Source organism: Leptidea sinapis, chromosome 2, assembly GCF_905404315.1.
Source record: "Leptidea sinapis chromosome 2, ilLepSina1.1, whole genome shotgun sequence".
In the NCBI taxonomy this organism is placed as follows: Eukaryota; Metazoa; Arthropoda; class Insecta; order Lepidoptera; family Pieridae; genus Leptidea; species Leptidea sinapis.
The window spans coordinates 9,815,566-9,933,512 of NC_066266.1; the positions used below are offsets into that span (position 1 = coordinate 9,815,566).

The following is a 117,947-nucleotide window of genomic DNA, read 5'->3' on the forward strand; positions in this document are numbered from 1 at the left end:
GCAGCTCGAATTGTCGGGGACTCAGTGCTCTGTGAACGGCTGGATCACTTGGCGTTGCGTAGAGACGTCGCTTCATTGTGTGTCTTCTACCGCATTTATCACGGGGAGTGTTCCGAAGAGCTGTTTAACCTGATTCCTGCCGCCGAATTTCACCTTCGCACGACACGCCACAAGTTAGGATATCATCCCCACCATCTGGATGTGTGGCGATCCTCCACAGTGCGGTTTTCAAGAAGCTTTCTCCCTCGTTCTACAAAGCTGTGGAATGAGCTTCCTTGTGCGGTGTTTCCGGGACGTTACGACATGGGTACCTTCAAAAAAAGCGCGTACACCTTTTCTAAAGGCCGGCAACGCTCTTGTGATTCCTCTGGTGTTGCAAGAGAATGTGGGCGGCGGTGATCACTTAACACCACCCCGTACGCTCGATTGTCCTCCTATTCCATAAAAAAAAATCAAGCCGGAAAATATAAAGCGCAAAGTTAAAATATTGTTTTAGTAATTTCAATGCAAAAAAAAAACGCTAAAATCATATCATTGACCGACTTCATTTTACGTTTCGAAACGCAACGCATATGGTTCGAGTAAGAGAGACAAACTTATACAACGACTGTAGAGCGTCGTCTCTTTCTCACACCGTGGACCACAGACAAATTTATTTCGTTCATTCTTCATAAGCGATTCAAACGCCATTCAGTAAAAGGCACTTCATGGTACTTTAGGTACCTAAACTGAATCGCTAAAAGTTGATGGTAGGCCCTCTATGGTATTAGTAAACGAGTAAACGAGACAGCGAAGACTGCTAAAATTTACTTTGAATGTATGCCTTTAAAAGTGGCTGTAGCAATCGTTTCCTAACAAGCTCTCGTCATAAGGTCAAGTTCAATGCAACTATTAACGAGGTCGGAAATCATGTGACTACGTGACTATTTATCGATTATGAATAATTATATACAAAGTCAGTCCAAAAATTATCGCCAGTACACATCTGGCAAGTTCGCAAAGTCGAGTGAACGTGTTTTAGTTAAAAAAAATGCGTGCGTACAAAGTATAAGTCATGTCCGGATGCACCGGATGCCGGCTAGACTATGGGTACCACAACGGCGCATATTTCTGCCGTGAAGCAGTAATGTGTAAACATTTTTGTGTTTTGGTCTGAAGGGCGCCGCAGCTAGTGAAATTACTGGGCAAATGAGACTTGACATCTTGTGTCTCAAGGTGACGAGTGCCGTTGCAGTGCCGCTCAGAATTTTTGGGTTTTTCAATAATCTTGAGTGGCACTGCATCAATTACCAACAGCTGACGGTCCTGCTCGTCTCGTCCCGTATGTCGTATATATATATATATATATATATTTATATAGTTTTGGCGTATGATTCATATCACACGTAGGAATTTCTAGTAAAGTACGTATCTAACCGTGCGAGTTGCCAGTTACTCGCAAGGCTGACTCTTACGCTAGCTCGCATTGTGTAAAATGGGCCATTACATAAAGAGCAGGACAAACGAGCGTACGAGTCATCTGATGTTAAGTGATCACCGCCGACCACATTCTCCTGCAGCACCAGCGAAATCACAGTCGTATCATCCCGGAAACACCGCACAAGGAAGCTCATTACACAGCTTTGTTGTTCGTCGAAGAAAGTGCCTTGAAAACCACACTGTGGAGAAACGTCACACATCCAGATGGTGAGGATGATATCCTAATATGTAGCGTGTCAAGCGAAGGTGGAATTCGGCGGTAGGAATTAGGTGAAACAGCTTTTCGGAACACTTCCCGTGATAAATGCGGTAGAAGACACTCAATGAAGCGACGTCTCTACGCAACGCCAAGTGAACCTTTAAATTCCATGTTGAATTTAGTAGGTACTTGAATACTAACTTTTGTAACTACCCTTTGTCACTACCCTGATTAACCAATGAATATCTAAGTTATCGGACAGCCTGGGACTAGATTATGATTATTTTATAGCAATAGCAATGACAGTACAATATTGCATATTTTATTGAAAAGAGCGTAAAAAAGAATGCTGCGAGAGTTTCTTGCGCCGTTTCTTCTCTCTCAGCGCGCCATTTGTTTCCGAAGTGGTAGTAGTATCTAGTATATTAGAAACGACATCAAAAAGAATTCTAAAGGAACAAATTTTGAGAAAATAAATGCCTTTTATGCCTAAAACAGGGCCTCCCTAATCCACCTTCGCCTGAGCGTGCTTCGAGTGGTAGTCCAGACGAAGGATACGTACCACCTACTTACAATAGATAACCAAGTCCTAATTCTGGTAAATTGTATGTTTGATCAGCTCTTGGAATGTGGCCACGATTTACGGATGTGGCATGCGGCTTAGTTGGTAAGAGAGCCGAAACTTACCCCAACAGGCGTGGGTTCCCGCTTCGTCAATATATATTGATATAAATTAAAGGGCAATGTCAAAATCCGTCCCAGAACCGATGAACATGGGACCTACACCATCATTATTTAAATATTTTAATCTAGAATTTTTTAAAGTATTTTTTCGTACAGCTATAATTGTTTATTAGGCTGTATGATGTCTTTGGGGTTTGACAGCCAGCCCCTAAACGGCGGGACAGAATACCGGGTTTATTTCAAGTTTTCCTACTCTAAGATTGGAGACGCCAAATGATTGATGATATTACGGATGTTGAAATACCTTAGTCACCTTTTACGACGCCTCGGTAAGAGTGAGGGAAGGTCTATTCTACTTAACCGGATACCCCACGGCCAAGCACCCGCAACCGGCGAGCATGTTTGAAAAGAGTAATGAATCTAGAGGAAGCGCGTGAGGTTTGTAAGGATAGAAGCAAGTGGCGTTCTATTGTCTCTTGCCTACCCCGACGGGAACAAGGCGTGAGTGTATGCAATATTAGTAGCAAATATTTGTATCAAACGGACACTTATGAATCAAAATGTGTGTTTAAAAAGAATCGTACCTGACGAATTATAATGATGACCGACTTAATTGACCTATAGACTATACAAAATCATAATAGTTGAGATGATAAAAGGTCATGAAAAAGACCGAAATCGGGAGCCAAAACAACCGGCAGCCAAAATGCGAAATTCCACCCCCTTCATGTTGATGTCTAGCATTCTACAACCAAAACTTTGATCATTGAGAAAGATTGTTACATTATATCGTAAAACCGACTAGCCATTGTAAAAGCCATTCAAACAATGCTTGTAAGCATATTTGCACAGTCCAGAGGCTGTTGGCAAAAATTGGCATTTCGCCAAATGCAATTGGAAACTTGGCTCAATTCATTGTGCACTTGAGAAAGTTAACCTACATTAAGCAAGCAACAGCTTATGCTAACAGCTGTAGTTGCCGTCGAAATTCGTGGCACTCGGGGTCATAAGACGAGCGATGTATTGATCAGGGAGCATGGCATTGCCCTCGTCAAGTCGAGTAAAAATAGGCACGGTCGTACCATTCTTTTCTCGAAGCAGTTCAGGCCATTTTCGATCCCCTATAACTTCGTTGTGCATAAAATTTGATGACTGAATTCAGTAAGAATAGTATATTTATTGCAATTACCAGTGAAGGCGTTGCGTAGAGACGTCGCTTCATTGTGTGTCTTCTACCGAATTTATCACGGGGAGTGTTCCGAAGAGCTGTTTTAACCTGATTCCTGCCGCCGAATTCCAACTTCGCACGACACGCCACAAGTTAGGATATCATCCCCACCATCTGGATGTGTGGCGGTCCTCCACAGTGCGGTTTTCAAGGAGCTTTCTTCCACGTACTACAAAGCTGTGGACTGAGCTTTCTTGTGCGGTGTTTCCGGGACGATACGACATGGGTACCTTCAAAAAAAGCGCGTACACCTTCCTTAAAGGCCGGCAACGCTCTTGTGATTCCTCTGGTGTTGCAAAAGAATGTGGGCGGCGGTGATCACTTAACACCAGGTGACCCGTACGCTCGTTTGTCCTGCTATTCCATAAAATAAAAAAAGGCTTCCTTACACGGGTTGCCGGCTTAATTATGGGTACCACAGCAGCGCCTATTTATTATGTGTAAGCATTATTAATTTGGATATTTTTAATACAACTGTTAAAGCAATGAAACAATGTATCATGAATTCATTTTTTGAAGCCGATGACGAACCTGTAAATATTAAGTGTGCTTATTATTACATAGTTCGAAGTTGTAGTAATAGTTATTATTTTAGTTGTTGTCGGAATTGTTGATGTTGTTGATGTAGTTGTTAAGTTTTAGATGCTGCTGGTGATGGTGAAGTTGTTGACGCAGTAATTGTTGTTGAAGCTGCTGTGGGTGCGGTCGTAGAAATCGACGTATTTGTCTGAAGAATAGGACAGCAATTAAATTAGAAATATTCCAAATTCAAATATTTTCATTCAAAATAGCATTAGAAATCACCTATTGAACTTCAAAAACTACCTCCCATTCGAAATATGCGGCAAATTAAATAGCCTGAGGGCGAATTCTCAGTCTGTGGTATCATTAAGAAAATCATTCATGTTAAGTAACCACCAAATAAAATAGTTCCTCTATGTTTAAGAAATAAAATAAAGTATGATATAGTGAAGTACTTGATAGCTTTTGTTATTGTTTAAAAAAAAATAAAAAGTCATAAGAAATCTTATTTTAATAACCGACCAACAAATCAATAGATTACAAAGTGCGAGCCAGAAGGACTCATTAAATTGACCGCTTTGGCGATAGCTACACATTTTAAAATCTATCATGATGTCGCCCAAAGCGAAAACTTCTATCACCAACGTAATAAGTAGCCCCAGCAGGCCAATGAGTAGTTGCTCTCAATATTTTAACACGACTGCCAAATCTTTCTTTCAGTATTTGAAAGAAGTCACGTGTTTCTCCTTTAGCAGTCGTTTCCCAAGTTACAGGTCTATTACAATCTTTGGGATATGTTACAGAGCAAGAATTATCACTTGAATTTTCTGTTATTTCTTCATATTCTACTGTAGTCACCATTGTTGTCGGTTCTGATGTTAAAACTGTTGTTGAAGCTGTAGTTATAGTTGTTATTGAAGTTGTTGACGGAATTGTTGATGTTATTGTTGTTGTTGATGTAGTTGTTAAATTTGTAGACGCCGCAGGTGATGGTGGAGTTGTTGACGCAGTAATTGTTGTTGAAGCTGCTGTCGGCGTGGTCGTTGAAATCGTCGTATTTATGTCTGAAGAATAACACAGCAATTAAATTAGAAATAATACAAATTCAAATAATTTCATTCAAAATAAGATTAAAAATCTCTTATTGAACGTCAATAACCACCCATTCGAAATATGCCACTGAGAAGAACAAGCGCAAGAATTTTAGCAGGCTTTTCATCTTTTTAAGCTTTTTTGGGCTTTTTCATCGAAAAAATATGTTTAGAAGGTAATATTGTACAATTAAACTTATTATTTAATAGCCTGAGGGCGCTTGCTCTTTTACCAGTTTGTGGTATCATTAGGAAAATCAATAAATTATGTTAAGTAACCTTTACTACACACAGGTTTTTAAACACATCCTTTAAATTTGGTAACACATATGTTTTGTACATTTCCTGGGATCATCGCCAATTACTTACTAACAATGACTTACTAACTCAAACGAGTAGAGAGCATAAGATGTTTATGTTTGTTCCCAGTGTTAACATTGTTGTTTAAGTAAACTATAAAGTAGTAATAGACTAACTACTAACCTACCTTACTAGATGGTACTAAGGCTGTCGTTGGATTAGCGGTACTCCTGGTGCAGTCTGATACAGTTGATGATTCAGTACTATTAGTTTCAGTTGTTGTTGCTGGTTGTGGAGCCGGCGTTGTTGTTGTTGTAGTTGTCGTAGTGGTTGTTGTTGTAGTTGTAGTAGTAGTTGTTGTTGATGTTGTTGAAGGCGTTGTTTCACATTGTCCATTATCAACAACATGATACTCTGAAAGTCAATTAGTATTAAATTTATTTCTGATTTCTTTTTTTGATATTTAATTAAACATTTTCAATAATTTACCTTTCTTGTTATCACAATTGTACTCATGCATGTCACACTCATCTAAGAATATTCGCTTTTCCGTTGTATTATATTCTATACCACACGTCTTAACGCCGGTATGGTTGCATAAAGTAGCTATGACACATGAGGATTGAGGCTGTAATATTGAAAACATAGGCCAAGGTATTTAATACCAGTATTAAAGCTTTATGAGCAAAAGTTTCACATATTTACATAAAATTTTTTAAAGGAAAATAGTACAATATATGTTTAGATTTTGAATGTTCAAAAATACAAGTTCGTTTTTGAACATAAACATATAATTTGTGTGAATAATGAACGATAATTGAGCAAGAATAAGATATAGAGTATAGGTAATACTATGAAATACCAGCTGACCCTAGTAGAGGAAAAAGGAAAGCTACAAGGTGGTATGATCTAGCAAAGGGTTTGGATTTTCAGAATAAAATTCCTTCCGAGTGGGAAGCATGGCTTAGAATGAGAAGGACTGAACCACCAACTGAGAAAAACTTGAAGCTAAGAGATTAGAAGAGTCTCAATTAGATTTGCTTGATCAGTGCCCATAGAGAGAGGCCCACAGCCATTTACAAAATATAAAGATTTTCCAGCGGGTGACATAGAAGATATATACAAAAATAAATATTAGGAGTGAATTGTTTTAGATTTTAATTTAATTACTGTTTTGTGAGATTTATGAAGTATATTTTAAGAGGTTAAGAGTATAGGTGATATAGGGTATAGATGAACTGACAGCCCGACAATGAGTGAACAATTTCGATTAGTCAGTGTGTATCAGCTGATGATTATCCAAGCTTAACCGTGGCTTCCTGTTTAGGACTTGTCAATCAAAATTGGTTACAGTAGCAATAGATTCGTTTTCTTTTTCTTATCTCAATGTATCTCCGTTAGATATATTCTTCTCTCATGCACCTTTTATTTGTCTGTACACTAGTCTCTTAGATATAGGATTGTCTCCACTGCGTTTCAACTAGATATCGGACTACCTATAAACAATTATAGCTTTATTATTACGGCTACTATCAGATGCATGTGTGCGTTGCATCTTGACACTCAATGGCATCTTTCAAATTGGCGCTTCGGGCTATTTTACATTGAAATTAATAAATTAAAAATACTTGTAATATTATTTTTACAAATTTTACTACGCAAAACGATATATTACTTTCAATTATTAGCAAAGTTTAACAGAACATGTGGCACGTCAATGTCACACATTTTTCGAGCGTACCCGAGTACGCTCACTTCAGCGTAATATCTAGTTGGAGCACAGCGGAGACCAATCCCTAACCTAAGACTAGTATAAAGTCTTAAATATCAAATATTTGATAATTTAATTACCGGTATATAATGTCCAGAGGAATCATAATAAGCAAAGGACATAAATAATAATAATCCGATACAGAAATCTTCAACACAAAGCAAAAAACATGCCCGATTTGGCATAATAAATTGTATTTACAACATCACATATTTGTCGCCATTTTGCAGAAAATGACGTCAGTTGGAACACGTAAAGCATGTAATAAAACTAAAATATATACAATGGGCGTGATAAAAACAAAACAAAATAACTGTTTCAAATTTCAAATTACATCTGTATATAAACATTATTCAAATATTGTTTGAGACGTTTTGTATAAATAAATGTGCATTTCATAGCCGTCGTTTTATTCAATCTCGACGTAACTTTACTCTAAAAATTCTGAATCAGCACTCAACATTTTCCGTGTTATATTTTTAAAAACACCTTTAACAATTTTCAACATTCGCTTGCCATTCTTGTAGAACTCTTGTTTCTTTAATATTACCGTACTCAAAGTCACTTTCGTTTTTGGTTTATTAATGGTCGTTGCAGTTGTATGCTTGTGTAGATGTCTCCGTCTTTTTGGGGTATATCTTCTTTTGCCACTTAACATATTCTTTGGTAGCGACATTTCTTTGGTAGTCCTTTGCAGTCCAAATCTTCTGTACGGCACAGAAATGTATCTATCGCCCGCTCTATGAAACCTATGGTCTGGACATGGTGGATGTGAGGGGCAGGCAGGTATCGGCGGACATTGAGATGCAGGCAAATTGAAGCAATCCGAGTAGTTTATGGGTTCAAAATCTAAAAAAAATATTAGGTATAAATGGGTATTTACGAGACAAAACTATGAGACTCTAATGACCACAAATCTATCAACGTTAAAGCACATATTAAGTTGGTAGGCCCCTGACAAGATGGACCGACAATCTGGTCAAGATCGCCGGAATACGTTGGATGAGGGCAGCGCCGGACCGATCGTTGAGGAGATCTTTGGGGAAGGCCTTTATGCGATGTGGACGTTTTCTGGCTGATGATGAAAGCAAATAATTAGATATATTTTAATTTAGGTGTGCTCTTAGATCTCATGAGACATCACCACCTTTAATTTGGTAAATATTTTTTTAACAATATTTTTGGAACTTCGTTTCAAAAAATAGATCACTAAAATAGATTGCATTTGGATATGGAAATAAGATAGATATACCACTTCGGTATCATAAATATTCATTTTTTACCAGAATGTACTAGATGGCATTGCGTAGAGACGTCAATTCACTGTGTGTCTTATACCGCATTTATCACGGGGAGTGCTCCGAAGAGCTGTTTCACCTGATTTCTGCCGCCGAATTCCACCTTCTCATGACACGCCACAAATTAGAATATCATCCCCACCATCTGGATTTGTGGCTTTCCTCCACAGTGCGGTTTTCAAGGAACTATCTTCCACGTACTGCAAAGCTGTGGAATGAGCTACATTGTGCGGTGTTTCCGGGACGATACGACATGGGTACCTTCAAAAAAAGCGCGTACATCTTCCTTAAAGGCGTATGCGCTCCTGTGATTTCTCTGGTGTTGCAAGAGAATGGCAGCGGTGATCACTTCATGGTGACTCCTTTATTCTCCTTTTTCATATAAAAAACTTGGATGTATTGTTTGGTTGGTTAACTGCTAATAAGTATTGCTTTTACCTCTTCTTTCATCACAATTGTATTCGTACATATCACATTCATCAATGAACAGTCTTCTCTGATACGGTGACGGATTATCAGGCTCTTCCCCACATTCGGGTATCCAGGTATGGTTGCATATGTCAGCCAGTAAGCACCAATGTAATGGCTACAAAATGCATCATTTAAGAGATTTTTGCAAGAAAAACAGATTGAAGCAGAAAAAAATTTGCAAGAGCGTAAGAACGGTTTCTAAAATAAACAAATACATCATCATCATCATCAGCTGGAAAACGTCCACTGCTGTGCAAAAGCTTCCACCAAAGATTTCCACGACGATCGGTCCTGCGCTGCCCTCATCCAACGTATTCCGGCGATCTTGACCAGATCGTAGGTCTATCTTGTGGGGGGACTACTAACACTGCGTCTTCCGATACGTGGACGCCATTCGAGGACTTTACTGCCCCAACATTTGTCCGTCGAACTATGTACCCTGCCCACTGCCACTTCAGTTTCCCAACCGTCTGAGCTGTGTTGACTTTCATTCTCCTACGGATCACCTCATTTCTGATTCGATCTCGAAAAGAAACTCCGAGCACAGCCCTCTCCATTGCCCTCTGAGCGTCCAAGATCTTTCTCATACATCCATAACACTTAAATATAAATGTAAGTACCACTTACTACTTTTATTCTATTATCTTTGGTACTACGGCTGAAAAAAGTACTAATCTTAAATAAAGTGGAGTGTTGCAATAAAATTCCGATACCCATGATAAGAGATCTAACTTGTGTTATGGATACCTGTGTTCGCGTAAATCAACCTAATATATTAGTTTCAGCTTAAATTAAGGATTGGTGTCCACTGCGCTCCAACTAGATACCGCAATAGCTTTTTTATTATGGCAACTATTATTATTAGATTCTTGTGTGCGTGGCATCTTGACACTCAATAGCATCTTTCAAATTTTGTAAAGTTTGCTTCGTATTATTTTACATTGATATTAATTAAAATACAAAATACTTAATGATGATATGTGATCCCAGTGTCTTTCTTATTGCCTGTAGTATTATTTTTATAAATTTTACCACGCAACCTGGCATTTTATTTTCAATTATTTGCAAAGTTTAACAGGACATACGACACGTCAACGTCACACATTGTTGGGCGTAGTATTAGTTGCCGCACTTTGCGACTACCAGAGACCAATCTTTAATCTAAGGGCTTAAGATAACAATTCTTTTTTAGCTTAGATAATATTATATACATCTTGATAGACTATGACAGCTGTGAACACATCGAAAAAAAATAGTGGCAAACAGATTGCCTCTATTTTTACCAACGCACACTTAAACAAAGATACGTAAGACGTAGTTTGTAATGCAAACTAAAGTAACAAACCTGGCCTGTTGTCATGCATTGGCTAATAGCTCTATCAACACGTATTAATTAGTAGATATAAAAAAGAATTGCTGAAAGACTTACTTTGATGTCTTATTTATCAATCGAGAGTATTATTTATCATGTTATCATATTTTGAAAATATGTATATTATCTTTAAAAAAAGTGTGTCTGTACTTATGAATGCACGCAAGAAGTTATACTTCTTTGGCCTAACAAAGCCAAAATTCTTTAAATTATTTATTCCTCGTGTTATTCTACGTTTATAGAAAGAACAATATTGTAAAAATCTTGCAAAGTAGGCTTTGGCAATTAATTATTAAATAACGAATACGGCTGTACGGGCTTGAACCCTTTGCCTGTCCTAATGATGGACGAAGAAACCAAAGAAAAAATAACTAATGTCAGAAAATTTTAGGAACCAACTTCACCCTGTTACTTTTGTGTTACAGCGATACACGCGCATCTTCTCATATTTTTTTCTTAACGCGCCTAAAGAAGTATAACTTAAAAAAAAACATTCGCTTTTTATCCTTGATTTAATAATGTTTTTAAAGCAAGAAAATTGAATATTCGCATGAAAGAATTTGCAAAATGAAACGCATGGAGCTCTTGGAAACAAAATAAATTCCCCGGAGGCCTTAATACAAAACAAATTCCCGCACTAATAAATACATTCTGCAAATTCCACTCACCTCCGTACACTTTCATAAGGTCAAAGGTTACAGAAACAAAGACAGGCAAGAAATACACTCGTATTTTCAAATAACTATTACAATTTAAATGCGCGTGGATGGTGATTCTTGAATTAATGTTTATTATAATAGAATATTAAATTCTCTGCTAACATTTCTCTTTTGATAAAATTAAGGATTTGATAATGTGAAGCAGCTTCAAACAAAATATAGATAAGTTGTTATCCCTCTTCCTCATCCACTTCTGGAGTTAATTAAATTAGAAGGCATTAAATGGTATAAAAGGCATTTATTTTCTCAAAATTGATTCCTTTAGAATTCTTTTTGATATCATTTCTAATATACTAGATACATATAAGTGGCGCTCTGAGTGAGAAGAAGCGGCGCAAGAAACTCTCACTTCTATACACATATCTAACAGGGATAGAATATTATTTTAGTGATGAACATAAAATTAATGTAAAATTTTTAATGAAAAAAAACTGAAAATTATATCAGCCAAAGTTTAAGAATTATTGTGGAGAAAGACTAACTAAATAAATGCCTTTTATGCCTTTTTATAACTAAACAGAGCTTCATTAGTATAGAAAACGTAATAAAAGTCTAGCTCCCTTCACAAATAAGGCTCTATTTTTGACGTCTGCAGTAACACGGTTCATTGTCCTTATTGACTTAAGTATCTAATGATCTGATATTGCTAACTAATACTTATTAGGTAGGTATAATAGGTAAAATAAAATATACATACCCAAACAAAGTGTGGTCGACTTGGATACGGTATATAAAGGCATACTGGAAAAAAGGTTTCATAATAAGTTATTGAAGAGTTTTCAAATTTTTTACTCTTAATGGTGATTTTCATTATTATAACACTAGAAATAAGGGATTGCTTGTAACTCTAGTAGTTAATTCTAGTAGGCTTCATAAGATATATAAAAGCTTTAAGGATACATATAATAAAGTACCAGCCACTGTTCAGGCATTATCTATAAACAAATTTAAATGTTTTATTATAAAATGGCTCTGTCGTAAAGCCTACTACTCCACAGCTGAATATCTAAGTGATTCAACAGCCTGGGACTAGATTATGACTATTTAATAGCAATAGCAATGACAGTACAATATTGCATATTTTATTAAAAAGTGCGCAACAAACAATGATGGGAGAGTTTCTTGGGCCGCTTCTTCTTTCTCAGAGCGCCAATTGTTTCCGAAGCGGTAGTACTATCTCTATTATATAAGAAATGACATCAAAAAGAATTCATAAAGAATCTATTTTGAGAAAATAAATGCCTTTTTATGCCTTTTTATAAGGCTTCTGCGACTCATTTCCCGTGAATTTAGGTTACATCGAGCTCCCTAAGGACCTATAAATTTGATGGTATCCCTTTTTCTTCATTCAGATTACGTCATCATAGTGGGATATTAATAGTTATAAATATTAATTAATGTAATTATTGCCAATCCCTTATATCCAAACTCAAAATAGGATGTGACCTCACTTATTGAAGGTCAAAAACTACCACCGATTCCAAAGAGAATGCCTCAGACATGAGAAGAATGGGCGCAACAAACCTAACGGGCTTTTTTTTTATCAAAAAATATGTTTACAAAGTAATATTGTACAATTAAACTTATTCTTACCGCCTGAGGGCGGTCGCTCCATTCCCAATCAGTGGTATCATTAAGAAAGTCATTTATGTTATAGTAACCTTTACCACACAATTCAATCCAGTTTTTATATAAATATTGAGATCAAAATGCATTGCTATGTTAACTGAAACGTTAATTGCGTCACAGCTTTGGTTGCTTATGATGCGATTTCATTGATTTGCGAGGTGTGACGTCATAATCGGCCATCATAACACTTACGACCTTATTCGCACGTTATTGAAAGTATATTGATGAAATTAAATGATTTCCGTTCAATTCCGAAGTGATTTCAGCTTATTTTATGCTAAATAAAGTTTCGTTTTTCAAAACAGTCGACGTGTACCGACTTATCTGCCAATCATCAGCTTATAAATTTACAATTTTATTTACTTTTACTTATAATTTAATACAAAATGTATGCTTACTTTTCAATAAGATTGCAATCTTGAGCCATAACAATATTATGCATTAGAATACGTTTTTTTTTTTACGGAATAGGAGGACAAACGAGCATACTGGTCACCTGTTGTTAAGTGATCACCGCCGCCCACAATCTCTTGCAACACCAGAGGAATCACAGCAGCGTTGCCGGCCTTTAAGGAAGGTGTACGCGCTTTTTTTGAAGGTACCTATGTCGTATCGTCCCGGAAACGAAAGTTTATTCCACAGCTTTGTAGTACGTGGAAGAAAGTTCCTTGAAAACCGCACTATGGAGGACCGCCACACATCCAGATGATGGGGATGATATCCTAATGCATATATAATATAATTTAAAATCATAATATTATATGCAAAAATAATGATTATTCAAAGCATGTTATTTCATTTAATACAATTCTTACAAATGTAACAGCTGTCATGAGAGAACTGCAAGTTCAGACCATTTAAAATAGGACTTAGTTCAAAGTCAAAGTAAAATAAACTTTATTCAATTAGGCTAAAACTAAGCGCTTTTGAATCAACACTATAAATATTTCTTTTAAATTACTGAATTTACCATATTATTATGTTCGAAACAAGTTGAACTTGTAGAAGAATGTACTAAATGAAATGCAACGGCCACTCTTTTCAATCAAATAGAGTATTTTACAATGGCTGTAAAATACATAACAAATTAGTTTGTAAGGTGCTGCATCCAATATAGGAGTCGTGTTAAAATAATATAAACTATTTCATAAAAATAGTAAAGAATTAACTGTATAAATATAAATTATCGTATATTGGATGCAACAATCTTCAGAGCTTGAATTCATTGTTAGCGGTACATTACAATTATACAGTTGTCAACGGAGGTGATCACCCACTACCTAGTTATCTTCATGCTAATCCGCCGATGATCGAAATTAAAAAGTTATAAGATTCTAAGTAATAAGGCAACATCTCAACTTACCCAGAAAAAAATTTACGGGTGTATCTTTGATCATAATTTGGCCTTTTCCACTAAATTATTAAAACTATTGTATTACACTTTATTCACCCATATTGTCTTTAAATATAAAACGCATGTAAGAGCAAAACGCTGAAATATAATATAGAAATACCGTTAAAATATTCGCAGTGATGCAAGAGAAGCCATAAATGTTTATTTACGTAACCGAAGTAGAGTAGTACAATCCTTTTAGATACTATAATTATACATAGTATAATTATACAAGCAACCTCCTGTACGAACGATACTTCAAAACAAATCATACTATAATATTCATATAAACTGCTTGGGACGTATTCAAAATAAATTATAGAGCATTTAGAATTCCGTCAACATTTAAATCCTAAGTTTAATTTGCACTCCAACGATTTAAGTTCTTTGAAAGACTACCGCACCCATAGAGACATAATATTTTTATGTAAATTAATTAATTATTACATAATATAGCTGATTCTCCATATCTATTAAGTAAAATAGGATTTCGCTGCAGAAGGCCTACATCCCGATGTAAAGATGAATTAGATTGCCTATGCGAGACTATAAATATAGGTTTATAATTCGGGCATGTAGCTGTTATAATAGAGTATACAGTCGTATTGACATATTTCATAAAAAGTTAAATGTTTTCAGATCACTGGTTTGGATTTGTTCCTATTTCGCCCCGAGTTTTCGTCCCGCATTCCTGTTTCGTCCCACGTTTATTTTTATTCCAGTTTCGGGTAACTTTATAAAATGTTATTATAGTACAGCCAGAAAAAAATGTGAATTACAACAATATTCTAAATATATATAAGGCTTACCCGCAAACTTGGCAAACATATCATAAACGGACCAAGTAAATAGTGAAATTATCTTGATTACAAAGTCCATACATCACGAAGAAGGTGGAGAAAGCGGTAGATAAAAGTTAGGGTTTTAAGCATGAATAAAATTGTCATCATTAAATAAAGAATATTTAATTATTAATCACAATTTGAATTACAGACAGTTCTATTAACTATTCTATCAACCATTTAAAATTATCATCCTACTATAGACCGCTATACAAGTAAAATAATAAAATCTAGAGGGCACACATTGTACGGGTTTTTTTAAAGATATTGAATTTTAAAATCAATTTATATTACAATTTGAATTAGTATATTTACTTATTTTTAACATACACACACAAAAGTATTATTTTGTACGCATTTAACGGTTAAAAAAGGCTCCTTTTGCCATTAATTGATTTCTAGTATTGAGCTTGAACTTGTTGAGTTCATTGAAACATTAATAACTTATGATATTCTAGATATCTTCATGTTAGAAAATGATAAATTGAAGCGTGAAATTATTAAATTACACCAGTCTAAAGCACTGCCTTACTCATTTGTTTAAAATATATACATATTGTTATCTACTAACCACACACATACCTTTTCACACCCACACACAAACATACACACAGTAAATAAGAAACAGAAGAGGCAGTTGTTCTGTAATATATCTTGTTGTAAAACTATTGTAAAATAATATTGTCAATATGAGTAATCTATAATGGCCTTAAGAATTATGTTATATATTATTGTTTATTAACGTTTATTGTAACGCTGTTGATTACCAATAAATAAATTAATAAATAAATAAAATAAATAAATAAACATGTTCAAATATTAGATTAATTAATATATTTAGTAGCTGTCCATATAAAAAATGTTATAAAACGCATATATTACTATTCGAGGCGAATAAAGAAGAAAAGGTCTAAACAAGTATAAAGTAATAAATTATTGATTATTCTTATTTTTGAGACGAAATAGGAATAGAATCTAGGTCGGAAAATGAATTTTTTGTGTGGGACGAAACTTTGCGAGGCGAATGAGGAACAAATCCTGGTTTGTGATATTCTTACATTTTTTTCTGAATCCTTAACTCATCGTAACTAATTCATTGTAGTATTGTATAATAGGAGTGTGTAGTATTATGTAACTTATATAGTTTAGAATTATTTGTTAATTTGTATTACTTTTTATTTGTGGTTTTTGTCTTACCGTTGGTTACCTTTTAACTAAAAATGTCGTATAATTGTTGGAAACTTCACTGGTGAAAGTGTGAGTTTTAAAAGTTGTTTCCTATACATTTATAAAAAATTAATAAAAGGTTTAAATTACAATAATATATGAATAAAGTACATACAATTAAATTATATAAATTAAATAATAAATACAGCTCTTTATGTAAGTCTATTTAATTTTGTATTAGCCTCCTGGTGCACTGAATGCTTTACGATACGATTTTGTCACCAAACATGAATTATATGTTAGGGTTTCGGCCTATAAATTAAAACCCATAAAATTGTGAATAAAATCTCATTCAATTGTCAAACTGCCGTGTCAATATAAAATAAAAAAAAACGTGTGCGTCTCGGGACGCCCGATAGAGGTGATAACTTAAACTAATCTAAGCTGAACTATTTAATATTGAAATCTAAACAATTTGTTATGTTTTTAAAATGATAACCCTCACGTCTAGGAATAATACAGAAATAAAATTTTAAAAACTAAATTTTATGAACGATGCGGGACTCGAATCCACGACCTCTCGCGTTCCGTGTGAGTGCTCTTCCAACTGAGCTAACGTTCGAGTGACGTATCGTCATAAAATGTTGTATGCTTTGCTCAATGCTTTAAAAACATAACAAAATGCTTAGATTTGCAAGAGCGACATCTCCAGTCAATCTCCTAATATGCAAATATTGGGATTGAGCAGGTCATCAACTGTAACTTTTTATACTTCAAAATTTTTTATATACTTTATGTGGTAAAATACAACGTTTGCTGGTTCAGCTAGTTTTCATATAATATTTTGAAACAGAATGCTAGCAATCGTACACATAACATAAAGGTCAGCGGTAGCATTGACTGAACCTTGACATGCCTTGGCCAACTCGTATTAACCAGCTAAGTTCAATAAATTATTTCCATTAAATATTATATTTTAATATCAATAAATTAAGAGCTGCCACCCGAGGATTTGCCTTTTTGTGATAACTTCTTATGGGGGGTAAGCCGCTTCGTAACGTAACGCGTTACGGCGCCATTATGACTGGCTTGTAATAATCTAAACTTTTCTCAAGTTAAACAATTTCAATATTACACAAATAAATTTTGCACACAAGATTTTATGACAATACGTCACTCGAACGGTTAGCTCAGTTGGAAGAGCACTCGCAGAGAACGCTAGAGGTCGTGGGTTCGAGTCCCGCATCGTTCATAGCAAGCTGAACGTCCTACTCGTCTCGTCCCTTATCTTCATAAAAAAATACATCAAATAAGTAATTAAAAATGTCCACAGATATAAGGTTTAAAATATTATTATTATTACAAAGTTGAATTCGAATTTTTTTGAGTCATAGAACTCTGGAAGGATTATTAATTCTTTGTCGTTTTTTTTTTATTATTACTTATGAAACCGTTTGACATCATTTGAGTAAAATCATTAGGGGCATATTTAGAGGCCCAATTGATAAATAAAGAAATGTGACCATTTAGTGCGATATTATAAGCGACACGACCAATGACGTCACAAATACTAATGTGTTTTTATTGGTCAGTATTAATTTAATTAATATAATATATAATCTAATATATAACATTCTCATGTCGCGGTGTTTGTAGTTAAACTCCTTCGAAACGGCTTGACCAATTCTCAAGAAATTTTGAGTGCATCTTGGGTAGGTCTGAGAATCGGACAACATCTATTTTTCATCATTCAGTTAAGGGTGGTTCACGCCAAAAATTTTTTTTTAATTTTAATTACATTTTTTTTAATTTGTTTGATTATGAGTCAGCATTAAAACAACATACAACTTCAAATTTTCACCCATCTACGATCAACAGTTATTTTGTATCGCGATTTTAATATCGGCAATACAACGTTTGCTGGGTCAGCTAGTATATATATAATAGCAACACACTTTTACATAAATTATCTTGTCCCAAACTAGACATAGTCTGTACTATGGTTACAAGACAACGATATATTTAATACAATATACTTACTTAAACATACATAAATACATATAAAAATCCATGACTAGTAAACAAACATCCATATTCATCATATAAATACAAATTATGAATTATGTATTGGACCCCAGTAAGAAGAATTTTACTGAATACTTTGACATGTAATTAAATTACTTGTGGAACTATATGGGTGTTATCTGAAGCCCTTAGTCCTGACACGGAACAATATTATTGCACGTTACTCTAATATTAATACAAATATACAATGCAGCCGAATTCCACCACCGGAAAATACGTCAAAATTCCATGCGAATATATTTTGTGGAATCAATTACCGGTTGCAGGTTTATGAACCGATACGACTTAGGGAACTTCATGCATAGAACTCCTAACTTAAAGCAACGTATCTCGAGATCCCCCCGTAGTCCATGGCTGATTGCCTCAATACTTCCCACTACGGAGTCTTGTGCCCCATTGCACCGTCTTATAAAAAAATTGTTGTCTCTAAAACCGGCCATACGTAATTTGACAAGTTTATGTGATGATGTCATAAAAAACATTGATGAGCACACTTGTAGTTGCATACTTTTATGAATTTAATTGAAGTATTATCCCTGTATTATCATTATATTCACCAGTGGAAGGCTCCTTTGCACAGGATGCCGGCTAGATTATGGGTACCACAACGGCGCCTATTTCTGCCGTGAAGCAGTAATGTGTAATCATTTCTGTGTTTTGGTCTGAAGGGCGCCGTAGCTAGTGAAATTACTAGGCAAATGAGACTTAACATCTTATATCTCAAGGTGACGAGCGCAGTTGTAGTGCCGCGCAGAATTTTTGGGTTTTTTCAAGAATCCTGAGCGGCACTGCATTGTAATGGGCAGGACGCATCAATTACCATCAACAGAACGGCCTGCTCGTCTCGTCCCTTATTTTCATAAAAAAATTATTGCTATAAGAACCAGCACATGCATTGACTACATTTATTATTCAAACAAAACAAATCTTATAACTATATTTACAATACTATGACTACATAAAATTAAAACTATCATTACGTGGAAGCGTACCAAGAATACTGGCAGCATTTCCGCGTTGGATAGCAAGGCTGATCCGTTGACCGAAATAGCTGCCATCGCTTGGGTTTCCAGTAGCCTTATTGAGGCGCAAAGATTGTATTTTAACATTTTCCGCGCCTCTGGGCCCCACGGGCACCAAACGACACAAAGATGTATGACACTCACTGAGACCAACATATTCGCGCCGCTTAACGTCTTCAGTAGTCAAAGCAGCCTCAACTGACGTTATTTTAATAATACAATGAACGAGTAAAATGGATTATTTGTATATATACTATACTAGTTAATTGAAATATTTTTTTACTTAAATTAAACCACACCTCAAACCGTATCTCTCTATCGCTTTTTCCTCTGTCTCTCTTACACGCACGGCTCATGCGGAACGTGACATTTTTCCGTGTGTGCAGCCGACGTTCATCGATTTATAAGACAAAGGTGAAAAAATGTAAACAACCATATAGATTTTTAATGAAATGAAATGAAATGAAATGAAATGAAATGAAATTTTATTTGCAGGAAACATTATACTTAAGATGTTAACATAATATTATTGATAATCCAATATGTTTCGTCAATTGACATGCAAAATATGTTACAAAATTGTCTGAACACTACTCGTACTGTTATACCGAAACATGTCGGATTTCACAATGCTGTCATTAATATTTTTAAAATTTTAAGCTATTATAATATGAGACGTAAATAACTTAATAATTCATTTAGTAACTATGTATAATATTAACAAATTCAGTGTCATAAAAGTATATTAATTTACATATATTATTATCAAACAGACTAATTCATTTTGTATTGAAAAATTCATTTAAACTATAGAAGCACTTCTTTGTTAACCACTGATGCAGTCTTCTTTTAAAAACTTTGAATTGTAAATCTTTCAATTCAAAAAATATATCATACCAAAAAGTAATAAAACAAAACTAATATCTAACTAGTTTGCAAATTGTACAGCAAATGGATTCAGCAACAAAGAAAAGAAAAGAAAATTCAAATTTATCTTGAACTTCCAAGGTTACGTGACCAACTGCCATTCAGACGATATGCAAATCATGCAAACATTTTCATATGCTACGGATATTTCGACGCTCTCTCTATTAGGGAAAATTTAATCGAACAGATTGCGAATTCTGAATAGTGGAAATATAAGTTTCATTTGTAATTCAATGAAATTTAAATATTGTTGTTTTTGCGTGAACCGATAAACGTTCCGCGCGCCGCGGCCGCTTTGTGACTGAATAAATATCAGCTAATAAAATTATTGATGAATTTATTTTAAGCTTCACACTTTAATTCGTAGTTAAAATATTACAAAGTGGAAGTTTAAATCTGATTCGAATTATTTATATTTACTTCCAGATTTCTTTAAAATAAAAATTGGAATTCGACTTGAAAATTCAAATAAAATATGCTCAAAACCGAGTCAGACCGGGGATGTAGGAAGAGAAATAAAACAACAGATTTTTCTCAATTTATTTGTGTCTGTTTGTCTGTTGGTACCGGCTATTCTCTGAGCTGTTGATTGTTGATCTTTGATACTTTTCATCCCGGATATTTAAAGAGTTCCAGTGGGATATTTAAAAAACTATAATAACTTTTATAGCTTGACTCTGTTGCTTCTCAATATATTCTTGATAATGTAATGTATGTTCATAGGCACATAAGTGAATTTGCTAGAAACTGTCAAAACCATTATGTTAACACCAGGAACAGACATGAGCTCATAATGCCTACTACTCGGCTAAGTCGAGTTAGCTAGTCTTTTGTGGGGCGATGTATATGCTTTTACAACAGGATCCCAGATAATGTTCAAAACAAAAGTATTACGTTATTTAAAAGAATTGTAAAAAACGTTTGTGTGGCAAGTTACTATAACATAAATGACTTTCTTAATGACACCACTAATTGGGAATGGAACGACAACCCTCAGGTAATTAAACTTATTATTTAATAAGTTTAATTGTACAATGTTACTTTGTAAAAATATTTTTTTGATGATAAAAAAAAGCCCGCTCGGTTTGTGGCGCCCGTTCTTCTCAGGCCTGAGATATTCATTTTGGAATGGGTGGTAGTTTTTGACTTTCAATAAGTGATATCACATCCTATTTTGAATAGGATGTGAGCTTAGTACAAAAAAAATACCAGTGGGAGGCTGCTTTGCCCAAGATGCCGGCTAGAGTATGGATATCACAAAAGCGCCTTTTTGTGCAGTAATGTGTAAGCATTATTGTGTTTCGGTCTGGAGGGCGCCGTAGCTAGTTAAATAACTTACAAATGAACATCTCTTAAGGTGACGGGCGCAATTATTATAGTACCGCTCAGAGTTTTTGGGTTTTTCAAGAACCCTGTGCGGAAATGCATTATAATGGGCCAGGCGCATCATTTACCATCAGCTGAACGTCCTGCTCGTCTGGTCCTTTATTATCATAAAAAAAGACTTATTAAGTATGTTGATATATTATATTGCCGGTCAAACCATCTGTATTACAAAATTTAAATTACCATAAAAGTGACGCGTTCCTGCGGGAAAAGAAAAGTTATACATTACAAAGTCATTGCCAACATAGTCCAGCATAGCGTCTTTCAGTTTCATCTTACAAACCTGTCAATATCTCAACCCTACGTTTTGGCTTTCCAAAGTCGATTAAATAAACGAGATATTCTTGAAATTATAACGCTTAATCTAATATTTTTTATTTCAAAATTTGTAACCAAAGACTTTAGGGACTCCGCGTTAATTAACACATTCTACACTACAGATTCTATTTAATGAATTTCTGTTGTGAAATACATTTTTTTTTTAAATATGCCCTTTGCGATTCTTGCACCCTTCTCAAGTGTAATGCATATCTTTTCGAATGGGTGGCGATATTGGCGTTGATAAAGTGATTTTAAATCATACTTTGAATGACTTTGGGGCTGTACTCTCGAAATTGTTGACGTCTACATACGTACTACGTACATTGGACAAACAATCCAGTTGGTCAGGTCCAATTTCGCGGAAGAGTTCGCTCGTCAAATCCAACTCGGATGGGCAGCGTTCGGGAAGCTTCGTAAGATCTTCTCGTCTTAAATACCGCAGTGTCTGAAGACGAAAGTTTTCAACCAGTGTGTGTTGCCAGTGATGACTTACGTCGCTAACTATGGGCCAGCGCATTGTCGCTCAGAGGGCAATGGAGAGGGCTATGCTCGGAGTTTCCCTGCGAGATGGAATCAGAAATGAGGAGATCCGTAGGAGAACCAAAGTCGCCAAAGTCAAGATCGCCGGAAGACGTTAGATGAGGGCAGCGTAGAACCGATCGTCGTAGAGATTTTTGAGTGAGGACTTTGTCCAGCAGTGGACGTCTTCCGGCCAGTGTTGATAATGACTTTGAATAAAACTATTTTAGTTTGAATAATTTTCATCTTAAACACATTACTTACACACATTATTATAAATATGATATATTTACTAAAATCTAAAACAAACTTAACAAAAATATTTCTATATCGTTGGGAAATTTGAGATTATTGTCAAATGACGCACGTTTGACATTTTAAGGGATTTACCAAACGATACGCGGACCATTAGAGGAAAAGCTTGTCAGTGTGTCTAGTCTAGACATAACAATCATATGCCAGTGAGTCATTCAAAAATAAAATACATATTGAAGACATTGTTTCTTATAATGTTAGATAAGATTAGATTTATATATAAGATGCATAACGTATAATAACGTTATTATATTATAAAATTATGTAGTTTCAAGCCTGTAGTACGTTTTTCTCACGATGTCTAACTGTTTTACTACATACCTAGATACCGCTGGCGTAGTCGAAAAGTGCGGCAACTAATACTACGCCCAAGTGGGCGTACTCGATCCAGTCTAGAATAATCAAGTTGACGTGTTCACATGTTCTGTTAAACTTTTCCAATAATTGAGACTAAAATGTAGTAAACACTATTATTGTTACAACAATAATACTACAAGTTATTGGAATGACACTGGGAGATCATATATCATATGACAGTATAAGTAACCGCATCCAACAAAAGCCATCCTCGAAATCAGTCGAGTAATGTCTATGAAACGAAGACTCAAGTCGTTACAAAAGTGCTTGAAGAAGAGGAATTAGAGGTTTTTTTTATGGAATAGGAGGACAAACGAGCGTACGGGTCATCTGTTGTTAAGTGATCACCGCCGCCCAATCTCTTGCAACACCAGAGGAATCACAGGAGCGTTGCCGGCCTTTAAGGAAGGTGCACGCGCTTTTTTTGAAGGTACCCATGTCGTATCGTCCCGGAAACACCGCACAAGGAAGTTCATTCCACAGCTTTGTAGTACATGGAAGAAAGCTCCTTGAATACCGCACTGTGGAGGACCGCCACACATCCAGATGGTGAGGATGATAACCTAACTTGTGGCGTGTCGTGCGAAGGTGGAATTCAGCGGCAGGAATCAGGTTAAACAGCTCTTCGGAACACTCCCCGTGATAAATGCGGTAGAGGACACACAATGAAGCGACGTCTCTACGCAACGCCAAGTGATCCTTAATTAATTAATATAATTCGAGCTGCTCTACGTTTCACGCGGTCAAATGGATCGAGCTGATACTGGGGTGCGCCAGACCAGAGATGACAGACAGACAGAGGTTGAAGTAAAAAAATTAATTCTTCAATATTTAATACTGTCGAAGGAAACATAGATTCTGGATAAGGCGCCGCCCAGCCGCCCGCCTACATGTAGCTCTGTCGCGCCGCTTGATCTCGACGCGGCACAAATCAATCTCACAACTCTATAGACATCTCCTCTCCTCTCCGCTTGATCCATTTCAACCGCTAAGCGGAAAGGAGATGGGGAAATAATGAAATCTGATAAGTTATTAAAATACATCTCCTCAATAATTACGTGATTTATTATTAAACAAAACAAATCTTATAACTATATTTACAATACTACGACTACATAAAATTAAAACTATCATTACGTGGAAGCGTACCAAGAATTCTGGCAGCATTACCGCGTTGGATAGCAAGGCTGATCCGTTGACCGAAATAGCTGCCAGCGCTTGGGTTTCCAGTAGCCTTATTGAGGCGCGAAGATAGTATTTTGAACATTCTCCGCGCCTCTGGGCCCCACAGGCCAAGTGTCTCGACACCAAACGGCACAAAGATGTATGACTCACTGAGACCAACATATTTGCAACGCTTGCTGTCTTCGGCAGTCGAAGCAGCAGCCATTGCATTGGTGGATACCGGGCCTAAGGCTGCCTATCCACCAGATATGTCTTAATATACTTTGTTGCAATAAAGTTTTATATAAACATTATCCACTGACCTCTACTTTATACCACTGGACTGCCGGCTGTCAAAGTACTTTTGTGCCTGTTTGATATTCGCCCTTTTGGCGCTGGATGGTGAGAAACTATTTACAAAAAAAATGTCTGCTTTATTACGTTGATTCTTGAAATATAAATAAAACGGAAAACGAACGAAATTAATTCCAAATGCAAAAATACTTCAGAGTATTGTACGTTCCTTCGCAGCCATTTGTTTTAAAAAACGTATATTATATCCTAATGCTGTTTACACCTGTAATGTCACCTCAAATTCAAATATATTTATTCAAAATAGGATGTGACTTCAATTATTGAAAGTCAAAAAACTACCGCCTATTCTATTACTTTGTAAACATATTTTTTTATGACAAAAAAAGCCCGCTGAGTTTGTTGCGCCTGTTCTTCTCAGGCCTGAGGCATTCATTTTCGAATGGGTGGTAGTTTTTTGACTTTCAATAAGTGATGTCACATCCTATTTTGAATGAAAATATTTGAATTTGAATGTACTAAACACTGAAGCAGGCTTTTAAAATTTTCAGTATTATTTCATGGTGAAAATAATTCTGAATGTGATTCTATTTTACTTTTTATGTCGAGGGCTTTATACTATATAATTGTATTATTTTTGCCATTGTAATAGGAATTTAATTATCTAGACAATGATAAAAACAAATTCTAATATATTTTACGCTCTATATGGAATGAAATATTATTTTTATTGTGCCTTTGAAATCCTCTTAAGACAGAGAAATATAAATTTAATTTAAAAAAAACTTTACTACTTTGAATACATAGTCATGAAACATCTATCGCTATTTATTTTTGCGATAAAATTTATTTTCAAAGAATTATTCATTCATTATAGGTTAGATAGGCTTTTCTTAATAAAATCTAACAGATATTCGTTAGATATTCTGAATTATAGTAACCCTCATCAAATATGACAAAATTACTGAAGCAACTTGTCTCTAACATTACGTAACACCCACATTCACAGAATTGATTTTTGCCTCCGACGAAACTTAAACCACGCATGCGCAAAGCTCTTCTACGCACACACTCAAGTTTTAACTTTCACACATGCGCTAACCCACTCCCTCACATCAATCGAAAATGAACTTTAGCATGTTTGAATAAGCTACAAATTGGAGGTGTCAGAAAGCGTGGTATTTTTAGACCATTCGTAACTACCAATGAGAGTACATTTGCGCCCTCTCGCATACAAAACGGAAAACCCCGTAACGGAAGGTTTTCTCTTCAGTTGAAATATTCTCAAATATCGCACGTTTTATATCGCTCAGTGTCTAATTTCACTAAATATATTGAATTAGCACTTGAAGTTAAAGTTCCAGTTACGCAAAGGGTTATTTTGATTTAGAAATATATAATTCGCTAATATTCCTGGCGAGAAATCTCGTCATTCATAAAATACGTTCAATCGGGCTGCGTCCGTAACGCCGGGAGCACAAATTGATATTCTATAGTGAATGGACATTTAGAATTGTTTTTTTTTTTTGTGAGTTAACTGGGCTGCAGTAGAGTAATTAGGATTCTTGTCACTTGCTGATTCAACTACACAAAAATGTAAGTATATAATTAATAACTATGGCGAATTTAATAAAAATACTTTTTATGAATGTTGTACCTAAATTAGTAAATATTATTGAATTATTAAATTTTGTTGCACTTAAATTAGTAAATAAATTGAATTATTAAATGCTGCTGAAGTGTTATATTACAAAATATTGACATCAAATGCTGGCTGATCCTTCACTAGTAAATACCACTTATTTTTTAATTATTATTGTAATTGTAATCATTTTTTTTGTAACATATTTTTCGTCATAATTAAAAGACTGTTTTAGACGTTTTGAAGTAAGGGCGTTGTTGCAGTAATAAAATCATTATAAGCTTATTATATTAATACTAGGAGGTGCGGTGCACCCAAAATCTACTCATTTTACAACAATTTATTTTTTAATATTATTAGTAACCAAGATATAAATACATATATATATATATATATATATATATATATAGTTACAAAGATGAAACCCATTTTGAGATCCAAGATGGCGGATGTGACATCATCATCATCATCAGCCGGAAGACGTCCACTACTGGACAAAGGCCTCCCCCAAAAATTTCCACGACGATCGGTCCTGGGCTGCTCTCATCGAACGTATTCCGGCGATCTTGACCTGATCTGCCCAACGGCCATCTGTCCGTCGGACTATGTGACCTGCCCACTGCCAGTTCAGTTGCGCAATCATTCGGACTATGTCGGTAACTTTGGTTCTCCTACGGATCTCTTCATTTCTCATTCGATCTCGCAGGGAAACTCCGAGCATAGCCCTCTGAGTGACCATGAGCTTTTTCATAAGGCCCAGTTAGCGACTACGTCTGCGTACCGTAAGTCAACACTGGCAACACACATAGTGGTTGAAAACCTTCGTCTTCAGACACTGTGGTATTTGGAACGAGAAGATTTTACGGAGCTTCCCGAACATTCATAAAATACGTTCAATCGGGCTGTGTCCGTAACGCCGGGAGCACAAATTGATATTCTATAGTGAATGGACATTTAGAATTGTTTTTTTTTGTGAGTTAACTGGGCTGCAGTAGAGTAATTAGGATTCTTGTCACTTGCTGATTCAACTACACGAAAATGTAAGTATATAATTAATAACTATGGCGAATTTAATAAAAATACTGTTCATGAATGTTGTACCTAAATTAGTAAATATTATAGAATTATTAAATTTTGTTGCACTTAAATAAGTAAATAAATTGAATTATTTAATGCTGCTGAAGTGTTATTTAACAACATATTGACATCAAATGCTGGCTGATCCTTCACTTGTAAATACCACTTATTTTTTAATTATTATTGTAATTGTAATCATTTTTTGTAACATACTTTTCGTCTAAATTTAAAGACTGTTTTAGACGTTCTGAAGTAAGGGCATTGTTGCAGTAATAAAATCATCATAAGCTTATTATATTAATACTAGGAGGTGCACCCAAAATCTACTCATTTTACAACAATTTATTTTTTAATATTATTAGTAACCAAGATATATATATATATATATATATATATATATATATATATATATATGGTTACAAGGATGACCCCCATTTTAAGATCCAAGATGGCGGATGTGACATCATCGTCATCATGAGCCGGAAGACGTCCACTGCTGGACAAAGGCCTCCCCCAAAAATTTCCACGAAGATCGGTCCTACGCTGCTCTCATCGAACGTATTCCGGCGATCTTGACCTGATCGTCGGTCCATCTTGTGGGGGCCAACGGCCATCTGTCCGTCGAACTATGTGCCCTGCCCACTGCCAGTTCAGTTTCGCAATCATTCGGACTATGTCGGTAACATTGGTTCTTCTGCGGATCTCCTCATTTCTGATTCGATCTCGCAGGGAAACTGCGAGTATATAGCCCTCTGAGCGACCATGAGGTTTTTCATAAGGCCCAGTTAGCAACTACGTCTGCGTACCGTAAGTCATCACTGGCAGCACACACACTGTTTGAAAACCTTCGTCTTCTGACACTGTGGTATTTATGACGAGAAGAATTTACGGAGCTTCCCGAATATTCATAAAATACGTTCAATCGTGCTGTGTCTGTTACGCCGGGAGCACAAATTGATATTCTATAGTGAATGGACATTTAGGATTGTTTTTTTTTTTGTGAGTTAACTGGGCTGCAGTAGAGTAATTAGGATTCTTGTCACTTGCTGATTCAACTACACGAAAATGTAAGTATGTATATAATAATTAACTATGGCGAATTTAATAAAAATACTGTTTATGAATGTTGTACCTAAATTAGAAAATATAATAGAATTATTAAATTTTGTTGCACTTAAATAAGTAAATAAATTGAATTATTTAATGCTGCTGAAGTGTTATTTTACAACATATTGACATCAAATGCTGGCTGATCCTTCACTCAAAATACCACTTATTTTTTAATTATTATTGTAATTGCAATAATTTTTTGTAAGATATTTTTCGTCGTAATTTAAAGAGTGTTTTAGACGTTCTAAAGGAAGGGCGTCGGTGCTGTGATAAAATCATAAAATTCCTTATGATATTAATACTAGGAGATGCATTAAAAAAGAACTCATTTTAACGACAATTTATTTTTTTAATATTGATAGTGAAGACATAATCTAAAGAGTTAATGCCATAGGCCGCCATAAATAGACATCCGCCTAGAGAAGGCAGTCTTGATTTATGGGATGATGATTTTGACGTTTTTTTACACGCTTTTTATTATATTACATGATACTAGCTGACCCGGCCAACGTTGTTTTTTCATATAAATTATTTTTAGAGTCAGACCTTAGGTTCTTGGACATTGCAAACTTACTTTATTTTTCTAAAATAAAAGGTTTTTTTCTAAAATAAACGTTACGCCTTATATATCATTTCTGAGATTTTCGGAAGTGTCAATTACAAATATCGGGTGTCCCGTTTCGAGATCCAAGATGGCGGATGTGAGATTTTCAATAAAATCAATATGGGGTTAATTTCCGAGATTTTCGGGAGTGTCAATTACAAAGATGACACCCATTTCGAGATCTAAGATGACGGATGTGACATCATCATCATCCACTGCTGGACAAAGGCCTCCCCCAAAGATTTCCACGACGATCGGTCCTGCGCCGCCCTCATCGAATGTATTCCAGCGATCTTGACCTGATCGGCCAACGGCCATCTGTCCGTCGAACTATGTGCCCTGCCCACTGCCAGTTCAGTTTCGCAATCGGAAGCAGTTTCTGACTATGTCGGTAACTTTGGTTCTCCTACGGATCTCCTCATTTCTGATTCGATCTCGCAGGGAAACTCCAAGCATAGCCCTCTGAGAGACCATGAGCTTTTTCATAAGGCCCAGTTAGCGACTACGTCTGCGTACCGTAAGTCATCACTGGCAACACACACTGGTTGAAAACCTTCGTCTTCAGACACTGTGGTATTTGGGACGAGAAGATTTTACGGAGCTTCCCGAACCATAGCCATCCGAGATGGACGACCTCTTCCTCGAAATTGGACCTGCCTATCTGGATTGTTTGTCCGAGGTAGACGTACTCATCGACAATTTCAAGAGTACAGTTCCCAATTGTTATGGGCGTAGGTGCGACATGGACATTTGACATGATCTTCGTCTTGTCCATGTTCATTTTGAGACCTACTCTTTGGGAAGCTATATTTAGGTCTCTGCCATGATTACGATATCGCCTGCGAATCGAATCGTTTCGTCACTTTTAATATAAATTATAGTTTAGTCGAAATTATTTGTAAAACGATGAAGTTGTAAATGTTGATTTAAAAGAGAGACAAATAGTTTCTTGCCACTACTCATAAAAGCTCAACCTTTTGCGGGGCGGTAAATATAAAAAGAAAAGAAAACATGACATTTATAAGTGTCATTTCCTTGACCTACATCAATAAACTGATTTTGATTTGATTTGATTTGATATATTCTAAGTCTATGGAAAGTACAATAGGATTAAAAGATCGAACAGTTGGCAACAACTTGTATAGGTCACTCCCTCAACTGGCGCGTCATGTCTGACTTTAATATTGATTCTAGAAGTTTGCGTGTTTCATGCTACAATAGTGTGACGAATTCTCACAATCAAGTAGGTACTGGTGTATAATAAAACTGCTTGCTTCTTGACAACAATTATATTATTTTTATTATTCTTGCTTATTACTTATACTTGTTACACAATTATTAACAATTACAGAGCTTAATATTCAACGTCTGTCTCCGACTAGACGGTCGATAAGAATGCCCCCACTTTTTCAAAAAAATCGAATATACCTTTCGTTTTTCATAGACTACCCACATAACGCCATTACGAATCGAACTTTACTTTACACTTACTAACATCGATTAAAACATGTATGAATTACAATTATCGAATAGAGTATTATAAATTAAATATAAATAATAAAAATAAACTTGATTTAACCGAGTAATTTGTAAAACAATAATAAATAATGATAAATTCATTACACTAGTAAGCACTTGTTAACTGGTGTTTTAAACAGAACATAGTTAACTAGAAACTGTAAGCTATGTCTTCGAATAATGCGTTGTTTCCAAGAAAATTCGAAATAAAGTAATAACCTATTTCCAAAAAAGGATACCTATTGTCATTAAATATCTTAAAGATCTACTTTTGTTAGCTTAGAAAGATATACTAACTTCGGCCAACTAATTCAAAATCTTCTTACTTTGTAGAGGGAAGAGAAGGGGTAAAGGGAAAAATTAATTTACCGGTTTGCCTTCCCGTAAGACGTTATCACTTCAATGATTTCCTGTCTTAATTGAAACTGTACTTACGGCCGTTTTCAATAACGTATCTCTAGTAAGGGATACATTGCTGTCACTGTTTAATGACAAGATCTTATCTATCCATAGTTGTGTCCAATATAGTTATAGTCCAATGCTTTATCGACCGTTTACAATAACCTATCTATGCTTAGTTTAACTTACTAGGGGTAAGACAAATCTATCCTTTTACGCTAACTAACATTAACTGTAAAAGTTAGGGGTATTTTGGTGATTTTTTTCGCACTATTTATAAAAAATTGAAATGTAAATAAATAGAAAGATTGTGTGGTTTACGGTAAAAGTGAAACTTTTTTTCACATTATAGACATTTAACTAAAAATTTTTGGAATAATATTCCATTAAGGATATAAAAATCGCTTTATCAATCTTTATTTTATGCTTGGTAAATTGGAATTATAATGGGAAATAATAAAAACAAACAATATAGCGTGGAGCACTGGCACAAATGAGTAATAGTCTATACACTACACGGTCAGCTGCAGCGAAATATAGGCGCCGCCCGACCGTCACGCGCCATGCAACACACAGACGAAAAAGTTTGAGACGATGTAATAAAAGTTTCACTTTAAAAATGAATTTTCTTATCATATTCTGTAGATATATAATTATTTTTTGTAAAAATATAATCTTACAGAAACCGTCAAAAAATGATTACAATTACGCGCTATTTTAGCCTTTTCTTGGGATAGCATTATTATTAGCCTTAATATTTAGGAAAGCACTCGTGGTATCAAAATATCTTTCTTATATACGTAAATGAGCAATTCCTGTAATTATACATATATTTTAAATTGGATTTGGAATAAATTTACTGCGCGGGGATTTTGCTGGTGTAAAACCGATCTAACTAGGTTTTATGTTCGTGCTTTTACCATCTGCTTATTCTTTTTTTATGACAACAAGGGACGAGACGAGCAGGACGTTCAGCTGATGGTAATTTAACCGCCCTAACAATTACACACTCAGGATTCTGACAACCCCCAAAATTATCAGCGGCACTACAATTGCGCTCGTCACCTTGAGACATAAGATGTTGTCTCATTCTCCTAGTAATTTCACTAGCTACGGCGCCCTTCAGACCGCAACACAATAACTAGACGTCGTTGTGGTACATACAATCTAGGAGGCATCCTGTGCAAAGGAGCCTCCCACTGTTAAAACACAGGTAGTTTCCCTGATTGCCGTTTAAAAACGTGTCATACGGGTGGTGTGTTATCAGATTAAATAAAATTAGGGCAACTAATTAAAATTCTGAAACAGAATTAAAGCCTGAATCACACTGAATACCTTGAACTCATTAGCGTTGGTAACGAGTGTCTGTTACACCCAACAAAACTTACTTTTAATTGCAAAAGCTTAGTAATATGTAAAACTATCTTACATGTATTCATTATAAAAAATTGTCTTTAAAAGTAATTTCACAAAGAGAAGTAATTAAATTTTTAGCAATTATAAAATTATATAAGCCCCAAAAAACAGCATCGAAATAATTTTGTTATCATATATAGATTTTGTTTGCATTGAAAAACACCAGGCAGATTCATTGCAGCATCCTTGTACCGCAAATAATCTTATATCTTTAAACGAGCAATTCTTGTTTATATTTATTATTATATATATAATTTAAATCTCGGAAACGGCTCCAACGATTTTAATGAAATTTAGTATTTAGTAATTTAAAAAAAAAATATTTTATCCGTGTTTTAATGAGAAACTGCTACAATAATATTAGAATACAATGGTAAATTTCACCACTATATACCAGACTATAATAGCTGGGCGAACCGGAAAGTAGAAGACCCCGGTTCGAGAATCAAGATATTCTATTAGTTTGTTTTTTGTTAAAATTTTGTAGTTTCTTAAAAAGCCGAGCAAAGCTCGGTCGTCCAGGTACTTTTAATAATGGTCAAAAATTAAATATTAAATAGGCAGCTCATAATAATCATTTTCTGACCGCAAAATAACTACTATTTTTATAAAAAGTGGGTTGGCAACATAACCTAATGTTAGAACAGTTAAAACAACGCACGAGCCGAGCGTAGCGTGCCGCGGTAGCGAGTGCCAGAAACGAATTCTAGGCGTTAAAATGAACTTTATTGCTTACCGTCTGAGGGTTTACCAAAATTTTATTAAACAGGAGCAACTCATAGCAACAAATATAATAATTAATAAATATGCTGTACAAAAATGATTACAGCCACCCAGAATGACATAAATTGCTGATTGATTTTGAAATATTTGCTGGCAATGAGTTGCTGTCCAAGAGTTGCTGATAAATTAGTTATTTCTGCACACAGATTATATTTATTTGCTCACAAAAATACTGATACTATGCTTACCATATAAATAACACCCATTACCTAATGACATAACGAAAGGGGTAATGTTTCAATAATTCTTATTTTTACTCCATTTTTATGATTGTTTTTTAGGGTTTCGGACCGTCTGTCTATCAAGACCCTTTATCTCGGGAACGCGTGGAGGTAAAATAAAATATACTCTAGTCTACAGTCTCTTAAAGCTGTTAAAAAATCAAATTTCTAATTTAACGTAAGAAAATGGTACAGTTGTTAATGCCGCAAAAAACGTATCTATTTTAACACTCAATTTTTATTGGGTTCTTTTCTATGAAATTTGGCAAGTAATACAGTTTTATACTACAAGTATAGGGAAAAGTGTGAAAATTATACATTTGTATCTAAATCATTAAAGAACAGGGTCTTCGTGAGGAATACTCGATAATACATAGCTATGGGCCTCAAAATGCGCCTTTTTGATCATTGCTATATTTAGCAGGGACGTGCATTGGTTTTTCCAGCAAGGTAGGCACTATAGATCTAACAAGTCGTAGTTACGCTTTAGTCCGACACTACGACATAAGTTGTATGAAACGCTGCTTGCAATCTGTAGACTGCCTAACGTAGGTAGTAAATTAACTTTAACACTAGTGCTATATTTAGGTTCATAGCGAGGTAGGCACTGCCTAATTGCCTATATGATATGCACGCTCTTGGTCACTAATTCCATTAATATTAATTTTGTTCCGTATATATTATAAGGTACATAGGTAATAAATAAGATAAAGGAAGAGGTTTTTGCAGTGAAAGTTCAAGCAAATGTTCTTTGCGCGAATGAGACGGATGAAACGCAATAAAGTGATACGAAAATGTGTGACGTTTTTGTCCAAGAAGAGGGAGAGACCGATTGAGAGAGAGTGAGAAAGGGCGAATGTAGCATGAAGCACATAGTGCCGCTAGTGAGTCGAACTTCTTCCCTGCTAGCGTCGTATCGTGCAGGTTTAGTGCACGGCCGCTAGTAAGTAGAACATCTTCCCTACAAGCGTGGTATCGTGCAGGTTTAGCGCGCGGCCGTTAGTAAGTATAACGTCTTCCCTACTAGCGTTGTATCAGGCAGTTTTAGCGCGCGGCCGCGAATAAGTAGAACATCTTCCCTGCTAGCGGTGTATCATGCAGATTTAGCGTGCGGCCGCTAGTCAGTAGAACACCTTCCTTACTAGCGTTGTAACATGCATGCTTAGCGCGCGCTGACGCTAATATATAAATTTCACAGCTTTAAGAGACTGTTGACCTTACCGAGATAATGGATCGTGACAGATCGACAGACGAACGGAGGAGCAGACTATAAATTTATCCTAAAAGGGTTCCGTTTTATCCTTTTGTGGAAACCCTAAAAAGCATTATAAGCGGGTGAAACAGGCAGAAATAATGAAATATCAGTCACAAATTATTGTAACCTTAGGCTTTTGTTTTGCTCTATACAATTATACGAAACCCACAGAAGCATTGAACAAAATAAAAGTGAAAAACGGCGCCTCCTTTATTGGGAGACCCAAATACCAGAGATGTCTTGTAGGTCGTTAAATTGCGTGCTTTTATTTTTATTGGCCTTTTGTACGTAATTTGTTGTTTTCACTTCATTCTTGTTTGGATTATTGTGGTTATTAATACGAGTACAACTTTGATAACAAGGGTGGCTGTTCTAGCCTTTTCGTTCCGGGATACTGATAGCGCCATCGCTCGGTATGGCCTCAGATCGGCTTTTGGCGCTCACGCAACGTTCTGTCAATGCGAATTATTTTACGTGTATTAATACATTGCTTATAATTAGGATGATTGGAGTGAATGTATCTGAAAGCTATTGAAACAAGCTATAAGATCATGCAAAATAAACCATATTGAAAAAAAAATTAAAGTCAGAGCTTGGTGATAGAATAGGGTGCATCGGTTATGGTGTTTCTGAAAAATCTAGTGCCCGGCGGCACTGCCGATTTCGGAAGACTAGACGTGACTATGATCTGTTTTATAACGCACTTATTAGAAGCTCTAGACAATGTCTCATCGCAGAACTAAAGTCATAAGGTTGCTCTAGAATGTATAATCTCTACGCTAATAACTACTAAGAACTATTTTCCTATTGTAATATCATGCCGCTCTACACACATACACTCTTAAATAAGATTTATTTTAGTTGTAGAATTTAATAACAACAAAATACGAGGAAACTAGCCTACCTTAATAAGTTTTGTCTACCTAAATATAACAACTTATAATATGGTAAAAGAACCTGTAACTATGTATTATCTAAGATATTAAATACACTACCTGATGATCTTATAGATATATATCTAGAAATAAAAAATATCAAAGTTAAGCTAAAAACAATACTATATTAAATAAGCTAATAACCAGGAATACCTATGAAGTATATTTTAATATTACCACTTATGTAATAAAAATAATTATTGTAATGCGACTTTACCGGTCGCATATAAACCATACAGGTTTTGCGAGTATGTCTTTATTAATATATGTATTAAGATTAAATAATAATAATTAAAAAAAAGACTCATTATGACTGTAACATTTTGACGAATAGGTACGTCTTAAATGGGACATTTTTGATCCGGTTTCTCAGAGCGCGTCCATTGCTGGAATGTAGTGTGTTTTTTAAGGTTTTGGGTTGAATGTTTATAGGATATGATTATTTTAATCCAAATATATGGGGAGAAAAGTTATGTAGTTCAACGCAAAACGTGCCACAATCCATATCCATACAATCCGGCCACGCCATTCGCGAATGAGACATGAGACGTAATTATATTTTTATTGATCCCGCTCTAGATGGAAGATGAAGCATTCAAAAGTATTATTATTCCTGTATACACTGTACAGTTCGACGGACAGATGGCCGTTGCGGCAGTAAAGTCCTCGAATGGCGACCACGTACCAGAAGGCGCAATGTTGGCAGGCCCCCTACAAGTTGGACCACGATCTGAATACGTTGGATGAGGGCAGCGCGGGACCGATCGTCATTCAAATCTTTGGGGGAGGCCTTTGTACAGCAGTGGACGTCTTCCGGATGATGATGATGATGGTACACTATACACGACCGCAGCAATATTGGAAGCTACGATAGATTGATAGGAATTGTTGTAGGAATGGGAATAAAATATGTTGCATCACTTTTCATATATTGCTGTCACTACATATTATAAAACAAAGTCCTGCGCTGCGTCTGTTTATCTGTCTGGTATATTTTGCATGGTCTTATAGCCTGTTTCAATAGATTTCAGATACTCAAATCATCCTAATTAAAAGCAATCTATTAATACACTTAAAATAATATCTACGTATTGATATAATGCTGGGCGAGCGCCAATATCAAGCCGATCTGAGGCATACCGCGACATCAGAGTTTCCCGGCAATAAACGCACCGTGATTATATAGGGAGCTGGCGACATAACTAGATCGTAAATATTGAAATTAAGTTTGAGAGAACATTTGATTTTGATATTCCCATGTACCTACAGGTCGACGGAGGGAGGCCTTGCACCAAACAGCGATGATATGCCGGTGGGAGGACCGAGGACGCCGCAGCAGATTGCAGCTCAAAGGCGTTTGCAGCAAACGCAGGCGCAGGTCGACGAGGTAAATTTTATGGATTTGTCAATAATATTTCATAACAACAAGAATTATTTCGTAAAATATGCTCCCTGTTGTTATAGTGAAATTATTCCACAGCAGAACTGTCAAACCGTGCGTCAATAAATGTGTGTCAAAATATTGGAAATAATAGTACATTACGATACAAGTGCGCAAACCGCAAAGTAGATCGTTCAGGCACGATCGAAGCGAGTGCAGGATGACTTACGTGCGCAAGAGTATCATATACTATTTTTTCTATTAAGTTGGGCAAAGTTCGACCACTATAATTATTTTCAAACATTCCCGCACGCTCACCACATTCCTTACCATACATGCGCAAAATCGAACCATACATGCGCACGATAATAGGAAAAAATAATTATGGGTCCTAATTCCAAATAAAACTATCCTATCTCTCAAGTTGTACTAAACTGCACTCCATGAAGTAATCCCCATTAAAATACGTTCATAAGTTTAGCAGTTCACGGGAAACAAACAACAGGACACTGGATTTATATATACATATATATATGTATAAAGATGGCGTCCACTTGGACAACTTCGTGGGCAGCAGATAGTTACATAATAAGAGTATGCATTGTTTGTTTCAGGTGGTGGATATTATGAAGACGAATGTGGAAAAAGTGCTAGAGAGGGATCAGAAGTTATCGGAACTGGACGATAGAGCCGGTATGTTTTACTCCTAGGTTAAGGACTGGTCTCCGCTGCGCTTCAACTAGATACCGCAGGCGTAGTCGTAAAGTTCGGCAACTAATACTACCCGTACCCCAGTGAGTCTCAAACAATGTGTGACGTTGACGTGCCACATGTTCTGTTATTTTTTTTTAATAATTGAAAATAAAATTTAGGTTGCGTAATAAAACTTTATAAAAATAATACTACAAGAAATAAGAAAGACACTGGGATCACATATCATCAGTGGTTAAGTATTTTGTTTTTTTTTTTTTTTAATTTGAAAATGAAAATATATTCAACAAGATATAATTGAGCAAAATGCAAAAGAACGGCATACTTACGCTATTTTTTTAGCAATAAACATGATAAACATAGAAAGAAATAAAGTGAAATCATTTATTCACATAGGTCAAAATCAAAGAGAATTTAAACACTACGTTCAGTCAAAATGACACTTATTAATATCAAAGATTTTGACTGATTTTGACCGTGATTGTTAGACAGTTGAAATTTTCACAGATATCGCCGCTGTAACAACAAACATAAAACTAAAAGATAGAATAAAATGAATATTTAAGGGGTTAATACAACAAACACGATTTTTATAAATGATGTTTTTATAGATTTCCGGTTTTTTTTTAGAAGTGAAAACAAATTTAGCGGCATTGAGCGCTTTTCTTGAGATGGGTATAAAATTTTAAACATGCGTCAGGACACGTGGCCTGATCGAAAATTCGTAAGACAGTCGTTGAAATTATGGATGAAAGTTAATAGTCTGAGATTATTATTATTGGATAGCGCAATATATTAATATTTTATTTAAACACATTAATGCTAGTACTTTTATAGTGATAAATAAACCAATCGTACGAAATTATTCCCGAACCATTCCAAAATATTCAAAAATGCACAACGTTATTATTCAAGGTTTGCGCCTTAATAGTTGATTGGTTCACATCTGTCACTTTCATAAATCAAAATAAATTTGAATATTATATTTTTATCTCATTAATTGTACATACATACATTTTAATGTCTTTAGATACCTTAGTTTGCGCGCGAATTGAATGCAGTCGGGGCCTTGGGTAAAAGGTGGGAGCATCTCTCCCCGCTGTCCGCACGTATCGCCTCGCGCGCGTGCAGTGTAGTGATGTGCCGTAGTTGTCGATTACCGTGTTATCGCATTAATACTAAATGTTTTCGACATGTGTGTTGAGAAAGACCTTTTGTATTTTCCATCTACAGCTATGGGGCTGAGACATGGAGACTAAACAGGCCGACAGAGATCGGATTGATTTGCTATAAGAAGATGCTTCTAATCCCTTGGACTTGGACAGCATTCCGCATCAATCATCCTTCACACTCTAGGTGTAAAAACCAGACTCTCATCCATCTTCCTCCGTAGAATCTTAGAGTTCTTGAACATATCGTCAGAAAAGATGGCACAACCTCGAACAACTGATGGTTACTGGGAAGGTAGATGGAAGCCCCAGAGGTCGCAGCCCTAGAAGATGGTCTGACCAAATCCGCACATCTCTGGATACTGGACTTCATGACGCACTGCACGTAGCCAAGCCAACTATTGTCAAAAAGTTGAATCCTCAGAGAAATACAACGCGAGGAAGGAGGTTTAAGAAAGGCAGAACAAAAATTTGAGATATATTTAATTATTAGGTTAAAATGTTGAAAATATATTTTATTAATTTTTCATCTATTTAACTTAGTGTAAAATAGTAAACTTGAAGCATTGTTTAAATTTATCGATACGCTCATGATTATCGTCAGCAATTATAATAAGGTCACAGCACTGTCAACTAAACTCACGCGATATCTGTAATAATAGTTCTGTTTATTACTTTAGCGAGATTTTCAAATCATTGAATGAATTGAGCGAAACATTGGTTTTCAGATGCTCTGCAGCAAGGAGCTTCACAATTTGAACAGCAAGCCGGAAAGCTGAAGAGCAAGTTTTGGTTGCAAAATCTAAAGGTAATAAATTTTAACTAATTTTGCAACAATCAAGTAACGAAACGCCGAAACTGATATAAATATGGACTATGTGATATTAGCTGTACGTCCAAACACACAGTACTTTTAGGCGTTCAATAAAAATGTTAGAATACGTATGTTGCCGGTATTTTTTTTTAATCTAATTTCATTTTAAAAAATTAGGTATAACCTGTGCATGCAATGCTATGGGTTGCAAGACATACGATATACTTACTTAAACATACATAAATACATATACACTTAGGGTATTTTATAATAACATCGTCAATATTTTTTATGATTTACAAAAACATGATATTTACATTTCAAAGGCAATATTAATCCTGTTATTTTAATTGAATACACATTCAGGATAAATATATAATTTATTATCTAATAATAGTTAATTTAAAAATTTACTAATAAAAACATGCATATTGGGAAATGTTTTAAGAAAGTATTTTATCAAAATAACTTGAAGTCCATGTAATAACGGTTCTTTAATTTGTTTTTTTTTTTTTATTTAGATGATGATAATTGCTGCAGTCATCGGCATCATTATTTTGGCTCTAATTATCGGTAAGTAAAGATATTTTGTTTCATCTTCTGCACATTAGAGTATTGTCGCTATTTCTTATTTTGATATTGAGTACTTAGACTAATCATATCATTATTTTTTTCTCGAATTTTCAGCCAACTTTGTGTGAACAAGTTTCGGTAACCGAAGTTTAACTTAGCTGTTACATTGTAATATTTTAATAGTATGTTGTTTTTTTAATACTATATGTACTTGTGTGTTTTTGGTAAGTGGGTTTTGTTGTGTTATTGTCTTCAAAATCTTTTACATAGTCTGAAACGCTTGGAGATGGGAGTTGTTGGTCACTATGACAAGAAATATTTTTAATGTACATTTGCAATGTACCTACAGGTAAGAACATTACTTTCGAGACGTTTTTGCATAAACTATATTTATTCAAACAAAACAAATCTTATAACTATATTTATAAAACTATGATGACATAAAATTAAAACTATCATGCCAAAAATACTGGCAGAATTTCCACGTTGGATAGCAAGGCTGATCCGTTGACCAAAATAGCTGGCAGCGCTTGGGTTTCCAATAGCCTTATTGAGGCGCGAAGATAGTATTTTGAACATTCTCCGCGCCTCTGGGCCCCACGGGCCAAGTGTCTCGACACCAAACGGCACAAAGATGTATGACTCACTGAGACCGACATATTTGCGACGTTTGCTGTCTACGGCAGTCGAAGCAGCAGCCCCAGTACCAACTGACGTAACTTGGACATGAGAAGGAGGCAGAGTGTCGACGCAAGTAGCGTCCCACACCAGCGCCCTTCCCCGTGCCCAACCCATCTGTTCATTATTCATATAGCTAATTATTATTAAGTTTTTTTTATTATGTGTGTAACACATACTTTTTTTTCTTCTTCAAAATGTAACGAACCTATTTTTCTGACTATACAAGGAAATTTATTTACGTTTAGTATTACTGTAAATATACAAATACGGCTACAAATGCAAAATCACCTCGAAAGTATATTGTCACCTGTAAGTAATAATGTCAATATTCTCCTATTTTTGAATTAAGAATACTAAATGTTTCAGAATATGTTTAAGCCTACATGTTCGCTTTATCTGTTCTACTGCCTAGTATTCTGTTTCATCTTCTAGCCGTTAGTATAAAAAAAATCCAGCTTAACTATGCATATCATACTACCCGGTTACATTATCTCTGGACATGACGTCGATGACGTCACATCGTCGTTTTGTTACGGTGTGCAAAACAAGCATCACTAGGATATTATTATTAATACATAAACAACGATTAATTTTTTCCGTATTCTAGATTGATGTTTGTGTTATATTATGATGCAGGTTATTATTAATATAATGTTGAAAAATCAATAAAAAATCTGGGTTAAGTATTAAAAGTGTTTATTTCTCTGGCCGTACTGTTGTAGACCTTTGCTGAAGCCATCGAAAATGAAAAAAAATAAAAGTAGAATGAAACCTACTTAAAAAGGAAGAAAAAATAACAAAATTGAATGAAAAATAAATTACGGGCAATCTGAGGTCGGGAAATGGAAAAGGGGGGCTGTTTAAGGGTAAAAAACGGCGTATCTTGATTTCCAGTAAAACTACAAGTCCTATGGAAGAAAGTTAAATAGCAAAGTAATGAAAATATCTAAAACTTTTGTTTTCACAGTTTTTTGACATAACCTCAAAATGTGAAAAATTCAAAGACCAAGTTTTTTGATTTTATTTTTGTCTTTTGCAAAAAAAAAATATTTCACAAAATTTGGTGAACTGTTACCTTTTTATCTCTCACATATATTAATCTCACTTGAAATATATTTTATACGCCTAATTTTGACTCAAATATCGAAAAAGCAGCCTTAATATACTTACTTAAATATACATAAATACAAATAAGCATCCATGACTCGGAAACAAACATTCATATTCATCATATAAATGATAGCACCTACCGGGATTCGAAAACGGGACTTCTAGCTAAGCAGGGTCACTAACCACTGGGCTATAGGGGTGAAATAGGAACAGAGTCTTATCCAACGACTTCTCACAATCGGAAGAATGGTCAATGGACAAATCTATGCCTAAGGAGGCTTCATGGTCGAGCGAGGTCTAGAGATAATATGGCTGTGAAGTACACAGTGAACACAGAAAATAAATATAAATTATCTACACACTTAACTACCACCAGAAAAGTCGCGATTGTTTGAAAACACATTGTTTCATATGAATGTATAGTTAAGTATATAATACCTGAGCTTTGTTTTGCAATCGTGTTCTCTTGTCTAAAGTGTGTTTCTTGTACCGTTGCATAATTTTACTCTCTCTCTCTCTCTTTCTCTACTTATAAAAAATACCATCAACAATAATTATTATTGCTTTCCTGTAAATCTATATCCAAATATTTAAAAACGCTTTCAAAGCTTTAATATAATTGCTTTATTAACATTATCTCTATTATCGCTGGGAGGAATAAAGTTAACTGATTAAAAAAATAAAACGTTTAATTAATATTAATTATTAGAGTAACGTTTAACTTTGTGAAGTGCTTAATGCTTTGTGATTAAATTACATTATTTATCACAAGAAAACATAATATTTGAAACTTAAATTGTTCCCTTAAGTTAATTCCTTAATTTACCCAAGTATACGTAATGTGCAATGCCTAATATAATTGTTTTATTTTTTAGGTCTGTAGAAGTTAATTGCAGAACCAAGGTGAGTTATACTTTTATGATGATAAGGGATGAGACGAGCAGGACGTTCAGATCATGGTATTTGATACGCCCTACCCAAAAACCGAGCAATTCAGTGCAGCATTACGATTGCGCTCGCCACCTTGAGACAAAACATGTTATGTCTCATTTGCCCAGTAAATTCACTAGCATACAGCGCCCTTCGGACCGAATCACAATAATGCTTACACATTACTGCTTCACGGCAGAAAAAGGCGCTGTTGTGGTACCCATAATCTAGCCGACATCCTCTGCAAAGGAGCCTCCCACTGGCTGTTTTACTTATGGCGCCCTGCCCAAAAACCCCAAAATTCTGAGCAGCACTACAATTGCGCTCGTCACCTTGAGACATAAGATGTTAAGTCTCATTTGACCAGTAATTTCACTAGCTATGGTGCCCTTCAGACTGAAACACAATAACGCTTACACATTATTGCTTCGCGGCAGAAACAGGCGCCTTCCACTGGTGCCCTTAGGTGCTTCTTCGACACCCTGAGACTTCCTTATTATTTTTATGCCTCGTGGAAGCACAAGGCATTTAATTTTTCCTTACCACAATGCGAAAAGTTACATGCAATACTTAGATAATTTATACATCTAGACAGACTGTAAAAGCTGTGAACACTTCGTAAAAAACAGTGCACTGTTAGTCCCTATTTCAGCAGCGCACGCACACTCAATGTGACTGACGTCTCACGAGTGTAAGACGTAACTGTCGTGCACACTAAAGTAATAACCCGGCCTGTTGATATGCCTGACATAATGAGACTCTATCTAGACGAATAAATTATCTAAGATTCAGTACATGTAAATTTAAAAAGATCTAATTTAACACACCTCCTATGCAAACCTAATAGTTTTAATCAGCGCCATCTAGTGACTAAAAATCGTAGTTAACTTTTAACATAGATAACATAACGTCAACGATTTTTAAATTACGTGAATAGCACAGCAGGTGACTCGTATGTATGCTCATTTGTATTTTTAGTTTTGTTATGAAGCCTCTGAATAAATATTTAAGGTTTGAATTGGTACGTGTGCATTATACGCGGCTTTGTCATCTATCGACAATAAAAGATTAAGTAAAGAAAAACATAGATAAAATAAACAAAATTTAAGTAGGTATTCCATACCGACCTGATAAGCTCGTTAAGCCGTTAAGTATACAGAGGAAAGAGCGCTCGCACGGATCGCGAGAGGTCGCGGGTTCGAGTCCCGCATCGTTCATATATTTTGTTTTCAAATTTAATTTGTGTAATTAATCCCAGAAGTGATGCTTATCACTTTACAAAAATAACAAATTATTGTTTAGGTAGCTTTTTAACCTAAACAAACTATAATATTATATTCGCTGTATTTTTCTGTGTTATTAATCATAATATTTAAAATTCATATATAAAGTGTATGTAAAAGGATATATTGGATTTAATAAAAAATAGGTCTATTATTGCTGACTTTTATTCAGATCTAACCATAGATACTAACGTATAGACGACTTGGAAACCAGATACCTGATTTGTCAATATGTGCGTTTAGCTAGTTTAATATCGCAACCACTAAGTAGATTATTCCAAGCTAAAAAATAAGTGGCTGACTGTTGACGCCTTCTCAATCAAAATCGGTTACAGTAACAAAAAACGATTAAAATGTCGCGTTCCTTTTCTATCTTGCTGTATCTTAGTAAAAGAGGTTCTTCTCTCTGGCAAGCTTTGTTTGTCTATGTGTTGGTATTTTGTAGTGTAGCTTTTATATATTCTTTGGTCTAATAAAGAACTAACGTTGTCTATCTTTTTTTTTTAATGGTGTGGAGTTTTATTCTGATTTGGCATTATTATTTTGAGTAGTAATAATACGATGTACCTATTTAAACAATGAAATATATGTTTTTTCTTTCAGATTATTTCAACTGCTTTCGATACCAGCAGCTATGAAAAAAAAATTAGTTTATATGTTTGAAATGTGGTATATTATTATTGTTGAATGTTTTCATATGTTATATTGAACTTACCTAAAATATCGATATATTATTTAGACTAAACCTTATAGTATCTCTTTGAAATGTTTTGAGAACACTAATCTTATCCTATCACGATAATTGCCATACGTAATAGAATATTTTTAGAAGATTTTTCTTTCTTATAATATTTACCCTAGTATAATGCGGGCAAAAGTTGCTATTTGCTTAGTCCGGGCTTATCAAACCTAACCATATCTTTTTGAATTGTGTTAATATAGTGTATAAATATTTTTATTAGTTTTTATTTTGTAAATATTCGGACCAATTTTTTGAAGTCCCAACGAACAGAGTATCAAGTGTGAGATTATTTATTTACTCCAGTTAACTACAATTTGTCGAAAGAGCGCCATCTAGTGACAGTAGATGAAAGAATCATAGCGCTCTTTCGACGCCATTCAAATCACTTAACTTTTATGCGATCGAATAGGTAAAAATCTCACACTTAGCACTCAAACTTTGTTTAATTTTTCTAGTATTTTTGACAACTGTTAACTGCTCCTCGTTGTTCTATATTTTTTAACCTAGCCTTTGCTAAAAAGATATTAACCCTTACACAGAGAAAGCACTTAATTAATAATTAAATTTTATCTTAGTTTAGCGTTTTCGTACTGTAGGCATTCATACGAAATTTGTATTCAATGTTGTTGTTCATTAAATTAAAGGTATATTTGTATGCTACTGCATTTTACTAGATCATATATATAAATTTACGTGAATTTAATATATTTTATGTGTGTAGCATAGTGTTTAGCTATAATAGCATATTATCATATTATTTTAAATAAATAATCGCGAGTTTTTCTCACTTAAAATTGCCGTGTTGCAAAAACGTAATTAGATAAATAACCTCCAACAATTATTGTATTAAACCATCAATCTATCTTTCATATTTATTATGCACTTTAATTACTGTTTCTCGATAGGAGACTTAGTATAAAGAGTGTTAAATTAGATAAATGTAATGTATTTTAATTAGAATATAACAGGTGTTACTCAGGTCTTTTAGATCGCCCATCAATATTTACATACATTTAAAAATATATGTTAACTGTCTATTTATCTATTACATAATATTTCTGTTAGAATGATTCGATAGGTCTTAGATACTTTATACGTAGATAAAGCTTCTGGTTGTTAGGTTCTAAGCACACCGTTTATTAGGTACTTTAGTTGCATGACAAGCGGAAGCGACGTTCTACTTGGTTTTAGTGAGTGTGCGCAATGATATTTAGAAGTACTATAATATCATTGTGTGTGCGTTGCTGAAAATGGCGGTTAACCGTTCCCGCTATATTTTCGGCAGCTGTCGCCTGTCACAGAGTATCTAGACATATAAATTGTATAAGTTAAAGGTAATAGGTACTTAAATGTTTCAGATATGAGTGTCAAATTTCAACTATATAAAATGTGTGACCGTCTTACTAGCCAGTGATTTTGTAGTAGCTACGATCGCTGTAATCGACATATATTTTGTAGAAAGTTACAAAGTTAATACAATTTATAGATGTAACTATATTGAAAAAATTCCATATGTGCTAATTTATTTAAATGTGAATTCGAAAAATATTTCAATATTTTTAATGATAAATTTCTGCATATGCCGGAAACGTATCCAGTCATTCGCTTGCTTTACAATTTTTATTCTTTTAATGAGGGAAGCTGGCTTTTCCAAAAATCCTTAAGATCAATGTCAGAGAATTTATTATAAAGATACATTACCATATCAATAGAGTCTACCTAACTATGAATACCTACTACAAGGAATGAATATCACAAGAAGATACATTTTATTTACAGTCGAGACATCACATACTATTTTATTTTTTAATCGCTTTAATTGAATTGAGTATTAATTTACAAATCCTTTACACTAATTTAATGTTTTGTATAAATAAGAAATGTATCACTGTAAGGTATATTAAAATACACCAGAGTCATAAACTTGACTTAAATATTACCTATGTAAGTAAGTTTTAGAGAATTTTAAACATAATATTCATATGATTTTAGGTTTCTCGAATAAGGCACTTACCTACTATGTAATTGGGTATTTGACTCAATTTTCAATTACAAATAAAAATAATGCTGTATACTGTAAATAAAATAAAATCAAAGGAGGAAAGTTATATATTATAGGCATTTGGAGTGAGGATCTTCCTTATCTCGCAAAACAAATATTTGTATTTAACTATTGTGGCAAAACTCAGAAGAAATGATAAAATCCTTATAGCTTTTTTTATTATTTGATGGATTTAATCAGTTTTCTTATCATTTTATGTGTTATTTAAATCTAGTTTCAGAAAAATAAAATCTATCTTTTGATTTGAGTATAATACCCAATAACAATAATTCCATGAAAGTATTGGAAAAGCGTAAGTTTTCAAAAAACAATTGATTTTCATTTGTCATATGGAAACTTTGGAGTGATGATACATTATTTTCAAATATTTAGTTATTGAACATCATAAAGCTTTTATGGTCATTTTGAAAGCTTTTTTCTTAAATATTTACAAAGAGAAGGCCCTGGGTAATAATTTAGTTCTTTCTTATTTATTGGTAATTCATTATTGTCGATCTGAGATGATTTTTTTTTCTTTATGTATTTAGGGGCTTTTATATGTACATACATATCAGCTCCATTATAATCTAAATGCATTAACACTAAAACAAAAGAAAAAAAAATAAAATAACTTAACAAACTAAAAAAAAGTTAATAAAAGGAAAAGCAAGTTATACAATCTTCAACAAATAAGACTTATGGATTCAAACAGATTTATCTGAGATGATAAGTTATTCATATTACAACTAAATTAATATAAAAATTAAATACATATTTGTCTTATTATTTACTTTAATAAATATATACAGTGGTATATTATATCGCTGTATTATGTAGTATGCATAGAGATTTGAAGATATAAATTATTAATTTAAACCTACGTACCCCTTAGATAAAAGTGACAAGTATAATATCTAAATGTTTGTGTATGAAAAAGTAGTGTAAGAAAATTATACCTATAATCTATGTACTATTGATTAATCGAACACATTATAATATGTTTAACGTAAATAAAATATGGTACCCTACCCTGGCGTACCACTTATATGTTTAAATTGTTATGTACTAATAGTACTGAAATAAATCGTATTTACCTATAGTAATGTTTGATGTACCTAATTAATGCTTCAATAAATATAAAATGAATTTCATTGCTGTTTTATTTCTGAAAATCCGGAACTCATGGACAGTAGGGTTAGGGTTGGGCGCGACTGGACAATAGACTTACCGCCTTATTCATAATGGTCCGCTAACTTAAAACAGCTGCTACAGAGTGTTATTTTTCAATCTGACTTAGGTTAATAGAAGAAGACAGAGTGAGAATTAGACTATTATGAATAAGGGGGTTAGAATATAGTATATTATTATACGCTAGTGCGTATAGACGCATCATAATGCATGGCCAATTTGATTTGCCAATGCGTGCCTTACCTATTGGGTAGCTAGTTTAGATTCAAAACACTTAGGAGCTTATTCCAAGTGAGTGACTGTTTACGACTTGTCAATCAATTTTGTTATAGTAACAATATATTCACTTTCCTTTTCTATGTTGTTGTATCTCCGTTAGAGATACTCTTCTCTCTTACACGCTTCGTTTTTCTATACTCTATACGCAAGTATATTCTTCTTGCCGGGTGATTTCCCAGGGGGCTCATTTATAAAAGGGCGCCTACAGTAAGTATTGTATGAGAAAGTAAGTATTACTTAGTCTTAATTTTCTTAAATTTCATAGTATTAAGTGCTTTGGTATATTGATACGGGGCAGCGCTATATTAATACAATCTTTGTGTTGCAGAAGAGGGCTATTCGTGGTACTTATAACCTAGGTCATAAAGAACATTGAGAGAAAAATGTTCTTGAAATTAACATTGATTGGCGCTTCTCAATATATTCTCGACAATGTTATGTATGTTCATAGGCACATAAATGAATTTGCTATAAACTTTCATAACCATAATGTTAACACCAGCAGGCCTATTGCGTATCTCAGTTGACAGGTAATAGTGATGATCACTTGAGCAAGTGTACATAAGTTAGTTATCAAACATCACTTTCCGTATTGACTACCGTCAGTGGACAACTGTGATGACGTCATGAGAGTTTATGGTATATATAACAGACATAAACTTATAATGCCTTCCACTCGGCTAAGTCGAGGTAGTAAGTATTTTGTGGGGCGATGTATATGCTTTTATAACAAGATCCCAGAAAATGTGTTCAGAACAAATATATTAAGAAATTCATAAGAATTGTTAAAAAACTTTTGTAAGTGTGGTAATACCTAATGATATATTATAATGATACCACAGGTTGGGAATGGAGCGACCGCCCTCAGGCTATTAAATAATAAGTTTAATGACACGATATTAGGTACTTTATAACCATATTTTTTTGAAAAAATATCTTATCTCAGGTCTGAGACATATTTTTTGTAATGGGTGATAGTTTCTTACTTTCAATAAGTGACATCACATCCTATTTTGAATTTGAATGCGTTAAAGTAGCATCTCTTTGGGAAGAGCAATTCTTCACACACTTCAAATACACAAACAAAAACAAGGTTAGCTCACTGCAATTGATATATTACGAGCTACTAGAACAGCAGAACGCCTAATAGCCTGCAATACCAATGCTGTGCTTGGAGGGGTTTCTAATTAACACACCGTGCGTATTTTGTTAACTGCTTCTGTAGTCAGACAGATATCCAAAAATTAATAAAATCATAGAAATTACGTTATTGAGCCATAAAGCTTTTATATTTTATCACAATATTTCACAAAATAAATGTTATAAGAGAGAGAGAGAGCTTACAGATTTATGCACCATGAAGCAGCTAACCAATGTGTCTCTCTAGTCTCAAATTTTCAAGAATGTCCGCACTGAATATGCTTGCAATTACTTTCAATTATTACTGGCTAACATATTAAGCTCACGAACTCTGTACACATTAAAAAATAAATGGGAAATGTATATTTATTTATACAAAACAAATCTTATAACTATATTTACAATACTACGACTACATAAAATTAAAACTATCATTACGTGGAAGCGTACCAAGAATACTGGCAGCATTACCGCGTTGGATAGCAAGGCTGATCCGTTGACCGAAATAGCTGCCAGCGCTTGGGCTTCCAGTAACCTTATTGAGGCGCGAAGATAGTATTTTGAACATTCTCCGCGCCTCTGGGCCCCACGGGCCAAGTGTCTCGACACCAAACGGCACAAAGATGTATGACTCACTGAGACCAACATATTTGCGACGCTTGCCGTCTTCGGCAGTCGAAGCAGCAGCCCCAGCACCAACTGACGTAACTTGGACATGAGAAGGAGCCAGAGTGTCGACGCAAGTAGCGTCCCAAACCAGCGCCCTTCCCCGTGCCCAAGCCACCAGCGTCATTCCATCAGGACACTTGCCATCGAGACGGGTAATACCATTTGGCTCTAAAACAGCTGGTATATTAAGAGCGGCAAATGCCCTGCGGATGACTTCATTAATGCTGGCGTGACGACTGATACGGCCTGCCGATTTTAGGCAGGATAACCCGTGGCGTCCAAGAGCATCTACCTGAACGCCACATCTACATTGAATGGGAAATGGAAATGGGAAATAACTAGAAATTATAAAAAAGTATTCGAGTTAAAAAATGCAATCTACTGTCCTCTAACCTGTTAAATATTAAAAATTAAAAAGATTTCAATGTTAAAAAATTACATGATGACAAATAGCCTAACAAACAATCTATCTATTTTAGGTACACACATTTAACACTTTGGAAGTGTCTCTCGCGCAAGCTATTCAGTTTGGAAACAAATTATATTAGAAACCTCAATATCATTTTTGAAGACCTATCCATATTTTTTTTCATATATATATCCCACACGTATGGGTTTGATGAAAAAAAAATTTAGAGTTTCAGTTCTTTTATTTATTGTTTTTTTTTATAAAACCTTAATGCGGTTCACAGAATACATCTAAATTCCAACAGTATAGTTCTTATAGTTTCGGAAAAAAGTGGCTGTGACATACGGATGGACAGACAGGCAGACATGACGAATCTACAAGGGTTCCATGTTTTGCCATTTGGAATGATTTATGGAACCCTAAAAACTAGCTATCAATTTCACGAGACCACGAAAAGACGCAGACACGCAGATATAGATTAAAATACACGATATTTACTCAGGTGTCAAGTTTGACATGGTAATTAGAAACTTTGACATTGATCATTGATCTGACAGACGACAGTAGAAACTAGAAAGTAGAAACTAGAAACACAAAACAGCTGGCTGCAGGCTGGCCCGGTAGCTAATCGGAACAACAAACTAGCTAAAAACTTACAAAAGTATAAACTAAACAACTACAGAAGTAATAAGTGATCAGAACGAGTAAAAATTAATCGAAAGACGTGTGTAAAAGTTATTTTATAATTTCACAATTTATTGGTTCAACTATAACAAGTACTAAATAGAGAATTTAATGCATCAGCATTAATTCCACCAGTTCCCCACATTATTTTTTTCGTTTTATTATGAAAAATTTATACTAAATCATGATAGAACTTCCTCGTATAACACGAGCTCTAAGAGCACACACAGAACTTGATAAACCTCGATGTCTGAAGCCGACAGATACAAATGCAGTCGTCAATTTGCCAAAAAAAGAAAGGTAAAACTAACACGGCTTACTCGAAATTCTTACTTAATTCAAAAAATTATGATTATTAATATTTATTTTTCATAATAATTAATCCAAAAATTTACAGGTACAAGTCTTACATAGATATTTACAACTATTTAAAACAAAATAACCAAGATTCATTGTTATCAAATCTGAGTGAACTAAAGGAGGCATGTAAACTACTAGCAGGGGGTGAAAGTGATGATTTAGCTGAAGATGCTGCTGTTATGACCCTGAGAATGTTTATGGATCATGACATAGTGATGCTTAAACATCTCTCTCAACTTCGACAGACTTTCGGAAATGTTCAATCGTCTACTGTCAACACAATCTGTCAGGTAATTAAATACAATGTCTTTGATATAAATAACTATTCAATTTCTTATTTTTAAAGTAATATCAATATTACTTTAATTAAATTTGTAACCACAATTTATGAATGATGTGGGACTCTAACCCTCAACCTCTCGGGTTCATACAAGCACTCTTCCAGCTGAGCCAACTGTTCTACTGATATATGACTCATAAATCTAGGTATGTCTTGGTCAATTCTCAGGTTGTGGCTGCATCTACAGGATCTACTTTACAATTGATTACCTGCTAAACCCCAATAATTGTATGTTAGGAAATTAACTTGACTCTTTCAAATCTAAACAATTTAGTTATATACCTATTTTTTATTTATTTATTGTTTTATTTTGAAGCTTAATAAACCTTTTTAAACCTACACATATACACTAAAATTTACAGATAGTTATGTCAATATCAAATGAATTAAGTGATAAAGATAAAGAATATATTAAAAAAGAAACAAGTGAAGAAACAGTCGAATTAAAACTGTGGGGTGATCATATACAATGTAACAATATACCATATAAACCTATCAAGAAGCCTCTTCCAAAGTTGACCAAGAAACGGGCAACAGATAGTGTCTTTGTTAATGAATTTTCAATGAAGTATGATAGTACTATGGATAAGAGAAATGTAGTAAAGGTCCCTAAACCTCTACAGGAACCTAAGGTAGGTACTAATATCTCACTTACAATTTTAGTTCAGTTATGTTAAGTATATACTTTTATATATATAAAAAAAGTTCTAATGAGATATCAAAAATAAAAATAACCTCAAGAAACAGGGTATTGCCGAGAATTGCAATTTCCTCATGCAAATTTTAAGCACTTTTTTAAATGAGTACTTAAACAGTTGTCAATTTGCCTAAAAAATAGTACTAGAGTAAGTACTTACAGAAACAAATATATAAAAAAATCAAAACAAAGTGAAGGCATTTATCAAGGGTTAAACACCAAGATACAGACAAGAATGTTGAATAGAAAAATAGCTGTCTATGTTTTTTCTAATGTCAACAGAAATTTTCAAGGTAATAGTGGAAACACTTCAGATAAAGGTTCATTCCACAGATTTTGCCAAAAATAACTAATTATTTTTAAATCTGTAATATCTTTGAAGTAACTTTGGAAGTCAATTAATGACTTGAAAAAGTCATAAAAAGGCATTTAATTTCTCAAAATTGATTCCTTTAGAATTCTTTTTGATGTTATTTCTAATATAACTACTACCGGTTCAGAAACAAATGGTGCTCTGAGAGAGAAGAAATGGCCCTCTGAGAGAGAAGAAATGGCGAAAGAAACTCTCCCAGCATTCTTTTTTTGCACTCTTTTTAATAAAATATACAATATTGTACTGTCATTGCTATAAAATAATCATAATCTAGTACCAGGCTGTCCGATCACTTAGATATTCAGCTGTGGAGTAGTAGGATATATGACAGAGCCATTTTTTAATTAAACATTTAAATCTGGGACTTTATTATAAAAGTGTATACATTTACCCTTACAGGTATTATGTATCTTATTTGGTTTGAGCTTGAGTTGTGTTTTTTAATTGTTTGTTTTATTGATTCAGTTTGGAAAGGTGTGGTTAGAGAACAAAGTAAGAGAACTCTATGAAAACTCATCACAGATGTCCAGCGCTGATGTTTTACAATCGATAATAACATTCCTAAATTCTCCTCGGTCTAATGATGAAATGCAGAATGATCTGTTTGAGTTACTAGGCTTTGATCAATTTGAATTTATACAAGAAGTTCTTCAACACCGTCGGGACATAACTGATAGTCTAAGAGCACCTATACAAGAGCCAACTATTGAGGAAAGTTAGTAATTTTTTGTAACATCTTTTTATACATACAGTATTTGATTTTAACTGCTTTAGCTTTATGATATTTACCAATTAATTGTATTGCTCTCATGTTTTTGTCACTGCCTACATAAATACCAAATTGATTTTTCAAGTTTTTTTTACTACAAAAATAAGGGACGAGACGAGCAGGATGTTCAGCTGATGGTGATTGATACGCCGTGCCTTTTACAATGCAGTGCTGCTCAGGATTCTTGACATAAGATGTTAAGTCTCATTAGCCCAGTACTTTCACTAGCTACAGTGCCATTCAGACCGAAACACAGTAATGCTTACACATTACTGCTTCACGGCATAAATAGGCGCCGTTTTGGTACCTATAATCTAGCCGGCATCCTATGCAAATGTGCCTCCCACTGGTAAGTGTGTAAACTTAACCAAAATACATAATATATATTTATGGAAATCTTTTATTTTTAGTTTTTATCAAAATTGGTCAAAACACCCTTTGAGTATTTGCTTACTTCTCCTCATATTGCAATAACATTTGGGCATCACATGTTTGTTTAATAATTTCACCCTGTATAGTGTGTATATTATACAGGTCATCTGTTATTACATAACATATATATCTTATTTTTAATATGACAACAATTATTGTAGTGGCTGCACTCCTTCCCGAAAACAAAATGCCTCAGTACCTATGTCAAGTGTCAGTTCGTTCGGAACAGGAGAAGTTGCTGGCAAATCTAATCAGAAAGAAAGAGAAAAAGATGAAGAACAAGAAGACAGATAATGAAGAAGATGAGCCGGAAATTAATGTTGCCCAGCTACGTGCTAGGAGGTAATGTTTTACATAGTATTTTTTTACCTAACTCTGCAATAAATGGTAAATCTATGGTGATACAGAGAGTCCCAATAAAACCCATTTTTTACCCGACTCCACAACTTAAACTTAGCGACATATATTCATAATGAGATGTTCCCTCTTTACTTACTCAAATTAAGTTATGAAACAGCTCCGTATTCCTATCTCCTTTTTATGTCCCAGTTTATAAAACATTCTATCACCCTGATTCCTTCTTCATCCATACAAGTGTCAAATTTAATGATCTTTTTAATGCTCATCCCGTAACATTTTTCCCCACCTGACACATTTTTACTAAACCTAGTGCAAAGCAATGTAAATAGATGTTTTCTTAATATAGTATATTTATATAGTATATTTTTTTAGTTGACATTTTTTACTTTACGTTATGATGAAGCGTTTTAAATGATTTAATTTTAAATTATTATGATAACACCATACCGAAACTCTGTCTAATTTTAGTTGTCATAGTCATTGATGTCATAGTCATAGTCATTCAACCGAGAGCGTGTAAGAAATATAATCCATTTCTCTGTAATTATGCAGGATCTAATTTAGGCTATTTCTCTCCCTTGAACAGAATTATCAGGGAATATAATAGACATCACGATGAAGTCGACATATTTGATCATAACTTACATAAATTTAAAAAATATATTAAAACGGTTCTTTCAAGGGAGGGATGACCTCAATCGTTATTTTTCTTTTTTGTGTAAATTTATATTCATATTGTATTCATAGATATATAATAATTTATAGTTCTTATTTTATTTTGAGGCTTAATTTAATTGAATAGCATGTCATTTTCGCCTATAATTGAGGCATCACTTACCATGTGAATGTTATTGTTTTTGTATTATACTGTGTTTATATTAATGTATACCTTGTTGGCGGAATTTAATAAATAAATAAGTAAATGTCTTTAATTATTGTTAATTGCAGATTGGCAGAGCTCACAAAACCGGTGGTGCCGTTTTCTTCATCAAAGAGCAACGTAGATCCGATATTACAGAAAATATCGTATTTCCAAACAAAAGTGCAATACCCCAACGTGTATGATTCGTCTATAAACGCTAAGAATTCAGCAGGTAAAGTTTATATACATAAATCTTGTTATTATGAATATTAATGTTTTGTAATATCTCCTCTATGCATTTCTCAAATCAACTCAAAACTCATTTAGGTATTAGTCAGAGTTATAAGTATGGGCCCTGAGTTATGACGCAGTATATATATATCAGCTAAAGGAGAAAAGTACGTACAAACGTAAGATATAACTCACGCACACATTTTTTTTATATGAGAGGGGGCAAACGGGCAAGAGGCTCACGGGATGGGGAGAGGTGAGGCAACCGCCCATGGACATCCGCAACAACAGGTGTGTCAAGAAATGCGTTGCCGGCCTTTAAGGTGGGAGTATGCTTTTTTCTTGAAGGTCCCTAAGTCGTATCTGTTCGGGAAGACCGCTGCCGGTAGTTAATTCCAGAAAGTGGCTGTGTGAGGCAAGAAATTTCGAACATAAGCAGGCAGGTGTCATGTCTCAACGCGGCACGCTTAGGTTTCGAGCGACTAACAGCGCTGCGATGTCCGCTTGGTGGCCTTTTTGAGACCTGCTTATGTGTGCGTGCATCGTTTCGAACTTTTGTATGTTGTATCCATACTGCTTTAGTGTATATTTAGACTGTGGCTACGACCTTGTACGCCGGGCAATAGAAAGATCAACTTGCAATCGAATATAAGCGAACAATAATTCAATGATTGAACTTGAACATGACAAATAGGGTAAATATCAAACAAATAGTACCTAATCATAAGTTTTTTTTGCGTAATCTGATGCTATATCAAAGACATGGCCAAGTTTGGAACAACTCCTTTCATTCTTACCACCATTCCCAAGAAAGTTAAGCTTGAATGAGAAAGTTTCAATAAAGTCGATGCCACTCTTTTATATCAACACTTTCAGCCGTATTTCTATTCTTTAATTATTTTTAACAGCATATCAACATCAGAAAGTTTCTAATGTTACAGTACTGCAGCTCGTCGGCAGATTTCTATTAGACACCGTCAAACTATGGAAAAAAGCATGTCTGTACCATGGCCATCCTCCTTGGGGTCATCCATAAATTACTTCACACGTTTAGGGAGGGGAGGAGCTAACCAAATTTGACATTGTGGGCCAAGGGACAGGGAAATAAAAAGTTTGTGACGTCACATGCTAAAATTTATAATAATAAAACCTGAAAGTTACTCAATCGTTATTTATGTTATGTTGATTTAACTGATCGGTGAGTGCTATCTCACTGTCAATAAAAAAAAATGCTATATTCATTTTAATAATAATAAAAATATAATTTTAAAAAAGATACTTACGTCAAATCAGGGGGGAGGGTTTTCACAAACGTAACTTATGGATGAACCCTTTGGAAGATAATTGTGCATTTGTTGAATTTCTTGCCACACTTGGATTCTGCGTGTGGCTATAGAATTGTTTATAACACTCCAATTAAGAATAACTCGATAATATTACAACAACCAGAATATCACATCCTTATACGGATAGCCTAACCAACGACGCGTTGATTTCACCATACCTTCGTCGGTAAAAATTCTATCCGCTTCCAATAATGACGTGGCATGACGCTAGAACGATATCACAAAAAAAAAATAAAAAAATCCCTAAACATCCATTTATATTAATCCACAAAATACCTTAATCTCTTTAAACAAATTTTTATGCAACTCGCAACTAGCTTTTTTTTATATTTCGAAATCAGAATAAAAGAGTTTATAACCCGTAGGTATAAAAAAAAGTTATTTGCTAATAAACCATTATTAATCTCGGAATAACCCAATGCCTTGGCTTTGTTAGTTTATGTATATAATAGCTGACCCGACAGACGTTGTTCTGTATATAATAAATAAAATAATGTTTTTATATGAATTTGTCAATTATATATCATAACATCAAAAATTACTTCGTAAAATATGCACCCTGCTGTCGTAATGAAATTGTTTCACAGCAGAACTGTCAAACCGTGCGTCAATAAATTCTCTCACAGAAATTATGTATGGACACATCAAACTAAAAATAAATTTGTTGTTTTTATTTAATTTAGCAGCATTTTCCTATTTATTCACCTTTTAAACCTTCTCTGGACTTCCACAAATAATTCAAGACCAAAATTAGCCAAATCCGTCCAGCCGTTCTCGAGTTTTAGCGAGACTAACGAACAGCAATTCATTTTTATATATATTATATATTATGAAGTACTGTCTCCAAATTATAATTGCAGGTTTCGTATCTGGCATGAAGCTAATGCTTCCTGAGAACGCAATACGGAAAGACACAAAAGAGTATGAAGAAGTTATTATACCTAAAACGGAACAATCTGCTTTGGAAGTTGGCAACGTTCGTGTTCCAATATCTGCTTTGGATGCGGTAAGCTTATCGTTGCTATATCTTATACATATTTTCAACACACTTGCTCGTAAAGTGTACCTTATTACATCGTTCTTAGGTCCATAAACTGAAATACAACACACACCAGCCTAGCGAAAATCTAACAAAAAAGCGATTCACTCGATTGTATGAAACGTGCAGTCATTCATAGATTGACAGAACATAGCCGGAATATACTTCGTCGCCAATCGCGATACTGTAATTACTACTATATCAAACTTATGTCAAATCACTGTACGTTTCATACTAAACAAAATTTCAATTTTTACTTAGGCATTCCCGCCTCTTATTACGTAGTATTTACATCTTCTTTGAGACACACGTTCTACTAAATTTATATCAACATATTGAATCGCGCGGCAAATGACGTGTGTCAAAAATGGGATGCCGCGCGAAATTTGTACCCACCCTAAGGTGACGGAGTCCAGAGCGGTGTCTTTCTGAGCTTACCATCAGATGATTGATAGAGTACCATTGATAAGAGAACACATTATATAATTTTTATCTACACCCCATGCTTTAAATCCTCTATTAAAGATTCTGAAACAGTTAGCTTATTGCCAACATTAAAACACCCAATGTTCTAATAACCATTACATCATCCAAAAGAGTGTTGTAATTGTTGTACTGAATTTCATAACAACACTCCTATGTTTTTTTATCACTTCATGCGCAAAGAGTTTCAACATACAGCCACATTCTTATTGCTGGATGCGTGGTATCTGTATGAATTTCAAAAAAAGAACATTTTCGTTTACGCGCGCTCGACACTCCCAGAACGTCGCGCGCCGTAAAAAAAAAGTAGGTTATTCGAATCCGCGCCATTTTCCTTCGATATTTTTATTGTTTTGTTTACAAAAAATGAGCGCTTCATTTAAAACGCTGCAAAAGAACATTATAATCGAGTGAATTTTAATTATTGCACTATACAAAATGTAAATTACTACTAAAATAAATAATTGTTTCTTTAATAAGTACTTACTTTATTTGTATATAATCAGTAATGAATGATATTAGGTTACTATTAGGACTGGTGTTTTAATGTTAGCAGTAAGCTAACTGTTCCAGAATCTTTTAGAGGATTCATATTCTGGGTGTAGATAAAGTCTTGTATGCAACTGTTGATAATTAGGTATCAAAACACTCATGTGATACTATTATCACATTCGTGTTTTAATACCCCTTATTACACAACAGTTGCATAAATAACTATTATAGCTTATCTCGTAATAATTTACTTCCAGATCGGACAAATGGCTTTTGAGAACATACAGCAATTGAACCGTATACAATCTGTCGTGTTCAACACGGCGTACAACACTAATGAGAATTTGCTGATCTGCGCTCCCACGGGCGCGGGGAAGACAAACATTGCGCTGTTGACTGTCGTACATGAGATCAAGCAGCATATTGAGAACGATGTCATCATGAAGAATAAGTTTAAGGTAATAGACGAGCTGTATAGCCGAGTGGTTAGCGATCCTACCTACTAAGCTAGAGGTCCCGGGGTCGAATCCCGGTAGGTGCAAGCATTTATATGATGAATATTGATGTTTGTTACCGAGCCATGGATGTTTATATGTATTTACTAGCTGACCCGGCAAACGTTGTTTTGCCATATAAATTGTATTGATCTTGTGCTTGATAGTTGCTAAGAGATGGCGCTAGTTGTATTCATTAGTAACAATCACACTTCTTTTATATTTTGTATAATTCACACTAGTTTTATAAATTATAGCCTATTTGTTATTCTGGTGTGTAGGCTATATTATTGTAAAGTTTCACATTTATAATATTAGTAGGATGTATGTTTATGTGTATGTATATATATATATATATATATATATATATATATATATATATATATATATGCTTAAGTAAGTATATTGTATTAAATATATCGTTGTCTTGCAACCCATAACACAGGCTATATGCCTAATTTGGGGCAAGATAACTTGTGTAAAGGTGTGTCAATATTATTATATTATAATAGCTATGTTTATTTTATGTATCAATCATGCTTGACGGAGATATGGCCATTGGGGCAGTTAAGTCCTCGAATGGCGACCACGTACCGAAAGACGTAGGGTTGTTAGGCCCCCATAAGATGGACTGACGATCTAGTCAAGGTCGCTCCATTCCCAATGAGTCCGAATCATTAAGAAAGTCATTTATGTTATAGTAACCTTGACCACACAAAAGTCTTTTAACAATTCTTTTGAATTTTGTAATATATTTGTTTTGTACATTATCTGGGAGCTTGTTGTAAAAGCATATACAACGCCCCACAAAAGACGAGCCGAGTAGTAGGCATTATAAGTTTATGTTTGTTCCTGGTGTTAACATTATGGCTATGACAGTTTCTAACAAATTCACTTAAGTAATTTATTGAGAGGCAACAGTCAAGGTGTTTATTTCCTTTAAATTTTTCTCTCAATGATTCTCTAGGGCCTAGGTTATAAATAGCGTGAATAGCCGTATCTACGTATCTAATACCTAGTAGAAAAACATTTACCCCCTTATTCATAATAGTCTGCTAACTTAAAGCATTGCTAATTCTCACTAAGTCTTCTTCTATTGACCTAAGTCAGAATTCGAAAAAACACTCATTACCGGCTGTTTGAAGTTAGCGGACCATTATGAATAAGGGGGTTAATGTAATTCAATGTTTTTTGTCAGATAATCTACATAGCGCCTATGAAAGCGCTCGCGTCAGAAATGACGGCCAGTTTTGGCAAGCGGCTGCAGTCACTCGGGGTCTCGGTACGGGAGCTGACAGGAGATATGAAGCTCACCAAGACGGAGGTGCAGCAAACGCAGATGATAGTCACCACACCGGAGAAGTGGGATGTCGTTACCAGGAAAGGAGCCAGTTAGTAAATCATTTTTTTATATCCAAATATTGTGATATTTATTGAGTGTAAATATCCGTTAGGTTTTGTCAAAGATTAAGTCAAATAAACTTAATTAAATTAGGATTAAACTAAGCTCTTGTTCTTGTTCTCGAAAAAGTAGAGCACGCGAGAAGAACATATTAAAAACTCAACGGCCAGTCTTTCCAATCAAACAGAGTATTTTACAATGGCTGTAATATACATACAAATTAGTTTGTAAGGTGCTGCATCCAATATATGAATCGTGTTTAAATAATGTCAAATGTTTCATACAAAGTAATAAAATATAAACTTTATAAATATAAATTATCGTATACTGGAGTGCATCAACCATTAGAGCTTGAATTCATTGTTAGTGTAAGGATGCTTCGTGAACATGATGATGAGTTGATTATAATTCAATTCTTCAGATAATTATTTTATTAATTTATAGTGTGTGAGAATTTATTTATAACACTCTGTAGACAGAGTTGTTGGATGAGAAGTATAATAAGGGTATGTTCCGATATGCTCTGAGAGCAGTGCACAATGCTATCACTGTAGAAAAATTCGTTCCGTTATGCACTGCCAGTATATACCCTAGGGAAATATATGACGTCATAAATCGCCGCCATATTCTATTGTGAGCATTGGCGTTTTCGGGGTAAGGTACTCGCAGTTGATCACGTGATCAGTCAAAACCACTCGAGTGCCTAACGATTATAATCATTACCTACAGTTTAATCCCAAATAATTTTAATTTGACAGTACTCCAACAACAGTTTTTTTAATGAACTAGAAAACTTTAATACACTCATTTGAATGCTGCGTCAGAAAAATGCGGGTGACAGTATACGGGATTGCGTTCCGTTTTAAATAGTAACCAGTATAACTAAGTATAAAGGAACGGCTTCACAGTATACTAAATTGACGTCACATTGTACAGTGGTCGCAGCGCATATCGGAACATACCCTAATACAAGTAGGGAGCTGTCAACTAACTGACTGTTTTATTTAAAAGTCAATCAATCACATTACAATAACGCCACAGATGACACTAGTAGCAAGGAAGTACACTGACAATACAACCATAATGTTATTGTAGATATAAATTTAACAAGTAGAAGCGACAAATGGAGCGATTATTTTCATCTATACTAATATTATAAAGCTGCAGTGTTTGTTTGTTTGAACGCGCTAATCTCTGGTACTACTGGTCCGATTTGAATGATTCTTTCAGTGTTGGGTAGTCCATTTATCGAGGAAGGCTATGTTTTTTTTTTCAAAATTAGGGATCCGTAATAAAATTGCTATTTTGTAACACAAGGTGTAAAATCGAAAACCTATTTTTGCGTGCGCTGCAAAAACTATTGACAATAGAACAAAATGATGTACAGGCTATAATATAGGCAATATTTTATTACTTATAAAACTATCGCGTGAATTATACTTTATATGGCAAAACAACGTTTGCCGGGTCAGCTAGTTATTCAATAAAATAATCATTAATTTACAGCGGACACAGAGCTAGCGTCTATTGTCAAACTGCTGATCATCGACGAGGTTCACTTGTTGCACGGTGATCGGGGTCCGATAGTAGAGGCAATCGTAGCGAGGACCCTGCGGCAAGTGGAGTCCACACAGAACATGATTCGGATCGTTGGACTTTCGGCAACACTGCCGAACTATGTCGACGTTGCTAGGTAAAACATTGTTTGAAAAAATAAGGAGAATTTTCTAGAATACTCGATCCTGTTTATAGTATGAGTTAGCAGTGCTTTTTAAAGTTCATTGAACTGTAAATATTAGTCTTAATGAGACATGAAAACTATTTAATAATTATAATTTTAAAATCTATAGATTTAGAAATCAGTGATAGATGTATAGCGTGTGTTGTGGTAGATTAATTCATAACATTTGAATGATTATCAAGTTCCGCAAAATACCGCCTAATTCAATAAATTGTCGTGTCTGATGAACATTTTTTTTTCTTTTCTCCTAGATTCCTTCGAGTGAATCCAAACATCGGTCTATTCTACTTCGACTCTCGCTTCCGACCGGTGCCACTTGAGCAGCAGTTCATTGGAGTCAAGGATGTCGGTGGTGGAGGGATGGCATACTTACGACAGGTAATTAGATTATGGGTACAACAACCATGCCTATTTCTGCCGTGAAGCAGTAATGTGTAAGCGTAATTGTGCAATTAGCATCAGCTGAACGTCCTGCTCGTCTCGTCCCTTATTGTGATAAAAAAAAGACGAACCTGGACTATTGGTAAGAAACCGGTCTATGCTCTCGCGTAAGAATGTTGCCGACCTGCTGAACATAATAAAAACAATTTTTTTGTAGTTTACATTTAGTATTAGATAACTCACTTTTAAATGTGTAACCAAATTCGTTTTCCGCATCGTTCATAAATTAATTTGTATAATGCTCGGTTCCCATTATTCCCGTCCAGTAATACAGTGAGCATATTCCACGGGTAGCGTAACGCCGTCCCAGAGAGGTCCTACCGTACGACAGCTCGAGCACGAATGCCGCGGCCCTAGCGTGCCGATAGTGTGACTGTGTTTGAAAAAACAAAAACAAAATTATCTAAATTTATATATGGACTCAGAGAACTAAAAAGAACTACCAACATAAAAACCGCACTAGCCGCGTATTATGCTTATGGCTACGCATTTTTGAGGAATGGTGTTATTCTCTGGGGAAACAGCACAAATGCCCAGGATCTCTTTATATTACAAAAAGTGCATACGCATACTGGTCAGTATAAAAATAACAGACTCATTTCTAACCCATTTCAAAAAATTAAAAATTCTATGTAAATCGTAATATGCAAATTTGTCAAAAGAAATCTACACAATTATATACAAAAAAAGAAAATAAGCCCCGTCGATTTCCCGAAACATATATAAATAAATTAAACCTCCCACAATCAAAATTGAGTACTACATGAACAACGTACAACGAAAATGAATTTATTAAAACACGAAAAAACTTTTTATTAGAAAAGTGCTACTATGCCATAAATGATTGCCTAAACGACTTAAACGAAAATAAATAAAAATATGGTCTCCCTACTACGGTCTCCTGTTCAGACTAGATTGGAACACCCAAACTGGGTATCCATAATAGAAGGACTCCGCGCCGTGATATTAGCAAGAAAAGCACCTTTTATGCTAGTGTGTGTGAGGTTACTGGGTATACCAGTTACACAATGTCTTCTCCCTTAGATAATCATATATCCACAAATACTTTTATATTATTGTTTTTACACTTTTAAACAACGCACAACGGCATTTTTAAAATATTTTATTGCGACGCAAACTGATCTGTCACAGACGATGGCAAATCTCATAATGGCGGCCGATCGGCTTGTGTTAGTGTAAGTGTATGCGTGGGGCTAAGTATTTACACGTTTACCGGCTTGTTATGGTGCCTCCCTGTTATGTAAGGTGTCACCTTACATAACACCCGAGTCCTTATTTTTTTACTCGTCCGTGTTTACTCCAAATGTTATATTTAAGGATTTATGGAATTGCAATAAATTGAAGTAGGGCTCAGCGCAAGTGCACATTTACGATAAATGCTTTTTAACAATAATTTCACATCACAATCTATACTAATATTATAAAGCTGCAGTGTTTGTTTGTTTGTTTGTTTGTTTGTTTGTTTGAACGCGCTAATCTCTGGTACTACTGGTCCGATTTGAGTGATTCTTTCAGTGTTGGGTAGTCCATTTATCGAGGAAGGCTATGTTTTGATCCGTTATAAAATTGCTATTTTGTAACACAAGGTGTAAAATCGAAAACCTATTTTGTGCGTGCGCTGCAAAAACTATTGACAATAGAACAAAATGATGTACAGGCTATAATATAGGCAATATTTTATTACTTATAAAACTATCGCGTGAATTATACTTTATATGGCAAAACAACGTTTGGCGGGTCAGCTAGTGTTATCAAACGATGATTTATGAACCAATTTTCAGTCAAATTATTAATCTTAATTATTATTGTTTTAATAATAGGTGTGTTGTACTATTTGCGTCGCTAAATATCGATAAAAGTGTTGAAACAAGCCGATGGCGTAAAAAAAAAGGAAATTAAATCTATGAAAAAAGTTTAATCCTTGGACAAGTGATCATTATTGATTGAACAATGGTTGAGAAAATGTGTTAATAAATGTCTAACCACATTATATATGCGAAAAGGGACTGTAGAGAATACGTTTAATGTCAGAAAAGGGATAGAAGGAGATTTTGATTCGATGCATCCATGTTTTCACCCCCGGCATTTATAATTCCAACTAAAGTTATAAATGCCTAATACTTACTAATAACCTGCTGTATGCACATGTGTCGAGAATACTTCAAAATTACATAACACTTTTCAATAAATATTCTGTAGATGCAACAAATGAACGAGATCTGCTACGATAAAGCGTCAGACATGGTGCAGAAAGGTCACCAGGTGATGGTGTTTGTACACGCACGGAACGCTACCCACCAGACCGCCATGGTATTGAAAGAGTTGGCACAGAAGAAGGGACACCTCAAATACTTTGAACCGGAGGATTCTGCTGGTTGGTATCCACAACTGCTATTTAAGTATTTAAATGTACCGAAAAAACAGACGCCTATTCTTAAATTTCCATTCATACAATTTATATACGGCACCCATTTCTGCCGTGAAGCAGTAATGTGTAAGCATTCCTGTGTTTCGGTCTGTAGCTAGTGAATTTACTGGGCAAATGAGATTTGACAACTTATTCCTCAAGGTGACAAGCGCAGTTGTAGTGCCGCTCAGAATTTTTGCGGTTTTTCAAGAATCCTTAGCGGCACTGTATTGTTATGGGCAAGGGGTATCAATTACCATCAGCAGAACGTCATGTTCGTTTCGCCCCTTATTTTCATAAAAAATAAATACAATCATTCCTTTTTTATGGTGGAGGATCTAAAACGAATGTACTTCTGTTGTACTTATGTCTTTTAGTTTCAATAGCATATGAAGCGGACAGCAACGGTTCGAGAATATAATCCTTCTTCGTAGTGGCTCCCTCACTGCTGAGGATCGTGCTTCATATTCATTTGGTCTACGAGCTGTCTCCATCGGTTTCGCTCCGTCGCCTGGTGGAGTGCAGCGCTTATAGGGATCTTCAGATTCAGTTTAGGGTGACCTTTAGGTCTTTTAGGTTTAGGTCTTTTACCCTTTATTTTCCCCGTCACCATCAAAAGCTGAAGGTTGTCGATTCTCTGCGTGCAACATGGCCGAAGTATCACAATATACGCTGAAGGCAGACTACAGAAGCTGAACATCCTCTATCTTGATGTAATAAGCTAACATAATTTAATTTCAGGTTTCCTGAAGGCTAAGAAATCCATCGCAAGCAGTCCCAACAAACAACTAAGCGAGCTGTTTGCGTCTGGATTCGCCTGCCATCACGCCGGCATGCTAAGGAGCGATCGGTATTACTTTATCTTATACTAGCAATATTTCGCGGCTTCACTCGCGTAGATACCGATCTAGTGGTAGTGGAAAGTCTACTAAGTCGAACTATAGACTTATTTTGTTCACATATAAGTTTTGTTTCTCTTAGTTATTATTTTATCATTGCATTATTTCCATTTTTATATTCGTTATATCTTTTCAATGGTTTGTTCCGATTTTAATAATTTAAAAAGTATTTTACAGGTATTAAGACGGTCTTTAAAAATATCATGTAATTGGCATAACTACAGTACTTGGCAAATTATGGTGTCGCGGACTTTTTTGTAGATGTTAATAAAAATATTGTAGTACATTTTTTGTTCTTTTTTTTCTTATTATATATTAGGAGATTCGACAGCTTTCATAACATTACAAAACAATCTTAATAGTCATAGCTAGCCATTTACAGAATCCCACGTGTATATAATTGGATAGTTACATATGTGTTCGATACACCAGCCTATAATCCGACATACCTACAATCAATATTATATATAAACTAGATACACTGTAATACAATTAGCACAATATATGTGAACATAATATGCATATCAATTAACTCCTATAATATTACAATAAATCTTCTATCATCAATAGTTTCCGCAGCGCACGCGATGACAGATTATTTAGGACTAATTTTTTCACACCTTGGGTTATATTATTGCATTTTTATTGGGGATCCCTATTTTTTTGAAAAAGTAATATAGCCTTTGTCTATCAGTGATTGCAGCAAAGAATTTTTGAAATCGGTCCAGTAGTTTTTGTGTGAAAACGATACAAACATACATACAAAAACACAAATGTTTCCTCTTTATAATATTAGTTTAGATTTTGTGGCGTGAGAAAGTTCGTTCATTAAAAAACTGATTCTTAATTATATATTTTGTATGTAATTGTAATATAATTTATTCTTCTTATTTTATTTCTTCCACGTAAGACCAATCTGTGTAAAAAGCTTCCTTGTGCGGTGTTTCAAGGAGGATACGACATGGATACCTTCACAAAAAGCGCGTACACCTTCCTTAAGGCCGGCAACGCTCCTGTGATTCCTCTGGTGTTACAACATAATGTGGGCATTGGTGATCACTTAACACCTGGTTTCCCGTATATATATACATATATATAGCATACATATAAGCCAAGGATCCAGGATTCCTGGATAGGAACAATTGGAGCTATAAACCAAATGCCAAATGGCTAACGAAAACCCAACATATCCTACTGGGTTTGAGGCCAATACTACCGAACGGAGTGAGTTAAGTCTCTCTTACTAGAGGTCTTCGCCCCTTGAATCTCCCTGAGGACTCTACGCCACTTAAAGGAAGATACCTAACAAATATTCGTAACTAAATTAAGAACAAAGCAAGGAAATAGCCCGCTAAATGTCTTGCGCCCGTTCTTATCAGGTCTTGAGGTATACTATTTCGAATAAATGGTTGTTTCTGACGTTCAATAGGTGATTTTGAATCCTATTTTGGATGCAAATATTTGAATAGAGACACGCCATCTAATTGTAGAAAAATCGGTCACGTATTGCTGTCAATGTTAAATAAGTGATTTTTTTAATACGTTTAGTATCTAATGTTTACGATAATTTTTTCAGGAATATGGTTGAAAAATACTTCGGGGAAGGCTACATAAAGGTGTTGGTATGTACATCGACCCTAGCATGGGGAGTCAACTTGCCCGCACACGCCGTTATTATTAGAGTGAGTAAGATGTAACAGTTGATTTATTATTCATTTATTCGGACAAACAATCCAGTTAGGCAGGTCCAATTTCGCGATAGAGGTCACTCGTCGAATCCAACTCGGATGGGCAGCGTTCGGGAAGCTCTTTAAATCTTCTCGTCCCAAATATCACAGTGCCTGAAGACGATGGTTTTCAACCAGGGTGTGTTGCCAGTGATGACTTACGGTACGCAGACGTGGTCGCTAACTATGGGCCTTATGAAAACGCTCATAGTCGCTGAGAGGGCAATGGAGAGGGCTATGCTCGTAGTTTCCCTGCGCGATCGAATCAGAAATGAGGAGATCAGTAGGAGAACCAAATATACCGACATAGCCCAAATGATAGCGAAACTGAAGTGGCCTTGGGTAGGGCACATATGGACAATGGAGTCGACGGACAGATTGCAGTTGGGGCAGTAATGTCCTCGAATGGCGACCACGTACCGGAAGACGCAGTGTTGGTAGGCCCCCACAAGATGTACCCAATATCTGGTCATGATCGCCGGAATACGTTGGATGAGGGCAGCGCAGAGCGCGTCGTGGTAAAACTTTGTGGGAGGCAATTGTCCAGCAGTGGACGTCTTCCGGCTGATAATGATGATACAGTTCATTACCTAATGAACATACAGACACATCATCTCATGTACTACAATTATCATAGATTAAATAAAACTATTTAAGTCTCTGTCCGCCTAAAACAAAACACGATTTACAAAATTGTTTCACAATCGTAATGTTAACACAAGGAACGAACATAAACTTCTTTTTAATTGAAAATTTCTCATTTATTAAATGCTTGTTTATTACAAAAATATATGTTGGCTAGCGGACACGACAGACGTTGTGTTATAAGAAAAACTCTTGCGGATGGAATTTCTTAAAATTTGATAGCTGACCCCTACTCAGAGAAAGGGATGTTCCTACCAAATTTCAATTCTCTGCGCCTTATGGTTCCAGAGATATTGTGATGAGTCAATATATAGGTGTAAATCTGTTAAATATATATAGATAATATGTAGTTACTCGTCGCTAACAGCGCGTAAAGACTAATTATGATACTTCAAAACGTTTATAATATTATGTAAAAAATTTATTAAATTGCCGTGTTTTTAGGTTCATTTCACCCAAAATTTTCGTTTCCACATTTATAATTATGTAATAGTTTTAGTGAATTGCCGTGTTTCCTAATTTTTTTAGGATCTTTTCACCCAAACCTTCGTTTCCACAGTTATAATTATGTAAAAGTTTTAGTAAATTGCCGTATTTCCTTATTTTTTTTTGGATCTTTTCACCCAAAACTTTGGTTTCCACGTTTATAATTATGTAAAAGTTTTAGTAAATTGTCGTGTTTTCTTATTTTTTTAGGATCTTTTCACCCCAAACTATCTTTTCCACATTTATAAATATGTTAAAGTTTTAGTAATTTCAGATGGTTAGAGCTACAGCACGAAACGCCGGAGGTCGTGGGTTCGTGTCCCGCATCGTTCATAAAATAAATTTTATTTGTGTATTAATCCTAGAAGTGAGATATCACTTTAAAAACATAACAAATTTTAGTAAATTCTATCTTTTCACCCAAAACATTCGATTCCACATTTATAATTTGTAAAAGTTTTAGTAAATTGCCGTGATTTCCTATTTTTAGGATCTTTTCACCCAAAACTTTGGTTTCCATTTCAGGGCACAGAAATCTACGACCAGAGTCATGGTACGTTCGTCGATCTCAGTATACTGGATGTGCTACAAATATTCGGCAGAGCTGGTCGACCGCAGTTCGACTCGTCCGGCACGGGAGTCATTATTACAACGCACGACAAACTGTCGCACTATCTCAAGACTATGACCAACCAATTCCCAATTGAGAGCAACTTCATCAATCTGCTTGCGGATAATTTGAATGCTGAGGTGATTATTTGTTTAAGTGTTATTGATTGACCGAGTAGTAAACAGGTCTAACAATAGAAATTACATTTACTTTAAATCCTCTATTAAAGATTCTAAAACATGTAATGTCCTAATAACCATTACATCATCCAAATGAATGAAATTCTTTACAACATAATATCATCCGTTTTCATAATAACACACCTTTGGATGATGTTATGGTTACTAGGACTGGCTTTTTTAATGTTAGCAGTAAGCTAACTGTTTCAGAACCTTTTATAGAGGATTCATATTATGGGTTTAGATAAAGTTTTATATGTTACAGTTGAGCTTTAGGTACTGTGTTTTGACCGCGCTTTGAATACAACGCCACGCAATGACAAAGTGATCATTATTATTATAAAAACATAAACCCATCTACTGTCTTACAAATAAACTTGGTATAAAGTTAATACCTGAGAATAAACCAAGAATTTGCAAAACGTTGACTATATCGCTGACAACACTGTCAATACAATGATTATTCTGATGTGGTCCGATTGTGAAGCCAAATAAAAGCAGACAACGTTTCACGTCCGAATAAATCAGTCATAAGCAAAATGTCTATTTGTAAACATTTTGCTTAGGACTGATTTATTCGGGCATGCATATTCTTGGTTTATTCTGTTATACTCAAGTATAACTTTATACCAAGTTTATTTGTAAGGCACAATTGTAAGGCACAATGGGGAAGTATCTAGGGGGACCAAAATGTAACATAATTTTTTTTATTTAATAAAACTATCGAAAATATTTGTGTTTATGAAAACTTATTAAAAAGTGTTTTTTTGAGTGCTTTTATATCTTTAGAATATAGTTTCTAAAGCACCAATACAATATCTCATCTGGTGCTTCGGTAATCTTTAATTTTTAGGTTGTTAATGCGTCTAGAGATAGAATATGAAAGCTGTGAAAAAGTCAAAAAAAATATATTTAAAACTAACTTCTATTTTGAGCAATTCATGCACACGTCATACAAATCGCCAGTGTAAGACGTAGTTTGTCACGCACACTAAACTAATATTCATCGCCTGTTTTTATTGGTTTCGCAAGTCACTATCAAGACGCATAAATTACCTAAGCTTTAAATGTCTTCAATTTGATATTGTAGCCCTATAGAAATGAATAGTTTTCCATTTTTTCAAAAAGGTGGCGCTGGGCACAGTTACAAATATCGACGAGGCAGTGGAATGGCTGAGTTACACCTATCTCTTCGTTCGGATGAGGATCAATCCACAGGTATCGAGAAATTTAATAAAAAGAAATGATTAGACGCTAATATTTGATGTGGTCCGTAAAATTGCTCTTCTTCTTCATTATTATTATTATTTATATGGAGGATTGAATTATATTAAAGAAAATATGTAAATTTTAAGTGTGACCACACGTAAACTTAACTCTTAAGGCCCGTTACCCACCAATGCGGAGAGGCAAGCCGGCCCACATACTAGCGCTCTACAAAGCGCAGGTCCGGCCACACATCGAGTATTGCTGTCATCTCTGGTCTAGCGCACCCCAGTATCAGCTCGATCCATTTGACCGCGTGCAACGCAGAGCAGCTCGAATTGTCGGGGACCCAGTACTCTGTGAACGGCTGGATCACTTGGCGTTGCGTAGAGACGTCGCTTCATTGTGTGTCTTCTACCGCATTTATCATGGGGAGTGTTCCGAAGAGCTGTTTCACCTGATTCCTGCCGCCGAATTCCACCTTCGCACCACGACACGCCACAAGTTAGAATATCATCCCCACCATCTGGATGTGTGGCGGTCCTCCACAGTGCGGTTTTCAAGAAGCTTTCTTCCACGTACTACAAAGCTGCGCAAATAACTTCTTTGTGCGGTGGTTCCGGGACGATACGACATGGGTAAAATGGTCAATGGTCAAAAAAAGCGCGAGCATCTTCCTTACAGGCCGGCAACGCTCCTGTGATTCCTCTGGTATTGCAAGTGAATGTGGGTGGCGGTGATCACTTAACACCAGATGACCCGGACGCTCGTTTGTCCTCCTTATCCATAAAAAAATAAGAGATGTGAGCTGTGCTTACAACAACGCTTTCGGGTATGCGAGGCGCGGACAGAAGGCAGCGGGGAAAGGGGCGATTGATCGCTCGACGCGGCACATAATTCTTTAGACAAATGAGACATCTCTGTTCCGCTTGATCCATTTTCACGGAAGCTAAGCGGAGATATGTGGAAATAACGAAATCTGATTAGTTATCAAAATACATTTCCTCTCCTCTCCGCTTTGGTGGATACCGGGCCTAAGGCAGCTAAATAGCCCACAAATAGACGAGAAACATTCAACTGTTAGTGTTTTATCCTCAACCGCGGGCATCCCAGAGAATGTGAAATTTGTGATACTAAAGAAAATACTATACAAATATCATAGAGATATTTGTACTATTTTAAAAAGTGTTTGACCTGTAGAATGGTTCACTGTTTCAATGTTTTTCTGACTGTCACGCTTTTTCGTTAAAAATTTCATTTTTTATTATACTATCAAATTAAACCTTAATAAAGTCGGGGTCAGCAAAAAATAATTGTTAATTGCCGTCACGTTGTTGGTATTATCCGCAATGTTTCTTTAAGTCGATCAGTGCGCACGACCGGTGCGGGCGCTAGCTTGAAGACGAATGCGGCTTCTAAATGAGCGCTCTACTGTGTACTGATGGACAATAATAACAATCATGTCATAGACATTGACGTACGCACGTAACGGATATGACAGTGACAGCTTCGAACTGTCTTTAACAGATGACGTTTGCCATCAGTTCAGCCACAATATAAAGAATAGAGTATAATCATACAGGCCATATTACTATAATATTCTAATTCTTCGACATATATTTAAAAAATGTGGAATTAAATATTATAGTTATTAACATTTTTTTACATTCAGGTGTATGGACTAACGTACAGTGACGTCCAAGAAGACCCCATGTTGGAAGGGAAACGACGAGAGTTGATAACGAGCGCCGCCATGACACTTGATAAGACGCAAATGTTGCGGTACAACGAGCGTACTGGCGACCTCAACGTTACTGGTGCGATTAATACATATTTGATCAATGCTAGTAATAATAATTTTAAGCTATTGCATAGGTTCTATCGCGGGCCTTGAGCGTGGAGACCGAATCCAGAAATTCCGTAACGAAATTATCCTAACAAACCCCATACTAGATGTATATAGATATTTCGCCTCAGTCACTACAGTTGCCGTGGAACAGCGGTTATCACGATGCTTTCTGTGCAGTAGGTTCCAGGTTCGAGCCTGGGATACGTCTTGATTTTTTTATTTATTATCTCTTATAGAAAGACCATCTGGATAAAATAATTTTAAATTTTTTATATATTCAGTTTTAGGCGCCGCTATGGATATTATATGAGCTATAGTTTCAATTTATTGTATTATTATATCAAAATAAATAAAAAGTACAAAAGCCTGTGTAAATTATGACCTAGCAGTGCGTCATCATAAAATTAATATTATGTTTTACAAACACTGACCTCTACTATATACCACTGGACTGGCGGCTGTCAAAGTGCTTTTGTGACTGTTTGATATTCGCCAGTTTCGTGTTGTTGGCCATGTAGCGAGAGTCTGCGGTACTAAAACTATTGTTGACAACATAGTGAACAACATAGATAGTGGGAAACTATTTACAAAAAAATTGTGTTCTTTTACCTTGATTCCTGAAGTATAAATAACACGGAAAACGAACGAAATTAATTCAAAATATAAAAGTACTTCAGGCATTATACGTCAAAATTAGTTCTCTGGACGCTCGCGAGTGGCGCTTCACTTTTGACATATTATAGGTAATTTAGAATAATATATATACATACACACAGAGAGAATAAAACAAGTTTTATGTACACGTAAACGTGATGCTAAGTTAATACCTCATTTTAATCTGATTATAAATCATTAATTGACCTTTAGATCCTTTTCGATATTGTCTTTATGAGTGTCTATAGGTTAACAATTTAAGTGTCTACGCCTGCGCGAAATTCGCCATCTTGGTGACGTCACATCCAGGCAGACACTAACGGCCGTTCCCAATATTCAGTCTATCTATCCGGTTGTGGCCTACTTGAGATAAAAATCGTAACTATCGTTGACTTTTTTGTCCCGAAAAACTTACCGACGGTAACTCACCTTATCCGTACACGCTTTCTGTCAATGGCAGGACCTATAGCTTACCAGCGATAGAAGTTTGTATGGAAATTGCAATTCACGCGTCCCAATATAAGGCGATAAGAATGACTTATCGGGTGTATTGGTACAGCTTGATATTATTGATAGCTAATTACTGACAGTAGAAGGTAGTAATTTATCTCCATCTGTAGATAGTATATTGGGAACGGCCGTAAGTCACCAATCAAATGTACTGTTTACATACTGACGAGACACACGTTAATATGACAAAGTTGCATGATGAATACAATGGCTTACTTGGAGTCGTAATTGGTTACTATATCTTCCCACATGGAAGAGCCACAACATTAGAGTTGAACAAGACACACCAAGATTTACGAACCATGCGTTACTCGAACGGTTGGCTCTGTTGGTAAGAGCGCTCGGACGGAACCCGAGAAGTCGCGGGTTCGAGTACTGCATCGTTCATAAATTTTGGTTACAAATTTTATTTGTATAATAAACAACATTTTTATTTTACTTCCATAGATTTAGGAAGAACAGCGAGCCACTATTACATAACCTGCGAGACGATGGAGGTATTCAACTCTATGGTACGCAAGTCAATGACTCAAGGATACGTCTTGGAAATGCTTACGAGATGCTCTGATTTTCAACAACTGAAGGTATGCATACAATAACTAGCTTTTATAAACATAAAACCAATGAAAAATGTAGTAAACTAAATTATAAGTAGCTTGCTGGCATGATCTCATAATATTATGTACCTTAGGCTTACAGACAGTAAGACACACGATTAATTATATGGACGGACAAAACCCTAAAACACAGATATTATTGCGCTAAATGTTTCATTTTGATTTCAATCTCAATAGCCTCATAATGATAACAATAATGTTAGTTTTAAGCGGCCGCCATCTCTGATTTCAGAAATGACCCCAATTTTGTTCTCTATTCCCTGGAGAATTTTTAAAAATCATAATTTTACGCGTCGGCTTATTAAACAACACTATCATTACAGGTTCGACTTAACCTAATGCAACAGAGTATAGAACATATAAAATTATCTATTATTGTACAATACATATTTGGTAAAAAAGAAACACTTATGTTACTCGAAAATGTCATTCTAATCGAACATAAACTTAACAACACACGGTACAATAAGCAGCTCTTGTGATTTCACTCAGCGAACATGAGAACAGAGAACTCCAGGAGCCTAGGATTGTGTATCTTACCTCTAATTACTTTTAATAAATATATAGCTAAAGCGACTTCTCTTCTAACCTTGTAATAGCCCACCATGCCTACCTTCTGTAGGATACAACAATGTAGCCTTAGCCTTTAACCCTGACAACCCTGGAAAGGATACCCATATTGTTCCAATGGTAATTATATTATTAAAGATCCATCTTGGATTCCACAAGGAATCCTTAAATTCATTCAACGCCATTCCGAGAACCACTAAGTTGATTTTTTTATTTCCATAGCGTCGCATTCATTATGGACCTAAAATTCGTTCCGCGCTCCCTCAAGAACTATAAAAAATTTCGGGATAAAAAGAATGTCACGTTATGTAACCCTAATAACGTGTCTGCAATATTTTTCGAGACAATAAGTATGTCATTTCCTAGCAATCAGGTCCGTGTGTTCCTTCCCACCGCGATATGACTATGCATTGCGAAATTATATACCTGACTTTAGGCTAATCAGATTATTTTTAAAGTGATTTTATATACTCAAATATATCATAAACCCTCCATGATGCGTTCAAGAACTGCACATTATAAACGCCATAAAAATTTACTACTTTCTTATGTGTAAAAATATTATAATTGCTAAATAACTATATCGATTTCGATAATATTAGTTCGTTAAGATTTCGGACATCTCTGTAAAACAAATAAATTTGATTTGAACTCTATTCTTATATCAGTCAAGATAACGTTTAGTTGACAAATGTTGCACGTATGTAAGATATCGAATAATCTGTTGGGGATGACTCTAGTTTGTCTCTGAATTAAACAAAACTGACAGTACCGGTTAAAATGTAAGGTGGTCATAATATACGTCTCCTGAATGCATTGCATCATGGAGGCCTATGATATATAGGTAGTTTAAGTAATGTATTTTACTGTATATAACTAAGCATAAACAATTTAATGCCCTTCATTATGTACACATAAACTACTATTTTTTAGTCTGTTTTCCTATCGACGATTATCACGTCCTCGTGTACCATAAGTTTATCAACAGTAGTCCAAAAAAAATTCGACATAACGTTTATAATATAATCTTCTTTGTAATAGATCCGGAAGGAAGAAATAACTGAATTATGGAATCTAAAAGACCAATACTGTGAGCTGCATATAGAGGACCCGCCGGAGGATATACACTGGAAGATAAATATCTTGCTGCAGACTTATCTGTCGAGAGGGAGGGTCAACGCTTCCTCATTACAGTCAGACTTGAATTATATTAGTCAGGTATGTTAATAGGTACCTCTATGCTAGTAGTACCCTGAACTCTTAAGGGCATAAAGGCATTTATTTTCTCAAAATTGATTCCTTTAGAACTCTTTTTGATGTCATTTCTAATATACTAGACACTACTACCGCTACGGAAACAGATGGTGCTCTGGGAGAAGAAACGGCGCAAGAAACTCTCCCAGCATTCTTTTTTTGCGCTATTTTTATCAAAAATACAATATTGTACTGTCATTGCTAATGCTATAAAATAATCATAATCTAGTCTTAGGCTGTCGGATCACTTAGATATTCAGCTGTGGAGTAGTATGATTTACGACAAAACCATTTTTTAATAAAACATTTAAATTTATTTATATATAATGCCTGAACAGTGGCTGGTACATTACAAAAGTGTATACATTTACCCTTAAAGCTATTATGTATCTTATGAAGCCTACTAGAATTAGTTACTAGCAATCCCTTATTTGTAGTGTTATAAAAATCTTATATGGAGCTCTCGGGTTCAGATATGAATACTATAAAGAGGAAACGTGTATTTTTTCTTGTAATAAATAGAACAGTTTTATTTTAAATTTTATGATAATTTATGAAATAATTAAAATTATTGCTGGCTACTTAAAAGTTCCCACATATAAATAATTTTATTTATTAGTATTTTATACTATTATTTACTTATTATATACAGACACTTTATCACAAATATGATGTATTTGGTACACTAGGCGTAGCCTGTCCTGTAGGCAACCAATTTACAATCTATGGTTAACAATATGAACCGAAACGTCAAAAAGTGCACTCTGTATGTGTGTGTGTGTGTCTGGGTGTGTATAAATAATAAAACTATTGTTAGGACGTAATATTACGCTTTAAAACTATCTTACCTACAATATTTTTTTTTATCTGGAAAAACTTATTATATAACTTATTGATAGCTTGGTGCTGGATGTAGAAAATATGTCTAATTCTACATTTTTTTTATTTATTATGTAAAATAGAATTACAATTGATTATTATATAACAGGACAAAAACCACAGAGGTTTGTCCGATGGCATGTTAGAACAAAATATTCAAGTCGTTGTAACTTCTTCGTTAATTACACGAGTAAGTCAAAAAAAAGTAAATTAATAACTAAAAACATAGTAATCGTTATTGAGTTCATATATAAAGTTTAATACAGTATCATGCATCAATGAGATGGTTTGGATATGTCGAGAGAATGAATGAAGAACGATTGACGAAGATAGTGTATAAGGCCAGTGTGAATGAAAGTTTTGGACCTAGGCGGACGTTTCAAGATCAAATCTGGGAAGTCTTGAAAAAAGGCCAGGTCAAGAGTACCCTAAACCGGAGAGCATGCATGAAAGGAATAATGAAAGTGGACGAAGCGAAACAAGTATGTAAGGATCGTAGCAAGTGGAAATAAGTGGTCTCTGCCTACCCCTACGGGAAAGAGGCTTGATTTTATGTATGTATGTATGTATGCATTAATTCACACATACCGTAAATAAAAAAATATATATCAGTCAGTCAGTCAGTTTAGTTAAAATTATTTTGAATGCATGTTTAATTATGAGTAAAAGCAGGAACGTTCGAATTTCAAAATATTCCCGTAAAATTTGTACGAGCTTTGACATTTCAGAATGCAGTTCGTATAGTGCGTGCCTTATTCGAGATAACCTTGCGTAAGAACAACGCATACATGGCGGGCCTGTACCTCAAGATGGCGAAGATGATGGAACTGCAGCTGTGGGACTTCTACAGTGACATGCGACAGTTCAACTGTTTCCCCAACGACATACTGAAGCACCTAGAGTATCCTATGCTAAAGCCTGACCAGATAAGAGACATGGATTGGAGGGAAGTTGGTAAGTTACTTATGTAGGTAATCAACTGAACTACTATATAGATTATTTCTTATAGAAACTAAGAAGAATATAGAGTTACGTTGTTCTACAAATTTTTTATGAAAGCTATCAAAGAGTATGTAATATATACATTATTATTTGTCCATTTTATTTATAATTTTTTGTCAGTCCATCATATTTTGTATTGGTTAAGTTAAAATTTCATACATATAATATTGTACTTCTAGTACGAGTACCGCCCCCTTTAGTGATGTGCCACACATAACGATAGCTACGATTGTGCCTCAAATTACAAATAATCGGTAGAAATAAATGCTAATTTGTAAATAAGGTGTAATATGTTATTTAATCCGGAATTCAACAAAATTTTAAGGTTGAAACCTATAAATTAAAATATTAAAATGGACAAAGTGTATTTGTGTATTTTTACACGCTTTTTATTAGCTTCACCTGTATGTATGTTTGTTTGTAACTGACTAATTTGGGCGCAGTGTTGACCCACTTTAAACGGCTAGATTTCGTTCATAGTCCGGAGATTTATCGAGCGCCGATGATAATACATTAATGTGATAAAATCATTACATTTTTCAATTCACAAAATAAGATTTATGTTAATTTATATAATTCATAAAATTTCCACCATTATCTTTTCAACCAGAGTGTTTTTCAGTTTTTTAGACTTTTTTTATTAATGATTAAATGTTGATGTTTATTACAATTATTTAGATTTTGAAATGAGCTTTACTCCAAGGCAAGAAATGTTAGTGGTTCCACCACAAAACAATAATATAATTACTTATAACAAGCTTCACACAGCAATAGTCTTCTAAAGCTACAACAATAAATGACTAAGTCTAACAATAAATCATTACAGCACCTTCATTCGGCTGTAATTTTTTGTATGTGGAGAAATACGAACGAAATCGCGAGTCGTAGCTAGTTTTATGATAAAATGTCTTAAACTTTATATAATATGTTTAGGTGACTTAGTACGCAATCCGAAGGCGGCCCACCACGTCAAGAAATGTGCGGATGAATTCCCCTTGCTCGACATGGAGGCATCTCTACACCCCATCACTAGGACTGTGCTTCGAATACGACTGACTATTGTACCTAATTTCAAGTAAGTTGCATTATATTATCTGATCTACACTATTTAGTACATTATATCTATTTAATATACTACTATTTTTTATAAAAAACTGTTTGTTTCTTACTCAATAAAAGCAACTGTGTGGCTTCATAAAACCACGATGCAAGTGAAACTTTTTTCACAAAATAACATAGGTATTAATATCAGCAAGAAAAAAAATTTATATACTATGCTTTACATTTTCATAAAATAAAAAAACTTTTATCAAGTGTTCGAACCTACTCTTCCACCCAACGCAATTGCATTCAATATGAGAACTATAGGCGCCGCCTGACCGTCATGCGACATGCAACACACAGACGAAAAAGTTTGAGACGATGTTATAAAAGTTTCACTTTAACAAAAATTTAAAAAATAAATATTCTTGATAATGTAATGTATGTTCATAGGCACGTGAATTTGCTAGAAACTGTCATAACCATAATGTTAACACCAGGAACAGACATAAAATTATAATGCCTACTACTCGGCTAAGTTGAGTTAGTAGGTAAGTCTTTTGTGAGGCGATGTATATGCTTTAAGAACAAGATCCCAGAAAATGTTCAAAACAAAAGTATTGCGTTATTCGAAAGAATTGTTAAAAAACGTTTGTGTGGTAAAGGACACTATAGCATAAATGACTTTATTAATGATACCACAGATTGGGAATGGAGCGACCGCCCTCAGGATATTGAATACTAGATTTAATTGTTCGATATAAAAAATCCCGCTGAGTTTGTTGCGCCCATTCTTCTCAGGTCTGAGGCATTCGTTTTAGAATGGGTGGTAGTTTTTGACTTTCAATAAATGATGTCACATCCTATTTTGAATAAAAATATTTGAATTTAAATTTATCAGTTCCAGTCATTGACGCACTGTCTATAGTACGTATCTAAACACACAATCGCCTATTAAAAGGTCATCAAAAATGTCCGAGTGGCGTTGTGTATGCGTATTAACTTTTAACATTAACATATTCATTCAGATAAGCACCTTATTTTGTGGCAGTAATGTTCAAAGTCTATTGTATACGCTCATAAGAAGCTCATTGACGGTGGTGCGAATTGTGCGAAAGAGACATCCCGTCTCAGCGATGTATTTTGTTTCAGTAATTGAAATCTATTTTTTTAACAAAATAATAAAAAATGTCAAGTTAAATTACATAATTTTGTTAATTTAAAGGGACACTTAACTGAAATACGGCACATCCTTCTTTATATGTTTGGATATGCTGTTATTACGACAGTTTTTCTCTTAACACTTTGTCATTGCGTGGCGTTGTATTCTAAGCGCTGTCAAAACACTACTGAATGAAAACTCTGCCTAATAGACTTTTAGGCAGAGTTTTGCTCGAGCTAATTTTTGAGCGTGATTTTGAGTCTAGTTGTTTATTGTACGTCAATGGTACAGTATGGTCCTAGTCGTAGGGCATCACAAATCTCACTGACACACCTCTGGCCTGGCGCACTCTAGTATAAGCTTTAACTCACCAGTGGGAGGCTACTTTGCACAGGATGCCGGCTTGTTTATGGGTACCACATGGGCGCCTATTTCTGCCGTGAAGCAGTAATGTGTAAGCAATACTGTGTTACGGTCTGAAGGGCGCCATAGCTAGAGAAATTACTGGGCAAATGAGACTTAACATCTTAGGTCACAACGTGACGAGCGCAATTGTAGTGACGCTCAGAATTTTTGTGTTTTCCAAGAATCCTGAGCGGCACTACATTGTAATGGGCAGGGCGAATCAATTACCATCAACTGAACGTCCTGCTCGTCTCGTCCCTTATTTTTATTTAAAAAAAAACTATTTGACCACGCTGCTCGAATTGTTGGGGATCTAGTGCTTTTGTGCCTTCTACCGCATTTATCACGGATAGTGTTCCAAAGAGCTGCTTGACCTGATACCTGCCGCCGAATTCCATTATCGACGCGCCACAAATTATAATATCATCCCCACCATCTGGATGTGTGACGTTCTTCCACAGTGCGGTTTTCAACGAACACAATGAGCTTCCTTGTGTGGTGTTGCCAGGACGATACGACTCTGGTAGCTTTAAAAAAAAACGGGTACACTTTTCTAATAGGACGGCAAGACTCCTGTGATTCCTCTGGTGTGGCAGGAGAAAGAAGGCGGCGGTGATCACTTAACATCATATATATAATACGTACCCTCGCTTGTCCTCCATTCTTCCATAAAATAGTTGTCGGATTTTAGATAACCTTTTTTATTTTTCTTAAATCCCAAGAGTGGAGATTAGGACGTAGAGACCAAATATATTTTAAAACTGCACTCGTTCGTTACCAACTGTAAAAATTGTTCTATTTATTTATCTATAGATGGAATGACAAGTTCCACGGGAAGGCACCCGAAGCGTTCTGGATATGGGTGGAGGACCCCGAGAGCGATATTATGTACTATCACGAGTATTTCCTCATTACTAAGAAACAAGTAAGTTATATTGTTAAAAGTTTGTTATTGTTATCATTTTTATACAGTCTTAGTCATCCATAATTAACGCTGCTGTTAATTAATGTTAAATAAATTCCTTGATTTAAAATTGAAAAATATGTGACATCACGCAAGGTAGGGGGGATGGTTAGGACAAATGTGGCAAGCTGTGACAGAGACAGGAGGGTTCATCAAATCATGAAATTCGTGTGACGTAAATTATGGACGGCACCTTAGTCAACAATATACATGTTTATTATTTATGATTCAAACGTGGCATGTTGATTGGTGTCCCAGTGAAATAAAGCCAATTGTAGCTAAAGAAACAGAAGAAGTGAATGAATGATAATACATGCCCGTTTAGTCATTTTTGCGATTTTCAACTTGCGAGGAGAAAAATGTTTGGCATAATAAAAGTTTCATTTTTAACTTGACATTTAAAAGTACATTTCCATAACTTGTAGTGCTAGTTCATTTTTTTTCTCTATTTCCATTGTTCGAACCACATAGTTACACATATAGACACTGGCATGTTGAAGGGTGTGCGTCGAAATCAAAAAGTATGGTCTCATTGGCGGGGCGATGCTTGCGTAAATAACATCTAGAGAAATATTAATGTTTGTGGTTCAATATGATACAGGCTGTCCCAAAGTTATGGGGCATGAAGGGAAAGAACCTTAAATATCGTAGATAGGGTATTTTACTGAAAGAAGACTTTATGTTATTTTTAAAACTTAGTAATTCTGCATTCAAAGATTTTCTAAAAATTACTTGCCTCGTTTGGGACTCGAACCGACTTGAATGTAAAAAAATACCCCTACTTTTATGATGCCAATCATAAGAATGGCTAAAAACTAATAACTATTCTTTAGTAACATAGTATTTTAAAAGAAAGGAGCAACGTAAAATGTTTGAGTCAAATTTCAAGAAAGTTATTTATTGCCGTCGACGACGTTCGAAAAGTAGAGATATTATCATTTCAACCATAGCATTGATTATTCGTAAATAAGTACCCACTTCATAATTAAAATACTTTATAGCATAGTTTTTTTTAAGTTTAAAAGCGATACGAGAATGTGGGCGAGTTACAAACAGAATTGTGCCATATCATATCGAGTATTCACCAGAAAATGATAAGAAATTCAAAAGGCAGCGGACTCATTAAAAGATTGGCGATTTGCGTAAGACAGGAGGGATCACATTTTGAGCATTTAATTAATTAAATATCCGGACGACCGAGCCTTGCTCGGATTTTTAGGAATGTACAAAACTTGAACAAAAAAAAAACTAATGGACATCTGGATTCGAACCGGGGTCTTCTGCTTTCCGGATCACCCAATGAGCTATTATAGTCTTGTATCTAGTAGCGAAATATACCTTTGTATTGTAATGTTATTGTAGCTGTTTCTCATTAAAACACGGATAAAACTACATTTTTTTAAATTGAAACCTAGCTAGATCGATTTCTCGCCCCCGATACTACCTCTATACTAAATTTTATTAAAATCGTTGGAGCCGTTTCCGAGATTCAGAATATATATATATATACAAGAATTGCTCATTTAAAGATATTAGATTTACAAAAAAATACCCACTTAATTGACTACTTTCTCAATCTACATATCATAAAAGTAGGGTTGTTTTTTTTTTTTTACATTTAAGTCGGTTCGATTCCTAGACGAGGCAAGTCTATTTTAGAAAATCATTGAATGCAGAATTACTAACTTTTAAAAATAACATAGTCTTCTTTCAGTAAAATACCCTATCTACAATATTTAAGGTACTTTCCCTTCATGTCCCATAACTTTGGGACAACCTGTATAACTGTATAGCTGCGGATTAGAAGTCCTGTGCCAAATACTTTGTACCTTTATTTGAATGAATTGCAGGTTATAACGCGGGAGCCACAAGAGCTGGTGATAACAATACCCATATGTGAACCACTACCACCACAGTACTATATACGAGCGACTTCCGAAAGGTTTGTAAATATTATTGTATTGTTTTATACTGAATCCTAATTTACTATTATCACTTTGGGATCGACTTAGAGATTCATGCACAAGGCACACCTTAAATTATTAAGCAAGTGCTGACCGTCTTGAAGCCAAACAAATTTTTGAAGGTTTCATTTGTCCCACGTGTGAGTTGCACACATGTTTTTTTTCCTATGACTCATCGCGGTTCCTGCTCCCCTAGTCGACTGTACTCGACTTTACCCGATCAATGTTACATCTCTCATTCAAATCTACCCACGACACACAAAATATAGTGCTCAGCGAATAGACTTAGTATTCTACCGTAATAGAAAAAATCTATGAAAGTGAGAAAACTGTCCTTACATAAAAACCTAGAGGTGAGAAAGAGACGGAATAGATGAAGACCACAAATCCGTTTTTAAACAATTTAGTGTCCATTACTCTCCTGTCAAATTGGACCGCGTTTTAATTTTAGTGTTATTATCTTTATTGTTTTGTGTTTTAACGGATATTAATTAAAATATACAATGTTGTCGTGTTCTGTGTTAGATTGTATTGTTACATATAGCATCAATCCAACTAAAGAATCATTTCACAGGTAAATACTGACTCTTCAATACCACTTTCGTAATGTTTATTTCCGTAGAATATGTGCACTAAAATACTTAATATTGCATTTTATATACGCAGTAAACACTCTATTTTCTAAAGATAATATAAATTAAAATTGTATAGGTAAATATGACGCCGTTTATCAATATTTGTCATTTGTCTAAAAGCAAAATACTACACACTTCACAAACACACATCTGTAAAACTATCACACATGAACATTTTAAATTTAGTCTCCCCGTAATGAGGAGAGTGTTTGTCTATTACGCTAGTAGACAAAGTTTATAACTCAGCGTGCCTTTAGAAGTTTGTATTTCACCGAACAAAAACAGTGTGTGCGTAATTATGTACGCAAATAAGAAAAACTGTCCAGTAGGAATATTAAACACGATTAAAAACACAATTTTTTTGTAAATAGTTTCCCACCATCTATTGATATTTGCTGAGGTTGTCATCACTAGTTTTAGTACTGCAGACTCTCGCTACATGGCCATTCGCCAAAATGGCGAATATCAAACAGGCACAAAGCACTTTGACAGCCGCCAGTCGAGTGGTATATAGTAGAGGACAGTGGTTTTAGGTGATGTCAAACATCTTGAATATTTATGTTGTGTTTATTTTTAGATGGCTTGGATCGGAAAGTGTGTTGCCGCTTACATTCCAACATTTAATACTACCGGAGACTCATCCCCCTCACACAGGTATTGAGATTATAATTTTTATTATATAGACTATACAGTTGTACCTTAATAATGTATTTTTTGTAGTAAAAGGCAAATGAGCAAATTGTGTCACCAAATTCATATAAACTTTATTCAAATAAGCTTAAACTAAGAACTTTTGAATAGTCATTATTATATTCTATGTTGAAAAAACCAGTACGATAATTGACACGATATGAAATAGAATACGGGTTATTGCCGCCGCCCGCCCGCCGCACGCACTCTTCGCAGAGTACATGAATGAAATGGGTGTGTGGGCAGCGAAAAATTAAAAAGAACTCAGGCAGAGGGGTCCTGACTTTTATAATTTGGTACGTTAAATTAGGCTGTTTTGTGGGTAAAATATCCAACCGATTTTGGTGAAAATTTTTATGCAACCAGTCTGAAATAAGGGTTTTTTTGTGATGATGTAGAAAACTGAACAGTTTTTTAGGGATTTCATCCATTACAACATTGTGAAAATTTATATATTTCTTTTAGAAATTAAAGTTGTATTCAAAATGTGTGAACGATGTAGGACTCTACTCTAATTTATTTATTTATTATTCGCGCCTCTCGGGTTCAGTCCGAGCGCTCTTACCAACTGAGCCGACCGTCCAAATAACGCATGGATCGTAAATTTTGGTATTTCTTGTTCAACTCTCAGATTTTCGCTCCATTTGCCACGTTCTAAAATTAATCCTAGAAATGAGGAATATCACTTTAAAAAGTAACAAATTGTTTATATTTCTTTAATTAAACAGAATAAAATTAAATCTTATCATGGATCGGGATGGACTATATAGACTGTGCAAGCTGTGAAAACGTCGAAAGATTGAGTTTAGAACTAACCTGTATTTTGAGTAATGTGCGCACACTAACACAAAATGACGTACAAATCGCGAGTGTAAGACGTAGCATGTCAGGCACACTAAGTAATAAACCTGGCCTGTTTTCATCGGTTGTCTAGCAGCGAGTGACTCTAAGTGACAAATTTTTCAATTTCCTTTTCAGATCTATTAGAACTGCAGCCGCTACCGGTGACAGCCCTAAATAAAACGTCGTTCGAAATGCTATACAACTTCACTCATTTCAACCCGATACAGACGCAAATATTCCATTGTCTCTACCACACCGACCATAATGTGCTGTTGGGCGCACCCACCGGCTCTGGCAAGACTATTGTAGCTGAGGTTGCCATGTTCAGGGTTTTCAATACATATCCGAAATGCAAGGTATGTAAACTAAGTACAAAAAGGTATGAGGAAGCTCATGGTCGCCAGTTTCGCTGCGAGATCGAATCAGAAATGAGGAGATCCATAGGAGAACCAAAGTCACCGACACAGCTCAAATGGTGGCGAAAATACACACGCACATGGCTCAACGGACCACCTACTAGTAGGAGGCTCCTTTGCACAGGATGCCTGCTAGTTTATGAGTACCACAACAGCGCCTATTTCTGCCGTGAAGCAGTAATGTGTAAACATTACTGTGCTTAGGTCTGAAGGGCGCCGAAGCTAGTGAAATTACTGGACAAATCACTCAGCCGGTCAGAATTTTTGGGTTATTCAAGAATCCTGAGCGGCACTGCATAGTAATGCAAGGCGTATCAATTACCATCAGCTGAACGTCCTGCTCGTCTCGTCTCTATATATATTTTCATAAAAAAAAAAGTAAGAGGGAGTTCATGGTGGCTTCACTGAGAGATCGAATCAAAAGTGATGAGATCCGTAGGAGAACCAAAAGTAGTATCTTGGCGGTCGCTGTTGCGGTTGAAAAAGAGCCGTTTGCCCATTTTTGAAATTTGTGTGCGAAAAGTTTACTTGTCGCACTGAGTTTCGAATTGAGTTTCACGCGTCCGACAGTTTAATTTGAATTAAAGTTGACGCGTCTGACAGTTTAATTTAATAAATAAAATTATAATTTAAGTTATAAAAGTTTAAAAACAAATATTGAGGTGGAAATAATACATTAAGCGTCGCATAGTATGTAATATTTTTTTTTATTGAATAGGAGGACAAACGAGCGTACGGGTCACCTGTTGTTAAGTGATCACCGCCGCCCACATTCTCTTGCAACACCAGAGCAATCACAGGAGCGTATAATCTGTGTTGGGGAAGGGGGGGGGGCGGTCCTCGTCACTATCCCATACGAAACATAATAGTTTGTCTATACGCTGGTAAATTTATGGTCTGTACTAAAATTATTCTTTTTTCTAGGTCGTCTACATTGCACCTCTTAAAGCTCTGGTCAAAGAGAGGATTAAAGACTGGAAGGTCAGACTAGAAGAGCGTCTGGGTATGAGCGTGGTTGAACTGACAGGTATTTGATTTCCTTAGTATAACTCGTGCACAAATACTGAGCGTATATTGTCACGTCTGCGTATATTGAATTAATGATCTTTGAAGTATCTGCCCGGATCTGACGTCACTAACATGGCGGCCTGTCCCCATAAGTTTTATCGTGTTTTTTTTTAATTGTGAATCTATATAGTCAGCGCAAAAGCGGCTTCACCCACTTTCGTTTGACCACCTATTTGTGTTTTTTATTAGTATATAAATTATTATATTTATTGATCTGACGTCACTAAGATGGCGGCCTGTAAAAACAGCATGAAAAGCGGTTCAGTAGTTTATGAGTTTACCACGAACAGACAGACACACGCTGCGGAGGACTTTGTTTTATAATATGTAGTGATATTTTCAATTGGATCGTAAAAGCCTACAACAATTGTTAAAATATTTTAGTCGTTGGTAGCTAATTATCTACCCCCCTTATTCATAATAGTCTGCTAACTTAAAGCATTGCTAATTCTCACTCTCTCTTCTTCTATTGACCTAAGTCAGAATGAGAAAAATCACTCCTAAGCAGCTGTTTAAAGTTAGCGGACCAGTAGTTAGATTTTTCATTAATTTATATGGCAATACAACGTTAGCCGGGTCAGATAGTTTTAATATATAATTGACGGCTTTGACGACATCCCTTAACATATACATTTTGCTTTAGTTATTAATAATTATTTATCTTCATACATTACCATTACCACTACTTCAGAAACCATGAGCTTTTAATGAGAAGAATCAAATAAAATCTATTTATGTAAGAAAATGATATTTATAAATGTCAAATTTTACAATTTTTTTACACTTAACATGACATCGGTAAAGGTTGAGCATAAATGAAATGATTTTAACATTTATAGCTTCATCTTTTTACAAATCATTTCAATTGCAATGTATCTAAAGTGATGCAACAAAAACATTCAAGCGTTTCAATTTCAAAGTAAAAAAAAAGTAAGTCGTAATAAAACACCACAAAAGTTATTTAAGTACAGTGCATATGCATAAGCATACAGTAAATAAAGAAAGGTGTTATGCGAACATGAACATTTAAAGAATTTCTTGAAAAAAAGCCTTAAATTTAACAACAAAAGCAGCGGTTATAAGCGGCCATAAGTACCACCATTTCAAAAACAGGACGCCTAGACCAATCATCGATTCCCTCAACTATATTTTAGGAAGGAACAACTCGCCCCACGACACCGCCACAAGTCATGATATTTACGCGAGTATAACACTGCCTCAAGAAAGAAACCAAATTACAATAAAGAGTATATGTGTACACATCTACAATTAAATACAATTGGCGCCTATTTCTGCCGTGAAGCAGTAATGTGTAAACGTTGCTGTGTTTAAGCCTGAAGGGCGCCTTACTGGGCAAATATAACTTACATGTTATGTCTCAAGGTGACAAGCGCAATAGTAGTGCCGCTCAGAATTTTTGAGCTTTTCAAGAATCCTGAGCGGCACTGAATTGTAATGGGCGTATCAATTACCATCAGGTGAAAGTTCTGCTCGTCACGTCCCGTATTTTTATTAAAAAAAATGATAATTGAGGGTGTGAGTGAAAATAGAAATAGAGATATATTTATTTACCATAGGGAGTGACAATAACATAAGATATTGCAACAACACTTTGTAAACGTCATGAAGCTATATGCCAGCCCATCCTTTAAATCAAAGTCAAAGTCAAAAAATCTTTATTCACTGTAAAACTTTATAAGTTATTTAGTGCAAGTCAGGATGAAGTACAAAAGTTACAATAGCATTCAAATGAGTATAACAATATTCATTAAAAAAAATTTAGAACATTAATTCTAACTATCTTTATCATTCAAATAATCTTTCACATTATAATAGGCCTTAGATGTTAATTTATTTTTTATGACACATTTAAATTTTTTAATAGGTAATATTTTAATTTCATTTGGGAGTTTATTATAAAATATAACACAATCCACTTTAAAGTAGATGTTAGTAGTAGTAGTAGTTAGAATTGCGAGTTTATGTTTGTTTCGAGTATTGACACTGTGTACATCACTATTCTTTTTAAATTGGCTAATATTTTTATGAGCGTATAGGAGGTTCTCGTGTATGTACTGGCAGTGTACTGTCATAATATTTATAACATATAACAACTTAGCCTTTTTAATATAATATTATACAACTTTAGGTGGCCTGTGCAGAACCAGACAAGATCCATTCATCATTATCTTCTATATAATCTACTATACTATAGTAAGACTTCTTTGTCAAAGAAGCTTTAATATATTTATTGAATTTGTTAAATTGAATACCAAATCCTATGAAGGAGACCTTAATAATGTAATGATTCTTGATAATGTAATGCATGTTCATAGGCACATAAGTGAATTTGCCAGAAACTGTCATAACCATAATGTTAACACCAGGAACAGACATAAACTTATGATGCCTACTACTCGGCTAAGTCGAGTTAATAAGTCTTTTGTGGGGCGATGTATATTATTATAAATGTTTAAAACAAAAGTTTTACCTTATTCAAAATTGTTAAAAATCGTTTGTGTGGTAAATGACTTTCTTAATGATACCACAGCTTGGGTATGCTTTTACAACAAGATCCCAGAAAATATTCAAAACAAAAGTATTACGTTATTCAAAAGAATTGTTAAAAAACGTTTGTGTGGTAAAGGTTACTATAACATAAATGACTTTCTTAATGATACCACAGATTGGGAATGGAGTGAGGGCCCTCAGGCTATTAAATAATAAGTTTAATTTTACAATATTACTTTGTAAACATATTTATTCGATGAAAAAAAAACCCCCCTGAGTTTGTTGCGCCCATTCTTCTCAGGTCTGAGGCATCAGTCTCATTTTGGAATGGGTGGTAGTTTTTTGACTTGCAATAAGTGATATCACATCCTATTTTGAATAAAAATATTGGAATTTGAATTTAAATTCGACGACATGTTAGATTTTTGGATTATAATGTCAATTTAAATTTTCAGGGGACGTATCTCCCGACATAAGGGCAATCAAACGTGCGAAAGTGATTGTGACGACCCCGGAGAAATGGGACGGAATCAGTCGGTCTTGGCAGACCCGGAACTACGTCCAGGATGTGGCGTTGATCGTCATTGACGAGATACATCTGTTAGGGGAGGACAGGGGCCCCGTATTAGAAGTCATTGTGTCTAGGTAATGAGGATAAACGTGGATTTATATTAAATACTAGCTACTACCTTCCTTGAGCTTCAACGAATCTATTACAAAAGATTTCATTGAGAACGGTTGAATAGTTTAGGAGTTATTAGGGAACACACACACATACATTCTCTTTTATTTAAATATAGAAGATAGATTGTCATTTTCCAAATTATTATCGATTTTTCGACGCGTGTTTTTGTAGTTTTATTAAAATATTATTTGCATTGCTGAATTAAAATTTAAACTATTCTTTCCATTTGATTTCTGAACGACCCGGGGGGCACGTCAAAGGAAATACAATAATATTATTTTTATTTAATTCCAAGCATTTTTATATTTATTCACCTCTTAAACCTTCTCTGGACTTCCACAAATAATTCAAGACCAAAATTAGCCAAATCAGTCCAGGCATTCTCGAGTTTAGTGACAATAACGAACAGCAATTCATTTACTACTACTGCTGCTGTTACAAAAAATATTTTAAACATTGCTTAGATACTTATTTTGTTAAACAGTTTCTAACTATTTAAGTACTATTAAACATAAAAGCGAACCGAAGAGGAGACGTCAACACATCCGTCGCGATTCGCTCTCGTTTCGCGTCTTCATTCGCTCTCTATTTGACGTTCGCTTCGCTTCGCAAGCTCGCCTTTGGTTGGCCCCGTATTCGCATAGTTTTCACTTTACTATGTGACTAGATTCAAACGATACTATCTATACATAACAAAATGAAATCGGTTCGCTGTCTTATTGACAATAACTTTAAAGCGTCGTATAAAATTGAGTTTTTCTTTTTCTTTTACAAAACAGTGTTTAGCTTGTGTGGTAACTAAAACATCGTGTATTTGCTTAACGATTTCTTTGATTTGGCGTTTCTTTTATTCTGACGCGATCCATATAAAGCAAAGCTAATTTATACAATTCACGTGTCGCGGTCTTTGTTACCGAACTCCTCCGAAACGGCTGAACCGATTTGTATGAAATTTAGTTTGCATATCGGGTAGGTCTGATAATCGGCCAACATCTATTTTTTATAGCCCATTGTTTATGATCTTTTATGGCAATGCAATATTTGCTGGGTCAGCTAGTGACATATAAATATGACAAAATATTCTGAGTCAAATATATTGTTATTGTTTGTTCTCTGTATTTATAAACAACACCATGCAACCTGTATTGAAATTATACTTACATTTCCATTAATTTTTTTTTATAAATTCTAAGCACAACACAAACTGAAGTGTTCAGGAACAAGTAAAGGAATGGAACCCAATTATTATCAGTTGTCATTTTTCTGTCATCATAATAATATAATCTAAATCATCCGAATATAATCTATCCGTTATACAAACCTTAGACAAGCTTCGGCTAGTGTTTAAATATATGCAATATCTAAAGATTGTTTAACGCTAGACTAGAGTTAGTTGCGCCTATTCTTCTCAGGTCTGAGGATTTTGGAATGGGTGGTAGTTTTTGACTTTGAATAAGTGATGTCACATTCTATTTTGAATAGAAATATTTGAATTTAAACTCTTTATTTTGAAAATATTTTTCAGAACGAACTTCATCGGATCTCATACTTCGCGACGATTGCGAATTATCGGCTTGTCTACTGCACTCGCGAATGCCAAGGACTTGGCGAACTGGCTAAACATCGGGGAAATAGGACTTTATAACTTTAGACCTTCGGTGCGGCCGGTGCCTTTGGAGGTAATTTTGAAAATCAATATGTTATTTTTAAAGGTGATGCACTTCTGGGATTAATTATTATCCAAATTGAATTTGTAACGAAAATTTATGAACGATATGGGACTAACCTCTCTGGCTCCGTCCGAGCGCCCTTCCGACTGAGCCAATCGTCCGACTGAAGCGTCGACCGTAAATCTCGGTATATCTTGTTCAATTCTCAGATAGTGGCTTCATCTACAGTATCTACTTTACAGTTGACAACCTGCCCAACCCCAATATTTGCATATTAGGAAATGGACTTGAGATGTCGGTCTTTAAAATCTACACAATATGTTATAAACATATTAACAAAAAAAATTACAATCAATCATCATACTCTTATGTACAACCCTTTTGTAAAAATGTGACTTGCAATAAAATATTTTGATTTGATTAGTTGGTAAGAGCGCTCGGCGTCAAACAGAGAGCGAAACGAGAAGCAAGAGCGAATCGAGAGCGAAGCAAGAGCGAAGCGAGACGGTTGTGTTTATGTATTGCTATCGTACAAACAAAACCAGCAAATACTATCTCGCTCACACTTCGCTTCGCGCGCTCACCTCATGTATTTTGTTATTTGTAAAAATTAATTCTTTAAGAAATTTTGATGTAATTAATTCGCCATCGAACGCAATTACAAATTAAAAATTAACCTTCCTTTTAATGAATCTCCTATAATCTTGTCTATGTTTATTATTATTTAGTAATTTAGTAATATTAGATACACCATTAATCTGACACTAATCATTAATTCTTTTTTTTATGGAATAGGAGGACAAACTTCGAGCGTACGAGTCACGTGTTGTTAAGTGATCACCGCCATACCACCCACACCACAGGAGCGTACGCTGTCATATTCTTAATGGCCACCGGTCCTCGACACTAACCTATGCGAAACATAGCGGCACTCATTATTCTAAACTTTAACAATAAATATATATATATTATTTATAATCGCCTAGAAAATGCTCACAGAATACCTTTATTTATTTACGGTGTGTGTGGATGATGCGGCTACTGTACTCAATAACTTTTGTATTAATTTACATTTACTTTTTTGGCTTACTCTTGTAAGGCATTGACTATTTGACGTTTGAGTATGTTTGTTGCATCACTTTACATATATTATATTATATTGTAATTGAAATGATTTGTAAATCGAAGAAAATATAAATAAATCATGATATAAAAGAGTGGAAATGAGTTTCTTGCTAATTCTTCTCATTAGAAATTGGAATCAACCCTTTACTAAGTAGAGGTAGATTCAATAAGAAAAAATATTTTTTTGACATTCATAAGTGTAATTTCCGTGACCTACATGAATAAAGTGATTTTGATTTGATTTAATTAAATGCAATCGCCACGCCTTTCGGTTCGCTATCTGTTTGACACTAACTTTAAAGCGACGTATAAAATTGAGTTTTTCTTTTACAAAACAGTGTTTTGCTTGTCTTTAACTAAAACATCGTTAAGCAAACCTTTCACTTAGTTGGCGTTTCTTTTATCACGCGATCCATATAAAGCAAATCTAATATATTAATATGACAAAATATTTCGAGTCAAATATACGGTTCGTTGTCTGTGCGACAACAGCTGTATAGCGCGTTACGTCACTTATTTCTATAAAACAACTAGCTGACCCGACAGACGTTGTTCTGTGCATAATAAATTAAATACTGTTTTTTTATGAATTTGTCAATAATATTTCAAAACACCAAAAATTATTTTGTAAAATATGCTCCCTGTCATGTATATTATGTATAGAACCTCATTGCTCTCTGTTGTTAACTATAATGAAATTGTTTCACAGCAGAACTGTCAAACCGTGCGTCAATAAATTCTCTCATAGAAAATATGTCCATACAAAACAAATATTGGAAATAAAAATAATTTTGGGTCCCAAATCGAATTAAAAACTATCCTATCTCTCAAGTTGGACTAAACTGCACTCCATGAAGTAATCCCCTTTGAAATCCGTTCATTAGTTTAGGAGTCCATTGAGGACAAACATTGTGACACGAGATTTATATATATTAAGACTAGCTGATACTCGCGACTTCGTCCCCGTAAACACATGACTAAGCACGTAGTACTTATAAAAATCTTTATTTCTTAAAACTATAGTAACTTTTGTATTAATTTACATTTACTTTTTTTGGCTTACTCTTGTAAGGCATTGACTATTTGACGTTTGAGTATGGTTGTTGCATCACTTTACATATTATATTATATTGTAATTGAAATGATTTGTAAATCGAAGAAAATATAAATAAATCATGATATAAAAGAGTGAAAATGAGTTTCTTGCTAATTCTTCTCATTAGAAATTGGAATCAACCCTTTACTAAGTAGAGGTAGATTCAATAAGAAAAAATATTTAAATTTTAATATCTATAAAGCGCGTACACCTTCCTCAAAGGCCGGCAACGCTCCTGTGATTCCTCTGGTGTTGCAAGAGTTTGTGGGCGGCGGTGATCACTTAACAACAGGTGACCCGTACGCTCGTTTGTCCTCCTATTCCATAAAAAAAAAAACTTTATATAAAATGAAGGTATCGCCATATTTTATCAATTTACATAAAAACAATCTGATAGATAGTTAAAAATTACGTAAGTAACCTACCAACTATGGTTAGCTAAAATTAGGTACTTACATAAAACTAAATTTACCCCCGAGAAAGTTAGAAAGATATAAAAATTCTAATTAGTTAGTCATTTTAAACTATTCTTTCAATTTGATTTCTGAATGACGGGGGACACATCAAAGGAAAAACAAAATTGTTGTTTTGTTATTTAATTCCGAACATTTTCATGTATTTCATTCACCTTTTAAACCTTCCCTGGACTTCCACAAATAATTCAAGACCAAAATTTGCCAAATCGGTCCAGCCATTCTCGAGTTTTAGCGAGACTAACGAACAGCAATTCATTTATATATATATATGTAAAACAATGAATGCCGTTACAGGTGCACATATCGGGACACCCCGGGAGACACTATTGTCCTCGCATGATGTCCATGAACAAGCCCACCTTCCAAGCGATACGCACGCATTCGCCGGCGGCGCCCGCACTCGTCTTCGTGTCCAGTAGGAGACAGACAAGGTGACATTGACAACAATGTACATAATACTAATAACAATGTAAATAATAATATAGATTATTAATTATACGTCAAGAAAGAGCTGCAAGACAATCGATGAAAACTGGCCAGGGTTACTACTTTAGTGAGCGTGACAAACTACGTATTACACTCGCGATTTGAATGTCGATCGTGTTAGTGTGCGTGCATTGCTCAAAATATAGGTTAACAGTCAACATCAATTTTCTAAAAATCTATTTTTTTTATGCAAAAGGAGGACAAACGAACGTACGGGTCACCTGGTGTTAAGTGATCACCGCCGCCCACATTCTCTTGCACGACCAGAGGAATCACAGGAGTATTGCCGGCCTTTAAGGAAGGTGTACGCGCTTTTTTTTTTAATTTACCCATGTCGTATCGTCCCGGAAACAACGCACAAGGAAGTTGATTCCACAGCTTTGTAGTACGTGGAAGAAAGCTCCTTGAAAACCGCACTGTGGAGGACCGCCACACATCCACATGGTGGGGATGATATCCTAACGTGCGAAGGTGAAATTCGGCAGCAGGAATCAGATGAAACAGCTCTATGGAACACTCCCCATGATAAGAAGATCAGATAATGAGATCCATGGAGCGACCTTGGCTCAAACTTTACTTATGTTAACTTAGCTGCAAACGTAGTTAGTAAGCTTAGCATATTCTTTGGTTTCGTTTTTATAGTCATTTGACAACTGAAATCATACTGTGCTTAAGCTAAACAACCCAATGCTAAAGTCAAGTTCGCGTTTTATCACACTCAGCTAAGTTTTACTTAAGTAAAGTCTGAGGATAGTCTATGAATGCTCTTTATATCTCGGCCTAAGTCATGGGCTGTTGGCCTTTGACTGCCGACAACTTAGTGCTTGAGTCCATCGTTATTGGTGTTGCGTCAAAATATAGAATATTGTACTGTCGTTGTTATTGTTAAAAAAAAATAATCATAATAGTAGGATTTAGTGCAGAGCCATTTTTTAATAAAAAATTTAAAATTATTTATACATAATGCCTGAACAGTGGCTGGGACTTTATTATAAAAGTGTATAGATTTTACCCTTAAAGCTATTATGTATCTTTTGAAACCACTAGAATTATCTACAAGAAATCCCTTATTCGAAGTCTTAAAATAATAAAAATAAATATTTACAGCTAAAAAGTGACCATTTTTTGTGAACGTATATTGAATTTTCGTAAATGTACCTGACAATTTCCAGTCATAATATTTATTTCGTTAAATTTTTCTTTGAGTGACTGTCTATAACCAAGCTGGTATATACCAAGAACAGCTTTAATTTTGTTCTGGAAGATTTGTTTTTTTCTCCTTTGGTATCATCTACCTTCCGTTACGTTCTGTAACGTTGCCTGTTGTCATCGATGGAGTGCGTGTACATAAAATAAAATGAATCAGCCCAATTTTCGTCGCATAGTTCAACCAGAGAGAGGAAAGCTCTAAACTTGTAATGCATACAAGTTTTTGTGATCATAGCCATTGGTTGTGTGCGTATATATATGATAATGATTTTAAAAATAGTTTTCAGGCATACCGGAAGCCGAATTGTCAACGATCTAGGAAGATAGGAAACGTAAGCGAATCTATTGTTACTGTAACCGATTTTGATTGACAAGTCGGAAACAGTCAGCCTCGCTTGGTATTAGGCTCCTTAGCATTTTGAATATTAAACCACTTGCTAACTTACACATTGACAAATAGAACGCATTATCGGGCTGCCACGTTGGCTATACGCTCAACAATGAAGCGTGTATTTTCTATTGGGTTTATTTTGAATTTGAGTTTAATTTAATTTTAGCATTTTAAAATGGGCACTGATGGTGGATAATGTTGAACTCTCTTTCAGACTAACAGCGCTAGACCTCATAGCTTATTTAGCAGCAGAAGAAAACCCGAAGCAATGGCTGCATATGAAAGAATCTGAAATGGAACAGATATTGTCGAACATTCGCGAGTCGAACCTCAAGTTGACGCTCGCTTTCGGCATCGGGATCCACCACGCCGGTTTGCACGAGAAAGATCGTACGACTGTCGAAGAGCTGTTTATAAATCAGAAAATACAAGTAAGTAACGTTTTTTCACGACTTTCAAAGGGCAGCATAATATAGCCCCAAGTCTTGTAAAAAAAATGCGTACTTCTTGGGCGTAACAAAACAAAAATCCTTAAAAAATGTTATTCCTCATGCTATTTTACCTTTGCAAAAGGAAAAAAGATGTGATGTCGTGGGACACCAGGTAGGAACGAAGTTCCTTCGGCTAATGTAGAATCGACACAATTTGTAACAAAAAATCGTATTCAATTTTATGTAGGTTTTCTTGATTTTTCTCTTAAATTTTGCAGATTAGTTTTTATTTAACTACACAAAAGTATTTAGGAAATTCAGTATTTTAGGAAATAATAAATTACGTTAAATAAAAAAAATCGTAATCCAAATTATCAATTAAAATAACAAAATATGTCTCTTTATTTTTGTTTGACAACATAAAATTACATAGAAATAGAAACGACTGTCGCGCCTACGCACGTCTCATTTAACGGTTTTATTCCACGGACTTTTTCTTACGGTTTTACTATCACATTTTTTTCAGTTCGGTCCCGCAGCAAAATCCCTATCTCCTCCAAGGCTACCGTAAGGAACTTCGTTCCAATAATAAAGGCATAAAAAGCAATTTATTTCCCAAATTCATTCCTTTACAATTCTTTGTGATGTCACTTCTAATATACTAGATACTACTACCGCTCCGGAAACATGGCGCTCGGAGCGAGAAGAAGCGGCGCAAGAAACTCTCCCAGCATTCTTTTTTTGCGCTCTTTTTAATGAAATATGCAATATTGTACTGTCATTGCTATTGCTATAAAATAATTACAATCTAGGGCTAGGCTGTCGGATCACTTAGATATTCAGCTGTGGAGTAGTAGTATTAACAACAGAGACATTTTTTAATAAAAGAAAAAATAAATTTATTTATATATTATACCTTATAAACGTGTATACATTTCAATATTGGAATAAAGAAGGTTTTAAATACAACCAATGAAAATATTTTACACCGCATAGTTTAGTTACTGTGAAATAATCAACTGTTTATTTTTCCAAAACACTTAAATCTATCTTAAGGCCAGGGTAGTTAATAAAGAATGTCGGTCCCAAAAAAAATTGTAAAAGAAAACAATAATAATAATTATATGACGTGCCTTATCACATATATCAAATAACGTTTGTTTTATGAGTGCTAGTACACTCTATGCTAAGTGACATCATATGCCTATACTATATATAACTGATATAACTGACCATACGATCAATGTCGAAACTCACTTTACATTAACATGTACAGTACCAATACGCTCTGCTTTGCAACAGGAATATGCGTGCTATTTAAAAAAAATACAGTTGTAGATACTGTCGATAGAAGAGAAAACGTAGAACTTTAGAATTTAAATCAATTAAATTGTCTATTTCTATAAATAATGTATTTTTAAAACTTATTTTTAATGATATATTAATCAATCAAAAACAGTATTTCAAAAATGCACATTATACCTATATACATATTGAACTTTTCACATAATCCATACAATGTCTATATATACACAGCACTAATGTTTCTCAATACGTCAGCTGTATAGATACAGATATACTGCTATAAGCATTTTGGTGACGCAAACTCACGAGATTTCACCTTTAATTAACATTTCAGGTCTTGATATGCACAGCTACCCTGGCGTGGGGAGTGAACTTCCCCGCTCATTTGGTCGTCATCAAAGGCACCGAGTACTTCGATGGAAAACAGAAGAGATACGTCGACATGCCCATCACAGACGTGTTGCAGATGATGGGCAGAGCTGGTAGACCACAGGTATATGGTGTATTTTTGCTCAAATCGTACCCCTTTATCGTATAACCGCTCTTCGAAAACATTTCCCTTAAAGGCTCGACTAGTATCGGAATACTGGGTCTTGAAATCTCAAGCGATTTCCAATTCCGCGGTTATTTGGAAGGCAAAGCCATACTAGCTTCGAAGAAGCTGGGCGTCATTAATAGAATAGGCAATACTTCAAGCCGGCCCATATTCTAGCGCTCTACAAACTTCAGCTCACATATGGAGTATTGCTGTCATCTCTGGTCTGGCGCGCTCCAGTATCAGCTCGAAACATTTGACCGCGTGCAACGCAGAGCTGTTTGAATTGCCCAGTGTTGGCTGGATCACTTGAGACTTGCGTAGGGACGTCGCTTCATTGTGTGTCTTCTACCGCATCATTATCACGGGGAGTGTTCCGATGAGCTGTTTCACCTGATTCCTACCGCCGAATTCCACCTTCGCACGACACGCCACAAATTAGGATATAATCCCCACCATCTAGATGTTTAGCGTTCATCCACAGTGCGGATTTACCTTCACAAAAAGCGCGTACATTTTTTAGTTCGGCCGGAAACGCTCTTGTGATTCCTTTAACGTTGCAAGAGAATGTGGGCGGCGGTGATCACTTAACATCGGGCGTACGGGTACGCACGTTTGTCCTCTCTTCCATAAAAAAAAAATAGATTTATATGGAAAGCTTGTCGATATCTCAGTTCCAAACAGTAACATTAATTTAGAAAAGGATTCTCAAACAAAATTCGAAAATCAACTCGAAAACTGTTTGAAACGAAAAAATCCTAGACTTATGAAGAAATATTTGAAGTAACATCTAAACTGGATTCACTTATCGACCTGTTTCTCTTTGGTAACGGTGGGTTATGGATTAAGCCTCGTATCCACTAGGCAACATTTGGCGCGCAAAATGTGCCGCTCAACATGTTCGGCAACGTTGTCGATCAGCGTGCGACGTTGCCAGCTGGCGCACTTCATGACGCCCGGCTTGTTGTTTGTTTCCGTGCAACATGCAGTTGAGCATAAATTATGATAACCACTGCCGCTGTAATCAACACTAGTTCCTCTGGCGACATTTTTTTTAATGATAATATGGGACGAGATGAGCAGGACGTTCAACTGATGGTATATGCCCTGCCCAATACAATGCAGTACCGCTCAGGATTCTTGAAAAACTCAAAAGTTCTGAGCGGCACTACAACTGCGCTCGTCACCTTGAGACATAAGATGTTAAGTCTCATTTGTCCAGTAATTTCACTAGCTACGGCACCCTTCAGACCGAAACACAGAAATGCTTAAACATTACTGCTTCATGGCAGAAATAGGCACCGTTGTGGTACCCATAATTTAGCCGGCATCAAGTGCAAAGGAGCCCCCCACTGTTAAAATGTTGTTGACGACTGATCAAGCGTAGACAGACAACGTTATTAAACAAAAGTTCCGCGCTGACTTTCAACATGTTGCACGCTAAATGTTGCCTAGTGGATACGAGGCTTTATGGAACATTTTCTCATACTTATTTCAAACCAACTGAATTTTCGACTTGTTACACCTTGGATCTGAGGTATCGATATACTTAGTTGTCTCATTAGGTAAAATATGAACAAATAACTGATGAAGTACTTGTTAGTTAGCCGTATGCCCACCGTTAAGGGCGTGATATCTGCCTTTTAGTTATAACATCTTCAGGTTTAAATGTGACACACAATCAACCAATCAAGAAATCTTAGATCATTAATACGTCTAGGTAGACTATGACAGCTGTGAAATTATCGAAAAAGATTGACTTAGAAACTAAGCTCTATCGAAACTAAAATGGCAGTGGGCAGGGCACATAGTTCGACGGACAGATGGCCGTTGGGGCAGTAAAGTCCTCGAATGGCGACTACGTACCGGAAGACGCAATGTTGGTAGGCGCCCCACAAGATGGACCGACGATCTGGTCAAGATCGCCGAGATACGTTGGATGAGGACAGCGCAAGACCGATCGTCGTGGAAATCTTTTGGGGAGGCCTTTGCCCAGCAGTGAACATCTCCCGGCTGAAGATAACGACAGCCTCTTTGTGGAATCAATTACCGGCTGGTGTTTTCCCGAACCGATACGACTTAGGGACCTTCAAGAAAGAGCATACTCCCAAGTTAATGACCGGTAACGCATCTCTTGACACCTGTTGTTTCGGATGTCCATGAGCGGGTGCCTCACCACTCCCCATCCCGTGAGCCTCTTGCCCGTTCGCCCCCTCTTATATTAAAAAAAAAATGTTTTAGTATGACAACGAAGGTGTGGCTGTAGTTTTGGTTCACGATCAGAAGAAGAATTTCTACAAGAAATTCCTTTACGAGCCGTTCCCTGTTGAGTCGAGCTTGTTACAAGTGTTGGCCGACCATCTCAACGCCGAGATTGTGGCTGGTAAGTTTTTCTTTTATATTACTCAACGTGATTATGATCGTCTAAAAGAGCGCGTGGCTAAAGGAAGATATCCTTTAGTCCTGCCTCTTAAAAGGCTACAGATGTTTGGAAAGAGAGTACACACTACATGGCAATAACTGTGTACAAACATACTTCCTGAAGACTATAAAAGCAGTACTTTTAATAAATTTAAAAGGAGAACTCATGAATTGCTCATAAACAAATGCTATTATAATATTTCAGAATTCTTTAATGATAATCTTATCTTAAATTATGCACGACCTAACTGTTAAGGATATTTTAAAGTTATTGACAATAATTGGATTTAGTAGACTTTTATGATGTTGACATTTTAATAATTACTTTTATCTCATTTTTATGCTTTGTTTGTATAAAGTTTTTCTATAACTTAACTTTTTAATCTTATCTTGTTTCTGTTTCTTTATTTTATTAAATTAAATGTAATATTAACACACCAGTTACACAAGTAAAATGTATAAGGCTCATCATGAATTACTTTCGACCTGTTGTACCTGCATTTTGTTGAATAAATAATCATTCATTCATTCACAAAGACTGGTAATACTTTTTATTTTTTTTATGACAGTAAGGGATGAGACGAGCAGGACGTTCAGCTGATGGTAATTGATAAGCCCTGCGCATTACAATGCAGCGCCGCATGCTGGATTCTTGAAAAACCCAAAAATACTACTGCCCTCGTCACCTTTGAACATAAGATGTTAAGTCTCATTTGCCCAGTAATTTCACTAGCTACGGCGCCCTTCAGACCAAAACACAGTAATGCTTACAAATTACTGCTTCACAGCAGAAATAGACGTTGTGGTACCCATAATCTAGCCGGCATCCTGTGAAAAGGAGTGATTACTGTGATTCCTCTGGTGTTGCATGTGTGGGTGGCGGTGATCACTTAACACCAGGTTTACGCTCGATTTGCATAAAAAAACAATTTCAGGCACTGTCCGCTCCAAACAAGATATACTGGACTATTTAACGTGGACTTACTTCTTCCGGAGACTGATGCGGAACCCTTCCTACTATAATTTGGAAAGCTTAGAGCCACAAGATGTCAACTACTACCTGTCTAACTTGGTTCAGACGTCTGTGGAAGCGCTCTTTGACGCGGGGTGTGTTGAGATACAGGAGGTAAGAGTTACATACTACCCGGTTCCCTGACGTCGATGACGTCACATCGTCGCTTTGGTACGGTGTGCAAAACAAGCATCACTGTTATTATAATTAATAAATAAACAACGGTTTATTTTTACAGTATTAAGATTTATGTTAAGGTGTTTTATTGTGATGTTGATTATTATTATAATCATTGTGAAAAATCAATGAAAGAATCTGGTTTAAGTGAAAAAAGTATTTATATAACAATAGTAATTACAGAACTACTCGTATTAACAACTAAAATCAAAACGTAGCCATGAAAACTTCAAAAACAATGCAGTGATAGCACGAAAATATATAAATAAAATAAAAATATAGAAATAATATGGTAGTGAAACTGCAAACCGTACTGACGTAACAGGACGAGAGCGAGGGAGTGAAAGGGGAACGGGAGGGGTGTTTAAGTTCCACCGAATTCCAGAGATAATGTGGCCGTGTCGTAAGTTGTAAATATTTTGGCCGATAAAAAAAATATAAGAGTGAATTTTTATCATGTGCTTATTAAATTAACACCATTAAACTAGGCGATATATTTCCTTTTCAGTTTAATTTGAACTGATATCCATATTCAAGAATTTTTGATGTGAAAACATCTTTTGGCGAATCGCACACACATTTTTCATATGTAATAAGTTATGCTGATCCGTCACGCTCAGAGGTGAAACATCCGTCACGTTGCTCAGAACATCACGCGTCACATATTTATTAGACATTACACCCCAAAAGTAATACGTTGCAATATTTTTAAAATATTATAGGACGAACGCACAATTGAGACTACGTGGAAAGGTCGTATTGCATCCTACTACTATCTGTCGCATAAGACAATGACGCACTTCACTCGAAACTTGCATCGAGATCTAGACATAGACGCATTGCTGCGTGTGCTGTCTGATTGTGAGGAGTACGCCACCCTGCCTGTCAGACACAACGAGGACGTTCTTAACGGGTAAGTACTACCTACTGTAGCGTTATCTATCGCACAAGATAGTGTCTCTCTTCATACGACACTTGCATTGAGATCTAGACATAGACGCATTGCTGCGTGTGCTGTCTGATTGTGAGGAGTACGCCACCCTGCCTGTCAGACGCAACGAGGACGTTCTTAACGGGTTAGTACTACCTACTGTAGCGTTATCTATCGCACAAGATAGTGTCGCTCTTCATACGACACTTGCATCGAGATCTAGACATGGACGCATTGCTGCGTGTGCTGTCTGATTGTGAGGAGTACGCCACCCTGCCTGTCAGACACAACGAGGACGTTCTTAACGGGTAAGTACTACCTACTGTAGCGTTATCTATCGCACAAGATAGTGTCGCTCTTCATACGACACTTGCATCGAGATCTAGACATAGACGCATTGCTGCGTGTGCTGTCTGATTGTAAGGAGTACGCCACCCTGCCTGTCAGACACAACGAGGACGTTCTTAACGGGTAAATACTACCTACTGTAGCGTTATCTATCGCACAAGATAGTGTCGCTCTTCATACGACACTTGCATCGAGATCTAGACATAGACGCATTGCTGCGTGTGCTGTCTGATTGTGAGGAGTACGCCACCCTGCCTGTCAGACACAACGAGGACGTTCTTAACGGGTAAGTACTACCTACTGTAGCGTTATCTATCGCACAAGATAGTGTCGCTCTTCATACGACACTTGCATCGAGATCTAGACATGGACGCATTGCTGCGTGTGCTGTCTGATTGTGAGGAGTACGCCACCCTGCCTGTCAGACACAACGAGGACGTTCTTAACGGGTAAGTACTACCTACTGTAGCGTTATCTATCGCACAAGATAGTGTCGCTCTTCATACGACACTTGCATCGAGATCTAGACATAGACGCATTGCTGCGTGTGCTGTCTGATTGTAAGGAGTACGCCACCCTGCCTGTCAGACACAACGAGGACGTTCTTAACGGGTAAGTACTACCTACTGTAGCGTTATCTATCGCACAAGATAGTGTCGCTCTTCATACGACACTTGCATCGAGATCTAGACATAGACGCATTGCTGCGTGTGCTGTCTGATTGTAAGGAGTACGCCACCCTGCCTGTCAGACACAACGAGGACGTTCTTAACGGGTAAGTACTACCTACTGTAGCGTTATCTATCGCACAAGATAGTGTCGCTCTTCATACGACACTTGCATCGAGATCTAGACATGGACGCATTGCTGCGTGTGCTGTCTGATTGTGAGGAGTACGCCACCCTGCCTGTCAGACACAACGAGGACGTTCTTAACGGGTAAGTACTACCTACTGTAGCGTTATCTATCGCAAGAGATAGTGTCGCTCTTCATACGACACTTGCATCGAGATCTAGACATAGACGCATTGCTGCGTGTGCTGTCTGATTGTGAGGAGTACGCCACCCTGCCTGTCAGACACAACGAGGACGTTCTTAACGGGTAAGTACTACCTACTGTAGCGTTATCTATCGCACAAGATAGTGTCGCTCTTCATACGACACTTGCATCGAGATCTAGACATAGACGAATTGCTGCGTGTGTTGTCTGATTATGAGGAGTACGCCGTCCTGCCTGTCTTGCTGCCTTAGATATAACGAGGACTAGCATTGTCTATAGCCAAAGACAGTGTCACATTTTTCAAACACAGTATGTGGTAAGTGTATTTTATTATTCGGTAGGTCTTTTCGTTTGACCTAGTTGAAAAGTATATAAGTATACGACCCATATAACCGAATGGTAAGTGACCCTGACTACTAAGCTAGAGATCCCGGGTTCTAATCCCGGTTTATATGATGAATATGGATGTTGAATATGTTTTTATGTATGTTTAAGTACCATTATATTGTATTAAAGATATTATAGTTGTCTTGTACCCATATTACAAGCTATGCCTAGTTTAGGGCAAGATAATGTGTGTAAAAGTGTGTCAATATTATTATTATTTTAATATTATAATTTGATCATTTTAGTAATTAAAACTTTTCACCTTACAGAGAACTATCCCAATCATGCCGACTCCCTGTGGATTCATTATCTCTGGACTCATCCCATGTGAAAACATTCCTGTTGCTGCAAGCGCATTTGACACGACTGCCACTGCCAAACACCGACTACCTTACCGACACCAAATCTGTACTGGATCAGACTGTCAGGATCATTCAGGTATGTTGAATCAGTTATATTTTATCTTTGCATATCAATAAAACTGAAGTGTCTGTTGAAAATTTCAAAATAACAGCTCTTTATAAATGCCTATATGTATGGTAGCTGCTGCCCGCGACGTCGTCCGCGTGGATTTTACAAAGTAGCAGCAATACTATGGCTGCATCTAGCGTGATTAATTAATGATTAATGTGAATTAAATCTATTCATAAGTCTGTGCGGGTATGACATAATACAGACAAAAGACAAAAATTGGACGTAGTCCCTGAAAAACGTTCCAAGCCACAAACATCACATTTTAAGGAATTATAGTGTATTACTGTATTCCATACATGTGGGTTGGGCTACTATGTCATAATGTCATTTAAAGAGTGCCAGTAGGGCTGCCATTTGTTGTCAGTCCATTAATATGAATCACGTGACCAGTTTTGTGTTCTTAACTCAATTTCGACATGATTGTGATTGGAACGTTTTTCCAGAATAACGTCCACTTATATAAACTACTTTTTTGGCTTCGGTATTATTTGCAGCAGACACAGCAATTATTGTTTATTAAAATATATATTTAATGTACAATTATTACTTTATTTATCTAATATATAAAATACTCGTGTCGCTGTGTTTGTTACCAAACTCCTCCAAAACGGCTAAACCGATTTGTATGAAATTTTGTGTGCATATCGGGTAGATCTGAAAATCGGCCATCTATTTTTCATACCCCTAAATGATAAGGTTGATCCACCCCTAAATATATATTATTTGTGAAAAAAAAAACTTTATTTTTATTTTATGATTGATTTTTTGTATGATTCAGCATTAAAAAATACATACAACTTCAAACTATTACCCGTCTACGATCAACACCTATTTTTGAATCGCGTATAATCGAATATAATAATTATTGTTGTACGGTATATTTGGTAGGTCCATGATCCGTCATCTATTTTTTGTACCCCAAAAATTTTAATTATTAAATTTTTTTCATTACTCCATATGGCAATAATGTTATGTTTAATTTTCTTGTCTGTTGGGCTGATGTCCGGAACGAGGACTATTGGAATTTAAATGGATTAAAGTTTTGCTCAAAATTATTAAAAACCATTACTTACCAATTGTAAGAAATTCTATTTAACGGTATGGTTGATACGAATACTTGGTCGAAGTTGCTGGTAGCCGCATTTAATACAATTGCTAAACTTGTCTGTCCATCTAACGACAACTAAATATATTTCTGTTAATATCTAATCACATTTTTATTTCGAAATTGTACATTGAAAAATGTCCAATATGATAAAGGGTCCGTATCACAGCTTGGAGAGCATAGTTCAACACTTCAATGCCTATCCGATAGATGGCGCTATATCAGTTAACACTATTTTCGGCAACGCGCTATAAGTGCTGTTTCGCTAAACGTAGGTTCGTCGAGTTGCCAAGTTTTAGCATACTTACCTGGCGTAGGGGATACCGTGATCAAGAAGGCGGTTCCCCCAGAGCGAGGCCCATTCATTGCACTGCGGATGGGTTGACCTCTGTGATTATCCCTAATGCGGATAACTCGGACGCATAATTTTTGGTAGCGGGGACTGCGTACGCGCTGTCCCCTCAATACAAAATAAAATACTTATATATGATATTACATAATAATATTATTTACTTATCTTAATATATATAAATAACATGACACGTTGTTTGTCCGCGATGGACTCCTAATCTAAATTCTAATGAACTGATTTTAATGGGGATTACTTCATGGAGTGCAGTTTGAGAGTAGAGAGAGGATAGTTTTTATTTCAATTTGGGACCTATAATTATTTTTATTTTCAATATTTGTTTTGTATGGATATATTTTCTATGAGACAATTTAGTGACGCACGGTTCCGCTGTGAAACAATTTCATTATAACAACAGGGAGAATTTTTTACGAAATAATTCTTGATGTTTTGAAATATTATTGGCAAATTCCTATAAAATAGTATTTTTTTGACTATCTACAGAACAACGTCTGTCGGTTCAGCTAGTTTTAATATAATTATTGTTCAGTAGCCGAAAGTGAAGTCCAATTCAGTCTGCTGACTTACTGAGTACTAACTACTAAGACATCCGTATGTTAACCCTATATATTTTGTTTCTAGTTTTATTTTTATGGATAAAGGCAAAACTTAACGGTGAAGCTGAAAAATATAAAAGTGATAAAACAATTAACAAGTAAACCCCAGGAAATTCGAGGTTGGTTGAAATCCAGTGTGACACGAACGTGACCAGGATAAAATAATATATTCGAAGATTTAAAAAAAATTAAATATGTGCAGATTGCTCAAAATATTGCCTTCAATGCCATAAAAAACGTAACCAGTACTTGCGTTCGCAAAGAGCGTATGTTTCCCTAGATGAGTGCTGCGTATACTTCCCTCTATGATGCCGTATTTCTTTGTTCGCATCCCAAAGGACCAAAAATGTCGCGCGCTCAGGCTGCAAAGGTAATGAAAAAGTGTAAGGCGTTCGTAATCTAGTTGGTGGACCGATATTGGGTAGCAAAACACGTCGATGACCTACCACAAGCCGAGGAGAATATCCACGCACATCTTTACGATCCGCATAAGAAGAACTGAAGAAAATAGGACTAAATATATCTCTAGCTACAATTAGACAACGTTTAGTTGCGAATAAGGTAAAATATCGAAGCACATTGAAGAAACCGCTCCTCTCAATAAAGCACATTGAAAATAGAATGGCCTGGACTCGTGCAAACAAGGAACGCCACTGGTACAAGATAATCTTTTCAGACGAAGCGTCGTTTTGGACAACACGTCGTGCTTGGTAAACTGCTGATGATGAACAGGCTTGTCGAAGGAACTGTCAAACGCACTGTTAACTGTTACACCCGGTAAAGGTGTTTGTTTGGGCATGCTTCTCAGAAAGGGGTTTTGGAAATTTGTACTTGATTACAGCTGCTCCTATTGCTGTAAAGATGAACGAAATACATCAGAAAGCATTATTACTATCTGTACGAAAGCTGTTCCCAAGACCAAATGGATCATGAAAAACCCAAGTTGCCTATGCACCGGGTGGAAACACGAAAACGGCATTGAGGTATAAGAGTGGCCCCCACAGTCTCCTGACGCAAACCCAATTGAAAACGTTTGGGCGTTGATGAAACTTAAGCTATTAAAAATACAGACTTCCGCCAAGCTTACTCGGATACTATTACTGCATTAACTTGTACAGATAACATTAAAACATTCACAGTTTTTGTATACGCTCATAAGAAGCTCATTGATCATGGTGCGATGTATTTTGTTTTAGCAATTTAAATTTAATTATTTAGACAAATTATTAAAAACGTCAAGTTACACAATTTTGTTTGTTTAAAGGGTCGCTTGCCTGAAATAAGACACTCCATCCCTTTTAAGTTTGGATATATTAATTGGCGTGGCGTTGTATTCAAAGCGCGGTCGAAACACAACTAAATGGAAATTCTGCCTAATAGACGCATAGGCAGTTATGCTTCAGACAAATTTTGAGTATGAATATGTGTGTAGTTGTTTATTGTACGTGAATTTTTAAGCATTACTAAAGTTTTATTTCGCTCATTAATCAGGCAATGATAGACACGTCGGCGGAACACGGCTGGCTGTCTGTGTGTCTGTCCTGTCAGATGTTGATGCAGAGTATCGTGCAAGCGCGCTGGCCCGCCGACTCACCCTTGACCACTCTGCCGCACATCGAGCCGCAGCATCTGTACATGTTCACCCAGATGACTAGGGACACGAACAAGCCGTGTACTGTGCTCAACGGTCTGAAGGTGTCCATGAGGAGCTACGAGGGACTGGCGAGGTATCTTCGGCGGGAGTTTGATGAAAACCAAATTGAGCAGATATATAAGGTTGGTAGCTTCTTAAGTTCTACTTAACTTTTGGAAGTTTTTTTTTTAATTACTTTAATGTGCGTGACAAGCCACGTCTCACTCTCCCGACTATATGTCATATATCATGTGATAGTGTGCGTGCATTGCTCAAAGTAGAGGCCAACTGTCCACCTCATTTTTTTGACATTTTAACACTCATAAAACTAAAAATCAGGGAGAATTTTTGTCATTTGTCAATTACCAAGCCTCTTATGTCTACTGAACACAACCAATGGACGAACATTAAATATATTTGAATTTATATACTAGTTTTAAAATAAAAAAAAAAAAATCTCCAGTTACATATAAATAATATTAAATGATATTTAATTACATGCCAGTTGTATTTAATACCTTGTTTATTACAATATTGTTTTTTCCACAAAGATAAAAAGCACTATGAATAAATGCCTTTATGCCTTTAATCAGTGGTAAGTTTTACGTAAGCATAGTCCGTGCAAAGTCTAAGTACGGTCTATAGATCTCAGCCTTAGTCTTGTGTCATTGTTCCGAAATAAACTTTTTACTGTTTATCAATATGCATTTCTCTTACACATCTATGCATAAAAAGAGCTGTTCGTGCTATATATCAGCTTGGTTATAGACAGTCTCTCAAAGAAAAATTTTAAGAAATAAATATTATGACTGTTCATTGTCAGTACATTTATGAAAACTTAATATACGTTCACAAAAATCGTCACCTTTTTGCTCTTTATAATGATTTTCATTATTATAACACTAGAATTGCTTGTAACTAATTCTAGTAGGCTTCATAAGATACATAATAGCTTTAAGGGTAAATGTATACACCTCTATAATAAGGTCCCAGCCACTGTTCAGGCATTATCTATATATAAATTTAAATGTTTTATAAAAAATGGCTCTGTCGTAAATCCTATTACTCCACTGCTGAATATCTAGATGATCGGACAGCCTGGGACTAGATTGTGATTATTGTATAGCGATAGAAATGACTGTACAATATTGTATATTTTTATTGAAAAGAGCGCAAAAACAGAATGCTGGGAGAGTTTCTTGCGCCGCTTCTTCTCTCTCAGAGCGCCATTTGTTTCCGAAGCGGTAGTAGTTATTAGAAATGACATCAAAAATAATTCTAAAGGAATCAATTTTGAGAAAATAAATGCCTTTTACGCCTTTTAAAGAACCTAATAAATTTTGGTCCATAATTTCAGGCAATTAACGACCTACCTACGCTAGACATAAAGTTGTTTGTCCGTGGGTTATGGTTCGACAGCGACGGAGAACAACAAAAGCCCGTGCGCCAGCCAATGACCAGAGACCAGTGGATACCCCTACATGCTGATCAGGTCAGTACTTCCATACCTCCGATATAGGGCTGCCATTTTTTTTGTAGATCAAAAATAAAAAAACAATAGACAGGTAATCCATACATATAAATATATTCTTAAAACAATTCTTCAATTAATATTTTTACTGCTTTTTTTAATTTTGTTACAAAACACCATTAACTTTGCTTTTATCAGACCGATACTGACTCTATTGCGCTCATCAATACACTTTAGGACGACCTGTATAGCCGAGTGGGTAGCGATCCTACCTACTAAGCTAGAGGTCCCGGGTTCGAATCCCGGTAGGTGCAAGCATTTATATGATGAATATGGATGTTTGTTTCCGAGTCATGGATGTTTAAATGTGTTTATGTATGTTTATATGAATTTATGTATGTTTAAGTAAGTATATTGTATTAAATATATCGTTGTCTTGTAACCCATAACACAGGCATATATGCTTAACTTGGGGCAAGATAATTTGTGTAAAAAGTGTGTCAATATTATTCCTCTATAAAGAAAATATGCGCTCTGTATGCTGATAAAAGATAGTAGTTTGGCCTACTATATTATATTTTTAAAATAATAGTAGTTAGACACCTTAAATAGTAGGATTCTATATTGTATATTAGGTTTTGCAACTCTTACATGATATACAACTTAGGTCCTAAAGAATCGGTAAGAGAAAAAATTAAGAAACATTATTTTTACTGTTGCCTCTCAATAGGTATATTTTTGAAAATGTATGTAATGATACTATAAAACTAACAAATTGTTTATAACATAAATGACAGATTTTTGATTGATTGGAGCGACTGCCCTCAGGCTATTTAAATTTTAAAAATGACGGTAACAAATTTTAAAAATAAAAAGAATCCTACAAAGATTCTGACGCCCGTTCTTCTCAAGTGTAGGCGGAGGTAGTTTTTGTCTGTTAGAAAATGAATGATATCCAATTTTGAACAAATATATTCCAATATTTTAAAAATCTAAAAATATCAAGTCAGTTTCCTGATATGCAATTATGGGGGTTGAGCAGGTTATCAACTATAGAGAAGATCCTGTAGATGGAGCCACAAACTGAGAATTGAATAAGATATACTAAAATGTACGACCCATGAGTACTCCAAACGGTTGGCTCAGTTGGAAGAGCGCTCGGACGAAACCCGCGCGGAGGTCGCGGGTTCGAGTCTCGCCACGTTCATTAATTTTGGTTACAAATTTAATTTGTACGTTTATAAACTATGTTTTAAAGTTCATTACTTCGTAATTCTTCGTAAGTCTTCTTGAGACATATGATGTCTCTTTTGCCCAGTAATTTCACCAGCTACGGCGCTAATTAGTATTATTATATGTTTCTCATTAAAATTCAATCTTTTCCTAAGTTATGGTAAATTTCAAAAGAGCAGGAAGCTTATGACATTCATATGTGTGATTTCCTTGACCTATATGAATGAAGTGATTTGCGTGTTGTGCGAATAATCACGTGCAAACTTGAATTATTATAGACATTATCATCCAGTGATCTTTTCAGAGCCTATTGAACTAATAATTTATCATTTTCATATTGGAATGCTACCAGGAGTACACGCTAGTGTTGGAGATGCACCGTCGCGGAGGTAACCCGAACTCCGTCATGTGTCCCAGATTCCCGCGCGCCAAGAACGAGGGATACTTCGTCACACTCGGCACCGTGGAGTACGGGGAACTACACGCGCTCAAACGAACGCCGCCGAGAGGCACCGCGCAGATTACCTTCTATACGCCTTCTAACACAGGTGAGATTTCAGGATGTCGCCTATAAATTGTTTGAAGTGAAAGCTTCTTTGGTAGGGGATAATCTTATAATCTTACTGGCGCATACGATAAATAAAAAATTAAAAAAATATATCTCGTGAGTTCGCGTCATCGATTCACCGAAATACTTATAGCAGTATATCTGTAGCTATACAGCTGACGTGTTGTGTAACTACTGTGCATTGTTGAAATAGTATTTTTTTTTTTGATTAATATATTATCGAAAATAATAAAATTAATAATTTAATTGTTTTTAAACATACTCCAATTTTAATACTAAAAGTTCTAAGTTTTCACTTCTATCGCTATCGTGTATACCAATGTCGTTTTTACTATGGAAGAGGAAGACAAGTCAGCGTACGGGTCACGACTTGTAAGGTGCGCGCAGTGAGGAAAATGGTGGTCCACTTGCACAAACCCTCGGGAAGTCCAAATGATGGAAGTTTTGAGAAAAACGCCCTGTGCCATACACGATTCACGGCCTTCGCTAAATCCAGACAAAATACCAGGCCTCGTCCTGTGTTTTCGATAAACACCAAATTTCGGAAACGCTCCTGTTAATCATCAGTAGCATCAAAAGATTCTATTTCTTCTTGTATGATATGTAAGAATAAGAATAATTTATTGCAGTACCATATTAGTTACATAGATTTACAAAATATCTGGTACAAAGTATATGTTGGTTTATAGTAAGTAACTTTATTTTTACAAGTATTCTGGCCTCACACTAGGATTCCCTGTGTCGTGAGGTCCAGTCTCTTCCCCTATAATAAATAGTACAAAATAAAAATAAAATAAATTTGGGTGTATGTGTTTGTATGTATGGATGTGCGTGTATGTGTTTGTGCTAAGTAAGATAAGAAAAATTGCTAACGTTGGTATAATAATTAAAATTATTGTTTTTTAGTTTAATACTACATTTATAAGTTTTTCTGTATCATTGTAATTTAAAACTTTTAACCAATGAAATATTACTTTTTTACAACTGCATTTATATGTGCGTCCATATCTTTTAATTATTATCTACTCTTTGTTACAATGCAAGCCCAAAGTAATAAATTGTTTGGGATTAATTGAACAAATTCAATTTGTAACCAAAATTTAAATTTGGAAAATATATTAATTTAAATAATAATTATAAAGTGATATGAGATATGGGATCATATAAAATATAACAAATTGTTTAGATTAATTGAAAGAAAGACATCTCAAGTCAATTTCCTAATATGCCAATATTGGTGTTGAGCAGCTTATTAACTGTAAAGTAGATCCTGTAGATGGAGCCACAACCTGAGGGTTGAAGAAGACATACCAAGATTAACCCAGCCACTGTTCAGGCATTATCTATAAATAAATTTAAATGTTTTATAAAAAAAAATGACTCTGTCGTAAATCCTATTACTCCACTGCTGAATATCTAAATGATCGGACAGCCTGGGACTAGATTGTGATTATTTTATAGCGATAGAAATGACTGTACAATATTGTATATTTTTATTGCAAAAAAAGAATGCTGGGAGAGTTTCTTGCGCCGCTTCTTCTCTCTCAGAGCGCCATTTGTTTCCGAAGCGGTAGTAGTATGTAGTAGTATAAGAAATTACATCAAAAAGAATTCTAAAGGAATCAATTTTGAGAAAATAAATGCCTTTTATGCCTTTTAACGAACTGTCACTCGAACGGTTGGCTCAGTTCGAGTCACGAGTTCTGTTCGAGTCCCGCTTTGTTCATAAATTTTTAAATATAAGTATTGTTACAGGTCGTATCATCTACACCATATACATAATGAGCGACAGCTACCTGGGACTCGATCAACAATACGATCTTCATTTTGAAATTATTGACGCCATACCACCAGAAACTGTAGAACGAGCGTATGAACCAGATAAATTGTTGTTGGAATAAATTGTATAATAAATTATATATTGTTTATACTGTTTTCTGTGTCTTACTTTTGCCAATGCCATTTCAGTTATTGTCAAATATAAATGCGAACCTAACTGAAAGCATGGAGAATGCGAATCACCAGGCTCCTTTGCACAGTACCACAACGGCTTCTATTCCTGACGTGAAGCAGTAATGTGTAAGCATTATTGTGTGTCGGTCTGAAGGGCGCCGTAGTTAGTGAAATTACTGGGCAAATGAGACTTAACATAAGAATGTCTCAAAGTGATGAGCGCAGTTGTAGTGCAGCTACACGCGGCCGGGCAAGAGTTACCCACATGGATATTGGATTGCTAGCTGGCAGCCCTCTGACAGGATTCAATCAGCCGTTTGATCGAGGATAGAAAACAGCCACTGTTTCCATCGACCGCCCCTTTAAGCAGCCTGTTGCGTCAAGCAGGTAGCGACTGGATGGTGGTGGCTGGATGATCTTCTTACAAGAGGTCTGCTTCATGTTTTTTTTATTTCCTTTATTTAATTATCTTAAACTTAATGTTATTATATATTTTATTTAATACAATGCTCGCATAATGCCTTTATTTATTTACGGTATTGATTGATGCATCTACTGTACTCAATAACTCTTGTTTATAATTATTAATTTACTTAGGGCCGGTTGTTTGAATAATAGTTAATTTTTACTAATAGTTACAGTAACCATTAGTTAGTTGACTATAGTTAACGCCTTAACCAGTAGTTAAAGTAGATGTACGTTGTTTCAATAAAATTTTGACTATGGTTAAGGCTTACTATAGTCAATTGTGTTGCTATACAAATAACCACGGGGAAAACGTCAGTAGCAGCTGATCCAAAGCGCTCACTGCATGAATTCTGCAACATGAAATAAAAATTGAGGTTACTTTTTTACTTTACATAGATTGTTCAAGTTTAAATAAGTACTTACATAAATAACCGTAGGTTGGTACTTACCTATTCGTTTGTCTTTCCACTGAATCCTTCACTTCAGCAACTATCCAAAGTACCGTACTTTTGGACATCCTATACCTTTCGAAAAATTCAACTTCATCCCAATAATCTAGCTGCATAATTCTAGTCCGGAATGTTTTAGGACGGCGATTCAACACATATTCTACTACAATTTCATCATCCGAAGAACTTTTCGAATCTTGAAAATGTCTTGCTACACTTTAATTCATTATTTTAGGTCAAAAATGCAAAACCGCGAAAGAGTCGATTGACGTAAACAAACAACTTAAGAAATAGTCAAAAAGATAACTACTACCTCTGCCTGTAGTCATTTTTTTTTAACTAATAGTTAAAATTATAACTATAGTTATCATTACTATAGATTGAAAAACAGAATTTCGTCAATTTTAACTAATGGTTTTAACTATCGAATTTTAACTAATAGTATCCTTAACTAGTGATCAAACAACGGGCCCTTATTCGTGTAAGCCTTTCAGTTTTTGACGTTTGAGTATTTTTGTTGCGTCACTTTGCATATATTGTAATTGAAATAATTGGTAAATTGCATTAAAAATAAGAACTTGTTACACCTAATTTTTTTTCACCGAGATTCTTGCTTTGCCATTCTTCTCTGAGGAAATCTGCCTTCCGAATGTACTGTGAAAATATGACAATTTTCAAGTGTAATATGATTTACCGTGGTGTCTTGGTGAAATATAGCCCTAATATAATCTTTTGGAAAATAATAAAGAGACGGTGAATCGGGGGTGAGGTATCGATGTTCTAGAACATTCTATGAGAAATGATATAAATATCTATGACGCTCGGCAATTTATTCACATTCGGGGCTCACTAGAAGAAACACGAAGAAACAAGGAAAGGATGAAATCTTCGTGGAAGGAAGAAACCTCGCGGTGGAAGAATATTGTGAGCACCCGGATTGAGTCAGCGTATAGTCCCCCCCCCCCCCGCCGCTACCTCGTAACTGTGAAATAATGACATTTTTCAAGTGTAATATGATTTACCTATGAAATAAAAATATTTTGATTTGATTTGACTGCACATTAGTGTCGATAATGGGCCCCTGAATATCTCGACCACGTGAGGTGAGGTGTAAAGAATGGGAAGGTTGGGATTTCATGGCTGACCAGAGCTTTCTGTTGCGCCACGTATTTTAAAATAATCTTATGGATCTATACAGGAAATGGTCAATAATGGGTGGGCAACCTCATCACAGTTAGTCCTCTGGCCTTGATTAGGGTCATCAATAAATTACACTCCCACTAAACCTTTTGCCAAAAACAAAACAATGTGAAAATAGATTGCAGATATGGTAATAAAAATCACATGCTTAAATCATTTATTTGCCTTCAATTAAAATGAAATTTCACCATGTGGTGTCTGTAAGCTTACAAACTAGACACCAAGAGTCATGACGCATCTGAGCTGACAACAAAGCTGTATATAATAAGTTATGTTTTTAAAGTGATAACCCTCACTTCTAGTATTAATACACAAATAAAATTTGAAAAA

At 35.4% G+C, this 117,947-nt stretch overlaps 3 protein-coding genes, 1 long non-coding RNA gene and 1 other non-coding gene across 11 annotated transcripts; 3 read left to right on the forward strand and 2 right to left on the reverse strand.

Annotated features, from left to right (window-relative positions):
* Nucleotides 1-4,611: 4,611 nt before the first annotated feature.
* On the reverse strand, nt 4,612-7,551 carry LOC126971904 (uncharacterized). 2 transcript variants are annotated; one of them, XR_007731010.1, is made up of 4 exons: nt 7,355-7,549; nt 5,993-6,131; nt 5,691-5,917; nt 4,612-5,176 (listed from the first exon to the last, which is right to left on the reverse strand). XR_007731010.1 is itself a non-coding variant. In XM_050818419.1 (4 exons), the coding sequence occupies exons 1-4, from the start codon at nt 7,457-7,459 to the stop codon at nt 4,710-4,712; spliced, it is 942 nt and encodes a 313-aa protein (XP_050674376.1). In that variant the 5' UTR covers nt 7,460-7,551; the 3' UTR covers nt 4,612-4,709. The 2 variants fall into 2 exon arrangements, 1 of the variants encoding a protein (XP_050674376.1); XM_050818419.1 differs by having other exon boundaries at nt 5,687-5,917; nt 7,355-7,551.
* Nucleotides 7,552-7,810: 259 nt separating this feature from the next.
* Nucleotides 7,811-14,267, reverse strand: LOC126972074 (uncharacterized). The gene is made up of 4 exons (XR_007731043.1): nt 14,127-14,267; nt 11,832-11,875; nt 9,011-9,158; nt 7,811-8,123 (listed from the first exon to the last, which is right to left on the reverse strand). It is a non-coding gene; the product is annotated as an uncharacterized LOC126972074 (long non-coding RNA).
* Nucleotides 14,268-25,819: 11,552 nt separating this feature from the next.
* On the forward strand, nt 25,820-48,119 carry LOC126972028 (neuronal synaptobrevin). 4 transcript variants are annotated; one of them, XR_007731031.1, is made up of 8 exons: nt 25,820-26,169; nt 36,803-36,920; nt 37,529-37,607; nt 39,523-39,602; nt 40,130-40,181; nt 40,296-40,363; nt 42,848-42,875; nt 44,789-48,119. XR_007731031.1 is itself a non-coding variant. In XM_050818609.1 (7 exons), coding segments are annotated over exons 1-6 (339 nt in total). In that variant the 5' UTR covers nt 25,820-26,167; the 3' UTR covers nt 42,856-42,875; nt 44,789-48,119. The 4 variants fall into 4 exon arrangements, 1 of the variants encoding a protein (XP_050674566.1); XR_007731035.1 differs by lacking the exon at nt 25,820-26,169 and adding an exon at nt 27,099-27,255; XR_007731036.1 differs by lacking the exon at nt 25,820-26,169 and adding an exon at nt 28,241-28,359.
* A 3,119-nt stretch (nt 48,120-51,238) lies between these two features.
* Nucleotides 51,239-115,482, forward strand: LOC126971574 (activating signal cointegrator 1 complex subunit 3). Of its 3 annotated transcripts, XM_050817889.1 has the most exons (39): nt 51,239-51,637; nt 51,735-51,987; nt 52,400-52,669; nt 53,573-53,822; nt 54,470-54,650; nt 55,617-55,762; nt 57,968-58,113; nt 59,379-59,579; nt 60,814-61,006; nt 62,524-62,710; nt 63,010-63,136; nt 65,420-65,594; nt 66,369-66,477; nt 68,103-68,208; nt 69,910-70,134; nt 71,302-71,391; nt 73,052-73,196; nt 74,840-74,976; nt 76,621-76,797; nt 78,441-78,666; nt 79,648-79,789; nt 82,136-82,247; nt 84,137-84,228; nt 85,463-85,539; nt 86,554-86,774; nt 87,759-87,861; nt 90,869-91,058; nt 92,624-92,777; nt 95,760-95,896; nt 97,766-97,982; nt 99,622-99,780; nt 102,064-102,205; nt 103,179-103,369; nt 104,155-104,345; nt 106,367-106,535; nt 110,134-110,418; nt 111,633-111,767; nt 113,332-113,527; nt 115,303-115,482. In XM_050817889.1, exons 1-39 carry the CDS (start codon nt 51,522-51,524, stop codon nt 115,446-115,448), a joined length of 6,519 nt encoding a protein of 2,172 aa, XP_050673846.1. In that variant the 5' UTR covers nt 51,239-51,521; the 3' UTR covers nt 115,449-115,482. The 3 variants fall into 3 exon arrangements, with proteins under 3 accessions (XP_050673846.1, XP_050673863.1, XP_050673854.1); XM_050817906.1 differs by lacking the exons at nt 51,239-51,637; nt 51,735-51,987; nt 52,400-52,669; ... (29 more) ...; nt 103,179-103,369; nt 104,155-104,345 and adding an exon at nt 105,056-105,160; XM_050817897.1 differs by lacking the exons at nt 51,239-51,637; nt 51,735-51,987; nt 52,400-52,669; ... (29 more) ...; nt 103,179-103,369; nt 104,155-104,345 and adding an exon at nt 105,545-105,649.
* LOC126978207 (U1 spliceosomal RNA) lies at nt 107,977-108,139 on the forward strand. Its single transcript, XR_007732538.1, has one exon. It is a non-coding gene; the product is annotated as a U1 spliceosomal RNA (small nuclear RNA).
* Nucleotides 115,483-117,947: the final 2,465 nt, after the last annotated feature.

Excerpts from the sequence above, each read along its gene's own strand:
- LOC126971904 (XM_050818419.1), bottom strand. The coding sequence starts at position 7,459 with ATGCCAAATCGGGCATGTTTTTTGCTTTGTGTTGAAGATTTCTGTATC. Across the intron at positions 5,918-5,992 it reads CAATTGTGATAACAAGAAAG|AGTATCATGTTGTTGATAAT; the intron begins GTAAATTATTGA and ends ATTGACTTTCAG. Across the intron at positions 5,177-5,686 it reads AGTACCATCTAGTAAGGTAG|ACATAAATACGACGATTTCA; the intron begins GTTAGTAGTTAG and ends GTTATTCTTCAG.
- LOC126972028 (XM_050818609.1), top strand. Across the intron at positions 37,608-39,522 it reads GGAACTGGACGATAGAGCCG|ATGCTCTGCAGCAAGGAGCT; the intron begins GTATGTTTTACT and ends ATTGGTTTTCAG. Across the intron at positions 39,603-40,129 it reads TTTGGTTGCAAAATCTAAAG|ATGATGATAATTGCTGCAGT; the intron begins GTAATAAATTTT and ends TTTTTTATTTAG.
- LOC126971574 (XM_050817889.1), top strand. The coding sequence starts at position 51,522 with ATGATAGAACTTCCTCGTATAACACGAGCTCTAAGAGCACACACAGAA. Across the intron at positions 79,790-82,135 it reads ACTATTGTACCTAATTTCAA|ATGGAATGACAAGTTCCACG; the intron begins GTAAGTTGCATT and ends ATTTATCTATAG. Across the intron at positions 106,536-110,133 it reads AGACTGTCAGGATCATTCAG|GCAATGATAGACACGTCGGC; the intron begins GTATGTTGAATC and ends CTCATTAATCAG.